General features: G+C 43.0%; 3 protein-coding genes and 1 non-coding gene across 4 annotated transcripts; all 4 read right to left on the bottom strand.

Moving 5' to 3' along the window:
* Window positions 1-31,575: 31,575 nt before the first annotated feature.
* LOC139287796 (methyltransferase-like protein 27) lies at window positions 31,576-33,941 on the bottom strand. The gene is made up of 5 exons (XM_070908971.1): window positions 33,825-33,941; window positions 33,302-33,430; window positions 32,419-32,554; window positions 31,990-32,082; window positions 31,576-31,805 (listed from the first exon to the last, which is right to left on the bottom strand). Exons 1-5 carry the CDS (start codon window positions 33,939-33,941, stop codon window positions 31,576-31,578), a joined length of 705 nt encoding a protein of 234 aa, XP_070765072.1.
* Window positions 33,942-35,764: 1,823 nt separating this feature from the next.
* LOC139287795 (methyltransferase-like protein 27) lies at window positions 35,765-38,312 on the bottom strand. Its single transcript, XM_070908970.1, has 5 exons — window positions 38,196-38,312; window positions 37,659-37,787; window positions 36,870-37,005; window positions 36,234-36,326; window positions 35,765-35,994 (listed from the first exon to the last, which is right to left on the bottom strand). Exons 1-5 carry the CDS (start codon window positions 38,310-38,312, stop codon window positions 35,765-35,767), a joined length of 705 nt encoding a protein of 234 aa, XP_070765071.1.
* A 7,448-nt stretch (window positions 38,313-45,760) lies between these two features.
* On the bottom strand, window positions 45,761-45,832 carry trnap-ugg (transfer RNA proline (anticodon UGG)). The gene has a single exon. It is a non-coding gene; the product is annotated as a tRNA-Pro (tRNA).
* A 14,136-nt stretch (window positions 45,833-59,968) lies between these two features.
* LOC139288177 (contactin-associated protein-like 4) lies at window positions 59,969-142,470 on the bottom strand. Its single transcript, XM_070909443.1, has 24 exons — window positions 142,377-142,470; window positions 127,628-127,738; window positions 111,755-111,948; window positions 107,349-107,496; window positions 105,494-105,697; window positions 99,449-99,624; window positions 98,746-98,892; window positions 96,552-96,819; window positions 95,428-95,577; window positions 93,852-94,023; window positions 86,557-86,663; window positions 82,431-82,550; window positions 82,101-82,301; window positions 80,903-81,065; window positions 78,549-78,676; window positions 77,771-77,941; window positions 74,747-74,965; window positions 70,930-71,169; window positions 68,815-69,039; window positions 66,884-67,017; window positions 65,852-65,939; window positions 62,305-62,520; window positions 61,734-61,805; window positions 59,969-60,165 (listed from the first exon to the last, which is right to left on the bottom strand). The coding sequence occupies exons 1-24, from the start codon at window positions 142,453-142,455 to the stop codon at window positions 59,969-59,971; spliced, it is 3,930 nt and encodes a 1,309-aa protein (XP_070765544.1). The 5' UTR covers window positions 142,456-142,470.
* Between the last annotated feature and the right edge of the window lie 1,709 nt (window positions 142,471-144,179).

The raw sequence follows: 144,179 nt of genomic DNA, 5'->3' as shown, positions 1-144,179 counted from the left end.
TGCAGCCTCAGGCAGACGCTAAGTGAGACAGGCTAGCTCTCCTGGCCAATGGGAGAGCAGGATGTGGGCACTCTTGATACGCCCAAACCAACACATGCTTCCTAAGTGACTACCTTTATTTCAGGCGGAATTAGAACAAATTGCGGCCTAAACTATGAGAAACTAGTTTGTACCTTTATGGTGGATTTAAAGGTATGCAACCAGCTCTCATGAGTGCTCGTTCTTTGCACGTTGTGTTACATCTGTACTGCCGCGCGTCATCTGTGCATGCATTTTTGAGTGTGTAATTACATTTCATGGAGGCATCTCTGTGGTCTTTTATAGTGGGATGCTTTCTGACACAGACTCAGCCCAGTATCAGGCCCTGAAACAGCCCTGTCAGTGTGCTGCTGAAACAAACGCTTGTTCTGGCTCTGCCTGGACCGAGGGCCTATTAGGACTGATCGCCTGCAACATCAGCATGTTGGAAGCAGATGGCTGGTGGTGCCAGCAGTCGTATCTCTCTCCCACACCAGGCTCTCTGGGTAGATTCGACATAAGCTTAATTAATGATTTGATAACTGCAGAGGCGTTAAAAGGAGCATGGAGACAGGCGTGAATTTCAAATGTAAGAGCTAAACTGACTAGTAATGCGATGTGAAGGGATTTCTTACACATGCTTTCCTTTCTCACATGCGCTCCCTTTCTCTCTCTGTCCCTCACACTTGCTCAGATTGGCCCAGTGTGAGCTCTACAGCATGCTGTGAGTAAGATATAAGTTGCAGATATAGGAACTAAACAAAGCGTATGTGTACTGAAGGCTGTGCTCCTTAAAAGCCTGCACACTATAGGGAGCAGCCAATCGTTCTTAAGTTGTAGTCAACCATCTGTGAGATATGCAAGTCAATTTGGATGAGTAAAGGTAGGCTGATAGATCTTAGTAGTGTGGGGATTTTTAGTCCAAAACACCATGGATGTTTTGAGACTCCAAACGACCACAAACAGGCACAATCACAGCCACAAAAAGATGCAAGAACAACCGCAAAGAGACTCAAAACAACTAAGAGACGCAAAATGACCACAAAGAGACTTAAATCGACCACACAAAAAAGACAAAAACTGACCACAGACATGCAAAAAAGTATACTGCATACTGCGTGCTAGACTTTGGCCAAATCAGTATGTACTGCTGGTATAGTAGCTGGTTTTCAATACAGCCTTGGTCTCTGACCCCAAAACTGCCAACTTTTATTCTGAAGGTGCTTTGTGCTGCATCGTAGTGCTGCACTTACTGCATACGTAATATTGATGATTCACTTCCGAACAGCCTTCCTGCTACAAAACAAAAACAAAAACAAAAACCTTCATGCCATTTTGCACCACAGATGCAGAAAACGTCCCATTTCCCCCAGCCAGCCTGGAAGGGAACATGCTTGTGCACTTGTGTGGTTTCTATGGAAACAGAGCAGGTCCGATGTCAGGGGGACAGCATGTGTGATCTCTGTGGCTCTGTCGCTGAATATATCAACCCTATGAAACACACCACATTAATTCTTTGCTCTCCCAGGAGAAGAAAAACAGCAGCCACCTGTCAGCAAAACAAAAAAATCCCCTCAGGCCGTGAGTAAAACCACACACAAGCGCCAGTTTCCAATAAAATCCATCAGAATCATCCTAATCCCACAAGTATCTGTCTGGAAGCTGGAGACTTTGGCCTGAGTCTGTTCTTGCACTTCGCCTTTCCTCCACCTCTGAGCTTCTCTGCTGCGGTTTGTGTACCATCACCAGCAGCCACTAGCACCATCTTTCCCTCAATTCAACACACTCTTATATAAAGCACACTACTTGACCAAAAGTATGTGGAGACAGGGACGTAACTAAGTAATTAAGTGCTGTACTTACTTTCTTACTTCTACTCCACCACATTTCAGAGGGAAATATTGCACTTTAACTCTATTTTACTACTTATATATGACATATATAGTAACTGCTTACTTTACAGATTAGGATTTTACATAAAGAAAGTTGAGCCTTTTGTGATATTTCAGATGTCTGTAAGTTGTTATTGGATGCCCCATTCGAAACTTCTCAGATGGTTTCATTTAAATGACTGTTTGAGGCCCAAAGAGTCAAAATGATCCATTATTAAAAAAAAGAAGCAAAGATTGAATTGATTCATTGAGAGAATGAAAACAGATTTGTGGAGCAGAACTTTTTTATTTTGTCCTCTCCCGCTAATCATCTCACAGCACCCCGCATGTATTTTGTGACATATATTGGTTGGAGTGGAATTCCAACCAACCCAACCTCTGTGGACGACCCCATCAGTGCTCTTACGGATGGAGGAAAGCAAATCCCTGCAGCCTGGTTCTAACATGTTTATGGAAAGTCTTCCGTGGGGAGTCGACGCTGTCTCCCCAAAAAAATTGCTAAATGGTTGTGCCGGATAGTTTTTGGGAAGAAACGTAGCTGCTGCCAAGATTGTTCTCACGGGCAGCAGCTTTCCAGTCCTGTTACATTGTGTTCTGCACAGTTGCTGTAGGCAGGTCGTCGAGGTAGATGGTAACAGTACATAAAGGTGGGGAGGGGCATGGTGGAGCAGCGATTGTCCACCAGTCATCGAGTGAGACACTGAACCCGAAGAAAAGCCTCAAGATGAGACTATAGATACTACGAGTATGTATGCGTGTCACCTTGTTCACGTGGAGTGCTCTGATAATTGGAAGATGATTACAAATCATATGAGAGCAGGATGTTCCTTTCCTAATTTCTCTCTCCAGAAGAAATGTGAGCCATACAACGTGGCCGTTAAGCAGATTGGTGCAGACATACTCAACGCGCTGTAATTAAAAGATTTAATTTTAGATACAGACAAGCGCAGGACTTGTGGCAACAAACATTTGCACGTTACAGTGGAGAGATAGGTTTTCATTTTTTATTTTTCTATTTTTACGGTAGTTGGTGCCAGATCATTACCATGAGACTTCAACTTAAAAGTGCACAAATATTGATTAAAGTGGTCTTCCCGTTAGGATTTAATTCTTGTTATCCGGAGCTGAAGTAACACAGAACAAAAAAGGAAAGGCAAAGTGACTGTCTGGGGAAATTTGAAGTCCAGCTGGAGTTTCAAAGCTTGTTTTTTTTTTTTCTTTTCTTTTCTTCTTCTTCAGTGCCAGCTGGTCATCTTGTCTCAAATAAGACAGTTCGAATGGAGTTTAGCCAAGGACATTTACGCGCTCTGACATTTTTTTTTGTTCTCTGTAGTCGACTCTCCTGGTGACAAAAAAAAAAAAAAACCCTGAAAAAAACACCTCTTGTGTGTTGTTGTGATTGAATGACCTTGGGTTTGTTTGTTGCTGTCAAACTCTGACACAATGCGCTGGTGAATCTGGGGACTTTGATTCTTAAGACTCAAGTTTTTCAGCAACATTCAACACCAGCAGATTAAGACCCCCCCCCCCGGAGACTTGAACGTCCACTGCTGTCAAATGTCCTGTTTGTCTTTCATTTTTTTTTTCCTCTAAAAGGCTACACATGCTTTATATTGTTCAGGCAATTTGAAACACACAGGCTTCATTAGCGGCTGTCAGTTTTCACAAATTACTTGTTTAATAGGCCATTATTTTTCAGGCTCTGCTCGGCATGAGCACCAGCGTATATATCCACTCGACTCCCCATCAGTTTCAGCCAGTTTCTCAAGAAATGGTCACTCCGTTTCGGGTCACTGACAACCTTTTAGCCCACCTTAAAACTAATTATGAATTCATTGTTGAGAGCAGCTTAAAGTCACAAAGTCATGAATCATTTCTGTCCTCTGCACTAAGCCTGATCAAACTGAAAGGGAACTATTTAGTGCAGAGGATTTCCCTTCTTTCAATCCAGTGATTAACGCCCGCAGTATTAAGAAGGATGAGCTGACGAAATGACGATACAGCTGATTTAGTCAGACCGGAGGGCAGACTGTGTGGGTGGCAGAGTGGCCTGTTGGCCAGAGAGACTGTCTCATAACTGATTTCACCCATAGATTGCATGTCCATCAACATCTGCGTGTCTCTGAGCAACACGCTGACCCTCATCCACCTCATTTGAAATAGCCGAAGACATCATATCAGCCTCAACTGGACAGAAAGTTCTGCCTGTATTCGTCCATCCATGAATTTCTGCTATTTCTTCCCGTGCTAATCTTCTCCGCCACTTCCACTTGTCCCTGGATGCCGCTCTTTAAACATCGTTGGAATATTAATAAATATTATAGACATATTATTGTACAGCCCACCGCCTCCCCATCACCACCGTGATCATGTTCAGGCAGATTCAACTGAGAGTTTCCGTCCACCGCCTGTTGACTTTAGTCCACCACCAGCAGCAGCGTCTAGATCGTGGGAGGATCCTGTCTCCTATCTCGTGTCTTCTTGTGGGCCTTTTCCTAATGAGGATGTTTCATTGATGTCTTTCTCCTGACCTCAATGAATATTGTTATACACTTCAAATTAATTACTCCTTTGACATCGACATAAAAGGGTTTGAATCCTATCTACAAGGAAGAAGCAGAGACCGTCCTCCCCTGGAAAAAACGACAGCGTCAGCAGCGACATCTATTTATCTTCACATGACAAGCGTCCCCCAGTGGTAGTAGTTATGACTCCTGCCTGTCGAGGAGCAAAGGCGGCAATAATATAACTGTTTTTATAGAGCCACAAAGTCCACAGAAGGAGGACGGTCAGGACGGTTGGATGGGTCGTCACAGGAGACCACTGTTCATTTACTACAGCCTAAACGCTGATTTGTAATGGTTTTAGAAGGCACCGACGAACAACGTTGTCCCGCTAATGGGGGCGTCAGATCGGAAAATGCTTACATGTTTCGTTCTGGACTGCAAAACAGTATATTTTGTAATCTTATTCAAAGGACTTGTTACATACAGTACCAGAGATTTAGTATATTTCAGCCCGTTTACTTCAAAGCACATATAATTTACACCGCCATTAATGATTTCCCAAGGTGTGCGTTCCTTTTGTGAATGTCTTTCCTTTCCTTCCAGGCAGCCATTGTTTGGTATGGCAACCAACACGCAGAGACTTGAAATGGGCTTACATTGTGCTATCATTACATTATATTGCAGGCACACGGGCTGATTGATTTGACAAGTGCAATGGAGTACTACACAACAGTGATGAATGTGAAAAAAATACATGCAGACATGAAGTTCACTGTGATGGATTACCAATTTAAATTCTCAGCAGATAAACTTAGAAACTGTGTAGGGGTGAATCGAAGTCAATGGCTTCCTGTAACGGGGGAAATACATCAGTAGTCAGTAGTAGCGTTGAGTGATTTGTAGTCATGGGGCTAAAACGTGAAGAAACAGCGGCATGGCCCTTTAAGAACAAGTGGTTGTCTTATGTTATCTTTATCTAACTTGTCTACCCCAGAATATTTAAATCATTTTGCAGCCAAGATGGAGGTGAGACAGTACAGGGCAACACCCAGAGCGTTGCCTCCGAAAAAGGAACCAGGCGTGTTGTCATCCAACTAGATTTTAAGCGTCCAACAGAAATGTCATTCAAGTTTAAACCTTCCTAACCCAGCCTTAACCTTAACTTCAGAAGAAGGCATGCGCCACTTTACCTTATGCGGAAACTATAATTTCAGAGTTAAACCCTTTAAACTGCACTTTTACAGATGACAGTTTGTACAGTTGCTTTCCTCAAACTACCTGAAACTGCGTAACTCTCCTGGACGATTCGTGGTTCAGAGAAGCTGTTCTGACAGAGAACTTTGGAAATCACAGCCCTCTCCTATTGTCCTTGGTTCATCCCCGAAAGCTCTTTTTTCATTAACAAGCTCTCATCCTTTTTTACTAGAGTTGCCCTTGACTCAAGAAAATCTATACTGAAGGACTGTAGGGAATAATAGAGAAGGTAATTTGATCTAAAAATCTCTGTATTTGCTTATCCTCTGTTTTTTGCCTGGGAGAGCAAAAAATGTTACCAGACAAAATGACTTTTGATTTAGTTTTAATTCTTGTTTCTCTGATTTAAGCTGACTTATTGCTGAGCGGTCCCCCATTACATCTTACCAAGCTGGTCATTGGCAAAACCGAGCTCATGACAAACCAGCTCCCGATGGTTTCTTCAGTATTTTTTGAATAGTCAGTTTTATCGGTTGGCGTTGGTGTGTCAACATATGTCAGGGGTACACTGGATACCAGTGTATGTTGAACAATTCCACAGTGTAAACACACTATCATGGTATTTATACGTTCCTTAGAGAAGTTAATTGCTCAAAAAAAAAAACACATACAGACCATAGAGACAGTTTTTTTCACCTCTTGCAAAATGAAAGTACGTTACAGAACCTGAACATGTGTTTTGAGTTGACCATGGTGTTAAGATATTAAGATATTACATGTTGATTACAGCAGACAAATATTCCGGTTGAATTGGTTTTCATTTCTGCGGTTGCATACATTCCAGTGTTTGAATGATGTCCATCTCAAAGCAGCTATAATCAATATTGCTATATAAACAATGGATCGCAGGACTACTTGTATGTGAAAGGGGTTGCTTGTGGTGATGAACCCACATCTCCTGGAACAAACAGGCAAAGTTAGCGACCAGCTAAATTCATAGCGGAGAATTTGGAAGCTAAAGCCGGGTATTTTATTTTTCAGGAGTCACTGGAGTCCAAAACAAAGCCATTTGGATGTGTTAATAGGCAACTGTTCGCTGACACATTTGCCATATTAACTTTACATGGCGATAATATATCAGTGTTGTGTTTACAGCTCGTTGCTGCTGCCCCCAAGTGGCAAAAACGAACAAATAAACACACAAAGTATAGCTGATGTGATTAAATCTTGGTCTTGTGTAGTTCTAATGTCTCTGATGTCTAAGGCTGTGTATTGATCCAGCTAAATGTGGAAAAATGTCAGTGGTGCCATTGTCGATCAGCAGAGTGGCCTTTCCGGATCTTTCTCATTAACTCAGTAACACCCACCGTCTGCTGTCACTCACCGAGCAGGAATATCTGAGAAAATTGGCACCCCCCCCGCCCCGATGCAGAGAGAATAAAGATGAGGTTGATCAAACATTTAGAGACCAGACACTATGTGTTCATTGTAATGTGGAGCCGGAGTTTACTATTCACTCCGTGTTCACCTCAACCTGGCTCAATCCCCTTAAGGCGGAGAATCACTTTCTCAGTTTAAAGACATGAAAACACAGGAGAAGTGGCTTTTTTTTAAATCAGATCACGTTCTTTAATTAGAGTCACAAGGTGTACCATTTTAAGCATCAAAAGATCCCTGTCAAATTGACAGCGATATCTTGGTTTAATTACCATAAACAAATCACACCATTGTCAAGATGGTAGCCTCTGTCTCACCTCCGTGGTGATGGTGTCTTAAAAAAAAAAGTTTAACATTGGCGACACCTCCTTAAGAACTTGTTTTGTCTTTCACTCCAGAGAATGAACATGTCGAAAAGGACTGTTCTTTCTGTCTGTCTTTTTTTTTTAGTTTCGTGCCCTCAGTTTTTTGACAGAAATACAAACTATGAATTTTATTTACTAGTGCTGAGACACACTTGTATGACGATATGCACCCATCTAGTACCACAGCCACGACGCAAACATACTCCACCAACGGAGACGTTTTCACTCACGTTGCCTGATTTAGACCTCTTCTCAGGAGTGTGGCATGTATAAAGCAAAAAAGGCAAACGTTTTACATATAAATATACATAAATATACATATATATATATATATATGTATACATATATATTTAAACTTTCAAACACATTGACAACAAACCTACCTCATCCTCTTTTTTTTTTTTTACCCAATTGTATTGCACTTGTTAGGGTGGGACAACTTACTCTGTAATCTATCTTTTATTGGTCGATAGAATCAATGACATCACATAAATTCAAGCACACCTCCAGCCAGCTTGAACTTGACTAGAGGCAGATTATTTATTCTGTTAAGGAGAAAAGTTTGAAAGTTTAAAGTTTCTCCTCTCGATCCGTCTTGATTATACTCAGCTGACAGTCTGCTGAAGTAGTGGTTACATTCGGGCACTGTTTGTTTTTTACAGAACAGCAGGCCGGCGAGTGTAACGTACAGATTTTTCTGTAGCCACTCGGCAGTGACAATCTTATAGATCCTAACTTTAAACAGAAAGCAGAGTTAATGTTTTAAAACCCGGACCGGCGTTTTGTAAGCACAAACCTCAGAGTCTGCTCCTTTAATAGTGTATTCACCCTCAGGTTATTTGATTCGCGTCTACAGAGTGTATCAACAAGGGGAACAAAAGATGGGAAATGCAGTTTTTACACAAAGTTACAACTGGTTTTAAAGTATTTGGAGTGTGTTTCTAGAGTTAAATATCTTGCACAGCAACATATATAAGTTTTTGTTTATGAATCCATCGTCGTTTTCTTACATTCACTAAAGGTAATGGGGTTTCTGTCAACTTTCTCCAGTGACCTGATGTCATGTAAACACTGCAAGAAACCGAGTTCTCATAATCAACATTGGAGATTAGACAAACCCGATTCCTCCGGCTGGATTTCTCCTGACGAAGACGATTGTCCCATATATGCACTTACCTGCATGACCAGGTTTCTAATCAGCTTTTTACATGTACTCACGTGTATGACAAGATGAAACAAAAGATTGCATCTAGCGGTCCTTGTGTTTAACGTATTTTAATTCAAACTCTGACTGAAACTGACAAAGAGAGCTCTAGATGTCTAAATAAGTCTGCCAATTAATTTGGACTATTTGTAAAATTCCTCACTCCGTAAGTACAAAACTGTGCGCTCATGTTAGGCTGCGGCCTAAATCAGATCCAAAATGAGGTCAAGTCTAAATGTAAATGTGCTGTCCAATTTTTTTGTGCATACTTGGGAATAACGTTGTTTTAATTAGCTTCACTTCAATGTGCACATCTTGATCACCTGGCTTACCCACTTGTTAGCTAGCCCTATGAAGTTGGTGTTTTGCAGCAGGAAGTGAACACAATGATGTCTTTAAAAAAAAAAACGGGTAAAGCAAGTCAGGAGCCAGATCCAGGTCAACAACAACAACAACAACAACAACAAAAGCTCTGTCTAACATTGACGCTGCAGACCATTTTCTAATTCACAATGAAAATACATTGATTTACTGTTTATGCCAATTAGTAAATGTTCAAAAATGCCCCTCGGCTGTTACTTGATGAGTTGCATGTCAGCCAGCGGACTGTGCCGTGCGCAGAAACGGTGACACTTGAATCCTGCAAAACGTTGACGTACACCTGACCGGCGTGGCAGACGTTTGCCTTTTCTGACAGAAAGACAGGACTTTCACCCAGGAGACTGCTGCTTATGCCCAAAGTGAAACCAAAGGTCAACTTTGACTTATTTTAACCCAAACCATGATCTTGTCCTAAACCTAACCAAGTAGTTTTGGTGCCTGAACCTAAGCAAACCGCAACAGTTTCACAACCTTAAGCTTAGGGTTAGAAAGGCTTTCTGGCAGCAAGGCCTGAGACTTATAATATGATAATGTTTATTAATTGGTCATTTCACTGTTTTCCTGTCATTTTACAAAAGTGGCCCCTGGGCAAAGCAAGTTGAGTATCCCTGCTGTGTTGTACATCTTAAAGCTGCTGACATTGGGCAAAGGCAGCGTAATGTATGAAGGTAACCCATGGTTGAGTTGAACTAAAGGCCTGTCTGCTCCGCGCTTGCCTCCTCAGTGTAACGAGGTGGACTTGACTGCGTGTCAACACATTCAACCCGTCGGGCTATTGCCATTCCCACTGGGTTAAAAGCAGTGGGGTGTGCTGGTGAACGCCACACACACACACACACACACACACACACACACACACACACACACACACTCGTTGTCTGCTCCTTCATTATTGATGCTCTCCATATCTCTCCATCCTTCGTTGGCCTGCACAGTATATTATAAAGCTGTTTAATGAAACATAAATGGATGTGGTGGAATTACAATAACATGCCTCTCTGACTTTGCCTCTGACAGTGAATCCTGATGGTTTGAGGGCCAAGCTGCTGCAGCCGAATGGGCGGTAATAACTTATTACTAATATAACGCAATATCTGTCAGAGATCTCCAAAAGCCTCTTTAGCACCGAAGATATTAAGACGTGAATCATTTATTTTCTCCCAATAGAAAAACCTAATTGAGACTCCTTTAGGACTTCCATTATTCATGTGTCTGCGAGCTGTGGTCAGATTCCAGATAGGCTGGGAATCCAAAGATCAGCGTAATTATAGTATGACAAATGGCCAACCAATGCATCAGACAGAAGTGATTTTCTCCCAAGGTCCTGCGTATTATTTTGCTCTTTCATTCTTCAGCCTCCCCCTCCACACCAGGTACCTCGTAGATCACGCAGCTACAGTATTACTCTGTTCATTTTCAGAATAACAATGGACTCGTGGCGAGATTCCAGCTTCCAATGAGCCGACAGAGCAGAGGTAAGAATAAAGTGTGGTTATGCGGCCATGCTTTAGTGGATAGTTAGCCTACTCTTATCAGTGGGAGGCACAAAGAGCTGGAGCTCTGTGGTGAGGAGGGGAGGAGACCCTGGGGGAGCAACATGTGAGCCTTCAAATCCTGACAGTGGCAAGGACATGACAAGACATGCAGACAGTGCGATCTTCTGCAATGACTGTGCGCTAAATGAAACTTCGTCAAAGGTCATTTGTCGGTGCCTTGCCTCCAAAACTCACCCACATGACAGTTACAAAGACAACTCATTCCAGCATTCTCTGATCTTCCACCCCCAGGTGATTCAACGTAAACTACTCCATCAAGGTAAAGATTGTGGTCTTGGTCAGGGAAAGATCGACTTCAAGGTTAGAGAGTAGAATTGGCTGTTTGTAGGATGTTTGTGAGAGTGTAAGCCATAGTCTCCAACGTCACCGCCTTTGTGTGTCCATACAATCCTAGCCTCCAATGTCCATGTTGTCCAATGTTCCAGCTCCCGCGCAGCAGCTGGAGATGATCCGCTGCCATTCTAGCTGGTGTGTCAGTATCAACCACACGCCTGACCGCAGGCTAACATGGCTAACGTGTGGCTCTTTCCACAGCTCCATCATCTTTACACATTGGGTCTATTTTTTGCCGGAACAGCTTGCGTGCTTCAGTGATGCATGAAATTCACTTTTATGCTTATGTTTACTGACAATTTAATTACGCATTGAGTAGTTATTGACTGTAAATAATGAAAAAAAAACTCTTGTTTTATCTGACGTGTGTGAAAACCAGGAAAGGGAATGCTACGCTTTTCCTTCTGCTAATAGCATCAGCGACGTGTTTACAGTAATTAAAACAAGCCAGATGTGCATTTAAAAAAAAACTAAAAAAATGTTTTGCTAGTTAAACACAAAAAAAAATACAATATTGGAAATGTGGCTGCTGAAAAACAGACATGCCACTTCTAAAACACTTTCAGTGGACAGTGGGACAGTGAAGGCCGTCGTGCTGGATCGAACCGCATCCAGTGGACGCCCAAGGTAAGACTTGATTGGCAGCATAACAACATCATGCTACTTCAACCCCTGCCTCATGCGAGCAAACATCCAGCGCTGTCTGGGTTTTTTTTTTGGAGAAGACAATCACTAAACTTACTGGAGGTCATTTTAAGCCGTCTGAACAGACAAACAGGACAGTTTGTCAGTCATTTCTTCTCAGTATAGACGTATAGAATTTCCTGTGTGTTAGAACTGATTAGACACTACATCAAAACGGTAAAAAGTGACCTGTCTATGTTTGCGTTTCCCAGAGGAAATAATATTCATGTGTGCTGAGACTTCTCTTTCCTCAAACCGATGCTGCATTCATCGTAACATGTTACGTTATGCACAAAGGCACGGATAGAAGGAAAATATTGTCCACATCATCCCAAAAACTGTCCTGAGTTTCACTGTCTTTTTGATGAATGAGCCTATTTGATGGTCTGCTTGCCTATCAGTTTCTCTTTGGCTGCTGTCTAACTGTGTTTTTACATGTATGTCTGTATTTTCTTTCTTTTTTTTTTTTTTCTTGCCGTCATTCTGCCTCTCTGTCTTCGTGGATTCCTGCCTGTGTGCACTCTGTTGATCTGCCCGTGTGCACGTCCGCCCATGAGTCTGTCTTGGTTTCCCAAAGGAATGAGATCCCATGTCAGAGGAAATGGCTCTGACAGGCAGGCGGCTCGGAAATCCTCCTAACGACCCTCCCCTGCTCCTCCATACTGCTGACCTTTCACATCTACGGCATCAGCACTTATTCTGTCAGAACAGCGTTTTTTACCCTGCATCCTGTTTGGTTTTGTGTCAGGAAGGGAAAGAGACAAAGGCTACGCAGACATCGCTTCGGCCCTAAAACCGTATTGGTGGCTGCTGTTGGCTGATTAAAGAGACGCAAACCAGAGAGAGATAAGACTCAAAATCGAGGACACAGGCCAGCCCAAGGTCAACTTCATCCTGTGTCCTCGATTTTGAGTCCTCTCTGTCCCGCTAATCTGTGTCTGAGAATAGAGAGCCCTCACCGATGTCTACAAATGCTCAGCAGGATGCCATATCGCTAGCGTCACAGGTTCCTGCTGAGTGCACCCAGCGACTATTTTTCTGCATGGATTCATTTGATCGGAGTGTCTTCATTTCATTCATGTCCCTCAGCCTGAGCGCTCTAATAGGAGGTGTCACACCTGTCCTACACCTGAATGGATCAATCGCTTTGGCTCGCTGCAGATAACCTCCTCAGAACTGCTGTCACTCTGCAGTTTTTAAACCTCAAAGCTCCAGATCTCCAGTTGGACATTTTCTCAGACGACTCAGAAATGTGTCTGCTGGAAAAAATGAGACATCGAATAGATTTTTTTTTTGCGCCACAAATCTTTCACACAAGAGTACTCGAGTGGGCTGGCGTGGAAGCAGAAAAAAAAACAAAAAAACAGAAGAGAGAAAACGTCTCAGAGAGAAATCTACAGTTAGACGCCGTCTAAAAATCTTTCCACTGAAAAATGTAATAACTTCCTCCGCCCTGGACCTTCTCAACAGGAGGCAGTTAATGATGCTTCTGGGTTTAGTGACCTAATATCCATTATATCCATTACAGTCTGCCGTCTATGTTCCTTGCTGGCCACCCACCTTCTTTTTTGCTTTATGAGAGAGAGAAAATAAACTTTACAAGAACTGAAAAGCATGAAACTTTTCAACATCTCCAAGAAGAGGTCAAATGTCCGTTTAAAAAATACAGACGCAAAATACAACGCAGCACATTTCCAATCTATTTACCATGAAATTTCATTAGAAATGATATTAAATTGCAAAAATAATACAGCATATCTCAAACTGACTCTCAAAAAGTAGCTTGCGCATTCATCTCAAGCGGGTTAGGCTACTGTAACGCTCTATTTGCAGGAAAGAGTTCTTACACGTACACAGAAATTTGAACATATCACTCCGGTCCTGAAAGCACTGCATTGGCTCCCGGTGCAAGACAGAATTACCTTCAGAATCCTGCTAATAGTCTATAAAGCACTTAATGGTTTAGCTCCTCAGTACATTTCTGACTTGCTCACTGATTATAACCCAAATGAGGCCTCTTAGGTCATCATTCGGGGGTCTTTTAGCTGTACCCAGAATTAGATCCAGGTGCGGTGAGGGTGCCTTTTGTTACTGTGGTCCTGTTCTCTGGAACAAGCTGCCTGCTGACTTGAGATCCGTCACAACTGTGTCCGCATTCAAAAGCAAACTCAAAACTTTCCTATTCTCTCAGGTGTATGGTTAACTACTGTGTGTGTGTGTGTGTGTGTGTGTGTGTGTGTACTCATATGGCTTGTACAGTTGGTTACATGTGCGGTAATTGTGTTGCTGTGTGGTATTTTTAGTGTATGTTGGTGGGTGCATGATTCATTGTATTGATGTTGCCTATGTTACCTATTTTTTTTTATATATTTTGTCCAAAGCACATTGAGTTTAATTGTAATGTCACAAAACACTGACAGTGATATACAAGTTAACTTGGATGTTGTATTCACAGCTTTGTAACTTTCTGAAAGCTCGCGGTTCTTAACGTAATGTATATACATACTGATGTTTTTAAATATGTTGGGGCCTATGGGCGTTACCTTTGGAATGTTTTAAGTTCATTTTCTTGCGAGTAGCATGACAGTGAAATGCAGATAACGCAAAATCACCAATCATTTTCGAATTGTGAGCCTGCGGCCGGAGGCTGAGACCGGGGACGATCTACAACGGTATGACGCGCAGTTTGAATGACCCCGGTCCCCTTCAGTTTGTGCATGTAAAGATTTATTCTTCATTTGACAGTAAAATAACGCGAAGAAAATCCAGTGTATGCAGTTGTATGTGGCAAAATGGGCTCCTACACAAGATGATGTTGATTTTTTATTGTCAGCCTTTCTCATTGCCTTCCAACACAACCCTTAATGATCTGCCTACCTCCATGGTTAAGGTGTGATTGTGGAATTATCATGGTTGAATGAAACCAGTGCTGACGTCGGAAGAAGTTGGGATGCTTTTGCGGCACCAATAACAACATCGTGCTTCATCCGCCTCTTCTACCGGGAGACAACAGTCATTATTTACACATTTGTGTTTTTAGCACATCTGTTGTCTTCTGCTGAGGGGCGGCCTCGATCGTGCCATCATACGGCTGAGAACTGGCTACTTCCCGCCTCTGTGTCTGTCTCTCACGTTGAAAATCGGCGTGCTTTTGTGTGAGACCTTCTGGTCACGCCGTGCCATCCGAGCAAGAGAAACTTTGAAGTTGAAAATCAATTTTTGAGGGAGCAAATATTTAATCACAAGTAGAACCTCATTCTCTGAGTATGCACAGCGGCGCTCTGTGGAAGGACACGCTCTCCAACAGCATAATGTATCGTGTATCTACATTCAGTCCTTATACTGCTTCATTTCTCCATTGGTCCAGAGGGTAGTCAGCAGTGGTCTCGGAAGGATTAATTATAAACCCCACAACCAAACAATCTAATGAAAACCTGTCAGTCTGTCTGCTCGTTTTTCTGATTTGCTGCCCATCTCTGCTCCTCATTAGAAGACTCAAGATAACACAAAAGAGCCGAACCGACTGTCGTGGTAAATCCATATTTCGCAGTGAGTTCGCAGAATTATCATGCAGTATCTGTGATTCTTTAGAGTCTAATGAAATTCTGTACATCGGGAAAACACACACAGTCTGCCATCCGGCCGCCGTCCTCTGCAGCCTTGAGCGGTCTCGCAGCTACCACTTAATAACACTTTCACATTGACATTCATTGGAAACGTTTGAGGTGGCAAACTTTTGCTCGATGGTTTCGCAGCAACAAGCTTATGAATTCAACATCGGTTTTGGAGAACGACTCAAACACTGTTGTTTTGCCTGTGTGATATGCTGGAGAGTCTTTGGTGTCCTGTTTAGAGAAGCCAGACATTAAGTCATCTACAGGAATATTGATGTCTCAAAACAGTGTCTGGTACATCTCCATTTACTCTAAACTCGGGCGCATTTGTCCAGCCAGAAACACTCCTCTCCTCTAAACTTCCTCTGCTGAAATTAAACTTCCTTTCCAGAGAGCACCCCAAGGCATCCTAATTGCTCAGGGTGTCTTCATCTCTTTGCTTTTTTTTTTTCTTTCTTTCTTTCCCTGGCTTCTGGCTGAAATATGATGAAATAGAAGGTGCACTCACAAAAAAGGGCTGGTGGTGGAAAATGCAACATGAATTATGGGGAGCAGAGGAGGTACTGAGAATGTGAGAGGCTGCAGGTTTGACGGACAGGCGAGGCTTCGCAGTGTTCTATTAGGATAGATTCTCAGGAACTTCACCACAATTTATGAATATTTTACTTTTCGTTTCCCTCTGCATGTCACGGCCCTGTTACACGAGGTTTCTGTCGTGCTCTCTCATTGTAAGCAGGTCGTGTGCATTGTGCTGGACCACTTCAAAGTCTCGTGTTGAACCAGGTTTGATCAGGTATTTGCTGGAGTTTTACTTATTTAGTACTAGCAACCGTTCCACAATAAAGAGAGTCGTTTGATTTAGTGTTAAACATATCAAAAAGTGTTTAATGAATAAGTGTCTCATGTATTGTTTTTCACCTACTTCAGCCATTTTGCTGGCTAAATATATTCATACCTCCTCTGTCATGCCCACACTGTGCAAGCACCTCATTGTGCAGGCTGTTGTTTCATCACAGGGTTCATCACACTCAAATGTTTATAGAATATTCAGCACAAAGCAGAGTTAGTGTATATATTTTGGTTTAATTGATCACAGGTTGTATCTTTAAGTAGCTGTAATATATATTTACATTTTATCAAAATTCTGATGTAATTATACTTACACATGGTAGTATTTCTATAATATTTTTGTGGCACCAAAAAGACAAAAAGTAGCTTCAACACATTTAAGGATACTGCATATTGTGACATGTATTGGTTTATTCATTCATGTGCAATTCATATGCACTGGTTAAAATGGTTGATTATGGAAACACACAGTTTACACCATTTACAGTTCACGTGCACAAGGATTCATTCGAACAAAAAAAAAAAAAGCAAATGGAAACAGCTCATTATTACCATAAGAACTGTTATAATATGTTACTAATATGTAGATATGAGGTGTCAGGTGCAGAAGTCCATTTACTTTGTTCTCTATTAAAGAGAGTAAATTTGGTTTGGTGCTGTTCAAATTTCAGCTCAACAGCACCCGTTTTTGTCATGATTTGAAGCTTCCACAACACATTTTTTATTAATTAACACAGTGTCAAGTCTTACGCACGTGAATATACATTTTTCAGCTGTTATCCCTGTGTTTGTATTTGTGGAAGAAGGCTCCTCTATTTGTAGCTGAGCTTATTGTCTCCATGTTCTTCTACCAAACCCTATTTTCATCCTCTCACACTGACACCAGTTTCCACATAAAATGGCAAAGAAAGCTCCTGTCTGAGGAGAGACACTGGCATTGTGTTCGAAAGCAACGGCTGCAGGCGCGATCCAGGAGATCTGACTGGAACTGTGAGGAAAAGCTGACAGAGAGGAACAGAAAAGCGCGAATTTCCTCTCTCCCTTGGTCCCAGCCGCTACATGCACCATAAGCACAAAGGAAACAAACAGGAGCCTACAGAAGCAGGTCAATAAGGATCAGACATTTAATTTCTGTCTCTTCCACACCAGAAGCTGTCTGAAGGATAGGAAGTAATTATTGGATGCAAGTGAAACTGCACCACCCACTGTGGACTGTTGAGTCTCCTAAAAGAGTATTATAGGTGTTTTAGTACAAATGCAAAATGATTTATAATGCTTTATATGGATGATAGTATGTTACATTGAATGTCTCTCAGTATAAACCTGCAGGATAGCAAAATGCTTGCATGTGAATGTGTGTAGCCAGTTGTTTGGAGACTATAAGGCATATTTACCCAATCACTGCATCTGGAAGGCCTAAAATATGCTTTATGTATAAGATAGAATAAAGCATACATTTGCTATTAATATTGATACACTCCTTATTAATTACTAAAATACAGAGACATTAGTGGATGTATAAGTAAATACATGGTTGTATAACGTCTGTATTGTGTTTTTATCAGGGGCTCCATTGGCCAGATGTACTGTAGTGGTAGTTATCATTGACAGATAAGGTTGGGTCACTGGACTGAAATTGGCTAACGAGGTTAGGCCAACTCCATCCCCCCACTGGACCAAAAAAAAAGGATTTTTCAACATCATCTGGAATAAGCAGGTGAATGAAGACAGATGTGTCCCTGCAGAGGAGCTTTAATGACCTGTAGTTTCTCCAGGGGGTGTCATTTATTTTCAATTAGATCTTTGGACTTCCTCTTGCACAGCAGAATAATGTGTATCAAAACTCACTCTTAACTAGTTTAAGCCCCCCCCCCCAGTCCATGATCCCTGGTTTCCCTCCCCGAGCTCTGTGTTGCTCAGGAAACCTGGTGAGCTTGACCTTTTTTTTGATGCCTGGGAAAAATGGAGCTGTCTTGGAGTATGAGCTGACCTTTTATCCTGAGATCTCCTGTTTGGATCTCATGCCGCTGAGTTCCCCCCTCGAAATATTTTGGTGACTCATTCAGCAACAATCGAGTGCTGTGCTTTCTGTTGCCGCTGAGTGGGTGTGTGTAGCGGTGAGGGGGCTCCCAGATGGACCAGGCCCTGTAATTACTCCCCAGGAGGGATCAAACCAAACTGTGTGTGTGTGTGTGTGTGTGTGTGTGTGTGTGTGTGTGTGTGTGTGTGTGTGTGAGTGCAGGTATGTGTGTGAGCTAGATTAAATGAGAGTCCGGGGAGCTGGATGTTCTTTTTCCCCCCTGAACACTATAAGGTTTTCGGACTTTCCGACACAGCCTGGATGTCCCACTGTAAAGCTGGCCATGCACAAAGATATATCGTCTGATCGTATATAAAACTCCCATGGAGCCCAGCAGGGATCAGCTGGTCATGTGCTGGTAACTTTGATCGTGGTCAGTAAACAACAAGTGCTGAAACACTGAAAGAGAAGGGAGGACAAGGAACAAGAGCAAACGGAATAACTGTGATGACTTCATGCTGAGAGATAAAGGAATAGCTGCATCTGCGATATCACAATTATACACTTTCTTGCTGAGAGTCTATGTGCTTTACGTGGATGTATTTGTATAACTTGATACCGAAATGCTAACATGGCGCTTATATATTCAAATGAAAATGACTTGCACGGCCTAAAAAGTGGTAGCTTAGCATAAATGCTGGCAGCGGTTGGAGAAAAGCTTGCCTGGCTCTGTCTAAAGTTTAAAAAAAACGTGCGTGCCAACACTTACTTAAGCTCACTAAACAGCACGTTTTATCCACTTTGTTTAATCCGCAAAACAGAAATGCAGAGACAACAGTTCTGGTGGTAGCGCTTGTTTCACGTGGGAATCGTAACTGTAACTATGTCTTGGTGAACGACAACAACAGGCAGCAGTGATGTGCCAGAGTCTTGTCATCTTTGCGAGGCAACCACTAACCTGAATGGACAGATAGACAGCTGTTTGTTAATAGATAGCTACATTAAGTGAGCTGTAACTAATCTGAGGGTACAAACTGCTAATTTGTGCACGAGTCTGTTGTTGGCATGAATTATAAAATATTTTATTCTTTATTTGGATCCTCATTAGGTTCCACAAAGTGGTCACTAGTCTTCTTGGGTTCCACACAAAAGCAATAACCACAATAAAGGTAAACAAACAACTATTTAAAATCACACAGCATCAATAAAACATCAAAAAAAAAAAGGTATAGTATAAAGATCAGAAAATAAGTGAAATTGCTCTCCATGTAAAGAGGTAGCAGAAGCTTAGATTGAAAGTAAAACATCAATAACATAATAATAATAATAAGTTATTAGAAAGAAAGTTTGTCTTTGTCTTTTTGAAAGAAAACCTTCCAGTTAGAAGAAGCTCTATATAGATAGATGACCATTGCTCAAACCAGTATATTCTACTTTTTCACGTGAGTGTGGTGCATTATTCCACATTACATTTTGCATGAATAACAGAAGCCTAGATTAAAGCTTGGCCTCCACAGTTAGCTATGATAATCTCTCTGCCATGATATCTGCCAGGCTCTGTACTGTATTGCACTTGTTTATAGAGATATAGTACAGTACAGTCACTTGTCTTGACAAGCATTTAACCCACTGAAGGGTCCTTGAGCCAAACACTGGTTTCCATCCAGTCCTGGGATGCTGACGTGTATCTGACTCTGACTTTAATGCATTATCAGCTTTAAGTACAAATAAGGGGCTTTAACAGACCGAGATATGGGCACTACTGGATATGCAGCCTAATGTTGGGAAGTACTAAAGATCAAGATTGTAATCACACATTGTAAGCGCGCGTAATCTTGCCGCTCTTCTGTGATTGAGCTTTTTTTTTGATCTCAGTTAAATGAAATAAAGGCTTAATCAACTACGAAAAGCCCAAAAGATTCAGACAAACCCACGTTGAAGGATTTGTAATATGTGAGCTCCTAATTGTTGTGTGTTCAGACGACTGTTTGTAGACTCTGCTGTTTTCATGCTTATCTGAACCTCTTAGGGAGGGCACTGACTAATCTGCTGCCCACACTGAGAGTTTATCTGTGTTTTGTTTTTTTTTGTTTTTTTTCGGGGGTCATTTCTTATCTTGTATGATGGTGCTCTGAATCACAAGGGCACACTGAGGACAAGTGGACACTACAATAAGTCATGTCCAGTTAACGCTGACATCTTGGCCACAAAGCTCTTCTGTTCGGATCATACCCAGTTGTTTTATTTATTAAGTATATCTTTGGATTTTTTTTTACCCGTCTATCAATACATTATGTTCTCAAAACAAAATGTTTATATAGAGAATATTCTGCATGTGAAAACTAACCCTATATTGTGGATGATCTTGGAAATCAGCTCTCTATCAGGTGCAGATTGGGAAAAATGCTTAAACTCCATTTGAGTATAAATTCAATTCTCCCTGAGGAGACTAAGAGATTAAATGTAGGATTGTTGTTGGTACAGAAGACTAATTTTGCTGTATGTAATTACAGGAAAAATCTATTGAGAGAAAAAATAAAATCTTTTTCAACAATAAAGATGAATCAGCAGTGATGAGACATTCACATATTTTAAGCTGAATCAGAACATCAATAAAAACACGGAGGAAGAAACATAATTCTTCAAAGTTCATAAATGCTTACCTACCAGACGTATTCCCTAAGGCTTAGTGGAAAATGAAAAGGAGGCTTTTGGATGGCATTAATATCCTCTGAAAAATCTATATTAATATATAGAAATGAATATATATGAATGCGTTCATATAGTTTCAGTGGGAGTGGGGTGTCTTTCTTTTCATGTGCTGGTAGAGTCCTATGCTCTCACTTACAACGAATGTAAAGGTCGAGAAAATGTCACGTTGTGGGCTTCCACAGGAATTCACTGGGTACAGTGAGACTCGGACTGTTTGTCAGTCAAACTAAGTGAGAGACAAAACATTGAAACATCTATGTAATATTGAAGGTCCTGCTCATTAGCTCTGCCCTCTGAGGGAATCTACCTCGTTGACACGGCGCAGTGAAGTTTCCCAGCCCAGTGTCGTCAGGAACAACGTCTATATTGGATTGTTCCGCACCTCGCGACTTATATTCAGTGCCAATGCAGGTGGGTGGGCATGTAGCACGTCTGACTTTCATGTCGGAGTCCAGAGTTTGCGTCCTTAATCAGAAATCAGAAATCAGAAATACTTTATTGATCGCCGGGGGGGAAATTGGGGAAATTGTGAACCAGGTGTTTTAGATGCATAACCCTAACCGTACCTTCACCATAATTTATTTGCCACAACCAGGACCTCTGCCTGCCGTCAACCATACCGTAGTTGTCTTGCACAGGTATCGCAGAACGTCCTTGACCGGTGCTAGAGTTTTATGAAAAACAAGTAGTTTAAACCTTAGTTAAAACATTTTTGGCTCAGTTGAGTGTGAAAGTTCATTCTTGACCTCAGAAGCAGCAGTTTGATGAAGGAAAAAAAAAAAAAAAAAAAAAAGCTCAAGGTTCTCGTGCCACCTCTGCAACTTTCAACTGCAGCTCATGGTCTTCCTCAGCAGATGGCATATGCCCAGTTGTCATGGAGTGCGTGGAGCGCAAACCTCTGGAAAAATGTGCAACGGAACTTTGAGTCACGGAAAGGATTTTTAATCAGGGTGAGGCTGAATTAGTTTGCAGTTTGGGATAGAGTTTCATTTGCTTAAATGTAAACAAAGAAACGGACTCTGCGTGAGTCCATACTTTTTACCATGACATTTATCATCGTAGAGAAGACTGTACTTCCCGTGAGGTCAGACTGCATATTCGCATTCTGAACGTGCTGACAAATCTTGAACAAGATCAGGGCGTCCTCACTGACCTGCAGCACATACAGTAAAATCCAAATAGACAATAGTATGGAAAGCACACTCTCCTTATTATAGTTCAGAGAAACACAGGAGTCTGTTTGAATAAGCTCCACCGCCCAGATGGCTGACACTAACTTCACCTGATGAAGCACAACAATAACCCTTTAAGGGAAGGCCTTCAACTTCAGCAACTGTCCATAAATCCACAGATAAACTCCACAAATGGTCCACACCGTTGCCTTGAAGCATTTATTCCAAAACATTAACCGAGAGAGCGTTCTTCATCACTGTAAATTACTTTCGTTATTGCCGCTCCTTTTCCATGGGACTCTGCTTGGAGCACTTCAAGCACAATAGTAAACAACGCTCACACCTCCCCACAATGCACCTCTCCTCTCATAAAGCGGTGCACCATAACATCCTGAAATATGTTTATGTAAACTCAAGCAGGGGAGGACATAAATTCTGGAGTCTGAAATGTATCATGGTGTGGAAAGTCAGGAGTATGCGCAGCTATGCAAAACCCCTGTGTGAAATAATAAATAGGATGGTGATAAATAGTGACCATAGTCAGCTTTATAGTCAGTCATATTGGATTGGAAAGAAACACATTTAATCCCTGCCATTAAAATGAATCTTGGATTTGAATTTGATTTATCTACTGCTTAACCATTTTATTGAAATTCAGGCGTAAATGCACAAACAGAACCATTAATGCCCGAGCAGAAATAAAAAGGTTTCTGTTGCTGCATTGCCGTATTTGTGGATCGTTGTCTTGCAGCATGAAAGCAACATGCTGGTGGTTTGTTTAACAGCATCCACACAGAGACAACTCTGTTAGGCTACATGCCAAATGGTATTTTGGAATGGGCCGGAATTACCTGGGGACCTTGTGTGATTTGAATCCCCCAGAGGGATTATCTCCGGATATAAGTGAAACGTAATGGGTCTCCATGCTGAGTAGCTATTCAGCCTCTTGAATTTCCTTGCAAAATGCTAATCCAAGCTGTCTTTAACGATTTCCATTGCAGCCTCAAGGAAGGAAACTAAACAAAAACAAATGAAAAAAAACAAGGAATTCCTAAAAAGACAAATACTCTGGGGCCAGAATATTAAGAAAATTAACCAAGCACCAACCTCTGGGTCGGAAAAGTGAAGCCAATGCGTTAAGTCGCTTAAATCGGCATTCTTTTTAATGGCCAGCAGGGGGGCGCCTCCACTGGTTGCAAAAAGTAGTCTGATTGTACAGAAATCTATGAGAAAATGACCCTACTTCTACTGCCACCTACTACTTTGATTTATTACCCCAGTAAACATTTTAGTTTATGAGTTTATGGTCTCAATCGCTAGTTTCAAGTCTCCCTCAGTACAGCACGGTGTTCATTTAGTAAATTATGGTACCATTTAGAGTAAAATAGATGATAAAGCACGGTATGCTTTAGGGCGTGGCTACCTTGTGATTGAAGTCGCTACCACGGCGACCTGCTAATTGGGATAGTGGCGTTTGGCCGGTGTGAAGACACTCTACGGAGTCGGCTGTTTGTTTTTTTCCAGTAAGTACATTTAAAAGCTAACTTTCTTAGCAGCTACTTCGCACGACATAGGCAGGGGCCAGGTGCAGTCAGGTCGCCAGCTCCACCGACTCATCCAAATATGGTCACTTCTGGCTCCAAAAAAAATATGCTAAACTCCAGGCTTCAAAACAGTAGTGCACTAACCAATGGGGGCGGCATGGTGGGCCAGTGGTTAGTAAGTGTCCTTGAGCAAGACGCTGAACCCAAAGTTGCTCCCGAAGGAGACCAGCACCTTGCGTGGCAGCTCGGTGTGTGAATGAGAACTTAACTGTAAAGCGCTTTGGGAAGTGTGAAGATTGAAAAGCGCGACGTGAGTGAGACCAATTACCATTTTTCCACTTCTTATACACATGTGAGGGGAGGAAAAACTGTTACTATTACTCAAAATTATAGTTGCATCCTGTAGCGATTTTGCAATTCATTGATCAAAATCCAATTCGAGTTTGACGAACACAAACCTTAACACCTTTCCCCCTGTTCATTACAGTAATCAGATAGTTTCGCTCAATGATAATAGCCTAATCGCATGCAGCCTAATCGTTTTTGTTTCTAATAATCAGTTTATGTACAAGCCTATATTTAATTCATGTTTCTCTTCTGTATCCCGTCTGCTGACCTAAATCCAGCGGAATATATCATCAACCTCTGTTAACATGTCTAAATGCATACGCGATGAGGAGAGAGGCGTACCTCACACAAACAGGTGTGTCTGCTTGGTAAATACAGCATGTGTGTTTTGGGGCAGAATGTGTCACATCTGCTTCTGAAAAAACGGGCGCAAAAGTCGCACTAGATCTGGCCCTGAATGTCCAGTATAGGGAAATGGATTAGTAAAATGTACCCAATCCCTGTGTCTTCTGAACCTTCGTCCTGAATGGAGCTGGAGAGACCGAGAGACCGAGAGAGAGAGTGAGAGAGAGAGAGAGCAGGTATTAGAACATTTTGCGCTCAGCATGTTTAGATAAAGCCGGCTGAATGTGAGAGGAGCTCATGAATATTGCATGGGATCCTATGACTCCATTAAGTGTGATATATGCAACTTTGAGCCAGCCAGCATGAAATGATGCAGTTTAATGCGGCTTTAAAAGAGTATTTATCATGTTAACATCAGGGAGGCCGTCTATAAGACAGGGCTGTTTAGTAGGTAGACGTCCAAGGATGGGCTTTTCACACCGAGATGAGCCAGTTGAGGGCATAACATCTCTGGCAACACAATGGGCGGTTGAGCGCTCCAGATAAGAAACGGTGGTGAGGCTTTGTGAGCTTACATTAAACATCTGCATTCAGCAGAAAGATATGAAGACAAGCGGTAACCGAGAAGAAGATCTGTATCTGTTTTTCCAGCACTTTTGAGAGAAGAAGACTCTCGCATCGCCAGGTTGCATGACCTCTACTTCTTCTCTTTCACTGAAAAATGCTAATATTTTTCATGTCAAAAGTTTAACTGCAGGACAAGTGAAGGTGTAAAATATACATTGAAAATATGCACGGCTTCAGTTATTACGAGTCATAAATGGAAAACAAACCATGGGTCTATATATAATTTACATAGTACATTTAAATGCACACCCTGAGCCATTTTGAAACGGTTGGTGTGTTTAGCTCATCCACACAGTAGCTCAGTCAGTGTTCTATCAGAGCAAAACAAAACAAAAACAACTGAACTGTACAAACTGAGTAATTAAAGTTAATTTCACGCATCTGCAGTTTGTGATCCAGCAGACACCGAGGCATTAATCATAATTAGATGAGATGCTCAGATGCCCTCCAGACCTATCAATCAGCAGGCCACCTCTGGCCCCCGACGCCGAGCTGCAGGGTGTTGTCCGCGCTGCTGAGCAGGTCAGAAGCTGTCAGTCTAATGCCGCCGGCGGGAAGAAAAAGGGCAGCAAGGACTGTCACCAACCTATTTCCACCCAGGCAACCACCTGTTCGGGAAAAAACAAAACAAAAAAACCTTCCTCTGGGAGACAGGACACGTCCGCAAAGACCAAGACCACCTGCTGTCTCAGAAGCTCCTGGCCAAGAGCTGCCACCTAACTGACACCCAGACCTCCGAGGATTCGCCCAGTGCAAGCCCACACAATCCTGCCAGTTAGCCTTATTACCAGCTTATTGTGAACAGACTCGTATTATCTTCATCAAACTGTGTACCGTTCACCTCCGGGTGAAATGGCTGCTAATGAAACAGGCCCTGGGTGTTAGCCCGGGGATGCTATTCACGGAGTAGTGATGTCGCAGTTAGACACCTTTCAGTGCCTGATAGCGTTCTTGCAGTTGATAGATTTTTGTTTATTTAGTGTAAGAATAATACACATGTAGCAATCACGTAATTATCACAGTAAGCAAAAACACATTGATTTCATGTTATCGGATTTATGCAGCCCACGGCTTAATATTTTATTATATTATTGTATATTATAATCTGACGCTTATTGTGTTACTTCCACTTGACGTCTGCATATAATGACCTCTCTGTTCGTGTTGCTGGCAGGTGACAACGACAACATGCGTATCAACAGTAACATGGTAACTATACCTTTCCCACGTCAGCCGCGCAGTAGGCAAATAAATATATACATATAACAATAAGCAAACCATCCACACTTTACCTCTGTACACCTGGAATAATCTATCGCTGAAATACAGGCTTGACTCCGTGTTCTTTCTAAAATCTCTCTTTTCTCTGAACTGCACCCTCCTCCTCCGCTCACAGCCAGCCTCTGTAATGCTCAACACCCAGTTCGAATTCATGGATTAGAAAGTAATCACATGTAAAAGCTATATTGTTTTTCATAGCTCATACACAAAACCTTCTTTTTCTGTTTCGATGATGAGAAAGATTCCTGGTTTCTACACTTGGTAGATTCTCATTTTCTCCCGTTGCAACAGAATTTCAAAGAAAGCACACAGGAATAACGTGCTGTGCTGCACGCCAGGAATACTGTTTTGATCTTGCTTCACCTGTGGACTTAAGCACGCTTGACAATAAAAGAGCTGAGTTATATCTCAACAGGGAGTGCTGCTGGTGGATTCGATGGTAGATACCTGCTGAGGCCCATCCCAGTGTTTTATTCCGTGCCCCAGATTGAGTTTCTTGCCTGCCGTTAAAGCAGCCATTGAGGAGGACGTCTCCACCGTGTGCCGTGCGTCTCATGCCCTGAAGCTGCAGTGCTAGGTTTAGTTTCCACTCTCAGTTCGTCTCTGTCTCCCCTTGCTGCCATGCGTCAATCTCACAACAGTCACTCTTGCGCTGTATGTCGCACTGCAGACATGATCTGGACCAAAGATCCCTGTAAAACTTTGACGAAATGGATCTTTAAAATCTCAACATGCAGGAACAGTTTCGTCCAAAGTGTAATATACAAAGTGTCTGTCATATAGTAATATTTACCAATACACTGTAATATGGACATGTTGGGATTGTTTTTTTTTTTTTAATAATACGCTTTATTCTTTGTAAATCTGAGAGCTGAGGTTTTATTGCAGACGGTGCAGACTGAGAGGAAGCTAAAGAAACAGGCTGCTGATTTGGTTCGGCAACCGCTCGGAAGGTTTTCTATTTCTTGTGAAATACGGTCTGTTGCTCTGTCTTTGTGCACGGTGCAGGACAACATGCGCTCCGCTGGCTGAGTTTCACACTCCAATGAACGCCAAGCTGACAAGTTTCCTGAGGATGTGTTTGTTGACTTGTTGTTGTTAGACCATCTCTTACACCTCTAACTGTGTAAGTTCGAATTATGTTGCCGCGGCAAATGGCGTTTTTTTATTCAAAAATCAATGTTTTTAGAAATTCACTGTTGCATACCATCTGTGCAGCAAATTGACTCCGTTTTTGGATAGAAGAATAATCCTCAGTAACTAATAGAACCATCAGCACCGAGCCTATCAGAGCCTTTGCAGGTTACTGTGCCACAGACAGAATCCGAACAATGTGGGAGAAAAAAGTGTGGATGAAATTGACGGAGCTATTGAGGATGTTGTGAATCAACTGAAAGAGCAAATACCAGAGAATGTGGTGAAGGTGCATCTTCAAAAATAATGGGGTTTTTTTCAGATCTTGCCATATGTTTTGGAAAAAGAAAAATAGTTTCTAATGGCTTTCTGTTGTTTGGGATAAATGGGTTTTGAAATTTTGAGCTCAAACATTGCAGCCGCAAAAGTTTTTTGAGAGTGCGAACTGTGAACATTTTTCCTTGGGTTTAATTCTCCTTTCAGATTGGGTCTTCAATGAGCTGATGCACATCAGCTTTTCCTTGGATCTGTTTTGGATCAGGTCCGTCATTTTTGATCCTTGATGGAGGTTGAATAAAAGAAGCTGAGGGGTTTGACGGCCACGCAGTCCGGAGCGCACGGGACAATTAAATGATAAATAATTAAATGAAGCTCCACATGTTGTACGCACATGTCACTTTGACCAGCATGATAAATGCAGGGCTAGATGATCATAAACACCACATGTGCAGCTTCTGTGTTGCCTGACGAGGATGCTGGAGATGGTTAGAGCGAAATAACCGCCCCGTTCCAAATTGGCGACTCAGTCTGAATATCACAAGCAAAGGAAGGAGGTCCACAACGGTTCATCAGGCCTCCATTGAAACTGTGCTTGGCTTGAAATTGTAATGTTTTTGTTGTTTCACCTACAGCCGAAAAAAAAAAGAGAGAACCAAATCATACACGAACAGAGGAGCCAGTCGTCTCTCTTCTCCAGACAGACATTAATACACTCTCTGGAGGAAATCATCCTGGACTCTTCAGCAGGGAAGACAGATGTATGAAGGCAAGGAGATGAGCAGGGTGCAGGTACCTATGGATTACAGGAAAACTGTCTCAGCCCAGTCATTATTCTTGTAGGCAGGTAGAGAAGCCATATCAACACCAGTGACAGGACTGTATATCTTTTGAGAATGCGTGCGTATGTGTATGTATAACTCTTTGTGTGTGCTTTTTTTTTTTTCTTTTTTTACCTGCCTGCTTTTGTGTTAGTATGTTTGCTATCAATCATCCCAGTTTGCCACCTCTCCAGGTATTTCATTTATACATGTGGCTCAGTGTTTTGACAGCACAATCTGTAATAAATCTGTTCCGACTGGCCTTTGTATTTTCATCTGTCCCTTTGAGTAATTCACAGAATGCGGCCATATTCTCCTGTTTGTTGACGAGCGACTCAGAGGCCCGCTGTGTCGTGTGCTGTGCTCCATAGAATTCCAATGTAACACTTCCTTCTGCTAATGCAGAAAACAAGCACCAGGAACATGTCTGCTGTCTCACAAGGCACAGACACCGGCTTCAGATAATGTTTACCAGAATCGAAAAAGGTAAGTTTTGCAGATATTTTCTCCACTTCTAAGTTGAAAGTGCAATCCACTCTCCGCTGTAGTTCTTGCCACCACTAACTCTACTGTTGGCCAGGGGAGGACGCAGACAATCATGTGTGACCTCCATGACACGTGGCAGCGCCAGCTGCTTCTGTTCACCTGCAACTGATGAGCTTCACCGGTGAGGCGTAACACATGGGAAAGATGTTATACTGTAACCCTTGATCCAGCCTCAACCGTGCAGGTACTTCAGCCAACCAGTAGAAGTCAGTGACAGGGACTAGAAACCTCACCGGGTTTCTCGCCCTCTCACATAATTGCCAAATTAATTCAAAATGCGCACACCGAGCAGGTACCACTATTAGAATTGGTGTCTGTGGTGAGGGATGGAAACTTCCCCCCGTGTTCCAACTTTGCACCATCAAATGCAAATTAAAAAAAAAAATGCATTGGGCTCAGTGTGCATGGTTTCTGTTTATAACCATTTTCGTACTGTACTGATTTCATTTTAAATTGCCTGTTAAAAATACAGATTTGATGTGCATTCTTAAAGACTCTTAATGAGGCCAAAGCAGAAATGATCATGAAACCTGTTAGGGTTAAGCATAACATGTAATGTGCGTTCATGACAATATCTCACAGCTAACATATGAGTAGAAAGCACAGACACAGCTGCCCTGCAGGCCCTAGGTGGAGTTGGCAAGTGCTACTTGAGGAGCAGGTGCCACCTGTTCCCAGCTAGTGAACAGTGCAAACTATTTTGTTCTACTATACAAAAGAATTATCTATGTCGGAATTATGATAGGATTGGCTAGGTTAGTGTTATAGTAGGTGCCAAAAGTGAAGACTTCAGCAGGAGCTTGTAGATGAATCTGTCGGCATGGCAGGCTAAAATCTCCTGCAGCCTTACAAGCATAAAGCGGAGCTCAGAAAAAAGGAAAAGAAATGCTGCTGGTAGAGATGAACCTACTAAGAATAATCACCTGGAGCCTGGTTCAAATGATAAAGCCTCTAATGGTGGTAAAATGTACTGAGTTCACACAATGAATTACTGGTTTCTCCGCGTTAACTGGGTTATTCTGAAAATCTTTGCCCTAAAAAGTAAAAAAACAGGGTGTCCCGTGAGTAAACAAAGGCAACCTGGGGCAGCTCCACTCAGCTTTCCGGAAGACTTCACCCCCTTTTCTTCACCCCCAAACTTGCGTGACTTTCAAGGAAACTCGTCTGAAATGTTGTTAAATAAAACAAAGGCTCATCTGTGCTGTCTTTTTTATGAGAAATGACTTGGAAACGAACGTGGTTGAAAAATATTTGCAAGAGTACGGAGAATCAAACAAAAGAAGTCGCCGTTACACCTCGGGTGCCCCCTGACAGGCCTGACAGCTCATTTCAAGTCCTGTTCCGCAGCACACAAACCCACAACATAGCCTGAATCCAGCATTGGCTCTCTGTCCCAGCGCAAACTCTCGCATTGAGCTCTCACACCCTTGCACACCACTAACCACTCCTCAGCCTGAGGCTTCTGATCAGTCTTTTTTTTACTCAAGAAAAACCTCTGCACTCTCACAGGTCTGTCCCCAAGTCCCAATTTCATCTTGAGCCCCAGTCCTCACCTCTGGCCCTACACTCCAGCCACTCAAACCTGTTTTTATTTTCCTCTCTCTGTTGCCACAAAACAATCTTTTCCATTGACCCACGTCATCACGGGTCACGAGAAAAGATGGCACAAGAAGTGCTTTTTATTTGTCCCTGAACTGTGGAACCTGAAGTGTTTTTTTTTTTTTTTTGTTCTTTATGGTTTTACAAAAGCTGTATTATCCCCCATTTTAGTTTGTCTGTAACCAAATTACCTTTTTTTTTTCTTTTACGACCTGGCAAAGGGAATCGGCTGGTGAGCTGGTTATATACACTGAATGACTGATGAGATGATAAGACGCAGGTATGTCAGCAAGTGATGATTTGGTAACGAGAACAGAGTCGCAGAGTAAACCTGATGGCTCCATCTCTGGTGAATGGCATTGCAGGAATAAAATAGCGTCATCCCCTTCCAAGATACAGAGGGTTATCATGTGGAGTCCTCCGATTGACAAAAGACGATCAGTGTTAGCCGTTAAATCGACCTGGTCAGTTTTGATGGCGGCCAGGTTTTGACGCCTGCGTAGTGTCCCTGCGTTTCGCATGGGTGTCTCCAAAACTTGTAATTTCAGTCTCCAGCCATTCCACATTTACTTTGGCAGAAGCAACGTCAGACTGTGTGATACTCGCCGTGGCAGCGGTGGAATTTACGTCAAGGCGAAAAGCCACTGAGTGACGATTGTAGTCGAAAGCGCACATTTGACTGTGATGTAAGAAAAGGTGAAACGCAGCACTTCCTCAGGTGACCTGGCTAACGTCAAGGATGCAGGATTCTGCATTTCTATCTATATTCTATCTTCCATCCCTGCTGAATGCTTGACCACTGCAGTAAGGGGTCCACTGGTACGTTGTGTGTGTGTGTGTGTGTGTGTGTGTGTGTGTGTGTGTGTGGGGGGGGGGGGGGGCATGTAGCATCCTGGCATGTAGCATTTTTTGTAGTGAAAAAGACGCAAGTGTCTTATTTGTATCATTTACACTGTTATTTATTAAAAAAAAGAAAAGCAGAGACAAATACGTCTAAGATGTGCACAATAATAGCTTCATTGTTTCAACAATTTTGCACTTCTGAGTTATTGATTTCCTTTCTTTTGTGTTTTTTATTTTGTGCCTGTGATTCTGATGAATTCTCATGATGCGGAATCACATGAGGGGTTTCCTGAACAGGTACAGCGTTCCACTGATAAAGCTCTCATCCTGCGTATCTTCCCTGTCCGTCACACTCGTATCTTTCATGTATCTGTCAGACTTCTTGATCCCCGTGCAGGTCCACAGTCCTCCCTCCTCCAGGAGCTGCAGCTCTCTCTCCACAGCGACAGTTGAGTCTTTGGAATCAGTTCTGTGTTGAGTCTTTGTCAGGCAAATCAGGCCACCTGGAGGAAAAGATACGAAAATCCATCGGGATGTTTGTTTAAGTGGACTGGTCTGTGTGAGATCATGATGATATCAGGTTTCTTAATACAAATCCCAGGGATCCATTTGAAAACAACACATGAACACGCAAATTGCATTAGAAGTATAGTAACATAAAGCCTGATGGGAGCTGTAGTTGGTTACCTGGTTTAGTGACGTGGCACAACTCCCTCAAAACGCCGAATGGTACAAGATGAGGTTGCAGCGCACCGATCATCGCCACCACATCAAACATACCTGAACCCGGAGAGGATGAGGAGGGAGGGAAGAATAATAAAGAGATAAGCGAAGGGGAAAGACAAAAGCAAATGTATGTCATCATAAATGCATCACGACTTTCTGCGTACTGGTGCTCCACTGCATGCAGCTGGTGCCCTTTTTTTTTTTTGGCCTCTGCTCCTCAGACAGATTCCGCCACTGAGCTGGTGAGTTTCCAGGCAAAGCCATGATCAGAGTTGGACAAAATCTTTCAAACTGCTAATTCACATTTTTAGATGAATGGCTATCAATCACTATAGCTGATATGACGTATATATGATGTATATATATACACACACACACACTGTACTGTACCAGCTTGTGCAGGCAGTGGTTCAGTTCCCAGTATTGCCAGTTTGAGGTCCTCATAGAGACCAGTCATAGCGGCCTCCTCCAGCATTCTTTTACTGCAGTCGATTCCCACAAAGTGTCTGAAGCCAAGTTCACTCATCTACGCACAGCAGAGGAACACACAAACAAGCCTGATATTCACACTGACATTGTCCTCTTCTACTTGGTGATCAGCCGTTACTAAAGCTCTTAAGGTTGTAACCCTTCAGTCCTGGTTGATTTGGTGGCAGCCATGGTTACTATGGTAATCGCAAGTGCGATTTAATAATACAGTAAACGCTACTTGAGCAGCTACTTTGTCAGAAATACAGTAGAGTAGCAACTGAAGTACCTGTTTACAAGCAACCAACCTGTTTTAATAAAGAAATCAGTCAAAAATAATGAATCACCATCTGATTCCACACAACAACAGTTCAACAGTAAAGTTGGTTATCTTGCTGAGGAGCTGGAGGTTCTGCAGCTTGTCGCCTGCAGCTTTTCATCTAAAATGACCGATATCTTGTTTTGTAGATGAATGTTTGATAACCAATAGCATTCAGCGCTAACCCTGGTGACAAATGCGTTGCATTTCCTGACGCTCCTTCAGAATAAAAGCCACAATGTGTTTCATCAGTTGAATTGAAACAGTAGTAACTTAGCATTGCATGCTGCATCCAGTGAGTCCCTTGATGTGGATCCAGAGTGGGAAGACAAACCCTACTCTATAGAGGGGGGAAGGTTATTATATTGATTACTGGACAAGACCCTTCACACTGGTGTATAACCTGACACTGGATTTTCACTGTGACATTACAGCCACTTGGTGTTGATGATTATCAGCAGTGGACTTTTAGGGACGCAGCCTCACCACTTTAGCAAACTGCCCAGGCCCACAGGCAACGTCCAGAACACGGGCATCCTCTCGACTCCCACTGAAGTTGGAAGAAATGAAATCTGCTACCAGATTTGGCCCTTGGTAGTCCATGACGTGGAGATCCTGTTGAAGACATGATGTCCACAGTCAAATATCCAAACCCCCATCATGTGCCTTAGTCAGCGGTAATGTGAAATATGTGTTTCATTACATTTTCTCATAGGTAAGGCTGTAAAAAAAAAAAAAAAAAGAACTAGAGAGAGAACAAGTGTGTTTTTGTGTGTTTGCACACATCTGTGAAAGAGGGATAGGATGAGGAGGGGAGAGAGATGAGATCCACTGTGTGTGGGAAAGAGCGACAGGTGATATGTGTGCTATCGCCAGTGGGAAGATCGAGTAATATTTGTAATTCAAAATCCGTGTGACAGTTTGTTGGCAAAGTGGGTATGGTATAAGCATGCATAAGCATGCATTATACTCGACTCAACTAGTCAAAAAAGTATGAAACCTTACTGACCTTTTCATAGCTTGCTGCCCATTTATCAAAGAAGGTCATCATATCCTGCGGCTCACACTCTCTGCGAGACTTCAGGACCATCCTCACATCTTCAACGGTTCTGCTCGAGTCCGACATGTCGAGACAGTCCAACTTCAAACCTGGCAAAGTGAAGACACGTCGTGTGCCCTGGGTGCTTCTATCGTTTTTCCAACCTACTTTAGATGAAAAAACGGCTGTGTTCCCACGGAAACCTACAGTAGCTTGGAAAATGGCATATGGGGCACTGAATTTGATGAATTTACTGTTAATCAGACAACAAATGAGACAAGAGTTAGGTTGGAAAAAAAGGAGTGGAGTCTTGAAGCTGGTGGTCCGAGTAGCCGACTCTGCCCGGACTGGGAGCTCTGAGCATGGGGGAGAGTTAGTGTTTACACTACTAGCACAGGAGCTTTGGACCGCTGGGAGGAGGTTTTCAGGCCCGGGGCATGGGGGGAAGCCCAGCGGGGAATGCTGATGGGCAGGACTGAATATGGTCCCTTATCTCTGTGGAAACTGATTCAGGTACAGCTGCACTGGGTGTGAGCATGCGAGAATCTCGCAAAGTGAGTTTCACTGATCCACAACTTGTGCAACAGGCTTCACTTAAAACCCAACTTTATTCTTCCTTAAAGGTTCTCCTGAGACCCAGAGGAAAAAAGGTTTTGCTTTTTTGCTTTTTTTATGATAATTTAAGTATTGTGGTTTAAAGAAACATGTTGCAACAATTTTTTTTTCAAAAATATTGTTTATTGATTTTTTATTGACTGTCCCTTGTAGTGGACATCGGGACTTGCTTCATACAGAATGTAATGATGTAATTTTATGATAATGAATTCATTTTTGAGTGGATTTCTTTTAAAAATTATTTTCATGTCGTGAACATTAAAGTAAATGAAATTCTGACATTCAAACTCTTCAATCTACCAAACAGGGTTAGTTAAACATGATGCCAAATCAACAGTCATCAACAGTGTGAACTAAAACTGCTCTCATTTCCCTTTCTACACACTGTAATAGCAATAAACTTCAAAACCCTAGCTTACACATTGCTCCTGATCCATAACACACGATGTGTATCATCACTTTTCCCTGGCTTGGGCTCAGGCTCCTCAACAGCTGCAGTATCCTCCTCTGAGCTTTCATCTTCCTCCTCTCTCTGGCCCTCCTTTACCTCATCTTTAGGCAGCTCTAAATCAGAATCTCCTTCCACAATTCTTAACAAAATCCTCTCTACCTCACTTTGCCCTCTGCTCCCTGATGTATTACAAATGGAGGTTAGTAAGTCCTGATGTCCACTACAAAGGACATTGAATAAAAGTTGTGTTATGAAAGGGTTAAAATTACTGTGACTTTTTAAAAATCTTACTAAATGGAAGCCAAGGCTTTTATTTGAAAGAAACAACTTGATTTTTAGCAACAGAAACATGATATCTGGAAAAAAATGATGATTTACCTCTCTTGTTGGCATAAAATGTGGAAGTTGAAATTCCTGCCATTTTGAAAAGACAGTGCATGTGCTGTGTTGGCCCCACCCCCACAACTGGGCCATCAAATGAGAACCCATAGTGTCCTCTTAAAAGGGACAGTATGATTCAGATAGATTCTATAAATTATGCTTGACTTAGAGGTCTCAGAGTCATGTCCCCTACAGAGGACAAAAATGAATTGCCGGGTCTGGAGTTGGCATTGTAGCATGTTCTTCTGGTGAAAAACAAACAATTGTCTTATTTGTATCATTTTCAACGATATTTATTTCATAGAGGACAAAATACTCTGAATACATCAAACTTGCATGATAAAGATGTGCACAATGACAGCTTCATTGTTTCAATCTTTTTTCTTTTCTTTTTTTTACCACTTCTGAGTTATTGATTTCTATGGGATTTAAAACAAATCTGATGAATTCTCATGATGCGGAATCACATGAGGGGTTTCCTGAACAGGTACAGCGTTCCACTGATAAAGCTCTCATCCTGCGTATCTTCCCTGTCTGTCACACTCGTATCTTTCATGTATCTGTCAGACTTCTTGATCCCCGTGCAGGTCCACAGTCCTTCCTCCTCCAGGAGCTGCAGCTCTCTCTCCACAGCGACAGTTGAGTCTTTAGAATCAGTTCTGTGTTGAGTCTTCGTCAGGCAAATCAGGCCACCTGGAGGAAAAGATACGAAAATCCATCGGGATGTTTGTTTAAGTGGACTTTGCAACACCTGTGTGAATTGATGTGGTGATCATATCAAGTTTCCTTAATACCAATCCCAGGGATCGACATTTGAAAATAACTTGAAAAACATGCACACACAAAATGTCTTTTAAAATGCCCACTGCATCAAAAACTGTGCGTGCAAAAGTACAGTAACACAAAGCCTGATGGGAGCTGTAGTTGGTTACCTGGTTTAGTGACGTGGCACAACTCCCTCAAAACACTGAATGGTACAAGATGAGGTTGCAGCGCACCGATCATCGCCACCACATCAAACATACCTGAACCAGGAGAGGATGAGGAGGGAGGGAAGAGCGATACAGAGATAAGAGAAGGGGGCAGACAATGCAATAGTGTCTATTGACAGTGCAATAGATATATAGTCATACACTTCAGTGCAACACATACATACATATACATTGTTATTGTATATATATATATATTTTTTACCTCATTGTTCACTTAAATACTGTAAATGTGTATATTTTTTATTTTCTATTTCTTATTTTTCTATTTGTACATACTTTTAGTTCTAAATTATGCTACTTTACTCTTGAATGGGAGCACTGGTACTGTACAATTTCCCCCCGGGGATCAATAAAGTATTTCTGATTCTGATTCTGATTCTGAATGGGAATGACAACAGCAAATTTATGTTGGAAGAAAATTGGAGTATTGTTTCCATAAAAATGTAAACGTAATATACCACTAGGCTATTGTTCACAGTTTAAGGTGAATGGCTATGAGGATCAGTTTCTAAAGCATATGACTATATATCTACTGAATATATACAGTGTACATATATATGTATGCATGTACTGTACCAGCTTGTGCAGGCAGCGGTTCACTTCCCAGGTTGGCCAGTCTGAGGTCTTCATAGAGACCAGTCTTCACGGCTTCCTCCAGCATTCCTTTACTGCAGTCGATTCCCACAAAGTGTCTGAAGCCGAGGTCACTCATCTACGCACGGAAGGGGAACGGGAACAAGTCTGATATTGACACTGACGTTGTCCTCTTTTTAAAACCAACCACTCATTTCTGCAGTTTTCTGCTGGAAACTGGCTGCTACTTGGTAATCGACGAGCAGCGGCAGTGGTAAATAATCGGTTTGCATTAGCAGTGAGTTAATGCAGCTCTGAAACTGTGCAAGGAGAGCAGAACAGTAAACGTATGAGGTTGATGAAACTGCACTGGATTACGTGCTGTATCGTGTTCGGTGAATTCCTTAATATGAATTGGGAGTGGCAGACTCCATACTACAAAAAAACAAAATAGAAGATCGGGTTACTGCTGGGACGATGAGGGAACAGGTAAATGGGGAAGTCTGGGGGAAAAAGTCTGAGGGCATCTGGTGGATGGATGGAAAGTGGCTAATAGGACTGTGACTGTGGAGAGGAGGGACAAAGAGACAGACTGGCAATTATATTGCAAAGCATTTTATAAAAGGCGCTTTGTAACTGTGCTAATAATTGCTTTGTGGAAGGGAAGATTATTATATTAATTACTGAACCCTTCACACTGGTGTATAACCTGACACTGGATTTTCACTGTGACATTATAGCCACTTGGTGTTGATGATTATCAGCAGTGGACTTTTAGGGACGCAGCCTCACCACTTTAGCAAACCGCCCAGGCCCACAGGCAACGTCCAGAACACGGGCTTCCTCTCGACTCCCACTGAAGTTGGAAGAAATGAAATCTGCCACCAGATTTGGCCCTTGGTAGTCCAAGATGTCGAGATCCTGTTGAAGACATGATGTTCACCGTCAAATATCCAAACCCCCATCATGTGCCTTAGTCAGCGGTAATGTGAAACATGTTACGTTACATTTTCTCATAGGTAAGGCTGTAAAAAAGAAAAGAAAAAAGAAAAGAACTAGAGAGAGAACAAGTTTGTTTTTGTGTGTTTGTGTGATTACTAATATTTGTAATTTAAAATCCGTGTGACAGTTTGTTGGCAAAGTGGGAATGGTATAAGAGTTGTTCAACTAGACAAGGCAGGCAACATGAAGTGCAAAAGGTCAGCATATGGTGCCAAGAAAAAATACATCAATCAGTGCAAAAGACAAGACAAAGCAGTGTCAAGTCTTGACGAAAGACGTTAACAAGGATTTTAATTTTTGGATAACATCTGTCGAGACTTAACCGACCTTTTCATAGTTTGCTCCCCATTTATCATAGAACGTCATTATATCCTGCGGCTCACACTCTCTGCGAGACTTCAGGACCATCCTCACATCTTCAACGGTTCTGCTCGAGTCCGACATGTCGAGACAGTCCAACTTCAAACCGAGGTGACCGAAGACTTGAAAGGTGGCTGTAAAAAAGGTTCCATTGGACATTTTGATACCTCTTCTGCCCTAAATAAAAAATTACAAAATGTTTGGATAACTCTTGTCTAATGTATGTCAAATAACAAGAGGCTTATTTCATATCCCTCGTAATATGTATTGTAACATATTACAATTGCAACTACTCACCTGTGACTGGAAACAGATGTCACCCGTCAAACCAATAAATGAAGAAGTATGCGCAGCTGACCTGCTGCTGTTGCTGCATCAGCTCAGCTCTACTCATACTGTGGACTTGCTGAACTGGCTCATAATTATACATCATACTACTCTGTAAGAAATTAAATGTTCGATTTACTTGATCTAGTTATGTCAACAGATCCCACAAAACCCTGTTGACTAAATGACATGGAGAGATGACCAGCCAGCAGAAAAAAAAGAAAAAAAGAGTCCCCCGTCACTGCCGAGTGTGGATGAACGTCACCAAAGTCGAGAAAGACATCAAACTATAATAGGTCAGGGTCCAACAAAGTCCCCCATGTTTCTCAGCAATTTATGACATCATGATCGCCTTATCTGAGACAGTGACCATCTCATAAGGCGAAAATATTATGTTCTATGATCCTGGCATTCGACAACAGGAAATCGAGGAGGGAGAGCTGGGGACAGAAAATACTATTTTAGCCAATGGCAGTGGGTGAGAAACCATTACACAACACTGTACACCATGAAATATGAAGCAACATGCAGATGTATAAATTAAAAGGCAGAACAGTGGCACAGTATTGAACATCTCATCATACCAACTGCACAGACACTCGTGCTCAAAAGATCTCTGAGGCTCAGATCGCAAAGCACATTAGTTCGGAAACACCGGATTCGCGTTTCTGAAGCGAATCGGGGATAACGCCACAGCATCTGCTAAATTCCTGGATATTGACGCAATCACATATGTGCTTAGAGAGAGAATCAAATCAACGCTTTGCAGCCTCCCAAGTATGTCCGTGCCAGAGGAGAAAATGGAAAACTGTGCCATGAGGGTGAAATTAAAACTATCCTGAGCAACCTCTACTCATGTAAGAAGTGCTGTTAGCTTCACGTATCAAGGAGGAATTTTACCGGTCAGGGATTCCGTAGGGAAATAAGGCCTGTCAAGGCTGATATTAAATCCACATTTGAGGCTGACCACTTTGTTGGTTAAACATTTGGGATTTCAGTTAAACAGCAAGGCGGACCCTGGAGGAGACTCAGGAGAGTGCAAGTGATGGCTCTGTGTAAAGGCAGCGTGACAGAGGTTCTGCTCACATATTAAACTCAAACACAGAGGCTCCAAGTAGAGGCAGCGGAAGACGGATGCTTTTGCTGTCCATTCCTCATGCAAGAAGGTTCTTGTAGCCTTGTCCTTTCTTAAACTGTTCGTACTTATGATTGCGAGTCATTTTCCCCCAGTCGGATATAGGAAGTAAGAGCCCGAAAAGAACCGGTTCATACAAACATGCCAGAGGGCAAAAGTGTTGGCACTCGTTTGTACACACGAAAAGGGACAGAAATCGTTGTGTAACCCTGCCAACTTTCTCTCTTTCAACACACATCTGATCCTGCCGGATTCGGAAAGCAACAAACGATCGTTCACAGCCGGAGAGGTGTGGGGAGAGGGGGTTTACGGAACAGTTTGACCATCCGACAAACACTTCATGTGAAGAAATGCAGAAATAAAGAGTGAATAGTTGGACATGGTAAAAAAAAAACACGTCTGGCTAAAGCAAAGCAGTCCGTGACATCAACAGTGATGTTCTCTTAAAAATCACACACATGAAACTTGTGGTTATACTTGTGGCTCTTGCATGAGGCCAATTGTGTCACTATGATGAATCCCACCTCTCACCCTCAGACCTCTTTAATTCCCCTCTGCCCTCTTCTGTTCTCCTTTCTACCACCCACTCCTCCTTGACACAAAGCTGAAATGTGAAGAATGTGTGCACATGTTCAGTGTTGCATAGAATCTAACACCATTCATATTTCATACTGTAATGGGTTTTCAATACCCTCCACAAATCCACATTTTAAAAAATAGGCCGTTCGCTGTTCACACATCCCTCCCACTCCTTCCCACCAACCCACTCAGAATAAGGAAAACTATGTAATTACAACACAATTCAATCATACTCTGTCCTAATTATGTAAAATGATCATGTTCCATTGCATTTCCGGTTACACATTCATACATTCGTTGTGCAATCGACCAAATAAGAGATTCTTTATGTGAATTGCACATTATGGTCGTTGAATAAATGATTTGCGGCGCTGTCAAGCGATCAAACGCGAAAAGCTTTCAGCATTCACCTCACCGTGCCACCCCTGAAGGAAATATCACAAAGCACCAATCCACTGGTTCTCAGCTGAAGAGCTAAAGTGCACCATAGTGCTCATTTGTATGTAGCTATTTAAAAGGACAAAACGAGGATGCTACTGTGAGCTATGCTAGCCGCAATGTCAATGAGAATGTGCAACAAATTAGTTTACATTAAAGTCGAGCTGAAATTTGAATTGTCCTCACTTTTATTCAGTTTTAGATTTGCAGATATTGCGCACAATGTTTTGCAAAAAGAGGATAAAATCAGCAATGCTAGGAGACGTGGCGTCAACTTCTGAGGTGCGCGACTGACTGTGAGACAATTTGGGCGTATTGGCCACACTCGGTATCGCAACTTCCAGCAGCATCGCGCGATGCACTTTGGCCCAAAAAATCATAGTGTAATTAAACAATAGAGGACCTAAAGAGTCGTTCGCTGGTGACGTAACGGTTGGTTACGTAAAAGAACCATCATCTCTACATGACGGTATGTCTGTAGGATGTGAGGCGATCACACAGACACTGGACCAATCAAATTACAGTGCCGATATTGTCAGTTGGAACCAAACCTTCATGCCACCTTAAAGAGCACTAATGCTAACACTGCAGAAAAGTACAGTACAGTAGTCAAAACATACACAAAGCATAAATATACAGATTTCGTTCTTAATTTCGTTCTCTAGCGATTGGAGTGCTGCGATTAATGGTCCCCAGGAGTCTCCAGGGATTTATTGTCATCGTGATTTCTCTGACATCGCTGCTCTTTCGCAGCCTTTCATGATTTGACTCCAGACTCAGCGGGGTGGAGGAGGGGGGGGGGATTAGAATCCCAAAGCGGAGGAAATATAATGAAGTTTAAATGAAGAGTGCTCTGTGGCGGAACGCCACCTATGACCCTTCCCTCCCTCGTGGGTTACAAGAGAAAAGTCACTCGAGATGAGAGGGCCAGTGAGCAGCAGACAAGGTGAAAGAAAGACACTTCCCCCTTGTTCCTTTCCCTCAGGCTCCCTTGAGGGCCTCCTTGATGTCATTCCCTCTTTTTCAAGTGGCTGCAATGTTAAAGAGGAGGGCGCATCGGCTGAAATGGCCGGCATGGCATTGATACAGATATTTGTGGCACGCGTGACACAAGGTACCAATACTGTTGACAAAGACCTCAGCGAGAGCTCATCTAGAAGTGAGGTTGTAGAGTGGAGCAGCTTGTGGTCTTTACTGCACAAACAGCAGCTTTCAGAGACATTACAGACAGACACACGCACACTGTAATTCATAGTGATAATCAATAAAACGTGATTAGCTTTAGGCTCTTGTTCTTAGGTTCTTAGGTTCCTCTACACCAGAAGAATCCAACCAGTTTGCTAAACTAAGTGACCTCTTACCAGCCGTCATCTCCTCATTTCTGTTTAATACGCTGTTCAGTACCTCCCTGTGAGGCGAATAGATAAAGCTGCACAATGAGTCACAAGTTATTTGGTTGGAAACAAATATATGAGTTAATAACCAATTTTGCGGCAGTGCATGGATTTATCTCCCCTCAATTAGCTGGCTCAGACTTTGATAGCTGCAGTGTGAGCATGCTGAATGGGTTGGTATCTTTTGCTTATTATAATGGGCTGCCATAAAACTTCCATATATTGTGTATGCTCTGTCCCATACTGTATGTGCAAAATGCTTCAGGTGGCACTAATGAAATGGCTCGTATAAAAGTGCACAGGTTTTGTTCAGCAGATGGCACACAAGCATTTTATTTCTGAGGAAGAATTTAAATGTTAATTCCTCCATTTTGTTGTGTTCTGTGACCCTGCTACTCTTCTCCCCCTCTCGATAAAATGATGGGTGTCACTTAAATTCATTAAGATTAAATTCATTTAAAAATGTATATTGATCTCTCATCTACACACAGCATGGTGTACACTGTAGCAGGCAAGGCCTTAATGCCATCTGTGCATTCTATTGCAATGTAATGTGATGGACGTGCACTTGCCATGTGTAGTTGTTACTTCTCTGACACTGAGGTGCACATTTCTTTGGTGGTTTAGGCTGTGTCTCATGTCTCGCCTTTACGATAAAGCCGGAGAGAAGCAGCAATGAAAATTACCGGCGCAAAACTCTTTTTGTATAACTTTGTGTAACTTCCCCATTTAAGAGCCCACGTTGCATTAGGCTTCCGGATATGAATCTAATTTGTTGGTTGAAATACCCAAGGTGGCATTGTCAGTGTTGCATATTGCAGGGACACTTTCCCACACGAGCTAATATTTGCATTTCATTTGGTGACATTATCAAAATAAATGGTTTAAAAGGTTTAATTCCTATTCTGTCGGGCTTTTCCTGAGGTATCCTCTCGTTTAATAAAAAGCTTAACGAACATGTTCTGCTTCCCCAATAAGGACATATGTGGTTTGTCATTTTTCAGAGACTTATTTGAAAAATAGGCTTGAAGAGTAATTCAATTAATTCATTTGACATTGTGCGCAGTAGGAAGCTGAAGAATTAAGTGTGGCAATTAGACCCCATCGTGAGGTCATTATTTTAAGGGGATAATGTTGCCATGAGCTGTACAGGAATATCCCCCCCGACGGAGTCTATACACTGATGGTGCTGATGGAGGGGTGAAGAGCAATGGTGAAGATCTGGATGGATGAGATGTGGAGCAGGACTTGTAGAGAGGACCCCTGGGTGCTGGATGTGATGAGAACTGAAGGTGAATGGGGTGGAGGGGGTCGCATCGATCTGACAGCGGCAGAGAGAGGGACTGTATGACGGCATCGAGGTGAGGTCGTGGCACAATCTGATTGGTTTGACTGAAAGAGTGAACACCCTCGGTCAGCTGACTGAGTTGGAAGCAAGAAAAGGGAGAGAGAGAGAGAGAGAGAGAGAGACAAAGTGTATAAATGAGTAGCATGAAGATAGTCTTCCTGATTGAGCTTTCCCAAAGCTTCACATCGTTTCATTTGTTGTTTGATAATGTAGGTTATGTTAAAGCCCTTTGAGGCTGTACCTGTGACTAAGGACTAAGCAAATAATTGAGTTTGTTTGAGGTCTTTTTTTGTGTTAAGTGACCAAACAATCCAAAATTTAATATCTACGGAATTAAGTTCTGTTCGGTTCTACGTCACAGCAGTCTCTGTCAAGACGTTTAGCCAGAACATGCTAAAAATACGACTCTAGATACAACTTCTAGCTCGCTGCACTTCAAAATGTATATTTTGACAGCAGTCAAACTGCTACGTCTGATCGCTCGAGAGTCAGATAATTCAGGCAACCGATCAAGCAGAAATTTGACCCGATTCTAAAAATGAAATTTGTGCGGTAAATCTGCTAGTTACCATCGTAAAACTGCAAACATGTAGTGCAAGAACGTAGTGCTTGGCAGGCGTAGCAACAAGAACTAAGGGGAGCGACGTTTAGCGACGGCCAATTGGCTATTTAATGTGGTATCAAAGACGTGGAACTACTACAGAACATGAAATGTGTGTCCACTTCCATTCCAGCGGTTAATACGGGCCATTCAAGATAGACGTACAAAACTCATGGCCACAGAACATTCTAGAAACTCCAAAACCCAGTTCATTTGTTCCCATCAAGCTGTCCACAGAGCTGGCAAAGCCCTGAGGAGCGCTGAACTGTGCCAACTCAGGTTAAAACCCTGGTGACTGCAGCTGCACACAACAAATCTAAACTGCAGCAAGGCCACGATGTTGGAGGCGGAGGTAACAAGCTCCTTTATGTTGTATGTGCATTCAACTGAACCGCAGCTGAACAAGAGGCCCAAAGCAAAAACAACTTTCCTCACAAGTTCAAGGTGGATGCCAAGAGGTCTCCCATGGCATTCCGAACATTCTTTTCAGGAAAAATTAGGCTTGAAGGCTGATTATTTGGCCGTGGGTGAAGCGCAGCACAAGCACGAATCAATGGAAAGAAGCGCAAGGCAGAATCATTCGTGGATGAATGTCATCAATGCTCTAAGCCCTCAGTAAGCACAACAATGAAATGTGAATGAAAAGGGATTTTTAAAAATTCTCTTATCAGTAGGTTACCCCTGTTAAAACACTAGTTTTAATTATTTTCAAAAGTTATTTATTAGGATTTTGATTGCTAAAACAGTGACAAACCTGAAGTGGATATGTTGCCTCTCGCACATATATCACCCTGCCCTTTTTTAACATTAGGAATAAATGTGATTTAGCCTTGTGTTTACTGGTTGACGAGCGTTTAGGTCGCAGTATAACACTCTGAGAAACACTGAGGCCATATTTTCACCCCGCTCCACTCAAGTGTCAGAGAAAAGGAGTCTAAAAATGGGGGCCTTTCTTGATTTGCTGAAATGTGTCACTGTCTCAGAGAGTTCAAAGCCTCGGAAACTATTAATCCATCACAGGCTTGGCTCCCTGGCCCCTCTGCTCTGACCTTGGGCCATAAACAGCATTACTGATGTATTACAGGAGCAGAGACTGAATAATTACACAGAGGAGTTGAGGGAATTTGACTCAACAGCACGACAGGCTGGATGTTGCCAGAGCGGATGGGTATAAATACCGCGTGTCATTCGAATCGAGAAACGCCTACGTATGGGATTCTGCGTGGGGTGAAATCACAGAGTGGGCGGTGATTATGATGAGTCCGGACCAAAAACTGAACTAGATGGTTTAGGATCCATAGGCGGCATGGTGGTGCAAGTGTCGCACAGGAGGTAGAGCTGGTTAGAGTGGGTTGGGGGTTCGATCCCCGGCTCCCCCCACCATGTCGAAGTGTCCCTGAGCAGTCTTTGTTGAAAGACTGATCATATAATAGTGTTGGTTACCTTGAGCACATTATAATCGCGACAAACCAGCAAACATTGAGACCTGTGTAATCCTTTTTTATGAAAATTTGAATTAGTTTCACTTTCTCTGTAAAAAATAAAAAAATAAAATAATGTAATTGAGTTCTTCATAAGTATGGACATTTATTATAATAACATCCCAACAGCAAAAGGCTCTTCTTTTAACAATCAGAAACACTTTATTGATCCCCGGGGGGAAATTGCACCAGTGTTCACCCAAGTCACAGTGATAAGGGGCTGCGTAAAGGGCTTGTCCGGGATTTGAACCCGGGACCTCTCACACCCAAAGCGAGAATCATACCCCTAGACCAACAAGCCCCTAGATAAAGTCAAAATGTCGTAATAACATGAAAAATATCCTTTTATAATGTAAATAAGTTGTAAAGATTTCACTGCTGTAAAGCAGATCAAGTTTAAATTCAATGATTTGAATTCATCAGAGTTTTTGGTTAAATAACCACACAGGCCAAATAAGTAAGAGTGAAAACGCACACCACGGGCATCCTTGGTCTTGAACTTGTATTTTAAAAAAACAAACATAAAATGCCATTTTACAATATTAAATAAAAAGGCAAGTTTCAAAGCAAATGCGAGACATCGTGCGCGTTGTTGTCTGTGGTTACTGGATAAAATCAGATTCTGCTCAAATGCGGGGACTCAGCCAGACATGTTGTCGCGGATGTACTTGAATCGTTCCTAACCATTTTCATTGGCAGCACAACAGCTGTATGTGTGTGCTGGTGAACGGGGGAAACATTCAACTGCAGCATCTCTGCATACATATTGATGTGACCTTCGTCTTCCCTGCGTACAGAGGGACGGGGCAGGAGCAGCATCTATTGTAGCAGCAGTTCAATCTGCCTGATGGTGAAATTAAACCGCATTCTTCTGCCCCACCTGGGCCAGCCTGCTTCTACAGCTGTGCCGCCGTGTCTGAACAAATGAACCGAACAAACTCAACCCACGACTTATATATTTATTTGTGGTTATCTGTGCCTTCTTCTCTGACATCTGCTCGAGTGACGCCACAGCTTTAGAAAGATCAGAGGAGACAAGGAACAAACAAACACCGAAAGTTCACGGTAGTAATCAAATGTGTATTCTGGATCTCAGAGTTCTTCTAAGCAAAGCAGACCTGATATCAGTTATTGTAAAAAAATTTCATGGTGATAGCAAAAATATTAGTCCTTCCTCGAATATGGGTGATGTAATATGTTTTTGGCACCTCCTGGGATAATGCCCTGCTTTCAGACCTGTCATAACCGATGTTGAAAAATGTTAATTTGTGTGAAATTCTGCTGGGAGAATCTAACACTGACATTCAAAAAGTTCATCACCCCATACCCATTTTTCCACCTCTATTGGCGCCCAATTTTAGCCAAATCTGACTTCAAAGTGCTTCTCCCGACATATAATTACATGGGTTGAAGTCTGGCTGACTGGAGGTCCCAGTGATTTTACCTGGCAGTGATCAGACTCCCGAGACTGTCCAAGACACGTCTGCTCGGCTTTACAGGGCTGCATGCCGAGCTCTCATGAGGTTGTTCTCAGTGAAGAAGCTCTTAAAACCCCACTGTACACTACCAGCTCAGCAGACACACTCAGTTAGAGACTAGCAGGGTGAACATGCATTTTATTTATCCGCTAGATCTCTCTCACCAACAGAGCTAAAAGAGATAGTGTTGCTCTGTAACTGCTGGATGTATAGAAATGCAACTGTTTGCTAACAAGTTCGACCATACCAGTTTAAGAGGTGACTTGTTTCCACTGCGCCCCCCCAAAGTGGCCCAAGAAATCAGTTATTGCAGGTTTAAGATAGAATTCACCATCCAGCCTCAAATTTCTGGTTCCACTTTTTAAGACTTTGGACCACAACAACTTTCTAGAAACCCTCCAACCTTCCGTTTTGCAATGCATCGATTGTTCACATTAAACTGTCCTCAGAGCTATGGAAGCCTTGAGGAGCACTGAACTGTGCCAGCTCAAGGCTAAAGCCCTCGGGACTGGAGCTGAAAACAAGAAATCTCACCACAGCAAGGCCACGAGCTGCAGAGGGAGCTGGTGGAGGCAGAGGTAAGGCATGTCCTCCGGTGCCGAACTTAATTCTCAGGTATGTTTGTGTGATTTACATTCGGTTTTCAAGCTGCGGGATACACATAACAGGACAGATGTTCAATGTCATTATAGTTGTAGTAAACCACCCACACAGTTCCTTTAGTTAAAGCAATTTCAGCAGACAAGCTACCTGTCATGTACCTCAGTTCAAATGACAGAGTAGAAGTTGCTAATGGGGTGATAATGGAAAACTGAATGGGCGGAGGAGAAACAGTGCCAACCTACAGAGAGAGAGAGCGAATGATTAAAGAGGTCCTCTTTGACCAAGATATGACTTACCATCAGCATGGCAGCAACAAACAGTCTGTGCCAGGATGCAAGTTTACCTGGTTGGTATTTAAGCCTTAAATGACAGACACTTTAACTCCAACAGTACTGCATGACAACAGTATCTCTCGCGTATGCTCGAACAGCCTTACACAGATGCATACACAGAGGCTTTCACATGTTTGTCAGCTTGTATGCGCGACGTAATGACAAAATTTACATCACACAGACTCTCTAGGTCATGGAGATGCAGAAAGCATGGCTGTAAATGTTACAACTTTTATTTTTCCTCCCCTCAATATATGACGTATTGGATGTATAACTTGTAACTAACTACAAAAAAGAACTACAGTTTAAGTCAGGGACATCTGTGTTAAATGCAAATTAAACACTCATTACTGTGATAGATCTGTGCAGTTAACTATTGAAATGAAGTCTCAAAAGAAGCAAAAGCCCCGAGCCTTGTTTGGCTCTTCTTTTTACAACCCTTCCTTTCATAAAACTTCAGATTCCTGTATTTCAAATGCGATTCTAATTCTGTTTACCAAGAATACTCACCAAGGGCACAAGAAACATGTGTTTTTGTTTCTTTTAGAGAGCGCCATCATTCAGCTGTGTCTATGTAAACACGAGGTGGAGATGCAAATTATTACAGTATTCTCATAAAAAGATTAAGCTGAAACTGGAGTTACTTATGGTTGTGTTTTATGCATTGTTGTCCTTGTTTTACAGTATTTCGTGTTGCTCTGCTATGTGTGCAGTATTGTTCTAATGTATTTTGCGTGTCTTTTGTAGCTGTTATTACACCTGCTGATCAAAATTAGTCAAGATGGCTAAACTGGCACATTTACAGAAATGTCAATTAATGTGCACCGTCACTGTCACTTTAAACTGTATAAATAAATACAATAATTGGTCGCACATATTGTTGCACATGGACAGTGGGATATCAGTATTCAGCGTATTGTTTTCTGTAAGAACATCGGCCAGTTTGCATGAAACGTAAAAAGAAATGATTCACACTATCACCCCTGTTTGCCGTCACGACTTCCAGTCTCCTCCTGCTGACAAAGGGTTTGCAGATGGTTACAAGGTTGTTGTTCACTCTCTCCCAACCGAACCTGTCCTTGCTTGCTAAGGTTTTTGTGATGAACGGCTGTGAGACACGATGTTGACATCCTTCGGAAACAGTTTTGAAACAGCTGCTGAGGTTAGCCGTTATGACCGCCTGCTCAAAAACCACCAAGCGGCTTACACACACGTGCTGCGCTTACTGCGACACGTAACAGTTTCCATCGTCTGTCAAGACACATGGAGGCTGAAGAGGTGAGACTGAGGTCCTGCTGACATCCTGAGAGATGAGCTGAAGCGGTGAGCGGTCTGAGGGACGAACTCAGACTGTTTGCATGCAGAATATCAATAAAACATGAGGCGTTTAGAGACTTTGTGTCCGTCAGTTTGTTTTTATTTATGGAGCCGTTTCTGCATAATGCTGCTGAAGATGTAATCAGCGGAGCAGCAAAGCCCAGTGATCTATGTCGGTGCTCTGATGTGATCGCTCAAGGGGGGGAACGCTGGCCGGGCGGGGACGAGACGTGGCAACGTTCCTAATTAGTAGTGGCAACCACTGCTTCTAACCTCAGCCCTGTGAGCCTTCGTCCTCACACCTGTGGCGATAAGAAACAAAGGCGATGTTGAAAAGTGAAATGAATTTATTGTTATCATTATTATTATTAGTTGACGCCCCCACGTGGCTTGGTGGTGATAATTGATACGCATCAGGAGCAGTGGTGAAAGAAGTATTCAGATCCTTTACCACGCTGTGAAACTACTACGCTACAAGGAAAAGTGCTGAAAATTCAAAACCTTACTTAAGTAAAAGTATGTATGTATGTAAAGTATTATCAGCACTTAAAGCATCAACATTAAAAGTACTCTAAAAAGTCAACTTTTCATGAGCTCAAAAAAACCCCCCAAACAAACATGTTTTCAGCTTTGTGACAAGGGTCAAGTCACGCCCAGAGGGGGTTTGAAATAGCTTATGTAGCTTGAGAAGAAGAGTTTTCTCATATAACCCATAAAGGAACACTTAATCCTTCAGTTTATCGGACAAATTTAAAGGGGGAAAAAAAATGTAGATACATGGTTTTCACTGGACAGGAAGGGCATGACTAATAGGAATCTGAAAGGTAACTAAAGCTGTCAGACAAATGTGGAGGAGTCAAAAGTACAATATTTGCTTGTGTGATGTGGTGAGAGCAGTAGTAGTATAAGGTTAGTATAAAGTTGCATAAAATGGAAATACTCCAGGAAAGTACAAGCGCCTCAGATATACTTACTTAATAAAGTGAATAAATAAAAGCAAACGAATCAGGAGGAAAGTTAAACCGTCTTGAGGGAGGAGGCTGCGGAAAAGATGAAAAGGTAAAAACAACGTTTCAAGCCTGTTTTGTTGGACCCGCCTGCTCAGCCGCGTCTTTAAAACATGACACAATGTTTGGCCACCATCGGAGCCACATCGCTATGCCAGATCCGTTTCCCAGAATGATTATGATGAATACAAGCTGACAACAGAGGTCTGCCATGTCGTTTGTAATCAGGTGGGTGGCGGCGCTGCTTCCTGCCCGTAGCGCCACGCTGCAGCCTCATCGGATCACTAATCAGGGAGAAGGCCGCTGGTAATTATCCATCCCACCTCCAGACTGCAGCAGGAAACAGCAGCAGGGAGTCACGGCACTCGCCACCCGCCTCTTCTCTTACCGCTGATTGCTGCTGTGTCATCGGCGCGGAGAGGCATTACTCATCTCTCTTTATTCAGGTGAGAGCCCATTTCTTCATAGCACTTGACACCAACCTTGAGTGAGCAGGGAGTTAAATGCAATTACCATTCCTGTGAGCGGTGGAATGCTCTTGCGTTACATTTGAGACAAGCAGAAATCTTGATGGTATTTAGGTAATTTTGAATCGTGCGAGCATGCAGTGACACTGATGCAAAATGATTATTCAAGAAATGACAGCAGATTTGAAGGAAGCTTCGTGACGAGCGCGTGGAGCGAAATGCTGCGCTCAGTGAAGCCGAACCCTCAGGAATGTCCTGCGAGAGTGATCAAATGGAAAAAAACTTGAAAACATTAAAACTGACTGCATCGGAGGAACGGGAAGCCAGCGATGACATGCTTCGAATACACAGAGGTCCACTTTTCAAACTTCAAAGAACTAATCCAAAAGCCTCGCTCCGTGTCAAGTAGACGGGGTTTAATTTGTAGATGGCTTATCAGATGAACAGTCCCAGAGAGTCTAACGGCAGCAGGCTCAGATTCCCTCCGTTATTAACATTCAACCCACTTTATTTCAGCGCCACTCAAGTAGCTTCGTCATTCTAGAGAACGATGAGAAAGAGCAATACTTTGCTAAAAACGAGAATGTCATGTTTGTTATCAAGTTTTCCTTTTTCAACGGTGCACAACAATTAGAAAAAGTAAATGGGAACCGAAGTGAATTTATCTACACGTCTGTTAAAGTAGTGCCAGGCTGCAAGAATTCTCCTCTGGATTTTATGCCTTTTTCTGTTCTCTGCCCAGGGAGCTGCTGATGGGTCTTGACTGACTCCCACTGGGTAAATAAAATACCTGGAGATCATCGGATCACTAGGCCTGGCGTCGCCAGACCAATACGCAAATGCAAATTAGCCCGGACCTTCTCCGTTCAATTTCGATTTCCTAAGGGCTTTATCAACGGGCGTAGATCAAAATGCCTCTGGACGCAATTGGATTAGACCTACAACCAACCAGAGCGTCGGAACGTGCAACATAGCGCTGCGCGTCAGAAATATGTAAACAGACCACAGCGTGCAGAGATGAGCTGGGATGGCGTAGAGGAAATGCCTCAACGGCGCGCCTCCTGTCAGCCATCGTGTAGTGTGATTGGCCCGACCCGGCCCAGGTTGGCTGGAAATCATGTCTGAAAGGGAGGGGGGGGGCAGGCGCATCTGCCAGAGCAAATAAAACACGAGCTCGCAGATTCGTTTGGTTCGCAGGCGATCAGATCACAGCATTCTGCATCATCTGATGAGGTCCCGAGGGACAGCGGCTCCTGTGCATACTAACCACAGAGCGAGAGAATGGACTAACAGACGGGAGGTGGCGGGCGGGCGGGCGGGGTGGGGGGGAGGGCTGAGCTCCTTTTCAACGGGTTGCTTGCCCTTCTGAGACTTCACAGTGTCTCCATCACACAAAGGTACGTGTGCTATCACGCTACAAAACATTAGGCTACGGAGGAAATTCTTAAACATGGGCTACCTTCTAGGCCCCCAACGTGCCAACCCTAACCCCACGATGTGGTCTTTCCTCGGCCCTGCTGTGTTTATGGGGCCAGGTCTATTTTGTGCCAGTTGTGAAGTGTGAACTCGTCCCTCAACTTGTGTCTCAGTAATGACAACAACTACAGCAGCATCTGTGAACATGCTGATCTCAAATGAGCTGCAAACAAAGAAAAAAAAAAATGCACAACGTGATGCAGCTGCTGGCGGAAGAGCCCGAGCCTTAGTGTTGCAGTTTGACGTGATGATATTGATAGTGTGTTTTGTTTCTCTGGCCACCGTGAAAAAGCAGGCGTGACTCAACAGTCTTGCAGCCTGAATACTGGACTCGGTACCACCACCCGACCCGACATCCTCCCGTGACAAACCTGTCTCCTAGAAATTACGTTTCTGCACAACTAATTTGCAACAGACGTTTTGAAGGAAAAGCTAATGCCGGATTATGTTTTCGATTAACGTTAACGAGGAAATGTTGTTAATTAACGTATCGGGCAAAAAAAATGTCGATACTTTTTGTTTGTTGGCAATGTTTTTAATTTGTTTTCTGTCCAAATACCCAATCTTGAAACGCAATATCCGCTCTTAGTGACAACATTATTAAGATTTTTAATGGTTTATGTTTAGGCAGTGGCAGCACTTGTTTAAGGTTAGGAGAAAATCATGGTCTGGTTTAATAATGAAAAATTTAAAAACCACACACACACATGCCAAAATGCACTTTGCACGCCCACCATCCAACCCAACAACTGCAGTGTGGGACACAGACGTAATGCGTTGCATCAGTGGTTAATAATCAGTCAGGTTGACCCCCTCATGTTAGCCTTGACCCTCCCATATATCTTACTGCACAGTTTACCAAACTAATAAAAGTATACATAGAGTGCAACTCTGGTGCAACAGGTTAATTTCATCACCTCCGTCACACATTGTAAGACCAAGAATTGTAGGCAACTTCTATAATTCTGACGTGCATCTATCAAAATCATTCATCTCCTCCTGCAGTCACATGCTGTTTACACCATGATGGGACTGTGTAGAGTGAAGGGTGAACGTCGGAGAATCCAGAAACACACAACATGTCCACTTCATTTAGTGTGACGATAGCCTGAGTTCAAATGACCCACTGAATAGGATTTTAAGTACCTGTGGGACATATGGAGAATATTATATCACAAGAGTCAATGAATTCTTTCCTAATTTCAGCTACAATGCTCTACCAGACCTGTGCTCCCCATGGTTCCATTACACGGTAATTAGATGTCATGTCACTCTGTTCAGCATCTGCACTTTCAGTCTGTCTTCTTCAAAGGGGGAGGCTCTATAAAAAAAATAAGAAAGAAAATATGCTTTATTAAAGTCTCCGCAGGCATCTTTGCTTTATTAAAATCCAAAAGATGCAACATCGCTCTTGGGACGCTGCAGGTTTGCCCTTTTTTTGCTCAAATTCAGTTCTGGTGTTGAGTCTGGAGTTGTGAACTGAACGGTTATATGTAGATTCATAGAGTGATAAAGCAAAATTTCTGGAAATTCAATTGCAAAGCCATACCATATATTTAGATAAAAACAGGACCGGATTGTTCGGCTGACTGATCGGCTAATCCAATGCAATAAAAACCTGAAAAATCATGTTACTTCACCTTGACACACACAAAAAAAAGGCCCTGTAAATCCACTTTTGCTTGTCTTGGCACGCTGATTTGCAGCATTGTCTGCAAACGCGTAACACAAGCAGAGATATGGGAGGGAGCACTGCCACGGAAAGGAATCCCATAGCACAATGCCTGGTGGCTGACAAATCTGTGTTGTTGCACTGCCTACGTCGTCACATTGCCCCATCCTAATATCTAGATGCAAAGCTATGCAGTGAGCTAAACACACTTCCAATAAAAGCAGAAGTAGCGTTGGGAAAATGGTGTTGGATACTGCAAAACAAATTCAACGATAGTGATTGCAAATCAGTTCGCGTCCCCTTAAGCAATTGCAGCAATAACACTTTAGTTTATGACCCGAAAAACTGCAAAACCAACGACATTCCCACCGGCCTCGACCGCTCTTCGTGTTTTGGCCTCATTGGCACACGTTCGCATGCCGACAGGTTAAACCAAGATGGCGAACATGGTAAGCATTATACCTGCTGAACCCCAGCATGTTAGAATTGTCATTGTGAGCATGTTCGCATGCTGACATTAGCATTTAACCTAAGCGCCGTCTCACAGGGCTGCTGACACGGCAGTAGACCTTTAGTCTTGTTACAGAGTGGGTTGTGGGAGTTTGTATTATCCCCTTGCTGGACCTGAGTTACTCCTTCTGCCGGGCAGTTTTTCCACGGGCTGTGAACGATTCACATTGATTGGGGCACATTCATTTTAAGTTTTCAGACAAGGTTTTTGCCCTGTTCATTGTAAGTGAGTTTACTACACGTCTAGTACTTCTAGTGCCAAACTTTTATTGGTGATTTAATTCTTTATTTCTCATTATTTGCCTAGGCTTGGATAAGATACATATTTATTTCTGTGGAGGGGAACGCCTAGTAAAATAAAGGTGTTACTACTTGAAACAATCTGCTTGATGTTTTACAGCGTCACTAACTACAACACTAAATCCGCATTCATTTCCAGTGTCAGGGGTGTTTCTGAATTGGCATTTAACCTCCAATTTCGTAGTCATAAAAAATTACTTTGACATTTCCATCTCATGGATGTTTCAGTTTTAGTCGCTTAGTCAACCGTCTTTATCTCCCCTCTGCAGACAGAAGCATATTAATACCCATCAGTAACGTCATGTAGTGCATAGAAAACCCTCCCCTGAAAAGTTTAGGAGTAACAGCAATCTGTGATGTAAATTTATGCTAATTTAATTTGCTCCGGAGAGGGAGAGTGTTGCTGTGTTTCAGCTTCATTTAACAGGGAAACAAAAGACCGCAGCTGCCTCAAAACAGTTTTTCCACCGCATTTTCTGCTACAGTAATGATCCTTTTTTTCTTCACAACAAGATTTGAATTTGCACGCAAATCCATGAAAGTTTACTTTAAGGCCATCAGCGCCGATTATGGGTAAACACAACACAAAGGCAGGTTAAACTTAACACTAACTTATTTTCAGTAGTTGTATATATTGTTAACATTCTGATTGGGAACTGTTGGGTCTCTGTAATAATGTTATAATAATGTTATAATATTATGCTCTATATGTGAAGTGTCATGAGATGACAATATAGGTACACAAAGATGAATTTGAATGGTAATGACATTCCGCATTAATATCAAGGGCAGTCCCATCAGTCATAATGGTTTCACCAGCAGAGTAATGCAGATAAAAAGCTGCACATCACTTCAAGTTCAAGTTCAAGTTCAAGTATCTTTATTATCCCTGTGGGGTAATTTGTTGTGCAGCCAGCAGTAACCCCGTAACCATGAGACAAACAATAAACAATGCATACAATATAAAAATCACACTGAGTTATTTAAAAGGCCAGTGGCAGTCTGTTGGTCCCGCATCTTGGCAAATTTAATCTGCGACCAGGCGGAAGCAACTTGACCTCCTTGGACAGGGGGGTGGGGTTTAGGATCAGCCAGGATCGACTGGGCCTTCTTCAAAGTCCCGACCTTGTACGGATGAAAATCTGATCAACGACTGAGAAGAAAGATAAACACCCAGAGAGATAGAGAGGGAGGAGTTCAGTAGCTGTTTGGCCAGTTAAAAGGGGGGTTTGCACGTCTCATATCATCTCGTTTCCGGGGGGGGGGATTTATTACCACAGCAGACTTCTCAGTCAGATGTTTGAACCATCCGAGCTGCTTCCAACAACTGGACCCACAGTGACAGCAAGTAGCTATTACAGGTCCCGCGTTATAATAATAATACATGTACATCTATGTTCAGTATTTCCACTGGACAAACGTCAGACACATACACAACTGTTGAAGTGAATGTGTGTCTTGTACTCTCTTTTGTGAGGACAAAAATTAAGTTTAAGATCTTGAGAGTGAGTGGATTTGGGGGGGAAATAGGCCCATCCTCACATTTTCAAGAGCTGTTAAGACTAAGATTTAAGGTTAATTAGGTTTAGTGTTTAGTTAGAATAATCCTCCTCCAAAAAAAAAAACATTCTTATAAAAAATCTATTATAAAAGATAGGCCTTGGGGAATAAAAGTGTGATCCTAGCCCATTGTACTCCAGGCTCATGTTGCTTGTGAGCTGCTGGTAGTCGTGATCCGTGGTCCCTCCAGAGCTCCACCTGGGATGGTGGCCCTTTTCCAGGACATGCCTCTGGACATGGTCAAGCTTAAAAGAAATTAAAGGGCTTGTTATGTCGGAAGAGTGGGGATTTGCAAATTCTACGTGAACCTCAGGGTCCCTAAACGGTGGTATGCGTGCTCGATTAGAGTCCACTACTATTGGTTTATTAGCCTGTAACTCCCACATTTAAACCTTCCTTGAACTGTGGGCTCCACAACACATACTGAGAGGTGTTGGTGGAGGACTCAGACTGGGAAACATCAGCAGAGTGTTGGCCCTCAGGAGAATTACCAATCATCATTTTATGTCCAACCGGCTATGTGTTGTGGTGTTGTTTTGACCTGAATAGGAGGTTTTGCGAGAAGCCTGAGCTGCCTGCGCCTGATTACCCACGGTTGAATTCTCTGGAGAGGAAAGGACGGAAATTGAATTACTGCAAGGTAACGCCACATTGCTGTATTGAGCTGCCTGCTATTTTCGGTGTGGGGTGGACTGAAGTGTCCCCATTAGCGTGTTTGAGTCCTCCGCCTGTGAGTTACGCAGGGAGGATGGCAAGGACTGGACCGGAACACTCAAGATAGTTTGCTCATGATCTCCTGTAGGGGGGAAGGATTCACCTCAACAGGGACCTGTTTTCGGTTCCCTTAGGTGATGAGGTTGAATCAGAGGTTGAGTGAGAGGAGGTGCTCCAGTCTTTGTGTTTCGTGGGGGTTCAATAGTAGGATGGCTCTTTGGGGTGGCGGCACCACAAGTAGTCCTTAAAGTAGGCATAAGCATTTTGGCTTTATTTTAATGGTTAATACTGCATGTAATACTGCATATACACTGCAAAAAGAAAATACCCTCCGTATATTATTGGGTCTTAAAAGGTTGTTTTTCTTGAAGAAACAAGTGTAAACTTTGCCAGTGGGATGATATTATTTCAACCAATTTTTGTACCAATCAGCTTTTTCAAATATTCTGCATTATTTTGTTGCATTTCAAGATGCAGACACTCTAGAAATGTTCACGTAAAATCAAACACACCTCAGTATTTGGAAAGAGCAGCTTTATTATTATGGAGCAGGAGTTGGCCAAACCATTGCAACGGAGAAAATGCTAGATTGTCTTTCAACAAAATCACTGAAATTACGATCATTCACAAATACAGTATTGTTACGTTGCGTAACTCAGCCAGCCAGAAACGGAACATGACCCCTTAAACGTTCAGGACGTCAAAAGGCCAGTTTACATATACAACTGTTCCTACGTCTTCGTCCCGGCTGTTGACGAGGGTTTCGAGGGATGACGACGACATGCACACTGGTACGGGGATTCTGTGAGTGAGATGTGACACGGAGTGTAAACACCTTGATCTGTTTGTGGTTTGTTTGACGTAGCCTCAATCCTGTCAATAGGACACGGAGAGTCGCATACTAGTCACATCATCGCAGGATAGTTTGTAAATGTAAACACCGTACTCTTTTGGACATTTTCCCAAAATGCTCTGTTTTTCTTAATTTAATTTAGCCAAAGTTGGGGTGTCTTAAATCATACTCGTGAATAAGTTGTCTTACATGTGACGCATACTCCCTACTGCTGTTTAAACAAGAAGGTGACTGTTGTGCGCCGTCTCTGTGCCAGGCACGTGGCATTAACAGACATTTACTGGTAAACAGATTAGAGGGTGGATTTAAACACTGGAACTCCAATTCAGTGAAGCAGGTTTTTATAAATTTCCCACTGAACTTAAAGTGTGGCGAGTAATGATTTTAAAATTAAGTTGGGGGCATTCATTTTTTATTCATTACTTTTTTCATTTCCACCTCCTGCTGCCACCTCCAGCTTTTTCTGTGCAGCTTAAGCCAGCAGGAAGAGGCAGAGTTAGGTGACCTTTCAACCACCTGGGTGGTATTTTTTTCTAAAGAATGTGGTCACGCTGTCCGGTTCCTCTCACAATGTGTTTTGAATGCATTTACATGTCTTTTTCTTTCGGATAGGATATCCAGATACAGAACTCTGTTTAGTCTTAGCACTTCAAGGAGACGTAATGTCTTGGGGCTGCAGAACGGGCACATAATAGAACAGTACTTTTTGATTGCCCTCTCTATGAAAGTGGTCATCTACATGGACACCTTCAGTAATCAGTCAGTGCTCTGGTGATTTTGCTCTACATTTCCCGTCAATCAGTCAGTCCCCCAGGGATTTCTTAGCCCCGCTCTGCGGTGCTCCTTTCATTGTTCATGCACGGCGGCAATCATGGCTCCCATTAACTACCCAGGAAATATGAAATGCATCGCTTTATTTGCATCACAGGAATTTCCAAAGAAAGAGCTACCAGACAGCAGGTGATTAGAGGAGGAAATGTAAATGCTTTTGTGAACCCTATGTCATTATAGTGTGGGATTATGGTGCTAAAGAGTATCGGAAGACTCATTTGTTTATATGAGAATGTTGCACATTATTCATTTAAGCATAAACCAGCATCTTTGAGACTTGGACAGTTGTGTGAGAGAAATAACCTCTTTTTCTCCTGCTTTAAAATCCCACCCACAATCCAAAGTATTGCAGTGACGGTGAAGTATAAATATACCAATATTGATATTTGGATGGCTGGTTGTCATTGCATCATTTATGTCTCAGAGTCAGCTTCTCAGTTCTATTTCCCCTTCCGATTATCTAATAGCCTACCTGTCAGGCAAACACAGACTAGTGCTACAGCAGAAACACATTAAATGTCTGCAGCGCGAAATAAGTGACAGTCAGTCTGTGTTTTATAGCCTGTGCTGCTCAAAGCTTCACCGCTGACAGAGTTTTTGGTGTCGGCTGCTCACTGCAGGTGATACAGGCAGGTAGTGAAAGTAAAAGAAAAATCTCAGCCTCATTGTAAAGCATTTATTTATTTTTTCTCATGATATAAAGGAAAAGCACAGCGAGTAACATTAAAGCTTTCTGACTAACTCAAACACAAAGTGGGGAAGTTACGTTTTTTCCTAAATTTTGTGTTTTTATATATACAGCAGGTGTTGAAAGGTATAACAGTTGATTCTGTGCTTTGGCTGAACTCTTATGTGTAGATGTGAAACACACACGTCAACCCGCCAGTCAGTTGAATCCGTCCTCCTCCCATGTTTTGACACATACTGTATGGCTCTGACATCTCAAATTTCACAGAAGGTTCATCGTCCTCGTAGAAAAAGTGCTTTTAATAAATGAACACAAAGTCCAAAAGTCTACTTTAACTGGAACAAAGTTGTGTTTTGATCGTTACGTCTATTCTGCATGTTTCCTTTTAATAAATTATTTCAAACGTTTCAATATGGCAGAGAAATATTGTTATAAGCACACAAATATTTAAATATTTACATTCTCAAAGTGACAGCAGAAAGCAAAGAAAGAAAGAAATTGTTCAGTTTTTGACTTCACATCTCGTTGATCCACTGGTACCAGGGGCTCTGTGTGCCTGGTAAAGCACTGAGCTCTTGGTAAATCATCCGGCTCCGTCCTGTCAGGTCAGTGGGAGGTCAGGGCTCCTGCTAAATGAAATACTCCTTTTGGTGTTCGCTGGGAGCGCTCTGAGAGTCCGCCTGGCTGCTGAAGGGGAACTCGTGACCATCCTCGGGCTGCGCTGCCTTGACTTCCTGGTTTCGATACGTCTCTGTCCTGCTGCAGACGAATCTGGCCATTATCGCCAGTGCAGACACAGTGACGAAGATCACAACAGCGATCACCCCTAAAAACACAGAATTACATAAAAACACGGATGTGCATGAGCGTAAGTGACCGCGTTATTGTCGGCTTTCTGCAGTAACCTGATTTCTGCACGGAATAGTTCATTTTGGAAAATCCAAAGATTGATACCACTCTCACGTCCGTGCGTTAAAGGTACGCTGTAGAGTTTTTGACCACTAGTAGCGCCATGGAGCAGTTTTTCAACAAGTGTGTCCCTGTTTTGTTTGTCTAAGGCGCTCGCTTGATTGTGATATGATACACAGTCCTGTCAGTGGTTTCAGACTATTCTCATCTCTACTGATCTACAGTTGGCAGTAAGGCGCCAAGAAACACAGCAATGCACCAGTACAGGCAAGAAAGAAGAAGACTAACTAAATACAGATGTAAACAATGCAGGATTTCTGCCACTTTAGCCAGTGTTTTATGAGGAAGGACATGCATTCAACATGTTGGTAAGACTGCTCAAGGACACACACAATGTGTTTTTGGTGAGAAACAATCAATTCAATTCAATTTGTGTTTGAAATTATCACAAAGTTTGAGGATTCAGAAACATTTCAAAACACATAAGTTATGGCATGTAAAGTGAAGAAGAAATATTATGATTCTGCACTATTTTTTTAGGCCAGCAATCAAATTAAAGCATATTTGTGGCATTGACCAACTTAACTCCTTCCTACATAAGGTCAGATTTCAGGTCAGGTCGAAGCATGCGTTCAGATGACACTCAGCTGGACTTGATCCACTCAGCTTGCAGCCAGTGTTCACCTGTATCTGTATCACATGCCAACATCTATGCTCAAACGACTGATAGCACAATATAAAGCAACTAGCAGGTAACTTAAATCATTGTTTGTTGAAACTTTGAACAGTTTAGCAGATTAGACCCTGTGTGATTTAGTTTTCTATAATTGTCTGTTGTGGGTTAATTAATGCGTCCGGGAACCCTGAACAGCACTGATATCTGAATGTGTGCAGTATTGTTTTGGGACAGGGTTGGTTTTGTCGCCCTTCATCCTCCCGGCATTTCATCAAAATCTAAAATAGCACTCTTAAAAATGGTCTAAAGATACAGCAGTTGCTGTGAAGCTGAGGGTGTAACTTCTGAGTATTATATATCTAATCTGTAACATTTTTCCAAAGTTTCGTTTTAGGCATTAACAAACTTTATCTAACTAAAGCTCCTGGTTTTATTTGCAAAGCAAACTGAATGGGAGACAAAACACTGCTTGACTGAGTTCAACGCTGCATTAAAGTGGGTAAAAATAGAAACGCAATTCGAAAATCCTTTTTGTCAGCGACATTTTCGTGCGTATGTGTGAATTCAGACCCAAAATCTCATCATTAAGCAGGCAGCCCATTACTTCTCCTCACCACCTCCTCAGTCTTCGAGATCAAAACGTTTCATTCCTCATTCCACAAAAACTTTACCTTTCACGTCTGACACATCTCTTGCTTACTCTTGTTTTCAATGTCAGACTGTTTTTTTTTTTTTGTGATCATCTTCCCAAATATAAAGCTTTGAGTCTGTCTGATTGTTCTCATTCCTGCAGAGATGGATTGCATTACCTCCGATTAGAGCTGAGTCACTCCTGATGGCGTTGACTAGAGGTTGACCTGGATCCACTGAACCAGGCTGGTCTGTAGAGAGAAAGACAAACGATAAGAAATAGAAAAGGAGTCCAGAAATGAAAGGCAAAACGGTCAGCGGGAACACAAAGCAAGACATGGAGAAGAAAGAATGTACTGCGAAAAATGTGGAGGTGGAGAAGAAAAAAGAAGAAACAGGAAATAGAATAAAACAGAAGAAAGATGAGGTAAAGGGGTGTATAGGGACAGATGAGGAGACGGTGTGAGAACCATCAGTCATTGCAGAACGTGCTCCTTGAAAGCCTCAGCTCAGCCTCAAAGGACTTCACTACAGTTGTCTGACTAATCTCATCTGTTGTAGTGCCATCACTCGGGCTGCTTACCGAGGAGGGTGGTTAATGAGCCAATAAAAAAGTCTAATGAACAGCCCTCAGAAAAATATTAAAGGCATACTAGACAGATTCCCACATTGGGAGAGGGCGGGGTGGTTACCCAATGATATATAGTACAGTATAATATGGGATATAAGGGCTGAGTATGCTCCTCGTACCTGATAAGGAGTGTGTGGTTTCTGCTGCGTAGGGGTTGGCTGGAGAGGAGGAACCACAGCTCGACTGGGCCAGTGGGCCGGTGACAATAACGGGGCTGTCGGGGTGCAGCAGAGCAGCTTTCAGTGGACTGATGGAGTTAAAGCGAACACCCGACAGACAGCCGGTGAACCCAAGAGAGGCCAGCCCGGCCAGCTCTGCATCCAACTCCTCCGACTCTGAGCACAGAGAGAAAGGTCACAGAGACTTAAAATACAGCAGTGAGAAACATCACGTTTATCTTGATGAGGGCCACAGTTGCGATGATAAGTGACTATCTGTCTGCTGTATTAATCATTTCAATATCCGTTTTGACGCTACAAAAGAGGACGGAGTCGCCAAATGCAACACTGATGGTAAACCGGCGATGTTTTGAAACAATTATTTCTGCAATATTCATGGCCGCTAACTGCAGTATGGTTAAGGCAATGGAAGGTCAGGCTACTGAAACACTCAAGCTGAAAGAAAGATCGTGGTTATAGCTAAACAAATAAAAAATAAACTGTTCCGTCTGAGATGTCCAGTATCAAAGTCAAACACGTCATGTTCTGTACCCTTGCTGTCATGCTCCTACGACGGAGTATTAATAAATAATATATAATTAATAATAAAAATATGAGACTTTGAAAAACAAAAGTCATGACTTGTTTGGAGTCATATGCTTATAGTATTTCCTGACAGCCTACAGTTATTTTGACTTGTGAATACACTGTGACGTCTCCTCTCATGCCTGGCCTCAATACTCTGTACGCTACAGTACATAAAGGTTGCACTATTTCCTGCATCTGCACTTAATACTGGCACTGGACATAAATCACGTCCTGCAGAATCTACCAGTATTAACACTATTGCTGGCTGATCCACCACCTTGCTTTTTACTCCTTCGGCCGCTGTGAGGCTTTGAGTTCTTTGTGGGGGTTCAGACCAAATACAGCACCGGGTTGAAACAATGCAAGGGAGTGTGCTGGTGGGGGACATGTACAAGCCACACCAGTGGGGACTGAAATGTTAACTGCATTGTACAATATGAAAGAGCAGCTACTCTTCTATTTTTAGTCTTACCAGTAATGGTGGTGCTAGAGGGGAGGCAGTCGGGTCATTAAAATCAAAAGGATTTATTCCCTTTGGAGCGCGGCTACGCTGAGCAAATTTCACGGCAATCTGCCTTTTACATTACTCTACTCCTTGTGTACAAGTACAGGTTTTAGTCTGAGAGTGTTGTGAGAGGAAAAGGTCTATGGGGTCACCCAAACTTTGGGATTCATCCTCCTGAGACCATGAGTGTCCACAGCAAAGTTCATCAAGGCTTGGCCGTTAGCTTTCAAATACCTTCACGGACCGAGGTGGGGGGGGGGGGGGGGGGTTAGGGTTAGGGTTAGGGTTACACTGCGCTTCCCACATTTGTGCCACCTGCCTTGAATCAGTAGGTTATACGCTTTTAAATAAATCTAATCGAAATCTTAATGTACTCGCAACATCCCTATTTGTGCCAGCAGGTGCTCAATAAAATCTTCAGCAGCTATAAATGTCAGTGTGAACTACAATTATTCCTGCAGTGCAATTTGATCACACAGCACACAGTTATTACCAGAGAGAAGCAACTTTTCACCACATAAATGGGACACTGCGTAGTGGCCTGGCTGGAGAGGGCTGCTTATCAGCTGTGTATTTGATCAGGCTTTGATTAAATGATTTAATTTGAATGGAATGTGATCTTCTGAGCAGCTGGGAATAATATGACTTTGAATTACATATCTCAAGGCAAGTTTATATTACATTGCATTGCATTAGTGAATCACATTTGGTCTCTATTGTTTAAGAAGACACACGTTGTCTCGATCTCGAACAGTTTTTTTTCGAATGAACCAAAGCAGCAGGAGTTTGTCTCTGAGGTATTTTGAGTAAAGGCAGGTTTGCTTCACCCAGCGTGCACGTGTGCACACGTTATACGAGCTATATTATGTTGTCTCTGTGATAAAGGAATATCCAAGAATATAACAAAACAAAGGCCAAATACCCTGGAACTAAACAGCTAAAATGAAGATGATGAGATCCTACAATGTGGAGTTCATCTTTAAATGAAGATGAATCAAAAATACAGTATGCAAGAAAGAAGAAAACAATACAGGATGATGAGGTAAAATATGTAATATTGTCAGTAGTATTAGTGCGGAATAGAGTCGGTGCCTTCACCAGCAGTCAAACCCCACGCTGACAGCACTGGCCCTTGCATCCATAACTGCAGATTACTGTCCACCTGCTGCCCTTTACCTCCACCCCTTCTCTGTGTCACTATCTCACCCACCCTCTCTCTCCATCACCTCTCTCTGTGGGCCTCTCAGTCTCTCCATTCTTTCCCGGTCCATTAGTTAGGCTGATGGATGACAGCGCTGGCAGGGAGCGACAGTATATCAACTATCTTGCTGCCTCTCTGATACTGATATGACTGCCTGAGTCCTCTGGCTCAGCAGAGGGACGGCTGGGTCACCTGCTAACGTGGCCTGGGTCAGCGACGAAAAACCCCCCAAAACAAAACTGCAAGGAGCTGAACGTGAAAAACAGCACCACCATCGATTTGTACATGTTTCTTACATGGGCGCCACGTACTACTGGTTTCACAAATCCCCAGTTCTTATGAATTTTGAGTAGTTCCTAACCGGGAACTCCCCCCTGATGTCTCAGACGGTGCTATCCAAAAATAAAAACATGATATGTAACAGAGGGAAACACAAAGGCATCAAAACTCTGGTACCAAGTCTGTCCCCTTTAAGAGAAGCCTGGGGAGGACAGATCAGTCCTGTAGAGGACGGCAGGAGTGACGTGAAGGTAAAATGTTCTGTCAGGCAGCGAGAGGTTGAACTGTGCTGTCTGACTTCCTGGTTTAGTCTGACCCCACCCACAGCAGCTCAGACTTATTGGTTGTTATGCCGAATCGCAGGGTGCTGACTCCAATCTTCTAAATAATTTGTTCTTTTCAATCTCCCCTCATTACCATACAAAGTGAAGGACCTTTTCCAAAGTTATTACCATTACAGCTGTCTGAAGCCCCCGCTCAGCGAGACAGGCATGAAGACTGTATTACCCGCCGCCTCGATAACACAGAGAAAAGTTCACAGACGTATACTGTATTTTCTGAACTTCTGCATTAGCGGAAAAACAACGCAAATACTGTACTTACCCATATGGCTCTAAAATGCATCTAATGCCACATAACAACCACTGAAGTGGGTGGCTCCAGCCTTTCTCAGGTTGTTCTTATTTTGCATCTCCACAGTAAAGTGCTCTCTTTGTGACTTGATGTCAACTTGTTTTTTTTTTTTGTTTTGTTTAGTTTTTTTTAAAGAGCCACAGCTGTTGCTCAGGCTGCAACTTTCCCTCTGGGTCCGCCCAACGTGATGAATAGAAAACAGCGGAAAGCTCCAGAAGCGGCGTTTTTGTCGCATGAGGCCAAACATCTCAGTGCTGTTATTCAAATGAGTCTGTCTGAGTGCTGGAGAGAGCCTCGCTTACCCTGCACTCTGCCCAGAGTGAGCAATTTGATGCTGTTGAATTCCACATCAGATGTCAAGTTGAAGTCCTCTCTGGCATTCTGGTCAATCTGGAAGATAATGCATGTCACGTCTGTAAAGGGGAAAGCTTCGCAGGTAGAGAGCTCTGTGAAAGAAACTTCGACAAAAGGCTGCAGAGAAGCAAGCAATTAAACGTGAAGGTTTTTATTCTGCTAGGTTTACAACAAGCTTTCACCTGGTTGGCACCCCTGAGGGAATTGATGGTTTCATTTTAATTATTTTTCTATCAAAACCTAATACTTTAGAGGTTGAAGGTTATTGCTGTTTGATGCTCACTGTCTAATTGAAACAGCGGGCTGCTGTTTCTGTATTTTGAGGGTCACACGCTGCGGCCAGTGTTTTTTTTTTTTTTGTTTTTTTAACAGAGCACAGCAGGATGTTTTTGACAGCAAACATCTGGATTTATAGCCGATACCGATTAATCAAAATGCCTGGATTAGTCCCGACCTTGTTCCTGTGGATCGGCTCAGCACGTCCTTACTTTCATTTTTATTTCAGAGTGACAGAGAGAGAGAGAGAGACGATTGTATTTTGTTGTAGGCCACTCGAGTTTAGGACGCACCTGTGCACTTCTGTTATGAGTACAATCCCAGCTTGGATCATGTTATGATAAGACCGCAGGGAGCACAAGTAAGCCGGGTATTCATATCCCCGTATGCATGATTCGTTTGCAATGGAAGAATTAACCCACGGGGTCACAAAATAAGAAGCAGCGCGCAGTTTCAATTAATAATGTGACAACGAGCGTCAGCCCCAATAGCGTCTGCCTGCAGACTCCTCTCATTATCACGTGTTCAGTGCGGCGTGAGCAGTGGCTTTATTTAACAACGTAATGCACGATGTGGATTGTCGGTGTGACAGACGTTTTAAAGGTAGAAGGAGCATCTGAAAAAGACGCAAAAGATGCCTTCCTACTACTTTGGCTCACCGTGGCTGTGTGTAAACACGCCGAATGAATGTGTTGTGCATGTACCTGAACAGTGGCGGCGTCTGCCAGTCTCCTGATGGTCACTGTGTGCAGACGCCCGTCAGCCAAGTCCGTGACCCTGCTCCCCAGCACCTCCACATCTCTGCTGGTGTGCAGCTTGTACCTCAATTCCAGCTCATCTTTGCAAACACGACAACGACAACAACACGATATTACTCTTCAATGCAAACGCATATAAAACAGTATATACTCAAACTCAAATGTTCTATTACTTCTATTACATATGAATGTAACCTTCAATCATACTTAGTAAGGAAGAGTAGAGTAGAGCTTCATTGTGGCAATTTGACTTTGACAGAGGCCACTGAATAATGAACATTACTCATGAGATATAAAACAGATCCAATACAAGCTGTTGCTAGAATCTGGAGTAAACTGTATTTGCATCAGCTTGTGATATTTCTTTTTTATGTACATAAAGTAATGTTACTGTTGACCACCAACAATAAAAAGGAAAGCCGATGCCATGAAAGATACAAATGCAAAATAATCTGATCGAATACTTAACAATGTTGCTGGCTGGTACAAAGACGGCTAAAGTTAAAGACCCAAAACAAAGTATAACTACTCTTTGATAATTAATTAAGCACTTTTTACTCCAAAATGTCTTGGTTCTTAGCAGACATGTGTTCATGGCTCCTTCAAAGAACAAACATGCATCTGATGTTCCCGCATACCAGCTGCCGTATAAGGAAGCTACAAACCATTTAATACAGCGAGGATTAACACTCTTTATCTCTATGAATAACGCTCCATGATATAAAATTAATTTCCCAATTTTTTTTACAGTGTTACAGTTAATAAATTCCTCACTGCGGAGATAATTTGGATGAGATGGCTTCAGACTTTACAGATGAGCGGCAATGATATGAAATAATCTCTTTTTAATAATCCAAATGCATAACACTTAATGCCTTTTACCATCTTTTTTTTTATTTTTATTTTTTTTTATACAATTATGATTCACTGTGTTACTTTTTTTTCCACAGACTAATAGGGAGCAATTCCTCTATCACAAGAGCACATCTTGATAATAAAAAACAATCTTGCAGAGGGCAAAGGTCGTTTCAGGCTCAAGCCTTTTTGGAGCAACCAAAAGAAACCCCCTCTCTGGGATTCAATGAGGTACTTTAGCAAGAGTGCAGATGCCTGATGACAACTTGATCAACTAGTCAAAACCTGCCATGCCTCTGCTTTCTCGCAAGTCATTGGAAAAGCTGGGATTTACTTCCACGAACAGCAGGATTAGTAAAATGTTATTCATAGAAAGTATATAAAAAAGTACATTTCACCAAATGAGTTGATAGACACCTCCAAATATTTTCATGAAAGGTGTTAGTTTGCTATTTTTCTCTGTCATGAGGACGGATTATGTTCAAAATGACAAAAGAAATCTCCAACACCTGAACTCTACTTCTCTCTACTTAAAAATAACACGTAATTCAGCCATATTTACAAGTTTCAGACACTTGGATGATGGCGAATCCTGTTATGATAAGCAGGAGTGCTGGAATTGCTCGCTGCCAACTGGAGCTACGTAAATACCTACAGTGAAGCAAGCAATGAAAATTTGAAAACAATAAATAATCACAAGGAAGACCCCCCCACTGAAAACAGAATTATCATTAAATAGTAATGGCACCAAATGTTTTCTTTGAACCTGACACTGTGCATAACAATTAGCAATTAGCCTTGCTGCATGGAGAAGAGGATGGCAGAGTGAATCCAGAGGGAGAAAGAAACAGAGTGGGAGAGAGAGAGAGAGGACAGGAGAGGACAGGAGGAGAGGAGAAGACAGGACGGGACAACAAACAAAATGCAGGAAGGATAAGATAAGAAAAGGGGCTGCAGAATTAAATTTGGCCAATCTGGTCAAACGAAAAGGAGAGACAAAAATCAAATTCCAGTGTCCTCACCGTGTTTGTTGATGAGCAGGGCCAGGTATTCCCTGTAGAAAGAGCTGACGTAGAGCAGCAGAGCGGGACTCTGGCTCGTCCTGAAGCTCAGGGAGATGTTTTCTCCTCTCAGCGTCATGTCAGAGTAGATGGAGGAAGGCAAGGCACTGCTGTTCCTGCTCACTTCATACGGCTCCTTGAGGATGTAGGCGACGGATGTGGTCGACTTAAAGCTGGCTGAAACCTCTGAACATTAGAAAGTTGCAGTATTGGGTCAGTGGTGGGACTGACGGGTGAACCTCCTACGTATGGCTTTCACTCTGACTTGTTCTCTGCTGCCCGTGTCCCTCTCTATTGCATCTGGACTAAGAAACTTGTCTGTCACTGACTGATGGTAAAGGTCAATATGGGGGCGGGGGGGGCAAAACAGCTACAGATTGTAGCCAAGATACTTTTAGATCTCTTCTGTTTTTGGCTTAAACTGGTAAAGTAACTGTCTTAGAATTAAAGTTGATTTAAACTAAGAACATCGATACCCCTCTCATGTCAGTATTAGCTGGCAGCTGGTTAGCTTAGCTTAGCATTAAGACTGGCATTAGGCGGAAACAGCAAGCCTGGCTCCGTCCAAAGGTAGCAAAATCCGCCTACCAGCATCAAAGTGTTATGTGTGCAGGACTATTTATTTGGCAGGGAACAGAAATTTCTGGTTCAGGTTGCCTGGCAATGTCACGATGACAAAAAAACTCCAGTTTCTGTGACCAGCCAAGAAATAGTTCCATACATACCCACCTGGAAAACCACAAATTGTCTTTTGTTTTTTTACGGATTAAAGAAAACATGTTTTGAACAGAGCCAGGCTAGCCATTTCCCCATTTCCAACCTTTATGCTAAGCTAAGCTAGCCGATAGCTGGCTGCAGAAAAGACAAGCGTATTTCCCAAAATAACATATTACTACAGCATTGACGTAGTTTGACATTATGTAGACTTTTAACTCTGTCCAACGAGCCCTTGATGCATCACATGGCGGACACAATTGCATGGCTATAAGAGTCCTTTAAGTCCCCGACACTTGACCTTCAAGACAGAATGGACTCATTATGACTCACTCGAAACGAGCGTCGAGAGAACAAGCTGTGCAGACTGTGAGCGAGACAGACAGACAGACAGAAAAGGATCCTCTTCAGAAAGCTCTCTGATCGTTGCTCTCTCCTCCTCATTAAAGCACCAGGACATAATAAGGACATAACTGTGTTTTGTAAACCTCTCAGACGGATTACAAATGAATCAAAATGTGCTGCATTTCAAGTCCTCATGTTGTTGTCGTTTTTATTCTAGTTGTTTGGCTGAGACCTTAAAATAATGTACATAGAAAATAATGGATATTTGAAATTTGGGTTGGTAGCAATTGACTGCTCGCTAAGCCCCTACCCCAAAGAGCAATTACCCAATCACAGCTTAGCTTTCATATCTTGTGGTCTATAAAAATGGCCTCATTCAGGACTAGCATAGCCACAATGTGTAGTATTTCCTCACTGCGTGTCCTGGATGCCAATATATCAGGGCGCGGGCTAAAGTTAGCGACTCTTTCCTCCTCTGTTAGATTTGGGAAAGTAAACACTCCAGCAGCCCCAGCCAAACTCGCTAGCATCTTTTCTAACTAACTGCTTCCACTCTGCAGTGCAAGAACAATGCGGTGTCTTTATTTACATATCATCTACATGGATCATCAACTGGTTAGGACCTTTTTTGCTTGGGACATGAAGCTTTTTAGCCGCAATGAAATTAAATTGTCAAGGCAATTGTAGGGACCCGAAAATGAAATGAGCCAATTTGAAATTGGAGGAGAGACTTATTTATTTTTAAGATTTTATCAGACCATGTTACTGAGGTTTTTCTGTCAAATATAACTGGATCTGTCGGGAAGGTGTTGGATCTTCAAATGTCTATTTGTCTGGCTATGATAGAAGTTACTAGCAACTTGAAAAGTCGTCATGAATTAGAAAACTGTAGCAAGAGGACCCTTTATTGACATTAAAATGTAACTGAATGCCACTTTAAGGCACAGAACATCAATGGTGTCTTTGGATCTGTGTATTTACTGGCAGTGTCCCCAGTGTGCATGTGAACCTGTGTACCTTTATGACAGAAGGGTCCAGTGTACGCTGACTGGCCACAGTCGCAGGTGAAACCATTGGCTCTCTCCACACAGTGGCCCTGGTTCTGGCAGAGCGAGCCATAGCTGCTGCAGTGGCCCGGGCACCCAGGTCGGACCCCTGGGGTGATCTTGGCCCTCTCCTCCAGGTCCAGAGTGACGCCGTTCAGCTGCAGAGAGCGGATGCAGCCCAGAAAGCCCTTCTGTCTGGACGCAGTGCCTCCTGCCAACAAAAAACAAATGCTGCACGCGTGATGCACTAGTACGAGCTCTCTCTCTGTCAAATGAGTTGTCCTGGGTTTGAATTACACCAAGTGGTCCAATCAGAGCGTAAAACCTGTTCATGAGCCTCCCCCGTTGTGTGCCTCCATTTTATAATTAAGCCAACACAAATTGACGGTTACAATGAAATGATATCCACCTAGTCTTTTAGATGTTACATTCAAAGTAAAAAGTTCTTTACAAGGCTTTTGTCACGAGGCTGACTCAATAACAATTTGAAAAGTTTCAGCCTAGTTGTAATAAGCTCGGACGTAATTGGCCGTTGAACCCCCAAATCTGGCCTCTCACTCTGTCTCTGCATGACTGTAAATCAATAATTTCCTTGTCTTCTCTGCAGTAAATTATGATTGACAGCCGCATGTTGCCTCTGCACGCACAGCAAGGCCATGTCTGCTCTGCAGGGCGCTGAGACACTGACACTGCCTATGTCACCGTGCTGGCTGTTGATTGGATAACTGCGTGGCTGATGAGCCATCTGGTGTCTGCTAGTCCTCCTTTCCTCTAACAGGCGAGAGGAAGTCTCTCTTCCTCCTTTCACCTGACAATTATCTTTCTAATATACTGCAGCAACCTCACACTGTTCAGAGTTTAGACTCGGCAAAATTACATTTCTCCCGGAGTTCCAAGCTGGCGACGTCTCATTTTATATCCACGCATGACAGTTGTTATTGTACTCGCAGACCGGAATTGGCATGGTGTTACTCTCGCAGTTTGACTCTGGAAGGGCTTCAAATGTTCAGCCAGAGCAGCTTTTTGTAAAACTAAATCACAAACCTCTGCGAGGCTGCAGTCTCCCTCTGCAGCAAAGAGTTATAAAACACAGACAACACATTACGGCAGAGTGGGATATTCAATTAAGCATTCTCTCAACGACTCAATAAGGAACAGTTTGACTACACTAAATGCACAGCAAACTCCTATTAAATGACGATGTAACCAGCAAAGGGTAGAATGTGGACTAGAAAATACTGGTTGTGATTTCAAATCCTTGGTGCACTTTAGAGGGAGAGAAACAGGAACTGCCAGAGAAAGAAGTCCTGTGGAAGTCAAGAGGAAAACGCTGTATATGACAGCGAGAATGTCAGCCACCTCATGGTGTCTGGTACTGCATAAAAAGCCAGACCAAGGTCTATAGCGTTTCATTTATATACTGTCAGGAATGGAAAGAGGACCCTTTCTTTCGTTCCATTCTCACGGTTTATCGTGACTTTTCCATGTGACTTTTCATGAGATGTAGCTATACTTGAGGTATAAAAGTAAAATGACTGATTTTCAAAAATACAAATACAAAGAATTTAAGCAGGAGGACAAAAACAAACACAGCTGTTCACATCAGCCAACGAAGAGGCAATACAACTTATTAATATGAGCATTATTTTAATTACCACTACGAGGATGCGTGTTGCAGTGTGTATACAAAATGAATTCCTTCCTATGGCAACAAATTAAGTTGAACCAGAATAACTCTGTGTTGCGTATCACGGCTTATTAATTCAAACTATGGAATATCCCGTTTTATGAAGTCACACAAGGCAATTGTATATATTACAAATGGGACAGGTGGTTTTCATAGCAATATAGATGCCTTTGGCAGTACTGTGAATTATGACTTCACAGAAAAGAGGCAGCGGACATTATGGACTAACTATAACAACTTCTGGAGCACATGGTCCTTCACTTCAACCAGAACAAGAGACTAGAGACACCCAAAATGCACATTGCCCCGCTGTAAATCAAGTCTTTGTCAAACACAAACAGCCTCTCCCACAGCGGCCTATTTCATAATCCCGTCACATTTCCAGTCAAACATATGACTCCCTCTGCACCGCCGGTAAACACCAACCAGGACAGCTCTGCCCACATAAGGAGTGCGACTCATGGATTATTATCTCAACACAGCCGGCCGATCAACTCTCTGCATCCCGTCATTATTTGTCGGCTGACTTTTCTCCTCAAAACGCGCGTTTACAAATGAACAAATGCGCGTAATATTTGCAGAGAGATAAAGCCTCATAATACAAGGTGGATTTTCATCCCCTCAAACGCAGTTCGACAGATCAGCGCGAGAGGTTAAGCAGAATTATGAAAGTCTGTGGAAGAGATGAAGTGAAGACAAGGGAGTTTAAAGTGATGAAGTTGAGAGGAACAGAGCTCAGTGGGATTGTTGAAAAGTTTATAAAGCCTCAGTTCCTTTAAAATGACCAAAAATCGATCCTTTTGGTATCAAGTAATCAGCTTGTATTAATGGTGACTACAACTTCGAAATGCTTATATTTAGTTCTTAAACGGGGAAAAATGTTGCTGCTCCCAGCTCTTCAGTCATGTTTATCTTGACTTTAAAGGACATGGCTGGTGGTATTTTTCTTATTGTCAAAAAGTCCCAACAGAGACCAACAATGAATCTGTTCTGCTAACAAGTAGCCAAAGCCTGATATAGCTTATTCCCTTGGGCCACAGAGCTCCGAACACGTCAACAAGCGGTACCGATGCACTGGATGACATGTTCCTTTACTATCATGGACACTGTAGTTTATTTTGAGTCAATCCCACATACACACCATCCTGTAAATACTCACTAAAGCACCAAATGTGTATTGGTGGTAAATAGTCCCCAACAAATGCATTATTTCCTCCTGTTTGAGTACCGTTTAATAAAAAAAAATACAGTGCCCAGCAGTTTTAGGAAATTACAAAACTACATACTCCTACAGCCCCCAACTGCTTGCCAGAATTAGAGCCAAGCATTGTCTGGTTAAAGGTGCAAAACATGTATGGCTTTAATCTGCCTGAGCATCAACAGGTCAATATGGCTCCGTCTAGATGTAGGTGCAGCTTTCCAGGGCTACACACCAAAGATTGATTTCTAAACGCAGCCAATATCAGCAGGACTTGTTGACACTACTCGCCTCAGGCCAGTTGGATTATAAAGGACTCTGAGGATGAGGTTTACTGGTATTAGAAACATGCCTGGTTTCCTGAACTCCAGCAGCCATGCCCATGTAGGACTTCCGTGGTGCATGGCGGAACTTTCACGAACTGAATGGCAAAGTGGGGTTTCATTTGTCTGAATGGCTGCCCACTTCAGGACGAGTTGCTGAGACAAAAAGACTGCAATCTCCTGGTTCCTTGCACTCGTAAAATCTGTTTTTCTCAGTAGGTCTTTGTGTGTGTGTGTGTGTGTGTGTGTGTGTGTGTGTGTGTGTGTGGACATGTTTGCATGCTTGTCTGTAAGTGCTGCTAGAGTCACAGTCTGAGATAAGAAAGATGTGACAGCAATTATCACCAGCACCCAGTTGCTAATGAGTTCAATGTTCACACACTATAACTCTCTCTACTACATGCCTAATCTTAATCCTTTCTACAACCTTAAACTAACTCTGACTCCTTTTAACCTAAAATCCCAAATCCTAACACTACCAAGCCTTTCAAGTTCTCTCACTTTGAATTTTCCTCATCTGTCGAACGTTTTGAAGGCATTTGGGAGCTCGCGCACACACATTCGCACTCTTGCTTCTCACCGATGAATAACTGGCTGTTGAGCTGTAGATGAATGTGTCCATCAGCAGGAGCCTCCTGCGTGGCGGCGGGGAACTCGTCGACGCGCAGTGACGCCTCCTTCACGTTCCGCTCGGCTCGCACGCTGTGCCACCGGTTGTCGCTCAGCGGGACGCTCGTCTCCACTCGCACCTCCAGCGGCCCGTTTCCCACGTCGAAAGAGAAGACGACCTCCGAGGAGGCTGGAGAGGAGGGACAGAACAGTTAGCTCGGATAAGGTAAGAGGGAGAAAAGACATTGGAAAAAGAGGCCTGTGTAAGAAGCATTTGGATGGCCGGGTGACTGTCACAGCAGCAGAGTGGGTTTGACTTGTTCCCGCTGAATTCTGCCTGATTAACAAACCCTCCCCTGACACTACAGATACAGATAATTGTGTCCTCTGACAAGTGAGACATTGCAAATCCCTTGCGTCACTTCCAAAGGCGCCACAGCTCCATCTTTGCACGGAGAGGAACACACTTTAAACGATCCATCGTCCGTCCATTGCACTGTGTGTAATGATGTCGACGCTCTTGAAGCTGCAGTATGTTAAAGTTTTATTTACTTTAAAGTGTATTCATGAAATGAATTTGCTGGCTAAAGATACTGAATGAGGAACGGTCCACGGCAGAAGTATGAAGACCCTGTCCTGTCAATTGTTCTCAGACAGTCACCTATGTGGGTGGAGTAGAAGGAGTGCGAGGCGTTACATTCTTTCTATCTCTATTTGATGTCCTTGCAAACTTAACAAAAGGACATTTTTTCTTTTATAGAAATCTCATTTTGTTTTCCAACCATATTATAGTTGTTGTAAAAATGCAACCGACTTAGATAAAAAACGTTTTCCTCACTTTGGCGCCACACGTCAGCGCATCTTTCAGTGAACCCATTAGTCACTTGTGTTCCTTCATCATCATATGTTGGCAGAAGTGTGAAGTGACTTCCTCCCACCCGTCTGTCTGCTGGCGGGATGGACAGACAGCTGGACACAGATCTGAGATGATTTAGAGAGCAGCCCAAGGCAGGAAAGAAAGGCTGGAGCTACATGCTCACATCTGTTAGTCTCTGTCTCTCTCTGTGTGTGTAATCTGGCTATAATTTGCTTAATTGTCTAATTTGGATGGTTAAATGGGAAAATTATAGCATTTACTGGCCAACTGGATTGCCATGAAATCCTGTGCCGACATTTTGCAGTGTGTCCCCCTCAGGATGAATTGTACTTTGATAACTTCGGTCATCCCCTCACTCCTCGTCAAGCGCCGCCGTCGGGTCAAAATTGATGGTGAACATGGTAAACATTACACCTGCTAAACATCAGCACGTTAGCGTTGCCATTGTGAGGATGTTAGCACGCTGACGCTAGTATTTAGCACAGTGCAGCCTCACAGCACGGCCTCAGGGAGGCAGCAACTCTTACCTGTAATCAAACCTTTGCTTTCGTAAACCTGCAGCAATAGTAAACTTGGTACTTTTTCCACCTTGTTGACACGTCACACAGAAAGACATTCAACTTTTTTAGCAGCAAGCAATTGAAAGACATGAGACATATGTACCGTATGCCATCGGATGGACACATATCCAATGCAATGCCCTTTCTTGTTGAAATATGTGTTGTAAGTATGTGCCATCCAAGTGGGACTGAACCTCCAAACCTCATCTAGGTTAGCATGCTGTAGTCATTAATCTTCACAGCATTTACACAGCTCTATTAGGTTAAAAACTTAACCTATAATAAAGAGAGGTGAGCTGAAGGCCACATGGAGTCCTCTCATCCATCATCACACTGCCAGCGTGCCCACGCTCCGCATCCAGGGGTGAAGTTAGCAGAGCGGTGACATCTGTGCATGAACACAACATCATCCCTCATGGATGGCGCTTGACAGTGGAGGGAAAGCTGTACCGCTGTGGGATTGTGGAGCCATTTGATAGAAAAACCCAGAGGCATAACTTAATTTAGAAACTGCACCCTGGCCCAGCTCCAGTCATGTTAACAGCAGTAATAATGATACACAGTCATCTCAACACCAGCTGTCATAATAACAGCAGTAATAGTGCCGCGGCGAGATAAGAAACGCGCTCCGGTGTAACAATGGTTTCCCCAAGGAGGACGGGCACCATTTGTCCTATGTGTGTGTGTGTGTGTGTGTGTGTGTGTGTGTGTTTGTGTGTGAGATAGCGAGAAAGCAAGATGTTGAAGAGAAATTATGGTTTAGTTCCCACAGATCACCTGTCCAACAATATGGTCAGTGCTGTAACATTTGTTGCTTGGACTTCCTGCAACAGACAATCAAACTAACAAAAAGCATCACTTGATGTGCAGCCGAAGTTAAAGCGCTGTCCAAGTCCTCCAAATGAAACAACACAATGCATTATTTTTGACGTCTGTGCTATAAAGAAGAACATATATAAGCACTGTCTGGTCTGATGTCCCTATCGGCAGGATATCAGTTAATAGTCCCTTCCAAAACTGGTGCAAATCAAAAATACGACACATTTTTGATTGGGCATGGCTATGGTTAGGTCTAGGGAAAGATCATGGTACTTTGTTTACTTTGTTATGTTGTCCCACCCCTCGTCTATATTATTTCCTCCCCCTAAGATCCTCTCCAGACACCTATTTAGTTTGTGTCTAGTTGATTTACCAAGACAAAACTCTCCTCCTCCTCCCTCGTTGAAAAATCCGGAATCTATGAATATGCAAATTCTCTCAATTCAAAAGTTTCACGTCTGGACACAAGTTGTCTCCTGCTTCACTGAAAGTCCATTTTCAGTGTCTGTGCTCTGGAAGTTTCAAGTTTGCATGATTTGCATATTGGACCACGGTTGGCTTCCACACTAGTTGCGATGTCACAAAATAAAAATGTATTTTTGAGTAAAGGGGGACTTTGAGATATGCTATTTTTGGTTGATGCTGTGGGAGGACATACATACCACGACCAGCTATTTAGAACAAAACCAGAAAACATTTCTCTGATAATAAGGCAGAACGTTGATGAGCTTTCACTTACAGCTGAGTTCGATCCGGATGAAGTCCTTAATGCCTAGATTTTCCAGGAAGACCCCAGAGGAGGACGTTGTTTTAAACAGGAAGGAGATGTCTGCATTCAACTCTCCGTGGAAGGTGGGAAAGTGAAGGTAAGATGTCTCCTTGTCAAAAAACGCAGCGTTCCAGAAGTTCTCTGAGAGACAACAACAACAACAAACTTTTTAAATGCTTCATATCCTTCCTTTTTTTTTTTTTTTCTTCTAATATAAACGGATGCAAAAGTGGATATATCACTCTGGAACAAGGCTTATTAAATAAAATCTCATTATGATGGCTGTATAATGAAAATCGCAAAGTAAACAAATGAACCAACTGTTCCGCTAATTAGCCAAAAACAAAGGCATAACTCATTTATGTTGATTTATCTCTCATGGCGTTTCTTTCTTTCTTTATTTACTTGCTGATTAAACTGACGCTGAAATTAGAAGCAATTAAAACTAGGTGAAATACATCACTTAGATTGCTTTATTATATATCTTTTCATTAGCAGTTGTTATTAAAGAGCATAAAGGGAGTCATATATTCAGCTATTGGTCTGCTAATTAGCTAGAGTAATTAGCCGCAACCTACATTTCCATTAACAAATTAATTGGCAGGGAGAGGATTGGATACAGGGATTCCTATAGTTCAGTTCACTAAACACTGTTTAAAAAAAAACACCCGCAACATGTGTAATATCAAAATATCCAACCGCAACAGTGACATCAGCAAGAAATAACCAGCAACTGAAACGGACTTACTGTCTCCATGACAACGGAGGGGTCCCACCCTGTAGGCAGCCTCTGACCCCGGCCGCTGGAGGTCACCCAGCACCAGAGACCTGACCGGGAGGGTCTCCTTATGGGTGAGCAGGCCTGAGTCATCAGCCCTGCAGGAGAAGCAGGATGGAAGAAGAGGACAAGGGAGGAGGAGGAGGAGGAAGAAAGGGAGAGGAACAAAAAGAAACGGGGACGGAGAAGGAGGTGAGACGGAGAGGAGGAGAACGGGAGGACAAGAAGGAGGTCGAGAAGAAGAGAGAAAGAAGAGGAAGAAGGAGGAGGAGGCGCAGGAGGAAGACAAGAGGAAGAGGAGGGAAATAAATGGGAAAAGAAGGAGGAGAAGGATGAAGAAAAGAGGAAGCACATGGAGGAGAAAAGGGGGTGGAGAGGGAGAAAGACAACAGGGTGACAAGGAGGTGAAGGTGAAGAAGAGGAGGAAGGATGAGAGGAAGAGGAAGGAGAAAGAAAAGAACAAAGGGGGGAAGATGATAAGGAGGAGAAGGACGAAGAAGATAAAGGAAGAAGTAGAAAAAAAAAGAAAAGGAAAGGGGAAACAAAGGAAAAAAGGGAACGAGAAAATGAAGGTAAAGGAGGTTGATTGTGAAGGAAGAAGGAGAAAAGGGCGCGGGAAAGAAGATGAAGAGGAAGAGGAGGAGGGGGAGAAGTGAGATATCGACATTGGAAAGTTGAATGATCAGGCATCCAGCAGCAGTGCAAAACATGTGCCCACCTGAACTGTGTTAGAAAAGGCGGGACGTCCTGTATTTCGATTGCTACCTAAATGAAGACAAGCATTTCAGCTGATACAACAAGTCTCAGCCGCTTTCCGATTGGACGCCGGCCGAGCACATTCACCGTGCACTCTCTCAGCTCTGTGGCGTTTCAAATTCCCACAGTCAGCTTTGTTGCTGTGAAATGTCGTCAAAATACAAATCTAGGGCTGTAGGCGCACACAACGCCGGTGAATCTGATGAGATATTGACGGCGGGAGAAAGCCTATAAAAATAGAGCAGTGGTGGCACAGATTTAGGCAGGGAGATAATAGAAAGAAGGACCTTTGGCTATGCAGACAGTAGCGGGATTGGCTACAAAATGGGAAAATGGGTCTAATGGGTGCAGAATTGGTCACAGGATTGGGGAAGGTGACCTATATACAGAATCGCTTCCAGCTCGGATAAAAGGTTTTAAATACAGGATTGGATAGAACACGGGGAGTGATGTTTAAATATCTTGGGATTTGTCCCGGGTGTCTCATTGCTCTTTTTTTGTCCAGTATGGCAGCATGTGATGGAAAACACTGAGTCGTATTAACGAATTAGAGCAGTAAGGCAGATTTCATTGAATCATTTCACCGAAGAGCCTGAGGAGAAACAGGTGCCTTTTCAAAATACAGCTTACGCACTCTGCAGTGGTTTATATCTGTCCTCAAAATATTTGCTTTCAAAGCTGTTTTTAATCATTTACTAATGGCGCAAATGCAGTTTCACCAGTTTGATTTCAAATAGAACAGGACTGCAGCCGTGCTAGTGGCTATGTGGAGCTGTACTCGGTTAAATGGTTAGGTCAGCATGCTGCAATGCTAACAAAGATGATGCTAACATGCTGATGTTAAGCAGGTATAACGTTTACCATTGTGCACCATTTTAATTTAGCATATTTAGCATGCTAACATATGCTAAGTAGCACAAAACACAAGTACAGCAGAGGTTGATGGGACTTGTCATTAGTTTTGCAAGTATTTGGTCATAGTTTGGTCTTAATAAAAGTGTTGGACACATAAACGATTTGACCTGCTGATGGCGCTAGTTGAAAAGTCTGAGAATCATTAAAGTGATTAAAATGCATCCTCCGGGCACCATGTTATATCTGTACCAAACTTCACAGAAATCCATCGGATAGTTATTCCAGTCTAGACCAAAGACCAGCCGACCAACCAAGACTGGCATCTCTAGAGTCGGGCCGCTAGGCTAAAAGGGTATTCTATCTACAATTTCTTCTATAAGACGCCACCATGAATCACTGGTCAACGTACTGAAGAGCAGGTAACCAGAGAAACAACACTTAACACACCGGTTAACTAACCTAACCGTGGGCTTAACTGAACCAACCATGAACACCATTCAAAATGGTCATGCATTATTACTCACTTAATATTGACAATCAAATGGTGGGATTCTAAAGACGCCTACACTGATAAAGACATACAGTGACTGAACAGTGTTTCTGGTGATACTGGACTCATTAATATTTCTGGAGAACTTCCGCACTCTTTCTTCAAAAGTCATTATGTAATGGACTTGGACTCAAGGACACAGGAGCATAATGAAGTGCAGTACCATTGTTCGTAGTCAGCATCACAATTGCAGTAGTGATTTGAATCCAGACAGTTGTCCTGCAGGCCGCAGGCACACTGCCGGCTGCCGGGCAGAGCCCCGCCCCAGTGCGTCTGGACCTGACCTGGACCTGGACCTCCCACCCACCAGCTGAACGGAGCGCCCTCTGAAACACACACACACACACACAAATACACACCAAATCCTCTTTTTGCTTCAGGGAACAGTTATACTGCAAGACAGAGATGAAATTCCACATGCATAAACAAACAGGTAAGACAACGAGTAACTGACAGCTGAATGGAAACAGAATTGCCACTCTCATCTCAATGTTTTCATCGCAGCACGTTTTGTAGACGCGTCTGTTTAAGTCAGTCCTATCCTCACTTGTACATCAAATGGGACAGAGGAAGACCTTCCTGTCTTTTTGCTTCCCCTCTTCTATTTGTCTTCTTCCATGTGGCTGTCGAACAGCAGCCATCTCTTTAGGACTTCAACACAAACCACCTCTCCTCTGTCGCTGCTCCTCATCAAACTCTTACAGCCTTGCTGCTCAGCCTTGACCGTGTATCACCGCTGTTCAGAATCGGAATCAGAAATACTTTATTGATCCCAGATAAGCAGGCTTTGTAGTGTGCACAGTGCCGGTTCACAGGTGAAGGCAAGATGGGCTACTTTCTTCAGTTCAACTTGAACCCAAGTATTCTATTTTTTCCTCTTTATGTGAGTGAAGGAGAGAAGATGTTTAAAGCATCCATTTTATAGTAGAAATGCAGCTATGTATGTGCCTACTTTGAACCTGTGCATTGTATTATTATCATTATTATTCTTGTGTCTTTACGTCATTTTTAAAGAAAGAGAAACACAAAGAGCCTAGAAACAACAGCAGCTGAAATCAAGTTGTGGTGCAGATGAACTTTTACCTGCTGCAGTGGAGTGGAGGGGGGAAAACGCACAACAAGTAATGTAATTGATGTTTCAATTAGTTACTAAATCGACTAAATCAGCCTCTCACACCACTCCTCTCTTGTTCCAGATATAGATCACTCAAATGCAGAAAAGCTTGCCTTGCACAGAACTTTGTGTCTTCACCGCACCACTGTCCTCCATCTCGAACACACTGAAGAGTGCTCAGCATCTCACCGAGATGAACAAATATCCCATCTCAGTAACTACAAACATCAGCGAGTTCAGGTCTTACCCGGCGTGTTGAGGAGGCGGGACCTCCTGCAGTGGTAGGACAGCTCCTGCTCACAGTGCTCCGATTGGCTGATGATGGCTGCTAACTGCTCCTCTTCGGAGGCGTAGGCGAAGTGGGTGAAATGTTGGTTTCTCTCAGGGGGCGAATGCGCGGTGGTCAGTTCCGTGTTATTGTGCTGGATCACCATCCACGCCCTGTCCTCTGGTGGAGAGACAAAAAGAGAGAGAGGGAAATAATCATTCAGACTAAAAAAATCAAATTGTATGAAATAAAAAAAAACAATAAAAAAACACATTGGATGCTGCGTGTGTGTGTTTGTGTGTGTTTTACCTGTCATGTTACAGTAGATGAGCTGGGGTTTGATTGGCCCACTGCCGTCCACGTCTATGTAATACTGTCCCGATGTGTTGCCTTGGTGTTTGTACGCCTCACATGACTGTTTGTATGTCGCTGTGACAGAAAATGCAATACAAGGATATCAACCAATACACTGTCGAATGTAAGTGGGTAGCACTGGCATATGGAAAGGAAGACAGGTTAATAATAAACTGTTTTTCTCTATTACCAAAACATTACATTAGCATGATCTCGTAGCAACAGTTGAATATCAAGTACAAGTTCTGAGTTTGAAATTAAGAGCCAAGGATTTGTGAGGAAACCTCGCCCTTATTAATTAAAAGCAACATTTGGGACTGCTACACTTCTGCCTACATTGCTGGCTCCGTTTCAGTCGGAGACACTTACGTTAACGAAATGCATAATATTTTGCAAATGGTTGTACAGGTAGGTTTGAGGGAAAAGGCTCTGCTCTTTGAGGGAGAGTCCGAGCAGCAATAAGGAGCGTGCTTGGACAGGGCCACGCCTTTTCTTGTTTTAACTTTAAATTGTTCGCTTTTATTGTTACTGTTTTTGTGTGGACCCCAGGAAGACCAGCGACCACATTGTGGAAGCTAAAGGGGCATCCAAATAACCCTATTTGCACTGTATTCTAAATAAATGTAGATTTAAAAAGAAGCAGTGAACGCCAATGAAATGAACAATTACAAAAAAGGCATCAATCAATTATTATTGTATCATTATGTAACAATAAAACTGCCAACTATGGCACTAAAATAGACGAAAATGAATTATATAAAGCCCTCTGGTTACATAATGTTTACTCTGTAGAACACACACACACACACACACACTATAGTATAGTGCAGGATATTAAGTCACAGGAGTCAATGTATGAACAGTGGAGGAAGGTTTCCCACATAATATTTCTTAGAGTTTTTCTTTTTCTCATGTCAGTCACAGACGTCTCCCAAGACGGTGCCTTGATGCAACTGGAGAAAGGTATTGACCCAAATCTAACAATCAACCTCAGTCCTGATCCAGCCCGGAGCTGATCACACCACCACAGCGTATTAAAAAGAAAGATTCAATCAATGCTTGCCAGCGTAATCAAAGCCAGAATCTCTTTAATTTCTCATTCGCCTCACCTAAAATACTGTAGGCAGCCTCTAAGATGAAATCCATTTATGTAGAAAGAACAGTCTGCCTTAGGTCTCGCTCTCCTTTTCTGGCGTGCTTTCTGCCTCTCCATCTCCTCCTGTATGTATATACCTCCCTCTTGCTCCTATCCTCTCTCTCTTTTTATCTTTCTCTCTGTATGACTTCCTCCAGTCCTTCTTCCTTTTTTTTTTTTTTGGTGTCATCTTGCCACCTCTCTTACCTTCTTCTCTCCTTTACATTTCTGTAGTTGTCTTTTCTGACAACACAGGGGAGGGAGTTGAATGAATTCGCGGGGTCTGTTCGGAGTCTAACAAGAAGTCTTTCATTCCAGTTCAAATGTGCTGGCCTATATAGCAATATTTAGAGCTGATTACTGAAACAACAAAAAGAAAGCGTTCCATACATTAGAGTTTGGTTGCTTTCAAGACTAAATAGAACAAGCTGTGAGGGAATAGTTTCAGCCCACACTCTCGGAAACGCTCAGTGAGGAACCTCAGGGTTCTTTTCCCCTAAATTAAAGAACCTTTTGCAACAGAAAGGTTCAGTATTAGATTTTCACAGAAATCAGAATCTTTTGTGCTTAAGCAGTTCTTTGAGTCTCCGGCTACTTAAGAGGAAACCCATGCTTTTTTTTTTATTTTTATGATTGCCTCTTCTACTGAAGAGAGACCTCACACCTCCAAAAACCATAATACAAAGCGAGTAGAAAGAAGTTCACCCCCTCTTGCTCCGACGTTGCGGTTGATGAGTGCTGTTTGAAGTGCGAAGTGGGTGAAAATTGCGGCTTTCATCTACAGCAGGATGCCATGCCTTTGTTCCTTCTTCAGCTTTCAGTTTGATAAAGTGACACTTTATTTCTGCATTATGTATCAATCAACCAGGCTATATTTGTTAAGAAGCAGCAGATCAAATTTGGTGCAAACTTAATGTTTCCACAAGTCTGCACAGGCCTACAGGTAATGTATAATTTTGAGAAACTTTTTTTTTACTAAAATCATGTTTAACTTAATTTGCACTTGAAGTACCCCATGCAGTTGTGGAGGAAAATGTGTAACTCAGGCATTCAGAGGTGCTTTAATAATTGTTTTGTGCATTTTATACAACTGCAGCAGTTCATTTTCACCTTTCCATTCATCTTCAAATCAGACTGTTGTTCTGCAAAACAAATAGTTTTACTTTTCTTTTGAGAAACATGAGGGATTGCTTCCATTGTTTATGCTCCCAGATATCAGAAATCGCTTTGTCCTTGTTACATTTGCTTTGCTTGAAAGAAGAGATATTATTCAAAGGTTCTTCGCCTGTGACAACGTGATGCAGGTTGAGTGACGGGTGTCTGATTTGAGCACGAATCTCTGCCTCGTCATGTCCAATGGGACTTGAGTGAAAGGCAGCCTGTCACGTCACTTTACAGCCTGTGCTAGAGTTGGACACACCCACCCACACACACACACGCACACACACACACGCACACACACACACACACACACACATTTAAAATGAACAAATGAATCGAGAGGACCAGAGATAGTGGGCCATCTGCAGGTGTCAGAAAGCCAAAATTAAGACTTTAAGACTTTAAAGTTAAATGGAAGTCTAATTCACTCAGCATAATAAAGTACCACCAATCTGTTTAGTCTATTCCCGACTGAACGCGGCTAATTAAAGTTCTGAAACAATGGAGCCGGGAGGAAAAAAAAACACAAAAGGAAATTAAGTGTTAGGGGACATGGGGTTTCATTGTTATTATAAGCTTGATGCAATGAGAACATGTGTGGAATATTCTATTAATCCTATTCTCTATTAATCGAAAGCTCCATTGTGCAGCATTTGATATTCAGCTGAACCTCAAATGTGGCTCATAAAAAACTTAAAAGTCTATTATTTACAAGTGATCGCCTGAAGCCTTCTCATCAGCGCCAAAGCAAAAGTTGTTTTGTTTTTTTTCTTCACTTCAAAACAGCAAAATGGAGTGAAATATGTCCTCATCTGTATTGTGTTATAATAAAAACATGCCGACAGATCATAAAAAGGACAATATTTCACAACTACGAGCTTCTTAACAGAGTCAAGTTAGATTAGTCCAGCATAACCATAAGTCTGTCCTGTGACAGATACAAGTTATGAACACACATTCTCCATCATTTTACAACTATGTGCTGGGTTAAAGTTCTAGTTCTTCAGATGTTTTAATGTTGTATTTTTGTACCACTTTTTCCTTTTCACATAGATAATTACATGAAGTTCAAAGTAAAGGAGAGCGTGGTGGATTTAAAGCCACTGCGCGTAGAATTTGAACGTCCAGACTTTTGTCCCGTTCCTCATCTATGAACTTCTAGCATGAACTGCAGCATGACCCAAATGTTAAGCTACACCTAGGAAGCATAAAAGAAATACATTTCATAATGGTAAGTGCGATGCAAATGCTGAAATGCATAATCAGATAATAAAACAGACTTGCTTGCCTCACTTCGTAACCACTTTAAAAGCTGCACCAATGAATATTTTTTATATTAACAATGAAATATCTTTGAGTTTGTGAAAAGGCGTTGCTCATAGTGATGGACCCATAGAGAAATATCACTCGACTCTGCAGTTCCTCTTTGCTCAACTGTGCGTTTTAGCATCTTTCAGCTCATTGTTTTGGTTTTAATGCCCACACCTTTAACTGTGTTGGTTCACTCTCACTGTACAGAAAATATACAGCTTGTTGTGCTGCCCGCAAGTGGCCAAAAGAAATCAATTAATGCGGCTTTAAGTAAATCATCTAATGTAAATCATCTGCCTACAACGTATATGCACATAAGACCTGTACTTGTAGCATAACGATGACAGAAAATAAGGCCATAAAGAAGTACTGCCCACATTTCAACACTTTAACTCCTTTTTTCTTTCCTTCTATTATTTGTTTAGGCTTCAAGCATTTTAAAGACCTGCAGATGCCCTGCTGCTGGATGCTTACAGCTGTGGCAGGTGGCTCCTCTGTAGCCGCTGTTGGAGCAGTTACAGTGGAAGGTGGTCCATGACTGAGTACATCTACCTCCGTGTTCACAGTGACTGGGGGAGCACCTGAGAGACAGACAGAGACACAGACACAGACTGTCAAAAGTTATGTAAAAAGTTTCAAGGATCTGGATGTGAAAAAGGAACATCAGGCCTTCAGCACACCTGACTGTTCTGGTGAGCAGGTGTGTAGGAGGGACCTGAATAAAAAAGTTTAAATCTTTTAGAAGGAAATTTCACGTGTCTTTATTTTTTCACGTCAAGTGGAGCACAGGTGCATGTTCTGGGAAGTCGCTGATTTGAAGGATGCCTTTGTTAGTATTGTTAACTCACACTGCATCAGCCAGAGACAAAACTTTTGAACTCCCACACAGCCCGTCTCTCAGCGAACAAAGTCACATTTTATAATTTATTACACACCTTTTTTCAAGATATGGAGCCGCATTTCTTTCCTTAATCTCCCATCTGCTGAGTTGCTCCCAAAACGCACACAGGACACATTTTTATAAACAGCTTCTGATAAAAATTTCTTTTCCCTTTAACGCGACAAAATGTATGAGATCCTGTTTTTAATTAAATCAACTTTTTTTTTCTCCTTTTGCTAGGCAACTTTGCTGCCAATTGCTCACTTGTCCTATACTACTGAATGCTGCTTTTTTTTTTGTCTGTGGCTATCACTGATCATGCCTTTGAATGGTGGGTAAACCCCTTAACTCAAAATCCCCAAACAACATGCAGCTACAACAGCAAAGCTATCCATCCAGGGAGTGCAGCGGATGATGTCCATAGTGTTGCCCACGGGATGAGAATGTATTTGTGCTGGTTGGTGGTGCTATTAGAGGTGAGGGGAGGTCATTTGCTGCTGGGAGCCGATAACATTAGGAAGTCAGCTGCAAAACAGTTCAATTTATTGTACATTTAGCTGGGACCAAGTGCAATTAAATCAACTGTAGCTGAGTACTAATGAGCTAATTTGTATTTGCAGTGGTGTGGGGGAAAACGTCCAACACACAAGAGCACTGCATTAACAGTGATTCTAACATCCAATGAGGAGAATCTATACAATTGCACATTAATGTACAATTCCAGCAGAGTTTGACTGTGAAATACAAACAATAATACTATAGGCCATTCAAATGCAGTTAATTATATACCAGGGGGAAACACTGGTCCAGAGAGCATAGGCTACACTCTAATAAGAAATCTGTCCATCTAATTTCCATACATCATAACGGTGTTTCTCAGAAACAGCTTGGGTTTATTTCCTGTAATGTTCTTTATTAGCAAACACATTTCGAAGGTTTATGTGTAATGAAACTGAATTATGTATTTGTTGCCTCTCCGGTGTGAAAACTAGTTCAACAACAACCTTCTCTCCCCCAAAAAAACAATTTTATCGATGCTGTAAACACACAATCACACACATACATGTTTGAGCATTTGCGAGTACCCTTACTGACCTAACGCATTCCATTGTCTTAAGCCTAACATTTGCCATCATAACTACACTGCTATCCCCAAACATTACCCTCACCTTTACCAAAATGCCCTCACCCTCAAGGTCTAAAGCTCCCAATGGTCTTCACGAAGACAAGAAGTACAAGGACGCATGTGCAAAAGGAGGACAGACAGGAGGTACACTCAGAGGATTTAGGGATTAAGATGCATGGATGGTGCAGGATGGAAGGAGAGAGAGGCAGAGAAGGTGGGAAGAGGGCCGGGGGTGACGGAGGGAAGGACGGATGAAGAGAGCAGCAGCGAGATGGAGGCAGTGACGAGATATCAACTGTATTTGGACAGTGAACCTGAGGAAATGGTACTGCCCAGCACATCCCCCCCCCCCCCGTTTCCAGTGTTTGTGCTAAGCTGAGCTAACCGGCTGCTGGCTGTAGTTTCATATTCATTGTACAGACATGAGAGCAAATAGGAATATTTCCAAAAAACGTCAAGTTGTTCATCTTTTCCCATGTTGGCACCCTCCTCACCTGTACAATCCTACTGACCTATCCTCAACGTTCACTTTCATTCGAAGATGACTAGTAATCAGCATTTTGATTAAACTATTAAACCCAATTTCCTTCGTAAAGTAACTGGAGGCCACAATTTAACATCAAGCTACATCTTCTCCCATGCAGGCTCCCGAATGAATGCCCAGAGAAAAAGACTTTATCTTCATTGTAAGAGCAGACAAGAAGAGCAGGCAGACAAATGTCTGTGCATGGACCCATTTTGCTGGATTTTTCAACATCCACTTTATCCCTACTCCCACTGCACTCTGCAAAAGTTGGGAAAATTAAACTTTTCTTGGCAAGAACCATCTGCAGCCACAGTAGGCAACTCTTTCCAGCAGCGTTGGTGGAGTTTTCTGTCATTGTCTCGACATCCAGTTTGCTGTCGGCGGCATATTATGCAGCTTCAAACAGGAGCACAGAGAGAGAAAATTACAGAAAGACTCGGAAACACAAGCCTGGGTCAAACAGTGAACTGCACTGTAACTAGATCTACCATAAATCTTTTCACTGTTAAAAGTTTCCAGTTTTGCAAACACTTTGTCCTCTATAAATCTACGGAGGGAGTGCAGGAGTACAGAGTACAGCTGTGGACTCGGGCCACATGACTTGGACTCAGACCCAAGTCACAAATTTGATGACTTGATGACTCCTGACTTCACTTGGACTGGAGCCTTTTGACATACAACATACTTGATACCCTCTCGCACTCTCCAGCTGGTGGTGGGAGACTGAAAGAAACATTCGGAGTCATCGAAACTCAGCTCAGTGCTGCACACGAGCACAACATCAAACGAAGTGTTTGATGCTGAATTGGGGCAACAGAGAGGCGTCCCTGCTGCTGGAACGCGACACCGAGGCATGTGAAAAAGGCTGGGCACAAGGATGTCGTTCACAGCACGGGAGTGGAGAGTTTTGAAGGAGTTGGATCTTGTTGGGGGGGGGGGGTGTCACAGTCAGTTATGTTGTTCCATCTGTCCTGTCCCTGCCCTATTTCACCACCTTGAGAAGCTGAAGCCTCAAGTCCGTTTCCTGAGCGGCCTGGTCAGAAGTCGCCAGACATCCCTGAACAAAAGATTTCTTGGTATTTTCATCCATGTGAAAATGGCCAGGACACAAGATGGAATCACTGCCCCCCTTTTTTCAGATCCAGTCTATCTCAAAGCAGCTGCCTTGGATCCAGACTCCCTTCTGCTGTGGGCGGAGCGCCACGTGAGGTCAATCGTGAGGTCAAGGCGGTCCGAGGTGGCACAACAGGTGAAAAGTAAATATTATTGAGATCAATGTAACTTTTTTTCAATTTGATCCAACTGACTGCAACAATAATACCATTTCAGCTTAACCCACATCTCCAACACTAATAGTAATAAGGCCTCTTCTGTGTCTACTACTAATTTTTTTTTTTTTTTACATGTTTTGCCGGAACTGATCCTGCAAGATGCTGCAGAGAGTGAGCCTCTTGTTGATGAGGAAGAGCAAGAGGACCTTGGGCAAGGGGAAGGGCTGTTTGCCGCATACCATGAGAGGCAGAAGAAGGATGTTGGGACCGCTCCAGCACAACAGCTAAGTCACTACCTCGACATATCCGAAGGACAGGACGCCTTCTTGTTCTGGCAGATGAAAATGAAGGCTCTTCCTTCATTGTTCCGAGTGGCCATCGGGGTCTAGGCAGCGCCTGCCTCCTGTTTTCAGCCATGGTGGCATCATACTGCGGCCATATCGTGCAAAAATGACTGACAGGCCTTTGGCCAATTTGGTCTTTTGCAAATGCATCATAGGGCCCTGAGATAACAGGAAAGGCACAACCCTGTGGGTGAGTGAAACTGTTTATGCATTTGTTATGTTTGTGCAACTGTTATGTTTCTCCCTCCCACACTACTTATTCCTCCATAAAGTAGGTGAGTAACTATATTCTATAACTTATCCATTCTTTACATGCATCTTTTTTATTTCATCTAGACATAAACATACAGTATGACTTTAAAGGAGGAATAGTCTCACAGAAAATGTCTCATTGTTCTAATATGAGATGAGTTAAACAAGACAGGACAGAAACATACAATATTAATTCCGTTGTGGTACTGGTTAATAGTGCTACGTGCTATGCTATTTTAAAAAGCATTCATCTTTTGTGTGAATTTAATATATTATTACTCTGTTATTAAAATGGCATTTAATTTGGTGAGGAGTGCATTATGGTCTGTTTAGGACTCGAAACTCAAAGTTCAGGTCTTAGGATTTGACTCGGGACTTGAGTGCAAAGCAAAACAATGACTTGATCCCACCTCTGGCTTCTAGCTTGACTAACAATTTGCAATGCAACACGACGGCACACTGCACCACCGCTCCGACCACACGACTCCTGGATTAACTGAGCGAAGAGACTTTGTGGCTTATCTAAAACTTTCCAGTGCGGCGTGACAGTGTCCTATAAAGTAGCCTGGATCACAGGGCTTGCGTCCAATCTCCCTGGTTTCCATTACTGCCTCTGGCTAAGCACCACCCCCGATCTGCACACTATTACTGGACAGGTAGACTGGGATGTCCCACAAAGACTTCAAATAACTGCAGTTTGCTGAACAGCGTGAGAGGGAGAGAGAGAGAGAGAGAGAGAGAGAGAGAGAGAGGGAGAGAGAGAGAGGAAAGGTGTGTAATTTTATCCTTTCAGTCTGCTCTGCGCCTGGTCCTGGATAAGCTGCCACGCCGCACCCACACACACACAGAGAGAGAGAGAGTTTGGGAATGAGACAGAATGAGAGTGTGAAGGGTAAGATGTGTGTGTATGTGCGAGTCTCAGACGTAAAGTCACTGGCGGGCAAGCAGAGAGACGCACAGACAGTCAGACACAACAATAACAGCGGACCTCTTGGTGACCTGTGTTTCTTTTTATTTGTGGATGTGTGTGTGTTTTGACAAGGTGTATTATTAAGTTGTCAGGAACATGACAGAAGCAAAGAGGTCAGAATTACTGCCTTCTGACAGCTTAATCTATCTCGCTTCAGAGCATACACTCGCACACACACACACACACACTCATACAGTGAGGAGAGAGGTCAGCGTTTGGTGGTGGTGGTGGTGGTGGTGGTGGGGGGAGGGGGCAGTAAATTGAGAGACTTTACAGCCGTGGAGAGCAAGTGTGTCCTAAAGGTGTTAGTACGCTAACCCCCTGTACGCCATTATCCCCATTTGTATGATTCATTGTGTCGCAGCCGTCGCTCCACGATGGCAGACCTTTCGCTCTCTGCCTTCGAGCTTGGCCATTCGGAGCACTTATTAACAACCACGAAAGACGTGGTCGAAAAAAAGAAACGGCTTTGCTTCATGCATACTCCCGGCCTGGCATCGTCACGGTGACAACGAGACTCTGGGAAGCCACTGCGCCTGGCCAAGAAATAGTCTGGCGCACAATAGACATAATAAACAAAGAAGATATAACGTGTTAGTAAGACAGCTTTAGAGGTGCCGGTGGGTGGATTTTGTTACCTTTGGAGAGAGCCCAGCTAGCTGTTTCCAGCTGTTTCCAGTCCTTATGCTTAGCTAGTCTATTCCTGTTTCCATCTTCATATTTAATGGGAGTGGTATAAATCTTTTCATTTAACTCTCGGCAAGAAAGCAAATTTCCCAAAAGTGTTTTTTTAAAGGTATTCCTGAATTTATATATATATATATATATGTACACACTCCAAGAACATTGGTACTGAATTTATATTGGCACATATCAATAGCAGAACCTGACCCCAACTGCCAATCCCTAATTGTATAGCTGTGCCCTGTTGTGGTTCTTAAAGTCTATTCTCTCCATGACCATTAAGGAAGAACTTCCTTCCCATTTTTGGCTTTGATAAATCACCTTAAGACTTAAGGGATGGATTAAGTGAATGAGGAGATTAAATACATTTGCCTCTCAGTGCTAATTAATCCACTTAGTAGCACATACAGCAAGTCTTTCAGTCTCCCCTCAGAAATGCAGTTAGGTGTAGCCAGTGTGTGAAGTGGCCAAGTGGCCAAGTGAATAAATTACTGGTGCTCCCTTTTCAATCCCTGATTTCTTTTGTGCCTCAGGGAGGGTTTTCTCAACATGATCTCTCTCATTCTGTGTTATAAACAAGTGATTTAGCCACCCCCGGAGAGATGGTTCGGATCCGGAAACTGTGTGTGGAAGGCGGAGGAGTGTGGATTATTACAATCATCCTACAGAACTTTCCCTTGAGTAAAAAGCACACAGTCAGCAGGCTGTCAGATGGTATATTTTGATTAGTCATAATGTAAGGGGACACTTAAATAAATACACATCCCCGACTAAAGTGGCGAGGTGAATGAAAGGTGAATACATAATATATCTCAGCGCACTTAGGAATTCTTCAGAGCTGTGAATTTGTATGCTGCACATAAAACTTACACAAATTAAATGTAAATACATCTATATTACATTGATGAGTTTGCAAAGCTACAAATAGCATCAGTCCAGACTGCATGCTGCAGCGCTCTCCAAGGTCCTGATCCTGCAGTGAGTCAGTAGCAGGGGAGCTGTCCAAGGGACCAGCCAATGAGGGCCATGTCTATATTGCTTTCACCTGTTTGGTAGGTTGAAGATACCCTGTGCTAGTTTTGTTCTGGGGTACGCCCCCCTCGTTTACTCCCCCTGGTCTCTTTGTGTCTCAAACAGATCAGTTAAAGGATGAGGCCGGCAACATATACAAAAAATTATATATATACATATATATATATATATATATGTATAGCCCCAAGCCCATTTGTTACTATTGAAAATGTTAATGTTTCCGAATGCAACATTTTTTTTTTAAATAAATAATGTAGTTGTTGGAGATACTTTCAGCTGCAGATTTGGTAAACTAAATGAGTGTTTGCTGCAGAAGGACAGTGTGTCAAGACTGAAAATAAACTACAGTGGCCAAACTTTATTGTAACATAGGAACATGCAAGTCAGTGCAAAGGTGTGGCTTATTAATATAGTTTAAACAGCTTTTTTATTGTTGCAATCTAAGTCTAAGGATAGAGTCATATGCTGTACAGATTATAAAACCCCTTGAGGGCTAGTTAATTAGCTTTGTTGACTGTCGTGTGTGTTGACTGTAGTGTGTTTTTTTTGTGTGTTGACAAGCCAGCAAAAGCAACTTGAGACCAATAACATGTGCATGTTTGCCTGCATGGCATCACATTCAGACACCCGTGGGATGTGTGGGTTTAACAGGAAATAATTCAGATGGTACTTCTGGAGGCTAACCTGTCGATGATGCCACACATATCAATCTGCACGTGGCTGTAGTTTCCCAGCAGCCTTTGTTGCACCTTGATCAGGTCAACCAGTTGGTCATCCAGAGCCAAGAGACGCATACAGCCCTGAAACACCTTGAAGGGGTTCCTACACTCCTGACTGCTCTCCTGATCGGGACAACCTGAGGAGGGAAACACACGACGCTCAAATCAGCGGTGGGGATACAGCTTTGCATTTGTTTTTATGCCGTTGTCTCGGTAGGATCATCAACAAAACATATAATTTAACCAATTTAAATAAACTAATCCCTCCCCCTTTTCCCCCTAGAAGCCCCAAACTGATATGTGGACCCAACTTGCATGCCATACACTCATAACTGAGAGATCTACCTTTATGTCATCTGAATACAAACCAGTATGGTATTCATACCCTACATGTATCATAAACCAATACTCAATAAAACAGCTACTGCAGAGCACTCTGTTGAAGTCTTTATCAATATCAATACAAAGTGCACATTTAGTTGTAATATAATAATTAAGCTTAATAATTAAACAATTTCTTTCAATTAATATATACTGTATATGTTATTGTTATATACATCTGCATGCAGGAGTGTGCTGAAACACAGATTTGTCAGGTGGTAGAAGGTTGACAGTGTCAGTATATGTCACTAATAACAACTTAATATAACTGCATCACTTGATGCGGGACGTGGTGGATGTCAGCTTTAGGTTTAAACTTCACTGTGATATTCTATTGGGGTTTAAAACACACTCACAACTACTATTTTGTTGCTAGTTTCATGAGGGTTTTTTTGTCCTCCACTTCATATCATCATAAGCTCTCAGTGTAGGCAGACCCGAGGTGGCCGTCATATTTAAACCACTCTTCGCCGAAGCATGTGAATGAGCTCCATGTGTTATCCGTCAGCGATCCTGGATGGTGGCATTTTGTGGCCAAATACAGCATTCCCGGCTCCAGGCTCTGTGTTGCTCTAATTACTGTCAGCCCATCAGGTTCACAGTTTGACCGTTCAAGGCCGCATTAGACTATATGCCTTTATTTGTGTGTGAGAGCTACTACTAGGAGGACAGAGACAGGAGAGGGGGATATGAAGGGAAGGTGATTGGGAAGAGATGAATGCATTGAGAAAGGAAGAGCAAAAAAGAGGAAACCGGGAAAGAGGCAAGAAAAAAAAAGGAGAGGAGAAAGATCACTTGAAGGAAGAAAACGCCAAAGAGAGAGGGAAGAGAGAGGAGGAGGGAGTGGAGGGGGGGGACTAAGCACCTTTATGACTTCATCCCTCTCTGGGTGGCACTAAACCTCCAAAGGGTGATCTGGAGATGATAATTATTGTATTGATGATATATAATCATTCATATATTTTCCCATCTTTTACAGCCAAATACTTTTGCTGTGTACAATTTAAAATATTTGACAAGAGAGGGCTTTTAGCTGAAGACCTTTCGGCAGCTGTCCTCAGCTGTAGCTACGATGCCCGTTTTAACCGCTAAAACAAAAAGGAGAGAAACAGATAGAAACAGCACACGAGACGCACATGCATCCTTTCATGTCTTCTTACCACCGAAGAAGAGCTGACTATCTGCGGTTAGAGGGAGGGGGATGCTGGTGTGAGCGGTGGCTCCTTCGTCTCTGTCCACTGTGATGCTCAGATGGTCCTGTCTGGAGTTCAGCTCCACAGAATGCCACTGGCCATCATTCAGACCTGAGCCTTTTTTGCGCACACAGACACAAAATATAACTGCAAAATCAATCAAACACGTTTCGTTAGTAAACTCTTTCATTTTAACGTGACCTCCGATTGATTTTATGTCCTTTGCTGTTTGGGTTTGACGGCGAATCCGGATCATTACTCGTTTTTTTTTTAGCTCCTTAAACGTGATGAAGGTGTTTTGAGCTTTGTGGAGATGTATAGAGTTGTGATTCTGCAGAAGTCTGGAGAAATGTGAAATCTCAACATTTTAATGAGCCAGAAGCAACATATAGTTTTTTTATTGAGTCCATTGATTATTATGATCTGTTGTTTTGTTTTTTTTAATCTCAGTGTGAAAAATTGTGAATGTGTGCTGTAAAGTTATTGGTACGGTAAATTCAAATGATCTTTGCCATTTGTATCAAGTCAGAGCCACACAGAAAGCTCAGGTAATCCTATTGAACTCCCAGCACCCTTTAAATAGCAAGTTTAATTGGCCCTTCCATCAAGACGACGGTTTTCCCTCCTCCATATATGACCACCTGATGACAACTGAGCAAACTGAGGAAGGCTGTGACATGTGATTCAAAGCTCTAGAGACTTCTGTGTCCAAGGAAACCAAGAAACAACTTTCGTGCTAAAGATTTTGATTGACTTTGTGTTGAAAACTCTCACCGCCATTTCAGACATGACCCACAATAAGTTGTAGCGACGGGCTACCTGGGCTACGGGCTACATCTGAATGTAAATGATCACGGCATTAATTGTGACTTTCTCCGTTGGAAATAATGGTACTGTGCAAGTTTGACATTGTGCTTTTGGTGTGAAAGCCCGATAAAACCAGTTCAAGTTTGTTAATTTTCTGTGACATAAATCTGAGCTATGAGAACATGTTATGACTCCGTATACAACTGAACAACAAGGTCAACAGATTCACACGTCTCTGTGAAATGACAGGTGTAGGTGTAACTCAAAGTCATGATTGGACCGACCTGCGCTGAGCTCCAGCTGGGCCCTGCCAGCTTTATTGATCTGTAGGCGGAGTCTGGCCTCGCTCAGGTACAGCCAGACTGTGCCCTCCTGCAGCGGGAGGTCAAAGGTCAAGAGAAGCCCCGCCTTGTTCCACGTCCGGAACTGCAGCGCCACAGAGACGTCCCCCGATGACCACGCCGTCAGCCCTGGCAACTGCAGGAAGCTCCGGGAGTCAGTGAACGTCACGGCGACTGAAACTGGCTCAGCACAAGAAAAGGTCACATTGCCCTGAGAAAGAGAGGAGGGAAGGGAGAGAGAGAAGTGATTATGAAAGAGATAATAAAACATGAATATTCATTTGCTGCAGAGGCTGACTCGGTTTGACTCGATGTCATCGAGGTCTCATCAGCAGCTCCCTGAAAAAGGACACCTGTATTACCATATTGATATTAGCTGAGCGGCTAAAATAAGCGAGAAAACCTGAAGCATCGGGGTCACACAGCGTCTCGCATCCTCTAATCAGCAGCATGGCATCAGGAAATAGAAATGATACAATGGACAAACAAAGAATGACTGATTTGAGAAACGTCGCGGTTCGATCTGAGGTTCAGAGGCATTAGCATGTTTGAAATTCCCATAACACATCAAAAACTAAGCATATGGAGGAAAATAAAGATACTCAGCACAATGGATATATGATAAGGTTAGCGTTCTTTATTCAGGGTAAATCTCCCTGTATCATGCCAAAATAAGACTCCGATCAAATCAACTTACAAACATGCGTCAGAAAGTGCCGGTTTCTCTCGTTCCCTCCTCCCTGTCTCCTTCTGTCCTCCCTTCTCCTCATTTTCATTCTCCACCCCTTTCCCTCCCCAGTTCATTTGTCTTCTTCTCTAACTCTCCACTTTCCCTCTCTAGTTTTTTTTTTTTTTTTGCTTTGGGCTTCGGAACTCCAAAGTGTGCAAGTGATGACATCGGTGATGATAATGGAGGAGATTACGATGATGCTAATGGAAGTGATGATGATGATGATGATGATGATGATGATGATGATGTTGGGTATAAAAATAAAGAGGATGAGAATTCAGATGATGAGAATAATGATGGCGACAATAATAGTCATCAGTTAGACCGTTTGCATGACAATGACATTGATGAGGGAAGAGGAGGAAGACAGTGGGAGGAAGAGCGCAAAAAGTCTGAAAGGTGATTAACGCGCTCGAAAGTTTCTCACCGTGGCAGCATTTGATTATAATGCGGATGAAGGATGTTAACAACCGAGAAACTACAGGACCGAAGTAATGAATTACCAGATCAAGAGAGGCTTTACGAGGATCATGAGAAGATACCAAAGCATTTAAAAAAAAAAAAAAAGTAGCATTGTGTCTTTGTTGACTGCTGTCTTGGATGCACATACACAAAGGTGTGTTGTTGCTAAGTTGAATGATATGAAGTCAGAAAGTAAATGGATTCAACAGCAGCAACATGGTGTTTTAATGATTCACTGCAGATGCAGTTTATAATGGTAGACATGTAGCATTCATGCAAACAACACGGGCGTACTGAATGCGTGCGGTCTCACCATAAACAGTGACACTATATAACGTCGTACGTCATAGTGTGCAATGACGCACGGCCAAGCTGCAATGTAGCGGTGACGATTCATTGCGAATGTATGACTTGAATGTATCAAAATCATGTGAATAGAATAAACAAACTTCTCGTTTTCTGGTCACCTTGATCTACGCTTAACACTGCATTACCCATGAGCCTCAGGGACAAAGAATTCTAGAATGCTCAGAAAGTTAAAAACATTCAGCGCCGCAATCTGAGTTGACTGAACGTGTAAACAGAGTTTCCCAGAGCTGTAACTGTAACTAACTACCCTCCATCCATGAATTTTTAAGACTGCGGGACAGATGTTTTGTTCCTCTTCCTGGCATTTCTCAGATATTTGCTTTTGAAACACTGGAGAATTTGATTGTTTCATGACTAAGAACTATTAAAATGAAACAATCCCAGAAGAGAGAACACCATGAGCTGAACTGTTCATCATCAATTAGTTGAACTGTCACAAGCCTAAAAGGTTGGGAGTCACTGGTATACGGGAAAGTAAACAGGACATACCTCCACAGTCACTTATTTGTCCTTCTGATGGCCGCTGAGTGGCAGATTTCCATAATGGTGTTCCAAAACAGAAACGGAACAACTTACCACAACAGAGACCTGGTGGTTGCTCTTCTTAGCCAGGTCTATCAGGTTGAGGTCGTTGTACAGCAGGTTTTCCAGGCAGCCGTGGAAGTTCCTGTTGGACAGGATGGGTTTCTGCAGTCCGTGGCTCTGGGCAGCTCCCAGACTTAGCTGCACAGGAATACAACTCGTGTGATATATGCAAACACTACTGCATAAGTAACAGCCACCCTTGTAGGCGTTCTGTAAAAAGTTTGGACTCAAGATACACTCCATTTCACATTTCACTAGAATATGGCTAAATGCACAACCCTGTCAAGCTTCGTAGTGGGTTTGTTTGCTGTTTTCTTTTGTTGTTGTTGTTTTTTTTCTGATAAACACTTCCTGATTTTTTATAGGTCAGGGAGAAATGGCTGTCTTGAGTCTGGTGTTTCGGGTTTATTTAAGGAGCAAGTTACTCAATCAGTGACAAAGGGATGTGCCAGGGAGCCAGTCGGTAGACTAAAAAAAGGAAACTTCAGACCAGTAAACAAATTGTAGGCAGCTGGAGAAGTGAATTATGCTGAAGTTTTCTATTTCTATTTCTATATATTTATGTTTTGAAACATTTTTACACCACAAAAACAGGAAATGAGTTTGACACTGAAAAGACATTTTGAGAAGAGGAGTACCACTTTAAAACATGTGTTGTTTTTGTGTGCCCTAAATGCTGCCAGTGCCCTCTCACCTGGTGAATGTCCCAGCGGCTGAGCTCGGCCGGTACTTGAACCTGACGAGTGTTTTTATCCACGGTGAGGTTGAGGTGAGCGCTGAGCCGCTCCAGCTTCACGTGGTGCCAGTGCTGGTCATCAAGCAGACTTCCCAGTGAAGCGAGAAGCTGACCGCCAGAGGAGGAACTCACACCTGAAAGAGAGGTGAGGAATGCGAAAGACAATCAAGTGATGGTGCATTTGAGAGCCGAGCGATGACCCCCAGCTAACGCGGAAATCCTTTTATGGGCACTTCCTGCTGGGGAACTTTGATTTGCGTCTGAGGTGCACACCTGGAAAACACTTCACGGTAAGCATCCAGGGCGTCCTCCTCCATAATGCATTTTTTAACAAGGACAAACATGCTTGAAAATATCCTTTCAAAAAGCCTCTGTTTTTTTCTGGCTGTTGGAAAACCTAAAGGTGGGGGGGGGGGGGGGGGGGGGGGGTTCGTGTTTGATTTTTGGATCGTGGAGACGTTCAGTGGAATGTTTTCATCTTCGTTTCACAGAGTGAGCAGGACCTCGCTGAGGTCACCCTCTCTCATTAGAGTGCACATATCTGTTCGCTGGCAGGGGAAGAGGACCCGCCGCGGTAAACGATGATGCTGCGAAATGACAGCAGGACATTATTAATGACAGACCCAACACCAGCAGGTCCGAATTGGTGGAGCCATCTCTGCGTCCCCCAACGTGTGGGGGAGTTCCTGCTGACAGAAGGAGCGAGATACACCAAATCATGAATTATGATAGATAGATAGATAGATAGATAGATAGAAGGAGCTGCTGTTCACCAAGAAACAGCTCACTCATTCATGCCACCTGTCCCCCCCCCCCCCTGCTTCTAGTCTTCATGCTAAACTAAGCTAATCGCCTCCTGGCCACAGCTCCATACTTAGCATACAGACAGACCGAGTTCGTAACCGCATTTCTCAGAAGCTCCAACTCTTCCTTTCACGGTTAACCCATTTAATGAGGTGACATATTTGGATAAAGCTGGAATGGGTGGAACCACAAAGGGAGCGATCAACACCAGAAATCTGACGGCCAACAATTATAGAAGCACTTAACTTTCATTCATGAAACTCCCTCACCCCTTCTCACTCTGTCAGTCTCCATTCCCCTCATTCCTCCCCTCCCTTGCCCGCATAGTAGCTGCTTGATTTATCCACACTAAGTGGACTAATATTGAATGTTCTCGTCGTTACGCTGAGGAGTCTGCGCTGAACACTAGTTTCCACTTTCCAGGAGTCTGCCGTTCCAGACAGCTCCCTGGGGCAACATCACCTTATCACATTCTGTCGGCTATTCCATTACGGCTCTTTGCTCAAGCTCCGAATCTGTTTATGAAGGACGACAATGACAGGTCTTATCGGGAGACAGACTGTCATAATTGTTCCAGCATCTCAGCGTCACGTGGTGCTGCCATTTGAAATACGGCTTGGCTGTAAAAAAAAAAAATAATAAAACAAATAATGCACTTTCTCTAAACCAATTCTCAGCGTTAGTCACAGTTGGGAATTGAGTTTCTCACCGCAAAACAAACTGGAAAAGAAAGGAAACGGCACACTGATATTCATGGCAAGAATGTCACAATGCTGTGTCAAGTCAGCTCTCTGTCCCTTCAGTTCAATTAGCTGGGCCTTTATTGGCACACCAAGTAAAGTAAATACAATCAATCCAGTGCATGTGCTGAAACAACTAGTTATTCCTGTCACTTAAAGCATGATCACATTAATAAAACTTATAAAGATCAGGAAGCATGTCTTGTTTTATAATGATCGGTTACATACAGGGCCGAAACGATTAGTTGATAGGCGCAAATTAATCACCAACTGTTTTGATCAATCAATAAAGTGTTTGAGCCATTTGTCAAGCAAAAATGCAAAAGATTCTCTGCTTCCAGCTTCGCAAATGTGATGCGTGCGATGGTGAACTGAATATCTTTGGGGTTGGTTGGGAATTTCCTGTCACCTCTCTACTATCTACTATCAAAAATAACAACGAAAATACCCCCAAAAATACACAGAAAGTACACAGTTTCTCTTTTCCCCCACTGTCCTCAGAGGAAGACAGAGCGGCCAGTCATTTGCATGTCCCTCTTGACTATGCATACTATCTGTGTAGCTCATCTTCTTCTTCACTTTGAGACACAAACTTGTTTGTTTTGTTGCTGCATATAGAGGGAATCAGCAAGTTACTGCAAGAGTCCCATGGCCATCTTAGCAGTTCCAGCCTCCTCTGAAAACACAGAGGCTGCTGACTGGAACCCTTATGAGGCTGTTTACAGCGGAAACTCCTGGAGGGGCTCACTGTAAATCACTGTAGAAAAAAGTGGAGTGGAGTAAGCAAATGCAACAGTAATCGCCACAATTCATCGCCGTCTATGTTCTCTGCCAACTGGCACGCTTTCTCCAGAGAGATTCGGCTCTTTTCAAACTAGCAGGGATCGTACTAGCTTTTGTTGCCCCGTGCGATTAGTGAAAAACCTTTGTGATCGCGTCGATGTTGCGTTACTGCGAGATCGGAATCTGCATGTCCGACTCTTTATCACTGAGGGTGCGGAGGAAAGACAGGCTTGCACTTAGCATGCGGCTTGCCTCTCTGACGCCATCATGATTTAGTTCGGGCAACACTTAACACCATTCGTCCAGAGCGTGCTGGAGCAGGACGCACCACTGGACCCCGAGTGTGTTTACTGCTGTGCATTGCAGCTTCCCGGTGACAGTTCAGAATTGAACTGAATTATGAAGCAGCGGGCTTACATTACAGCAAACTGACATTTTGATAAATGTAAAGCAGAGAGGAAATGAAATGGTTTTGGATAACGGACATAAATCTTAATGAGCCAGCCAATTTATTCCAACCGCTTGGACAGCCACGGGGAGACAGAGAGGGCCTAGGTGTCTCACTGTTGTATTCATCTGTTTGTTTGCCAGTCTGTCTCTCTCATTCGTCATTAACTTATGCTGATGTTCTGTTACAGAAGCACGTCTGCTCCGGCTGAGCTCTTTGCGTTTGCGTGCTCATAAGCCGCACATATCCTCGATGGCCCGCGTTGAGTCATCATTAGCCATCCTCGGCTCTTCTGCAACTCAGCCAGCTTGCTGTTCCTCGTGCAGACGGGATCAGGTCGCCAAACGGGAGAGATAAGTGTGAAGAGCATCAGAGAGCAGCTCACACACTGGAGCCGGGGAGATGATGCATCTAAATCTGCAGGTTTTATTGTTGCTCCCCTTGTTTGAGCTTCTCTCCTCCCCTCTCTCTTCTCTTGAGCCAACAGCTGACGGTGGAGGAGCACGCTGTGTCTTAGGGCGGATGCTCCAAGCTATTGATCTAAATTACACTGTCTGCCGACTGCAAACTCCTGGGAGAGTGGGAGGGAGGGAGGGAGGGAGGGAGGGGATGTGTGAAAGAGAGGAAAAGAGAGAGAGAGAGAGAGAGAGGAGAAAGACAAAGAGCCTGCAGTTGAAAAAGGCAAATAATCGCCTGTGGGGAAAAAAAAAAAATCTAGCAGTGGCAGAATTGTGGCAGCATATGAGAAAGGCTGTGATAAATAACAATGGAGAGAGAGGAAAACAGAAAAGGCAGTAAGGGGGCATCCAGGCAGGTAGGGACACAAAGAGAGCCCAGACAGAAGCATGCAGTGACAGCACTGTGATTGAGACAGAGGATGTTTTTTTTTTTTTTTTTTTCCGCCCCTCAGTATTGGATTATCATAGCTCAATCTAATCTCTGCTCCGTTACTAAAACGAGCAGTGTTTATTTTCGTTCCCGGCTACCCAGAGTTCTTTGAGCAGTTTGTTGACTGTCTGGCAGGGAGATGTGACAGCCGTCACTCTGGGAGCTGATGTCAGACTGATGGCTTTTTTGCAGATAACGCCTCCCTGCCGCCGACAAGACAGACAATACAACCACAGAATTAATACTCTTCCACCCCTTCCCAACGAGAGGGAATTGGACAATAGTCTGTTTTCACAGTAGGAATGTAGAGAGGGAGTGGCAGAGGGAGGTTAAGAGTGTGGGGTTGGAAGAAAGCAGATAGGGAGGTATAAACCACGACTGAATACAGCAAAATGTAGATTCTGGCTGAAATGTACTCTATTTGCCAAGATATTTTAGCATGTGTATGTCTCCATGGTCACATATTGAAGAGTGAATGAAGGGAGCCTTCTTCAAACAACATTGTACTCAGCTCCAGCCTTGAAACGCTTGAATTACTGTCATGCAACTGGATCAACTTTTCCACTTCTTCCAACTACTTTTCATGCCAAAATGGCAGCTTAGGGACACGCCGGTGGCCGAACTCCTGCAACGTCCACGCTTCTTTTTTATTTCATGTCATTTCCTCATTTCATCTCCAATGTCAGCTGTCCAAAAAGATGTCATAAAATGCCCCCAAAATACTAAAACAAAACTAAACAAAACTTATAAAATAAAGCTTGATTGCAAGCTTATTCTAGAAAGTATCAACAAAGTGGAGTGTATAGTCTGTAAACGGAAACTGTGCAGTTTAACTTAATCAGACATGCAAGACGGAGGCTCCATTCCCAGGATCAAAGTGCAGCATGTCATTCAACAGGTGGGGTGCGTGCAGTGTGCAGTGTGCAGCCCTACCGTTACAGCTAAATCTCCAGAAACGGTTCTGCCACACCTAAAAACAAAGTGGAAAAAGTGCCTTCATGTGGATGGATTTCCCTTCCTTGCCACAGCATACTCTTCTAAACTCAGGAAAGAAAAAACCTATCCTTTAATTATCCAAAGTTCTGTGTTTAAAATCACACTTAATTTGGGGCAAGAAATCCTGTTCCTCCTGGAAAGTTTGTTTTCATATTCCCGGGGATGTAATAGTTCAAAAATTACCTGAAAACCTTCAACCCTAAATGAAGGAAGGAAAGAAACAGTTAGCGAGCAGAGGGGCAGAGGACTGCAGCAGCCAGATGGCCTGGTTGATGAGAGGTCTGCCATATGGTGATAATACGACGGCCTGGCAGTCCAACAACGCCTCAGGTTTAACCTCGTTTATACCAACACCAACACACTCATCCACGTTCCCTCCCATAGTCTCCCCAGTGCTCCACTCTGTGCCGGTGGAGGCCATGGATCATATTATGCTGTGCTAGCCCACTGTGCTCCACGGAGTTCATCCTGAACACACGTTGCTAACATCCATCATAGATTAAAAGAGAGAGAATGCGAGAGAGGATGACAAGCTGAGAGCAGGAAACAGAGAGACACAGCTGTGAGGAAAGAGTCTCGGAAAACATGTTTTCCACAACAGATGATGCCGTCCCCCTTCAGTCAATCCACGACATGCGTGTTTCCTTGTATTGAGCTGTAACTGCACGCCTGCAATGTAAAACTACACTAATTCCAAAAGTTTCTTCAAAATCCGATTAGTTTTGTCTGAGATATTGCTTGAGACATATGGACAAACAAATAAATACTGTATTTGAGCTAATCAGCACGAGCAGAAAGAAGCATAATTCCCCCGACGTTCGTCAAAATTGGATCAGCGGTATCTGAGAAATTACATCTGACAAACCAGCAGATGGACGTAGACCGACTTGAAAAAATGTGCTGGATATTAAATTCCTTATATAGGGACGGGATGGTGGATGCTCTGGAGCCTGAGTAAGTGCATAATTACACTGTGCGTTCTAGGCGTTTAGCTGACATTTACTGAGAGCAATGAACAATGAATGAGCAGATAGATATAGCTGCATACTGTGCCAGAAGAGACGTCCAGGAGAAGTTCCAAAATGCTTAATTAAATTCCAATATCCAAAGTTTCCAACATCACGGGCTTTCGATCCCCGTCCTCAGGAAGTCGGCTACAAAAGCTTAACTGCATTCACGTGGTGTTCCAGGTGGAAAATTGTCCATGAATATACAGCATGTCAAGAATGAAAACCAGCAGGACTTGAGGCTAAAAGTAAGAACCTACCTACATGTATTTATGTCATCCGTTTTCTTGTGTCTCTTCTTGTATCTCAGCTAAATACCGGAAGAATAATGTTGTACCTTGTTGGTGGTAGAGCAGCAGCCGTCCTTTCTCCAACACCAGAGTGAGGCTGTGGTCTCCCCGGCCCTCTGCATGGAGCAGCGTCCCAGAATTCGTCAGGGTCTTAAACTTCAGAGCGATGACCTCCATCGCCGCCCCGCTCGGCCTCGCGCTCAGCCTGTAGACCAGGCTGCTGCTGCCGTCAAAGTTGGCCACGTCAGAAGCTACAGAATAACGACGAGCAGGAGGAATAACTTCATTATAACGACAGAGACTCTTTGCATTCTGCAGTGACAGTAATAACTGAGGTTTCACCACATTTAAATGACATGCCACACGGTTTACATTTCAAGACTTTCGGAAGAGAAAGCTGGACTCATAGAGTATAGCTACTTAGCATGTAGCCTTAATGTGTGAACCTCCAAGCCCTGCTGTGACTTGGAGACTAGCGGACTTACAGGGGAGCTGCGAGCTTGTGAATAAAGAAAGAAATATTATGGCCAAAACAAAACACAACAGTAACAATCTGGACATTCAGTTTCAATCAGGGTAGCAAGCTGAAGTTTGCGTAGCAGTGTCCTCAAACCGCTTGCATCGCTTGCAAGGGTGTAGGCTTGATTCGGAAAGCGGTGGGGGCATAAATTTGGCAAAAAAATATTGGGTGATTTTGCGTTGCATTTCCTTCACTCTTTCCCATGGGATAAATTGTTTTTTTTTACCAATTACATCAGAGGGATGTGCTCAATGAGATAACATGCGGCACACAGGTCTCTGTCTGATACCTGTACTGACGACCACAAGGGGATAGACCTAAGGTGAGGCCGCTCTGTTCAATGCAGTGAGAATGAGCGATGGTAGAATGCCATCAGGATCAAGGACGTGCTCTTTGTGGGAACGCAACAGCTCATAGTGACAATTCTTATCTCCACCTGCCCGGCCTTTCTCTCTTTCCTTTCCTGTCTTGTCTCAGACGTCTGTGTTAACGACAAAGCTACATGAAAATGCCGGGTGGCGTTTAAACTGCGTTCACAATGCTTGTATTTCACAGATGGGGGAATTTGTCATGCACTCAACGGTTCCATTTTTGTAATTCTCACTGAACAACGTACGAGACTGAGGTCACTGTAAACCTCACAACCAACAGCCCCTATTTTCTAGCGCATTACAGCATGTTGATAGTTTGAACGTATTGAATCTCTCTGTATATTCCTCTCTGAAAAAAAATTCTGATGAGCCAGAAACCTGTTGTCCCCTTAACATACAAACCCTTCAAACACCACAGTAAAACCATATGGTCTAGCAGCGAAAATACAGGCCTTTGAAAAGACCAGCGAGAGTAATTCAATCGTGTCGTTGTGAAAGCAGAATTCCTGTGCATCTGTGAAATAAAAAATGTGTTGCCATTTTAAAAAGAGATGTTATTATGTGTACAGTGCAAAAAGTGACCCTGGCAGCATTGTGTGTCTTCAAATGTGACTAAAGAATCTTTCACACTGCTCACCACTTGTACCCAGTTTATTATGTTTCCGTACTCAGACCTTCATCAGGTAAAAATCAGATCGAGGATTGAAGCAGCCTCAATAAACTCGGATTCTATGATTTCCTCACAGTCGAAAGGTTTCTCGAACATGCCTTTGAAGGTGTTTATTTGTCAAAATCAAAACCATATTTACTGCAAAGGGGATGTTTGCTGTTTCGTTTCACACAGACCCAAAACCACAAAGAAATATCTTTTTGTTTCATGAAACAATGAATAACTAAATTTCCAGTATTGTTTACACTTATTGCAATAATAAATACTACAGATACAATCCAGATGCATAACTACATTTGAGAAGACATCTCTTTTTCCCCAGAGACAGGGAGCAGACTTACTGTATCGACATCCATATATCTCCAGTCTGAGTCCGATCCTCCCAGTGGGGTTCCAGTCCAGAGGAATCAGGCGAAGGTAGCGAGCTATCACCGGCCGTTTAAGTTTGTACTGGAGCACAGTGTCTGCGTTACTGTTCCCTGGAAAAGCCTGGAACAACAGAACTACATGTTAGTTTGCCTCATTTTTTTTTACAGCCAGCCAGCCTTGTTTTACTGGTTGCTGCAGCAGTGAAGATCTGACGGCAAAGCATTTGTAGTAACTCAAGGTACCTTAGAAAGGAACAGGGGAGCTTTATCTTTTGTACTTTGATGCTCATAATCAAGGTGTTTACTCGGGGGGTGTATCCTTTTTCGGCCATCCGAGAGGCTAAAAGCCACAATCCTCTATTGACAAAAGCTATAATATGTAGATAGAACCATGTTTCTAGTGAAAGGCTCTTCAAAAGAAAGAGATGCACTAGTTCTCGTTGAAATTATACTCTTGGGAGTGTGGAGAATAACTCTCCCTAACCTCCCTGATCCACAGACAGTCTTTCGGCATTTTCAAACTTGGAGGCCATTGATCCTAACTGCTGATAGCATCCCTCTACTCTCTCTGCCCGGTGATCAATAACTCTGGGACCTATTCTGTCTCCGTACCAAGCCTCTTTTAAAAAGACTAATGGCCTCCATTTTCCCAATCAGCTGCCTGAGGGAACCCAGTGGGATTCTCTGGTTGACGGGCAAATAGCACACACAGGGCAAGACATGCATTAACAAAAACAAGCTGCATTTGTGGTTTGCTTGTGTCCGTCCGCCCTGCTTGAGGGTGTGTGTGTGTGTGTGAGTGTGTGTGTGTGTGTGTGTGTGTTTGTGCTGATGCGGCTCTGTGAGTGAAATTTGCTTCCCTGGCGCTGCATAATTGTGATGTCAGTGCCGTCTTCAGTGCTTTGAAGGGCTGAGCCGGCTGGGCAGCGGAGCGTTAAGCTCCACAAACGGCTCTGTTTCCTGCTGAGGAGGCTGAGGAGAGTGGCATCTCATTTACTTGCCCGAGCATGTTTTGAAATATGAGCAGCCTCTGACAAGACCTCAGTCAAGGAGAGAGGGGAGGGTCGAGAACGAGACGAGGAGGAGGACGAGGAGGAGGACGAGGAGGAGGAGGAGGGAGGGCGTGAGAAAGAATCAGAGAACAGTGGTGGGAGAAGTACTCAGGTCCTTTACTGAAGTAAAAGTACCGATATAACAGTGTTAAAATACTCCATGGCAAGATAAAACTGCATTCAAACACTAATGGGTCTCACTGTCCAAGTTAGTTCCAACACAGAGTTACTGTTGCTGGGATCACACAAGGACACTTCGTGCTGCATTCACTTGATATGGGAATTGTCACTGGCACCACTTGGGCTGTTACTGAAGTGTTGACGTCAGCAGAATCTTTTCTCCCATTTCACCAATGCAGTAGTAGGAGTATTATCACCATGAATGTGCTTGAGGGGTAAGACTTTATTTGAATCCCCCTGCATTTAGCATTTATAAGCAGCATGTAAACACACTATAATGTAGTCGTAAGCAGACACAAAGATGTATTTAAGTGTTTTTTATTGTATTTGGTAAAAAAATAATAAAAAAAAATACAATAAGTTCTATGAACACACTGACTTTTTATACACATGTACGCGTGAATAGACCCACTTACTGGATTTCCTCTGAGGCTTTCAGCGACTGACGGAGGTTGCTCCGCTTTTATGGATGGTAAACACGTCGTTATAAGTATGATTATAAGTACAAAGTTAATGGATGTGATAAGCAATAAATAAATAATTAAATACTCGATTCAGCCGCGTCACGTTAAATACGTTTCTTATCTGTTCACACACCTGTTACAGATGCTCATACATTCAATACAAAGGTTTTTATTTTCAATGCATTGTACATAAACTAACATATGTTTTATATGTAAAATCTTTATAATAGACATATAATATTTGTCTTTGAAATGTAGTGGATTAGAGTGGAATTACTCAGAGTTACTCAGTACAAATGCCTCAAAATTGTGCTTCAGTACAGTACTTAAGTGAATGTACTCATTTATTTTTCCAGCACCTGAGAGCAACGGGAGACAGACAGAGCACCGAGGCTGAGGAGTCAGCGGGAAGCTGTGACTGATACAGCTGTTTTTGCAGTCAAATCTCCTCCTTAACCGACACCCTAAGCCGGCCTGACTAATATATGGGGCTCTAAAAACACTCCCGAGAGCTGATCTGGGCTTATCACCTTTCATGCTGAGTGTCAAATCAACAAGTTTTTAAGCCGCAAGAAGTCATACCCTGCCCTCTCTTTTAAGTGATGACTCCCAGGCTTCAGAGAGTTTGTATCCTTCACTGTGAGAAAATCGTATGCTGTCAGACCTGAATCAAAAGCTGCTCTCCGGGCTGCTACTGTAACAAGACGGGTGCACTGTCTCCCATAAAGGAGAGAGGGGATGCTTGACTGCCTCTGAATCGTATCTCATGTTGCTCAATCAACGCAGGGCGGCTGCATGGCTTCCTGTCATTCTGACATACAGTAGTTTGCTTGGTGGTGATCAGTCATTCTGCAGTCTAGTGCTCTCTCTCTCTCTCTCTCTTTACTGTAACATGGAATGAGCACTAGCTTAAAAAAATGATATATAAAAAAAAAAGCTGGAAAATAACGATTTTGGGGAAGAAAAAGAAACACTGGGGAACACGTGCAGACACGAAGGGACCACAGTTCTGAAGGAGAGCAGAGGAAAAGTGCCTCAGCTGCAGTGCAGAGGGCTTCACACATGAGCCCGAGGATCAGCCGCGCCGTAGAATATTTATTTAGCCGCCGCATGCATGTCTCAGTCAGACTTCTCACTCGCATTTACATTTTAGGCACTGAGCTGACACTCTAATCGACGCTGGCTCCCGATGACTGAGCTGACAGGCCTGTTGACGGACGCCCTCGCCGCTGTAGGAATCAAAGCTGGGCCTTTCCGGGCGCCAGGCAGTCTTTCTAACAGCGGCACCAGCCTCCTGTCAGCAGAGGTTCGACTGTTTGACAGCGCCTCCATGCAATCGGCAAAGCCCTGCCCCAAGGTTCCTTTCATTGTTCCATCCATTATTAATAAAGAGTAAAAGGCTCCTGGTGAGCAGGTTTGATGCTGCAGGCAGTACCAGTCCCCGCAGAGATGCAAATGATGGCAATGACGGTGAGGCCAAATGTATTTTAACTTCAGTGAACCTGAGTCCTGAGCTGCGCTCCCTCCTTAGCTGTTAAAATACGTAATATCCTTTTCTTTTCTTTTTTTAATACAAAATAACTACAAATGGCGCATTACTCAGGGTATTTTCAAAAGCGTATTAATAGTGTTTAGATAATGTTTCCATTGGTTTTAGTTCATTTCAGTTCAAAAACAAATTGCTTTATGTAGACTTTGAAATTGTTGGACATAGGTAACCCACTCCAGCAGATATGTCTTTTTTTCCCACAGTTACTTCATCATCACAGAAACATTTTTGAAATGTTGCTTCGTGCTACTTTGAAGCAGTTTTGGCTGGAGCATGTGGCACCTTAAGTGTTTCTGCTGACCCACGGTTAACTAATCCCATTCTTTCAGCTGACCCACACGTCGTGTTTTTATTTGTAAGGTTTTCCTGCTGCAGAAAACGCATCGCTGAACTGGTCGTCGAAATCATTTTGTGTCACCTGCACACAAACTCTGAATGCCAGTCATATTTCCATCAGTCAAAAATGGAAAAGGATCAGAGTGGCATGGAAAAGTTTAGACTTGTGCTTTGGAGTAAGTAGGCAGGCGTTACTTTTTTTTATTGATACCGTTTTCCAACATCCAATACTAATATATTTTCCGAATTACGTTTGGTAAGGAAACGTAAGTGCTGCCTGGATTATGCTCACTGGAAATGGTTTTGCTAGTGAGGGAAGTGTTACATGTATATATGTATCCCGCGTGGTGGTTGGGATGGACGTTGGGGCGTGCAAAGCGCAGGAGTTTGAGTTGCAGGCAACAAAAGTACTTTTGTTAAAAGTTGGAAAACTTTTTAACTTTTTCAACATTTAACCAAGACCTCTCCCTTCCCAAACCAAGTGCTGTTGAGTGCCTGAACATAAACCTTAAAAAAAGTTTTAGAAATGCTTTAGTCGCTACGAGCAGCAGCAACAGCTGACACGAATGAAGAAAACAAACGAAATGTGCTGTCAGTGAGCATTTTACAAATACCCTCAGAATCAACATTTTGAGACTTGGCAAATACGGTGATTAACAACACTTCCTCAACATGTTGATTTAAAAAAAAAACAAAACAGTCTGCACGACATTGGGTTTCTTTCATAACGCATTTGATCTTGCAAATGGGTTTTTTCCTTTTTGTGTTGTTTTGGTAACTGAGCAGCAGGAGAGTTACCCCAAAGCTGTCCTCCTGCCGGTGTTGTCTCCAGTTGTGCCCTGTGTCGCTGAACATCAACAGGTAGGCCGTCAGCCAGTCGGAGCTGCCGTAGCGTCCCTGTGTGGCTACAACCGTGATTTGGGTCCGCCTCCCCAGATCCACCTCCAACCACTGGTAGCGGTCAGAGACGAGAGGAGACCAACCTCCAGCTCCTGCACAGGGGACAGAGACAAAGAGTCTGTTTTAATGACGAGAAGTACCTTTTCGCTTCATGCAATAATGTGTGTGCGCGATGATAGGGAGGCTGGCAGAGGTGAGGGAGCGAGGATCGAGAGACAGATTGCAGAATGGAAATGTGATTCATTACATTTTAATCTACTTGAAATGAAACTTTAAAATGGTGAATTTATAGTCCAGAGTAGACGCTCCGTGCTACGACTTTAAAGCTGGCCGATAATAAATCTCAGTTTGCATATGAATGCAAACTGCTTGTTTATATGTTGAAGTAATGTCCATAGATTAGTGGTGAGGAGTTTGCATATGACAGGAGTGCCAAAGAGAAGGGTTGGCGTAGTGGAAAGGAGTATTAGCTAATGCTCTGTTTCTTAGTAGTTACTAGTAGTTGGCACATTCAGCGGAAACCCTGCTTTTTAAGTAGAAATGCTGCAAAATACAGTATAAACACAGTTCAGCCCATGTCTGGCTTTGATTTAAGTCCACTTATACGCTCTCAGATTTAACACCCTGCAATATGTCAAACACTTGCCCTGGTTTCATGACGCTGAATAATAAATCCTCCTAATCAAAGACATTAAGTGGGATATATTTGAGTAACAAACACTTGAAGGAAACGGATTAGACCGTGAAGCGCGAGGATGGTATTCAAAGCCATTTGATGACTCTCCGCAGCCAAAGTGTCAAGATGTGTCCTGCCGTTTCATGTACCCGCTTTTTAAAAAAAACATTTTTTTATGGGGCTACCAAGGTGACAACACTCTGAGGGTGAGTGGAATGTGCAAAGAAATCATTTGATAGCTTGTTCGCTCACATTTCCACACTGAGACCGACCTAACAGCAATTTGCAGAGCTGACTTCCCCCTCCTATGTTTTTTTGTTTTTTTCCCCCCCGGGGAACATGCTCCCGTTCTGTCCTGGCGACAGCTGTTGCTGCAGCTGGAGAGGACACCCAGGGATGTGTGAGATTAACTCACACTGTGTTCGTATTGTAGTCCATGAAAAGTTAGTCCCATCAGAACTGTGCAGCCCTGTAGGATGTCTGTCACCGCAAAGGCAAACTCTTATGGAAAAATATGCCAAGGTGAAAATAATTCAATTTTGACACCACTGTATGCATGAAAATCATCTTTTGACTGGTGACTGGTCATTTTTAACATTTTGTTTTCAGTTTAAAATGCATGAATGGCATTAATATACAGACATTGTTCAATGGGATTTCTACTAACAGGAGACCGAGCAGGAAACTGTCGTCGGTTCAGTTACACCAAAAGAAACTAACTCATAAATCTTCATTGAGACGCAGGACAGTGTGCAGCATGTGACTACATCAATAATGTGTGGTATTTCTTTTCAGTTATCTTGGCAAAGGGCAAGCGTTTAAAAGTTCAACTTTTGAGCTACATCAGCAGACACACAGCTCCTTATATCAAAAGTATTCACCCACTTTGAAGTTTTCATGTTTCACTGACTTGCAGCACTGAATCGAAGTAGATCTGATGTGGCTTTTCTGACACGGAACAACAGGGAAAAAGACCTTTAATGTCAAGTGAAGACAGATCTCTGCAAAGTTATCTGAATTAATTACAAATGTATAACACAAAACAGCTGTTTGCGTGCTCAAGTCAGTATTTAGTAGATGCACCTCACATCTGGACTCGATGCGATTCTTCACAACTTTTTTTTTTATCAGAAAATTATTATTGCAAAAGATCCTATAATATGTGTATGTGTTACAGTATATTTTTGATATGGAGACATTGTTTCAGCGATAGCAAAACTATGAAGTAGCTGAAAGATTTTACATAACAGAATTATACGTAACCTAACACCATTTTTTTGTTGTAAAGAAATGGATTTGTTAAACTGATTTCACATCGATATTATGTTCCCAGGAGTCAAAAAAAAAAAAAAAAGTGTTTCCTACCTCAAGAAGACACTGTTCACCAAGTAGTAAAGTAAACACAGGTGTCTTGCAATGAAAACAGGTGAGTATAAACTTGTGTTTAAAGAAAATGAAGAGGAAAAACTGTGAGAATGACACGCTGACTGTACACCATCAGTGCATTAAAGGCGTGGAGTTAAAGAAGGGAGTACTGTGTGGTTTGTGTCATGACAGAGGAGGGCAGAGGGTACATTTGTGTCCATGCCGCGAAAGGTATTTTAAAATCTGATTTCCACCTTGTTTTTTCTTTTGATCTTGTCACTCACCTTTAAACACTCAAAATAAGCATAAATTCCTGCATTTAAAAGGAAACACACGGAGCTCCAGTTACATCTCGCTTGAGCTCAAACTCCTGATTTAATCTTTTGGCGCAGTCATCCTTTTAAGAAGTGAAACAAATGTGCATGGTATTTGAAACTGATGGCTCAGCAAAAAAGCCGTTCAAGTAACAAAATGGCTTGATTAAAGAAAAAAAGAAAAAAAAAGAAGTAAGAAATGGTCTCGGTTCTGAGTTGACCCCACTGGGAAGTTCCAGTTCCAAATGGTTCCAAACAGGAAACAAACAAGGAACACCCCCCCCCCCCCCCCCCCCTCACTTTGCACAGTCTGGACACAACACTGCATTCGTAGGATGTGTTCTTATTGAGTCATGTTCAACCTGTTGCAGAAAGCCAGAGAAGGTGAGAGAAAAAGGCAGATGTCTGTCGTTTTGTGTCATGAAAGCAAAAGAGGCACAGCAGAGGAAGAGGAGGCAGACAGAGAGTGAGAACAGCAGCTAACCTTTGCAGAGACATTGCCAAAATTCACCCGGCTGCAATTTCATTTCTGCTTTGGGTGCTGCTGGCATCTCCTACTCAAAGGAGCGTGTGTTTGCGTGTGTGCATATGTGTGTGTGTGTGTGTGTGTGTGTGTGTGTGTGTAAATGAGTGAGAGAGGGAGAGGGGGGAGAGCAGAACCTGATTATGAAGAAACATTGGAGGTGATGGAAAAGGCTGTTACAAGATAATGACACTTTGAATGCAGAGATGGGTGTGTGTGTGTGTGTGTGTGTATGTGTGCGCATGTTTAAGAAAAAGTGCTGAGTCAGGACAAAGTGAATCCATGTCGCCTAAACAGCAGATGGAGGGATTTCTCCCCTACAGAGCGCACACACACACACACACACACGCTCACACGTGATGAAACAGCCAGCCGAACGAGCACTTGAGATTGTGTTGCCAAGGTGATGTCATGCTGACACAAGGCCGATACAAATCAATACCACGGACACACAGCCTGAAGTGGACACCGTCCCTCATCTCGTCACATCTATTACGAGGCCACTTAAACAGCAAAATGATTATCGCAGTAACAAAGCCCACCCCTGAGCCCCCACTAGGACCGTTCCACGTGATGCGCCGTTGGACAACAGACTTGTTGTAGCAGGAAAGCACAGGTGTGCAGTATCTTGCAACATTAGCAGCGGCTCAGTGTCGTTGTGACTTCCAGTGAGCGAGACCCTGGAACTGTCTGGCCTGAATAGAATGTAGAGCTGCAGTAATTAGTCAATTCATCGATTAGTCGACTGACAGAAAATGTATCTGCAACTGTTTTGATCATCACTTCTTTGTTTCATTCATTTCTCAAGCAAAAATGCAAAATAATCTCTGGTTCCAGCTTCTCAAACGTGGCGGTGTGCTGCTTTTCTTTGTCCTATGGGACAGTAACTTGAATATCTTTAGGTTGTAAATGGCATTTTATTTGCCTAAACAATGAATCAATTAATCGAGAAAAACAATTGGCAGATAAACCGCTAACGAAAAGTTGCAACCCTGATAGGCTGCACCCATTATTTATGTTATTAATCCCATTGTGCTGTGAAAATGCTGCATTGGACGAATTTGCCACGACATTTGATGGAATTGCCACGAGCTGTGTTAAGAAGCAAGCTAACATGCTAACATCAGTGTGTGGACACATTAACTCTGGCATTCAGCTCAGTGGACAAAAGAGTTTCGGTGCTCCTGACACTGACAGGGTACAGCTTAGCTGAGCCTGACAAGAGAAGTCCCAAAACATTTTTCACCCGGCACCACCCTCAAGAAAGTTCTTTACACTTTTACCAAGCGCCAGCCATGGTCGCCATTTTGACATGTCACAGAGGGAGAAGCACAGGCGTGAATGTTAAAATGAATGACGGCTGAGTTCTATTTAGCTGCTTCAGTTTCGGGGGTCGTGGAGATGTGCGTGCAGGCTCACTGCCACACTGCCACGACTTATTTGAAGAGAATGGAGCCGTCATTAATGCTGTCAGCGACACCTGTGCTTTTCCTACTATGAAAAAGTCTTTTTAGTATGCTGGTGAAACTCACTTGCCATTCCAGTCACCTACCTGCACACCCATCCACCTATTAGTCTCCTAAGATATTTACTGTATATATGCTATCAGCCCGATCCACCTACTTCTTGCCTGATTGTCTATTGAACCATCCAAGTGTTTGTCTGCCTACCCTGTTTTTTGGACTTTCGCCTGCTTGAGTGTGCCCCTTTGGACTTGGCTGCGAGTTTTCATTAGCTACCTGTCGCTAACCTCCAGCTGTCTTTAATGATCTTAAAGTCTTAACCACCCCCCCCCCAAAAAAAACAAAAAAACTAAACAAAAAGGTGTGTAATGAGCATCACAGTCTTCAGGGGCATGGCTATGGAGTCTTGTGAAGTCGTGTTACTTCACAGACTCATCAATATTTATGTGCATTATGCGCTTCCAAATGTACAAAAATGAGCACGTTAAAGCACAAGTCACTGGGATATTTTGGTAGTTTCACATATTCCACTTCCAGGTAAAAGGGGACGTTTGAGCAATGTATAATTTTGTGTTTAAAACTCTTTTTCTCCGGGAAAGGAAACAGTTTTGACCAAACTGCATCATGCTGTTATTATGTTGTCAGTTTGAAAGTTGTGAAGTCCTTTTGTCAATGTCATCATGACTTTCATACTAACATGATTTCTTTCTGTGTATTACAAATAAAGCACTATTGTCTACCTAGAAACGTGGTGGTGTCGTGAGAACACCAATAAATATTCCATTTTCTATTAAAATCAGATTTATGGATGGGAAATAGAAGTGGTATCCTTTGGGTTGAATTAGCTGCGCCTGAGGTCATCTTCCTCCCTCTTGCTTTTTTTCCTCCAGCAGCTGTTTCAGCGCTGTGCTGCCGGCTCGTTGGGGCAGCAAGTAAAGGCCAGAGCTAATAAGTACCTCAGTAACAGACGTGAGCGCTGACAGCACAACAGGGGGGGAGCAGACACACTGACCTTAACTCATTACGGCTGGATCGGGGAGAAGCGAAGAACACAGACAGAGGAAAGGAAGGGAGTGAAAGAGTGACGGCGAGAGAGCTGATGTCTACAGGATTACAGAGGAGGAATTAGGAAGAGAGGGAGAAGGGGAGAAACAAAGGGGAGAGGTTGACGCCTCTGCTCATCAGGAAATGGAGAAGAAAGCAGAACCAGCCCGAATGAAGGAGCAGGGTGTACGCGTGGAAATCCGTGCAGAAAGAATGAATCGCTAAATCCACCGAGTTAGTTGCGCGTTACTTGTTTGATCACCATAACGATAGTTTCTGTCATGCATGCCTAACTGTCCGTAATGAGACCAAAGCTTTTTCCCCACTCAGGAACGTAATTAAGGATTAAAAACAGGTCAGGAACATTGCATCTCCGCTCTGCTGGACATTCAAATTAGCACAATGAATTAACTAATCAGGACACTGTGACTTTTGGGGTCAACCACATCAGAGGACCTACCGACCAAACACCTTCAAGGGCAGCGGCGGTCGGAGATTGGGAAAGTGCGCTGGAGGGGCATCAATCCAGAGGGAAAAGTGTGTGTGAATAAAGCTCCTTCCCACACTTAGAATAACAGTGTCCTTATACAAGGAACTCGATCCGTTCACTGTCAAACCGTACGTACCAGTGGTACAACCAGGCAATGGATCACTTTAGCTCCATGCAAACACTTTAGTAAGTCCGGTGACAACATGCATCCTGTCCCCCAGAAACCGCGATATACTACCAGACAGTTTTGCCAAATACATTTTGCAAAAAAAACGTAATTGCTGCCTGAATTGTGTTCACAGGCAACCAGCTCCGAGCCGGAAGAAACACCTTGATCGGGCCGACTGATTGCGAGAACTTTTCAGAGAGGCTGCTTTTTTTTATGCAAAAGACCTCCATGATGCCATTGCAGCACTGTCAATCACAGCTTCATCACAGCATCATGACATTATATCAGCGAAACAATATGATAGTATCAAAGTGGCATAGTTAAGAAATGCCACTGTTGCAAGCTGCATTTGAACTTCAATTTGTTCAGGCACTGACACTGAATCTGGTCCAAACCTTTCTGCCACAACAGATCAATACAGACTAATTACCATAGGACACTATAGTAAATATTATAGGAAACCATCTGGAAAGCTTGTGCTGCTCGCAATCAAAAGAATAAGAAACCAATTATGAATTTGACCAAACATTTTTCGGTACATGACAACATGTTTTTGATACTCAGACCCTACAGACGCTTTTCAATCTGTAGAAAACAAACCGAATAAAACATTCGCTGTTTTTAATTATAGGCCTCGTTCCATAGCAAAAGGTCTCTGCTTTGGAGCGTGACCTTTTTGTTTTCTCAGGATGTGAATGTGCTGGATGGAAGGTAAAATCAATACAAGGTTGATTAGCACATGTTTACTCAACAGAAACCGATTTTAGAAGAAGCCTAAACTAAATTGCAGTATTGAGTGCGGAATGTTTTAATATTAAAATATATTCATCCAGAGGCCAATAAAAGCAAACAGACTTTCTACTAAAAGGTCAATCCTGTGCTAATCTACTGAGAGTAGCCTACACGGGGGATTTTGGTGTCCATGTGCTCATTTACTTAACTTTTCCAACGAGTCTCCCCCCCATAAATTAGCACATTCCTCCAAATAAGTAAATATGTGTCATTGCTACAAATCATACATGGATTTATTTGGGCTAGCATGAAAGCATCAAAGGGAATGTTATTTTGGATGCTTCCTCCTGGCACAGTGTTAGGATACAGGCCAAGGACGTGTGGTGTCAGGGCTGGATTATGACTTTTTTATGGCGGCAGGGGTGGGAGATGGAACAGAAACTCAGAGATAACAAGTTCAGTTCCCACAGCAGCCAGTCCGTGCCCATCAGAAACCACAAGTGTTTTACAAGTGTCCCTGATTTTCTCCGGGTAAGAGCACCATCTCAGAGACTGACAACATTTTCAACCAAAATAAGAAACTGCATTTGTGAAACCTCCATGTGCCACTGGTGCTGTCTCAAACGTGGAGCACATTTTAGATGAGAACCTTGTATCAACAACATCCCTCTAAAATCTATGTTAAAGACAAGAATACAATCTGACACCTGGATCAAGCTTGTGAAATTGTCAATCTCTTCCACCTTGAGCCTTTCAACCCTATAAAACTCATGCATGCGTGGCACATATGTGCATGGAACTACGGCGTAAATGTAAAAATGATGGCATTTCTGGGTTGCCTAGCCTGTCCTGATATACTGTGCCTGGCTGGAGCATGAAGTGACTGTGAAAATCCAAGAGGAGAGGGAGTGAAAGATGAGCAAAACAGCCTCAGTTTCAAGATGTTAAGCCATCTGCACAGCTAAGTAGGCTACGAACTAAAGAAATAGACATATTTTCTGTATTAGCTTTTATTGTTTGTTCTTCAGTGGGGGTTAAAGATCTTTAATTTCCCAGCTGAATGCATTCAAGTACACTGTGAAAGCCTCTATTTTCTACATGATGCTGTGAACCAAAAAGCCTAAAGAGCTCATATAGCTTTAGCAGGTCGCACCAACTTTTCATAGGATTAAAGTCAGCCTAGCTACTGTATAACGTATTGTAAGTGTTTACTAAGTGGAGAATTAGGCATTGCTGGATTGCACCAAATTAGTGTTAGTATTTTTACATCCAGTAACTGCCAGGTGTAACTTATGCGTATCTAACTAAACTGAATGGCAAAAGGTGGAGAGTAAAAGACGCATAACGAAATTTTGTCGACACTAAAATGCAGTTTATAAATTGCGTGAACTGGGAAGTTTTAAATGATAAAAATATCAATAGGTCAATATTGTGAGAAAAGACAATATACCTCAGTTACAGTCAGACGAAAGAGAAATAGAGTCGGTTAGCTTAGCATGATCAGACAATTTCTCGCTCACTTTACACACAATCTTAGTGATGGACTCATGAATAGCTGGAGCAACAGTCTGTCCTGTAAGTAACCAAAAGAGAGGCCCTTCGAGCTATCAGCTTCTGTAACACCACACCCACAGCCAGACAAGTCCCTCCACGCAGAGAATTAACTTCAGCCTTCAGCTCTCTTAATGAGACAGTAAAAGAACACAACATCGAGCACATTATTCCTATCTGTTCTGCTCTAATTGCAATCTCCACCGTGTTAGTGTCGACTGCAAAATAGAGGCTGACACAACGCTTGTCAGGGCAACGGCTTCACTAGAAGGAGCCGATGTGGGCGCCAAACAAGTAATGTTTGGTTAGCACTGATGTTCCACCGAGTACGGGGTGAAGAAATGAGGTGAAGAAGACAGGAAGACAAGGAGACAAAAAAAAAGAACAGATGGGGGAGGGGGGGGGGGGGGGGGGGGGGGCAGTGAGACGCTGACAGGTGAGCAGAGAGACAGGCAGTATTACCAGGTGGAGATTTGTAAAGGCTTGGGGGGATTTGAAAGGGTTTTAAGCTGATTTGAGTGGGAGAGCAATAAAGTTGCAGTGGATTTTAGTTGGAGTTTAAGGTGTTTTTCTGACAACCTGGGAGATAATATGCAAAAAAATGACTCAGCACCAGAGCAACAGCCATATTAGCATTCTCAGAGATGGGAAGCGCCAAATCAAAATAGGAAACAAGTCCTAAAAGGAGCAGTTCTTAACATAGCAGTCCAGAGGAATATGTGTGTGAGTCCGCTGTAAAGACCTTGAAAACAGGTACGGCAATGAAACCAGTTTAGGGGTCTTAGCCAACTGCAGCAGAGTAAAATTAGGACCGGCCTCTGGAGACGCTGGCCTTGGGGAATTTCAGCAAAATGTGGTAGGCGGGTGGAAGATGGAGTAACAGGATTGCTAAGTAATGGGACTCACACTTCCATGGAATTTATAAAGGACAACAAGTCCGTGAAGTTTGCCGTTTGCAGAGATATCGAGAGTGTGTTTTCGTAAGACGCGTCAGGCATCGACCTGACCTTTTTAATCGCAGGTCAAAACTTAGACGGACTAACTTGTTGACCGGGAAAACACAGAAAAGGGCCTGTGACAGTTTGGATAACTGGCTCAAAGAATATATGAACTAATCAGCAACGCAAGTCACACAAAAGATCCGCAGACACTGCACTGATAGCTCCCAATTAGCGGCTATAATCATTGTATTTATAGCATCAGTGACAATGTAAAAAACCTGAATCTGCTGGTGAACATAGTGGAGCAGCTTAAAGAGCCAGATATTGCCCTCAGGAATTCGGTAGAGACCAAAAATAGAGCTTGTGTTATCCAGGTGGCCAGGAACACGACTCCTAATGACTGATAATGTTGCTCCATAACTGCAGGATGGGTAAATAATTACAACACTACCGTAACAAGTGTGCCATATCAACTTAAAAGGTGATCATATGTGAAAGTTGTGTTCGCAACTTGTGTTCCCTGTCTCCAAGTGTCCAATAAAGGCAGTTATTGCAGGTTTAAGGTTTGGTCACAATACGCCTGCCATTTACTCAGAAAGGACAGTAACCTCGGTCATTGCTGCAAGAGGAAACCATTAACATAAATTGTTTCTGAACTAACCTCCGATGCTGTCATTTCCCTTAAAAATCACTTTTTAAGCTGCATTCTTTTGTTTGAAACGTGCTATATATAAAGTTTATCAGAACATATGTCATTAATGCGACCGGTGGTTAAGTAACAGCAGTAAATAGGTCACAGCATAAAAATCTCAGTTACCGTGCGTACTGAGCTGTCATGGATTTACAACTCTGGCTATTATTGTTAGTGAATTGAGTGAGGGGTGTAGAAGCAATGTAGACAGAAAGCCAAGGCGAGAGGCTTTTAGCTGCATTTTGTCATGGTATCAGACAATATTTACCCTTATAATTAGATTTTTAGAGAGAGAGAGAGACTACCTCCGATTAAGAGGATTTGAGCGGAGGAGCTGTGGAATTTAACCAGGTCTTTAAGAGCAGCATTAAATGGGCACCTGGAGAGGCAGAGGTGGCACATAAACATCACCCGAAGATCAATACCTCATTCTGCGGTCCCCTCCACATGGTTAGTTTCAACCAACAGCCCCCTGCTAATGTCTAAACCCCCTTTTCAATTCTAAATTAGCAATTCCAGAAAATGATTGCTGGGGATTGATGGAGTGTTCCAAGCCTGTTTCAGCATAATTACAGTGGTACTAATGTGCAATTATCAGTATGGCCCACTGAAAAACAGACACCGTTTAGATGTTAAATACTGCCATTAACATTTGCCTATAAATGTTAAATGCTGTCATTAACATTTGGCTATAAGATGGAATGAAGTTATCTCAATATTTTCTTGACAGCCCACATGAGGCTGAGTTGAAATTACAATTACGGCAGGCCGCACTCGACAAGGGCTGCGACACGAGAGTGACGGGCCAGGATGTGGCCTGAAAATACAGGAATAAACGACGAAAAGAAAGCGTGGAGGTGATAGTGATAGTTTCTTCTGCTCCATAACGGCAGCAACAGAGTCAAATGGTGAGTTTGCTGACTGACTGAAAGTTGGATCCTTGATCATGAGGCGCACCACCAACACTTGGAGGTGTTTTGGCACAGAGCAAGCCGCCACTGGGGAGCGTGGCAAGCCAGAGTGTGAGGACCGGCTGGCTTTATAAAAACAAGCATCACTGTGAATATTCGCAGTGAGTCCCCCATTTGGAGCCTAATTCAGCTTATTCATAGAGTGAAAACAGCAGCTGACCCAGACCAGGCCCATCTGACCCCCGGTCTGAGACCCACCACGTCAGACTCCATGCTGCTTCCATGAAGGCCCGCAGTAGCACTGAACAGCTTGTATAAAGAGCAATTGTTGCTAAACTACTAACCTGTATGCACAAGCCGTGCCCTTTTTGTGTGTGAAAACCAGGTTGTCACTGTTCAGGAGATTTTTTAACACGACTGGCCTCATTCTTTTGTATTTTAAGGAATGGCACAGTTAAAGCCCAGGAATAGGGGAGGACTAACAAGTAGTGCATGGTACCACATTATATACTGAAAGTGCTCTTTTCTGCCATACATGTATGTGATGCAGAAGCAACACCAGCAATCAGTAATTTCTTGATTTAAAAAAAGAACCCTCCTCAACACTATGCCCAGATTGTATGCACCATCAACTGAGTGTGTTCATGTATCCGCTTATATTATCAGAATGCAAACAACATGGGTAAATATTAGCACCTTCGTTATTCTACTTAGAAGCTGCTTTTGACTGAGTGTGAGCTTTTACTGTACTAAGTAGTTGCTCTGCTCAACTTGGGCTAGTCGTACTCCTCAGGAAGATCCTGTCTCAAACAGATGCAGAAAAATTAGTCCATGCATTTGAATGTCTTGGCTGGATTATTGCAATTCCTTATTATCAGGCTGTCCCAATAAGTCCCTGAGGACTCTCCAGTACTGTACTGACAGGAACCAGGAAAAGAGATCATTTTTCTCCTGTATAAGCCTCACTGCACTGACTCCCTGTAAAATCCAGAATAGAGTTAAAATCCTTCCCCTGACTTACAAATATCTTACTGGTCAGGCACCATCATATCTTAAAGAGCTCATAGTCCCCTATTACCCCACTAGAGCACTGCGCTCCCAGAATGCAGGGTTGCTTGTGGTTCCTAGAGTCTCCAAAAGCAGAACAGGAGCCAAAGCTTTCAGCTGTCAAACTCCTCTCTTGTGGAATCGGCTCCCAGTTTGGGTCCAGGAGGCAGGGAACTGTTGGGTCTCTGTAATAACATTATAAAGAGTCGGTCTAGACCTGCTCTATTTATAAAGTGTCATAAATAAAATTGAATTGAATTGAATTGAATTGAATCCTCTCCTGCAGTGTAGTTTACAGCGACAATGCTGTTCCCTTGCTGGAGACAAAACAAAAAAAAAAAAAAAAAACGTCTGTTGCTGAGACCATCAGCTTTGAGCCTGTGCCTCCTTGACCTCTAAACCAGAGGCCGTCTGTTAGAGCACCCCTGCCGCGCTCCGAGTCAAGGCCCCTGTCTCGGGCCTCTTCCCAACTTAATGACATGCTAATTGTCCACTTTGCACGTTGTTATGCACCTGGGAATAATAAGACTAAATGCCAGCACAGGGCTGCTGCTTCCTCCTGTTGCTGTTGGCCCCATTCAGAGTACAGCCGTGGTAGGGCACGACACTGGAAGTGGAGGCAGCACAGTGATGGGATTAAACCACCACGTGCGAACGGTTTTGTCAATGCCAGCTCCCATATGGGCTGACCAGCCAAGATGGCACTAACTGGCCGCCGAAAGGGGCCAAGCAGGCATGTGGGAGTTTTGTAACCTCTACATCCCAGCTGGCCACTTGGCCTCTGATTTTCTTTTGAGTCTGTTGTAACCACTTTGTGATGGACAGGCCACTTCAACTGGCTATGCCCTCCAGTTGTGCTTTTCCCTGCCAGTGAGAGGGAGTTAGCGACGGCTTCTCCTGGTGCATATACCGATGCAGAATCCCGAGGAGCTCACAAGCTGAGAAAAACAAGACGCAAAAACAAAAGGATGCTATTTCTGTCGTTCCTCCAGACAACATACATATTTGACACATATTGAAGATATTTTCTGGTTCCCAAGAAAATGTAAGATCCGTCCTGAACCTGCCTGACTGAACTCGCACAAAGACACGTCATGTGCTTATACTATATGCCGCGGGCCAGTGGATCCTAAACTTTTTTTTAGACGACGGCACCCCTTCAAAGAAAATATTGTTTTATGGCTGCCTGAGCCACCTAACCCCCAATACAGCATACATATATGTGTATATATATTGTATTATATAGGCCAGTTCTCAATCACTATAATAAAATAATAAAATAATAAAAGCCAACAGGCACTCTGCAGATTTTCAGATAAATGTTATGTCATGTAACTTAAAATGAACAATGGATACAATGAACATATACGTTAAATGTATTTCTTTCATTTCTTCGCCATTAAAGTGAGCTCGTATTTAAGGTGTACAAGGACAAGCAAACAAACAAAACAAGGTTGCAGGCATTTTAATGGGACACGTGAGCCTGCTGTTGCAAACACTCTCTGATGTGGGAGGGGAGAGCAGCTCTGACTCCAATCACAGGCGGCCTCTCGTCTTGTTTTCATGAATGCCGCGGATGAGAGAGCCAGATCACACACATATGATGATGGTGGGAACATGCAATACCGCGGTGAATGCACTACCAGACAATGATGGATGTCTCACTCAAGCCGCTCACATCTGTCCTTTGAGCCGTTAGCCCAGTGGAGTTGGGTCTGATTTTGGTTTTGTTGGTCCGATTCAGTCGTCTCAGACTGTGCTGAGGGCTGAGATGTATCAGCGCGCCTTTGAGCTCTGTTTACTTCATCAAATCTTTCGGTCTGATGGTCACTACCTTTGTGACTGCAGAGTTTTATATTTCTTGCTTCTGTTCTGTTCTGCTTTGGTGTGTTTGAAAACTTGATTCTCGCAAATGTTGCCAGTTTTTAAATGTGGTGAATCGTTATTAAGAATGCACAATAAATGAACAATGATATGGTAAATCTTGCGGAACCCTTGCCTCGCCCTCAAGGCAGCCCCAGGGTGCCACGGCGCCCACTTTGGGAACCACTGCAGTAGGCTGCTGGAACCGGTCCAGCTGTATGATTGGCTGTATGTTTCACCTGTGCCCACAGACCCAAGAAGCGCGTGCGACAATTTCTCTCTCATATTAATTTCCTGCAAAGTGTTGGAATGTGTTTACAGGAAGAAAAAAAAACAACTGTACAGCCTTCTCCGTGAAAGTTACTGAAGAAAACACCATTCTGCTGGCTTATCTCATCATATTATAGAAGGAATGAAAGAGAAAGAAATCCCAGACTCCCTGATGATGCTCTGCTCTGGCGCCACAGTCAGCAACCAAGCTCTGAAAACGGAGACATCTGCAAACCGTTCATTCCCAAAAGCTCCAAATCGAGTCATGATAGCCTTTCACAAAGCCCCACATCAGCATCCAGTAAAGAGCTCCCTCTTGAATTTTTATTGTGGTGGGTGAATCACAACTCAGATTTATACCCCTATTGAGAGGGGGTGGCCCTGTGGAGAGTTTTTGATGTACTAGACTAATATAATTCCAATGCAGTAACTGCTGTCCTTTTAATATATCTATCCATCAATCTATCTATCTATCTATTTTTGTCTTTATCCCTGTCTCCCTCTCTCCAGCCCTGGCCACCACAGAGGTGCTCTCTCAGACTTTGTGAATCCAGCTGAGGGTTGCCTTTGATGTTTTGTGCTCTGCGTCCTGTGGAGAGGCACAGACTCCCTCCCGCACAGAGGGGAAAATGCACCACTGCAGCCCAGCAGAACAGAACACATCTCAGTAGAAAGGGGGAGATCCAGTCGAGGGACATTGCTTTTTCGCAGCCTCAGTCTGTTCCCAACATTTCACAGGCCTGAAGGAGCTTCTTGACAGTTGATGTCAGCAACTGACCGAGTGCATGAAGTTTAAAGCTGCACAAGGCAAAAGTTTTTATGGATAGCTGCCCCCCCCCCCCCCCCCCCCCCATGGAGCTTGAGCTAACAGGAACCTCTTACATTAAGCCCTTTTTCCACCACATAGTTTCAGGAACTGAACTTTAAAGTCCTGTTTGCACATTCCCATTTGCGTTTCCACTGCGTCTGACGGACCGTGAAGATTAGGCAAATTACACCGATGATGGATTGAAAAAAAACAAAACAAAACAAAACATGCCAGCATTTGAAATGCAGTTTTCACACACAAGGAAACAACACAGTCGCCCCGATGTTCGTTTACTGTTTACTGTGGCGTGACTCGAATGTTTGAGTTGGACGTAATGAATGAATGCAAGGGGTGATAAAGGAGGCTCCAGAACATCTGTTTCTTATGAAGACATAGTGTTTTATGTTCATTTATCTCTAAACTATGATTTAGTATGTAACTGCCATGAAACTCACATCAAGTTTTGTTTCTCTTGTTCACTCGCTAGCTCTCTCTCTCTCTTATTACTAGTCGGGAAGCCAACAGCAAAGCAAAACCACACTTTGGAACAAGCCTGGTTTAGTCGCTCCAAAGCGACTCATTTGCATTTCTTTTTTTGCAACATTTAAAGTTTAAAGTTCCCTTACAATTCCCTTCACAATTGAATGGATGAGTGAATGTCAAAGGGTTTTCGGACAGAGTAATGAAATGGGAAATGGGAGATAATGGGAGCCAAGATGTGTAGCTTTAAATATGAGACACTGAAACAAAGTCCTGCGCTAAGTGAAGTCAGCCTGCATGCACTGTAGGCAATGTCTGGATCAGCTCAGCCATTATTCATGACAATGTCCAGGGTATAAGTCCGTTCTGAAATGTGCCGTCACTGCAAGTGGTAAAACATTTAAGTTGGACATAGCAATGAATGATTCCTCACCTTCTCTCCTGTTGACCTTAGCAAAGACCGGCCCATGGCTGCTGGTCAGCTGGGAGGAGCTCCTGAATGATGACGGCGGCAGATTGGTCACCAGCGGGCCGTCACATACCTCTGTGGACCAATCACAAAGCAGAAAAAGACAGGGGTCGATGTTTAGAGTCACGGATCGTTTCATTGAACCTATGGACCAATGTTTTACAGTGTTATCTCACTATACTGAAGACAGGAAGGAAGCTTTCTTCTAATTGAAAGGTTAAACTTGAGGCTCTCTTGAGTGCCCCTGAAAAGATAATTGTAGGTTGGGGGAGATAATGGGTCACACAGAGCAGGAACATGAATAAGACAACTTGGTTTCAGGGGGAGGAGGAAGTCAGTGGAGACCTTTTCATGCCTCATACACTCTGATGTTTATAAATGTCACGGATAAGAATTGGAGCTCTAAGTCGAGTACAAAACGACTCGGAATTATTGACCCATGAACAGTAAGTATCTGCTTAAGAATGTCATAAAAGTGCTCATTTTGAGGTTATGGATGACTGTGATGTATGTACACATTACGCTGTGTTATAGTTATTACGGAGAGGCGCTGGAATCAGAGTTGCATAATATCAACATATTGCTTGATAAGGTTTTAAAGGGAAAAAAAACAAAACCAGCTATTCATTTATCCAATGAACAAGTGTCTTTCAGTGTTGCCACAATCTGATAACACTAACGCATTCCTTCATTATCTTCTAGTAGTGTAGATCAGTGGCTCCTAACCTTTTTGGCTCGTGAAATGAAGCAATGTCCGCTTGCGGAACCCTGCTCACGGATTGCATTTGTTCACTGGTTGTGACCAGTTCATCCACCATTCCCCTTCTTTTATCTGAATATGTTATAGAGGTAAAATTGTCTCGTAATTCACAAGATAAATGTGCTTTCCTAGCCTCTTAAATATCCTGCGATCCCTCCGATTTGTCTTGTGACCTCTTGTGAGGGCCCAGACCCCTGGCTGGGAACCATGAGTGCAGTATATATACACCATTAGCAGTAATTGTAGTGTAATGTTATAATGTGCGCTGTCCTTGTATTGTTGATTGTGTACATTTGTGGTACATCGTTATCATCATCATCAGATGGTAGACGTGACTTTGACTTGAGATTTGAGACGTAACTCAAACGTGCTTTCATCGACTTCGCTTGAGTGTTCGATGCTACGACACAACCAGAGATAATGTACAAACACATGAGGATGAAGTCTCTTTTTGCTGTCGCATTCTGTTTCTCTCTCTTTCTGTCTAACTTTTAAACGCATTCTTCTTTCGGTGAAACGCAGACAGCACAGAAACGCACACACAGGCTTCTGATTATCAACCGCTATATGCTTTTGCTCATGTGTTGTTACATGTTATTGCACTAAGGGCCACTTCTCAGAAGTTTACATGGAAAAACTGCAAAAAAAATACAGAGCTTGTTTACTGGATTGCCACCTGTCCAGTGGAAGATCTCTGTGTCAGCCAGTATCTACCCCGCTGAAAAGCGCTTTCGCAAGAAGCTTTGAGCGCTGTTGTTCTGCAGCTGACAAAAGCAGTTATGACACAGGAGCTGTGACTAAATTTGTCATTTATCCATGGGGAAGCAGTTTCCCCAGAATACCTGATTACGAACAAATTAGCAAATGTTGTTATTAGCACGCGTTTCCACGATCACTGTGTTTTTTAATGGATGTTGTTTTCCACCACCGAGAAAAGAGCCCGTTCAAATTATTCACACTCCGTTCAGAAATGCCCGGTCCCGTCTCCCTACCCTGACAACAAGGCTTCAGCTGAGATTACTTTGTCAACATTATTGGACTTCATTTCAAGCACAGAGGGATTTCCATTTCCTCAGACTATAAACCACGGGCTGTTGACAGTTTTGAATAGCCTGTCATATCCACCTAAGTCTGCCCGGTCCAACTCCTCTCCTCTCTGCAGGCACTCCAGAGTTTGTCTTTGCATTTCCATTGAGGCTCGGGTCATTTACGGCATCTTCTTTTTAGAAAGAAAGGAATATGTGGAAACTCATGGCTTTGTGTCGCAGTGCACAAGAATCTCCTTTGAACCCTTGCTATCACCACTCTAAAACCTCCTCTGCTCACCCCTGATGCGCAACACCTTTCCAAGTAAATGTCTGCACAGTTTGATCAAAGTAAGAAAGTTGACGTTAGGACACTGCTGGTTTGGATTTTGGTTTTAAGGACCGTGTTGTGACGCTGACAACATGTTGGCTGATGGCCGTGCTCCTTCACAACAAAATGGAAGAAGGAAAGCCTGTCAAAAGTAGGTGATATCCTCCTAAATAAAAAGGCTAAAGAGCACATTTTCTGGTTCTGTGAAATATAGAAGAATACTGACGGATGCGAGTGTCTATTGACCATTAGCTAAGCCCCCCCCCCTCCTCAGTGGGCAGTTGGCTAACATGGGTTGTGGCTCGTCAGCTGAGCAGGGCCCTTGGGCTATAAAAGCCGGCCCATGTGTTCACTCCTGTCTCTCCCTCCCAACAGCCGACGTCCATCCTGTATCATCATTGTTAGGTTTGCGTTAGTTTTAATAAATGATCCCTTAAAAGGAAATTCCATACCACTTAAATTCTTATCAATGGGTCCTTCATTTCAGACGGAGGCAGACAAAAGTAAGGTTCTCATTTCAAGCTTCTTTTATCATTCTATTTGGATCTATCAAAGGTCATCAAAGCTATGGTGTGTTTTTTTTTGTTTTTTTTCACTCCACTTCTGACTAAAGGAAAAACAACCTGTATAGATGTTGGTGGATCCTAACACCATTCATAGCGCTGCTTTTTCTTCACCTCCAACCAGCCAGGCCTGAAGCTGACAGAGGCACACAGCAAGCTGTGGGTAATAGCGGAGCGCCGACTGCAAAAAATACAGTTGAATTAGTGTAGAGAGGTGAAATGAGCACTGTAAAACCTCAGTGGATAATGTGTCGAGAAAGCACGGCCTTGGCCAAGAAAAGCTGAATAAACGAAGCAGAGGTCTTTGAACAGGCGAGGCTGATTTTCCTCGGAGCAGTTGTGACATTTAAAAGGTGACTGGGAGAAAAAGGTAAAGCACAAATACATAAAGCTTAGAGAAAAAAATTAAAAAAAGGTAAAACGCTGCTAGACTGCAAGTCACTGACCTGGGCTTTGTTAGACACAGATACATGGAACTACAAGGCACTTATAACACAGAGCTACAAGGAATGCACCGTTTCTTTACTGAATTCTTGACAGTAGGCTAGACTGACAGCAGCAAGCAATTCAATTCACACTGACCAAATCTACAGCAGCAGAAACCTAATATGTCACCGTCTCCTGTACATGTTACCTTAAGCCTACCCTAAACCTTTTTTTTTTTTAGCCTGTCTAACGTGCCTTAGCCTGGTGGGGGTGTAAGGGTGTTTTTGGACGTACAGCACATGCACATGCTCTCAACACAGTCCCAAGTTGAGATCTTTTTTCTTCTAAAAAGCTAGCCGCATCTGGTAGAGGAAGACCAACAGCTCCAGTTTCATAACCTCTCAAGTGGCCTCAACCTGGCTCGTGGACCACTTAATACAAAACTAGTGATGTCACTGTGCTATCTCCCCAGCACCAATGGGCACTGCAGAAGAAACTCTTCAGAAACTCTTCAGAAAAGCGGCAATTTCATCGCATTCCCTTCCTGGATCGGCACATCCCAGCCACTGCGCGTCAGACCACTTCTTCTGTTTGCGTGAAGCATCGGTTGATGCGGGTGAAATGACGACGCTCTGTGAGGCAGCTGGTGTGTTTTGTGCTTGGGAGAACAGTTTACAGGAGAGCAAGAAAAAAAACAAACAGACAGTAGTCATCAGAATAACTAGTTGAGTTAGAGGACAAAAGTATTTACTAAAACACACACTACTGTCTTATTCCCCAAGTCTTTTATTTGTGATATGATTCCCTATTAAGTACACCATTAAGTATAAATGTTGATTTGGCAAAGAAATCAGCAAATCATGTGCATGTTGTACATCATAGAGCACGTCTGCTATGCCACTTTGATCATTCCAGTATAGATGTCCCAAGGCGTGGATGACAGAGCGCCAGCAGACCTGGGACCAGCTGACCACCTGCCTGAAAAGCGCATGAAAAGTAAAACTCTCTAAAAACGACTCTAAAATTCTCGAGTAAGAGTAAAAAGTATGTTGAATTAAAACTACTCCAAACAAGTACAAGTTACGCAAAAAAGTATGAGTACTCAAGTCTATACTGCAGTGGCCCGGGCCCTTTGCTGCATGTCACCCCCCCCCCCCCCCAGCCTTTCTCCCCACTATCACTGTCAATAAGGCAGAAATGCCAAAAACAAAAGAGAGAGAGTCCATCTATCTGCAGTATATCATCCAGTTTACCACTTTAGTGAAATGACTGAGTGCCCAGAGAGACGCCAACAGATGCAGAGATGCTGAATACTGATGAGTGCCATCCATCACGTCAACAAAGTAAAGGTAAAAGAGCTCAGAGCAGTATAAGTGTCCCAGACAGGTCAGTCGACCCGCTGATCGGCGTGATCTCTCTCTCTCTCTAGCGGGATCTAACAGCCATCACCGAGTGGAAAACAGCTTCTCACCCTTCACCCAAAGAGGTGCCAGTTGACGAAGGTTTATCTGCTTTATACGCTGGGGGGCCCTTTTGACTGTAGAAACAGCGCCGGGGACTAAAAGGTGCACAAGAGCCCAGACCTCCGCCAACACTAGGAAACTCCTCAAACTTGGAGGTAGCACTGAAATAAATCATCTCCAACAATGAAATCCCAACTCAAACATGTGTTGCCTGAACCCACAAACTTACCCTGAAGGACTTGGTATCAAGTTGCCTCCGTAATAACGGCTGTAAACAATAAGAGTTGATTTTTAGACGGTTACTGTTTGTCCTGTGCTCCCGAGGTTTTTGAGATGACGACAGACAGACTCAAACTAAAAGGGCACTTACACTCAAACAAGTGTTCTCTCAAGTTCCACGTGTATCTAAAGAATCAAGAGGGAAGGACACGCTGTCACGTTCAGTACAGTATGCGGAGTAGTAGCGAAGAACGGAGTGGCTTGACATGTTGACGCTTTTACTGCTTACGCCGTTCTCACACAAATAAACTTCTTTTCACCCTTCTATGCTCACAACATGATAAACCCTTTTGAGACCTTCATTCTGACACCACCCGCTGGCCAATTATTACACGTACTTACGACTTGGGGATGTTTAGCAGGTGCAACGTTCACCATCACCAATATTTGGTGATGAGCACCAAATTCATTCGTACATTCATTCTTACATTTACTGAGTTTATAGTTTCCTCTGCAGATCAAATTATGTTCCATTTGTGCAACAAGTCAGCTGTGCCTGATAAAAAAAAATGTAAAAAAATCATAAGCAAATGAACTTGTGAGTTTGTGACTTTTTATCTGTGAGGTGTCGTCCAGCTGACTGCTAACAATGAGAGAAATACTTGCTTCTCATTTCCAGCCCTTCATCAGGCAGGCCAGTAATTCTGCTGACTCTCACCATCTAACACCCCCCCCCCCCGAGTTAGAAAATCACACTGCATTTATAGTACACTTGTAGATAAACTGTTCTCTGCAACACAATTACCTACTTTTTCCTCTGTGAAATGGTATGAAAACAATGCTGTAATTTCTTGGGCGCTGACTGCATTCATATGTGGCCTCATGCGGGGCAGACCTAATTAGCAAAATGAAATGATCAAAAGGAAACTGCACTGCAACAAAGCAGCAATTAAAACATTTATCTGGGGTCCTCACCACATGAGCTCGCGTGCTGAGTGTGCTGAGACGGGCAACAAAAACACGAACGCAACGAGGAGGAAGATCCGAAATCACTCACGGTGAAATATGTCGGTCTTATGCAGATTTGGGAGGGTTGCTGCAGGTTACATCACTTCTACTAACGGGCCCAGGGGGAGATGTGATGAGCATTTCATTAATGGATCATATTTGCATTTCAAAATAGGGACAGGAAATCGAATGGCATACTTTTCTTTGCAGACATTCTCATTGAAAGGACATTAAGTCACTTTGTTAAAAGAAACTACAAATTATGATGCTCTTCGTTCTCTCTCCTTTGCCTCAAGCACTTAGGGGTGGCTTCCCCTGCTGGGTGGAGAAGAATTGACATTTTTTTGAAAGATTTTTTTTTTTTGAATAATCAAGCAAAGCATTGGCTTCTTTTCTGAAAGACAAAAGAAGTTTGTGACTTAAACCTTGAGCTACATACATTTTGTAGGAATTGTAGGATTTCCAAATCCATTTTATGACCTGACACCGCTGTGGTTAAGTTTAATTTAGTTTGGTTAGGGTTTTGGAAAGAGCATGGTTTGGGTTAAAATAATTTGTTAAGTTCAGGGGACCCAGCAAGAATCATACTTGATCATATTGTATCCATCCAATGACTTGTGCCTTTCAGTCACCTTTTCAATGAGGTGCTTGAAGTGTTCCTTTGACTTCATGGTGTAGGTGTCCTGGTGTATACTGACTCGCCATAGGCTGGACCCACCAAACACTGCTGTATCTATAAATCACTCGAAACCCCCTGACTCCTCAAACAAACTGGCTGGCCTATTTTTGAATGAATAATCACGCAAACTTTGATTAAATGCTGTAAAACAATAGATTATGAAAACTTCCGAGGCGGGTGACTACTTTTTGTAGACACTAGCTGCTGTATAAAAGGACATCATTTCCTCTATGTTCAGAGTTTCACATTGAAATACTGTATCCGTATGCTCCTGATTCATACGAGCCTCCTTGCCAACTCTCAGATCCTAAGTAATGGCCCTCACTGATAAATGCTTGCTGTAAAAAGGTGAATTCAATATTCAATTTTTTACAGCCTGGGTGCTCTTTTTGGAGCTTTGGCCATCATTCTGGTTATAATAACATGTTTAAAACCTCCCTGATTACTTTGTTGTCCCCGAGGAAATGGAGTGATGACCACAACTACAGAAATAAGATCCAGAAGTTCGGGTCAGGTGTCTGATTTGGGGTGGGCAGAAGTCCAGTGTCGTCACATGAGGCTCTTTTCATAAAGAGAAGGAGGTCAGAATAGAATTAGTACAAGAACAAGAGTCCTGTTGGTTATTATTACTATTTATTTCAAGAAGCACTTACATGGCACGCTCCCACTGCTCCAATCCCCCCCCTCAAGCCAACAAATATAAAGGCTGCCATTAAATCGGAAAGGAGGAAGGTCAAAGCAGAAGGTTGGGTAATTAATAACTGTATTCATAACTAATCCGATGTTAATTTGCTTGTTTAATTGGTTGAGTAGCAGGAGTAGCAACGAGGGAGGGTGCTGAGACATGTGATACCAGGAAAAGCTGATAATGCATTACAACACATACAAAAATAATTTAAAAGAAAATTCTAGTTTATTACAACTTGCGTCTTGGGTCTCACTTATAAGCGTTTCCTTCCCCAAACAACCCAAGCCGGATCAGCTACTGGCTTCGCTGGTCATCAGCTTCCGTGGCTGGTTATTAGCATGCAGAGGCTAGCTACATTTGGCTGGTCACTTTTTTCCTTTGTATTTTAATGACGGATTGGAGCCAAATGAGCCAACTGTTGACAAGTAGGAAAAATAAAAAAGCATTCTTTCTCATTCGTTTCCGGCTGCTTAGAACGTGCATGTGCACAAAAGTATCTTGACTTCAAAATATGGCACCGCATGAGAAAGATCTGGTACAGCGAGGGTGTAATAGGTTCATGCTTACATTTACATTGGACTACACGTAAACTACAGTTTCATTTAACCACCAATAGATGTCACTATAAACACATTAAGTAAAATATGAAAAATTAATAGAATGAATACAAAAAACCCCAAAACAATCCTTTGTATCTTTACAATAAGGGGCCATGCTTGTAGTATCAGTACCAGAAAATCTATAAGAAAGAAAAAGAAAAAAAACAACTGGCAGAAAAAAATGTGACTGCGGTTTTCGGCATGAGCAAAAAGTTGTGACAAATTGTAGCATATTACAGGCACATGACCTCCACTAAAATGTGAATATTAAATATTGTATTACTTTGGTTTGTGTTTGGCTTACTCTGACAATCAATCCCAGCAATATGTGGATGCCAACCTCATCATTGTAATACTACACACAATGTCTCCACCCCTGACAAGGCCACTCAACATTGAAAACACCTGAAAGAAACTGCCATTGTGCTGAAACATTTCATATGAATGTAGTTCTGCGCACAGATCGTGATAATTGTCCTGGATAAAGTGACAATGTCCTCAAATGAAGCACTTAACTTATTTCACAACAGCAGGACAGAAGCAAGATTGTGATACAGAGGAACAGGACTTTATTGCTGAGACTTGAGTTGCTGTGCAGCACAGAGCTGCAGCTGTGTGAAGGTGAGATGAGGGGAGTCAGGCCAATGAACCTGACATCACACACACACACACACACACACACACACACACAGAAAAAGAAAACCCACTGATGGGTGAAATGAGAGAAGGAGTTGGGAGTGTCACTGCATGGCTTAAAGACGGAGGGCGACTACAATGAATGTCCACACTGTGCGCTGAACCAAACTCCTCCACTTCTTCTCTGTTTTTATACACTCCTCATTTTTGTCTTCCACCAGCTCCTGCTCTCGTTCCTCTTCTTTCTTTTTTTTTCTCTTTCCTTCTTTTCTGTCTCCTTCTCACAAAAGTAGAAACATAGTGTCCTTAAAATCTCTGTTTTACTTCAAGTGTTTGGCTTGGGCTCAGCTTTGTCCATTGTTAACACTTTTTAATTACGTTTGGCTGAAGGATCAGCCTCCGTTCAGTAAAAAAAAAAGTCCTACAACTGTGTTGGTATATGAGACTTTCAAAACTAGTTTTATAACCCCAACAATGCTCAGTAATCAAGGCAGTTTGTTTGGTTTTGGAAAAGAGGAGTAGGGAGAAATACGCCAGACCTAGGTACCTGGGATGCATATAGTTAGTCATTACTAATGTAGTAAAACAGATATTAACCTACAGAGAGTCATCACCCGATTATGCAGTTCCCCTCAGCTCCACAGAACGTTTTAGCATCTCTCAGCTCATTGTTTTGGTTTTATGGCCCACAACTTTAATATTTCGGTTCTGTGTCACTTCTCTCCCAGGAGTTGCCTGCTTAAAAAAAAAAAAAAAAAAAAACTGATATGGAAATCCATGCACACAGATCTAAGGGGAAAACATTCATTTGAAATCAACAAGTTCGTAGTCTAGATGAGTTTTTCTGAACGTTAAGCCTTCCGATGTGGGTCTGAACCTCAGAATAAAAGCAGGGAATTGTACTATTTGGCAGGAAATGTATACATGTTAGATTTTGAGCTTCAAAGCTCATTCCTGACCTTGGACCGTGAGCAGTTGAGAGAGGCATCTCACAACAAGGTCCATTTAGCAGCATCATATCACCTGATCTTCGTCAGCAGGTCGAGTTTGCCCTAACCCTTTTGACACTTTGAAACTTTAACTTTTTGAACTTGAGCCAACGTGAACAAGGAGTCCTTAAAAGGCTCAGGGAAAAAATGGGGAAATTTGAACTTCTACAATTACATGAAAACTGGGCAAACCTGATGACTGATGACTACTATGTCCTATGATTGAAAGCTCCAGAGTGGACCTTGTGGGGAGACTGATTTGACTTGATTGACCTGTAAAAGTTCTGTTACATGCAGTATCTACAGTTTAGAAAGTCACACATGTCTACATCAATGTCTTTCATATTACCCTTAGGGGGCTCAGTGCTTCTGAACTACCCACTTGAGTTTTGCAAAGGTGGAAAGTAAGTGCATTAACTCAGGTGCTTAAGTACAGTTTTGAGGTACTTATACTTTACTTGAGTATTTCAAGTCTATGCTACTTCATACTTTGTACTTTTTGCTCCACTACTGCTAGTCTGACTGTTACTTGTTACTGTGCAAATGATCACACACAAAACAGGCGGACAGCTTATAAAAACATATATTACGTAAATGAAACGTGGCCCCCCCTCCACCAGCTACAACATCAAAATGCCGCTTACGTGTTAATGCATCGGAGATAATAATCCCACAATATAATAAGAAATGATATAGCAATGTAAGAGAGTATTTTTAAATTGTGCTATTGCTACTTTTACAAAGGATCTGGATGCATCTTCCACCACTGATTTTCTTGAGTCACAGGAAACACACTCTTTCCTGGGAGAAATGCCTTTGTCACCATCCCGGCTGTTTGGAAAAGAAAACAAAGGTGGTGAAGTTTTTACTGAACTGGATATCAACTGTCACTGAATTTCTGTGTCGCATAAAGCACCGACAGACTGTCACGGAGGGGTGATTAATTCACAGAATAAACATGCCACTCATCGTTAATACACTGTGGGTTTTTTTTGCTAATAGCTGATGCTCACAGTTTCTACTTTCCTCCTGCTTCAGAGAGTGACAGTGAACAGTGACCTCAGCAGAATGTGGCCGATTCTTGGACCGATAACAAGTCATCTGATATAATGACAGGGCCGTTTGATGAATGGGTCTGTTTTTAAGGAGGCAGACATCCACTGGGGAGCCGGCCTTGGGCAAACACAAAATCCCACAGGTCACAAAGGCAGATGGATGGACTGCAGTTCTCTGTCACTTTTATCGCTTAACTACTTGTCCCTGGATTAATAAATCTAGATTCATGACCGGCAGATCCAGGCTCACGCCACCAGCCGCTGCCACCTTTATGTAACCTTGACTTAATCAAAACCTCTTCATGACTCCACTTTTACTAAACACATTTTCATAAATGACACTAAAGAAGAAAAGTAAGGGCGACTTTGCTCTTTCCTCATGGTGGTTCTCTGAGACTCCGCCGTCTCATGAAGCATTAAGGGCAGCGGGGGTTTTTTGCCGAGAAAATGTCTCACACATTCACACCAAATTGATTTCATTCAGAGGTTTATGTTCTCTCAGTGCAAACCACCAGCTCATTGAAAAGTAATAAATTCTGATGAGACAGGGCTGTTCGCATATGAAGCAGGGAGCTGGGCCCAAATTCAAATCAACTCCTCTCCCAGCATATTTTGTTTTTTTCACCAACTTATTCTCTGTCTGGCTGTGGACTGGAGGAGATGAATTTCCAGCAGTCTGAGAAAATAACCGCAGCTTAATGCCCTCTCCCTTCAGCCTCAGCTAGTTAAATGATCAAACACATCTAACCAACCCACGGTTGGTCTCAGCTATCTGAGAGATGAAGTTCACCTCCTCCTTCCACCGGTGCAATAATCAAAATGAAGACACGGTTGCGTTAGAATTGCTGTTTAGAAATAATGCAAAAGAAACGCGTTTACCTGTACGCCGCTTGTGGTGAAGTGGTGCTCGTGGTGATGGCAAAAACGAAACAAAACAAAGTAGGAGAGTGTGTGTGTGTGTGTGTGTGTGTGGATACGTGAGGCAAATTTCCCCTTGGGGACAACAAGGTTGAAGTCGAGGTTGAAAGGAGGAAGAGGGTACTGATTGCTTGAGGCATTGTTAGTGATGGTGACGATACAGATGATGGGGATGGTGACGATGATGATGCGTCGGGAATCCTCACCAGAAAAATGGCAGCATCGTTGCAGTGTTTTCCTGACAAGTGACCTCCTGCAGTCACGCAGACAATTATTTTTTTCTTTCTCACTAGAAAAGGCAGCGGCAGTATGTTATGCTGCCACAAAACCACTTAGAAAGAGGTCAGACTGAAAGGCTGGACATACTAGCTAGTCATAGCTAATGACTTCAACACTGGGGGCTGTGTCATCTCTAACCAACAGGAATTTTCCCCTAAACTCAACCGAACCGAGGCAGCAGTTCACAAAAGCAATTTACGGTTTCGGGAATATTCATGAGTGTTTCAGAGGGCACTGACAAACAACAAATTCTGTCGTTTAGGTATGAAGACCTACATTTTCTAACATGAAACTGTCACACTCTGCTTTGTCATGAATAAAGCTTAACCCGGAACTGGAACAGCGTATGGTCTTGTACTTCTAGACGTGGTTTTAGGGTGAGGTTTGGGTGAAATCCGAGTAAGCGAGGCTTTGGTTAGTCATGTAATAGTGATGGCGCTTGTCGGATAAACAGCATCTAAAACCTTCATCCATACCTGTCAGGTGCTCTCAAGCTCTCTCTCTTTTTTTTTTTTATTCTTCACACAATTACTTACATAACTTTTTCGTATGTACGTTGTCTGAAAGTGTGCGCCGCTATCCCCATTTCAGCAGTTCATCACGTCTGCTACGACAGGAGGCTTTCCACACGTTCAAAACAGCCATAAACGCTTTTGCATTCTGACCAGTCGTTGTACGAACTATTATATTTCGATAATACCCCGGCCTTCCGGGTCCACGCGTTTGGTTAGGGTTCCCCATACCCTTAAGTGAAAATATATATACCTGTTTCAATTGAAGGCTGAAGTCCAGGCTTACATTAGACACGATGTCACATTGGCAGAAATCAGAAGTGTTTATAGCCGTTCTGAACGGCCACACTCGGCAGCATGGCGAAAAACCCGACCGCCACAGAGAGGTGGGAGAGGGAATGAATAAACAGTTTACACGAGGGGACAACGGTGCACATGTTCCGACAGCCTCTCCTGGAAAGCATTTTACTCTCTCACCTCCACGCACAATCAAAGAGGGCGCTGAACGTTGGATAGTCGCTTGCAGAAAGTTACAGAAACTGTCGAACTGTCGTCTGATGAACCACACGGGCAGCTTCAGTATAAACGTGTGTGTGCGAGAGGGAGAGAGAGACATACAGTATATTAGCAGAGAGAGACAGAGAGAGAGTGTCACTGAAGATGATGAAGGTGACAGTGACAGAAACCCCCTGTCCTCCATCTTCAAAACAGGACGTATGATGTGATGGTTCTTTACTGAGCTGAAACCTTTTTTTTCCCACTGCTGAGGAGACATAATCTGGACAGGAGAAAGGTCTTCAAGTGGGTGATGAATGCTCTGACTGATGTACAGTGTATGGAGCACAGCGGAGTGGTACAGTGAAAATACATGGTCTTGAGCTCCATGTGCTGAGCTTCATTTCACTCCATAGCATCAACACCCCTGTTTATTTTACAGCCGTTCTCTTCCCAAACAATCAATGCAGTCGCGGAACAACAATGCCTGTCAATGCACCCATCCCTCCTCTCCACCCTCCACCCTCCACACCCAGCACCGTCATCCATCCATCCTTCATTCAGCTGATTAACAACGTGTGTGTGTGTGTGTGAAAACCTTCTGATCCATCAGTTGTCGCTCGTCAGTGATTCTTCCCGTTGATCTGCCCACGGCGATGTTTTACGGCATCGGTCCGAGGGAGTACAGTATAACCACAGTGGGGGCGAAGGGTCATCAGATTTTACTGAGCCACTACTTCAACAGCGCGGCTGCTGGCACTATTGGTTAAAACCTCCGGAGAGGAAAACAACAGCTCATATGCACTCAGGGACTTGACAGCAGCAGGGAATAGAAGGTCTATCTGTTTATCTATTCTCACACTTGTTGCAGGGTAAACTCTCTCATGCCTTGAAATCGGTTTTCTCACACAGCTATCGAATAAGCAGCTTTTCCAGTGACTTCCCTTCCGAAATCATCCTTTTACCAAAGCACCCACTTTTTAGGCTCTTTCCTGAGTATAAAACTGGAGCTGAAGCAGCAGCAGCAGCAGCAGCAGCAGCATTCTACCGTGCAGCTCCCTCACATCCCCACGGACAGACCACAATCCCCCCCCCCCCCCTTTCTCTCATGAGGAAACATCAGAGGCTGGAAAAGCTAAAATAGGAACGGAACTTGTGGGATCGGCTGTCTCTGTAAAACCTGACAGCCGTAAATCCCCAGAGGATGTGCGCTCCCTTCAACAACAAGCCCGCGGTGGTCGGATCCGACCAGCCAACTGTTTAATTCACTAAAATTCGCAGAACAAACTGCATGAGCTACGGCACTCCTTCCCAAACTGGAGAAACAGGTCGACTCACGGCTGCTGCCAACTTCCCTCCTTAATGCTGCGTGAGTTTCTTTGGAAAGAAAAGTGAGAGGTCTTACAAAGTGAATCATGGTAAAAAAAAAAAAAAATTAAAAATTGAGGGAGATTTGGAAACAATTAGTCGATTAATCATTAGTTGAACTCTTTTTGATATTCCTTGACGTCATTTTGCAAGCAGGAGTGAGCAAAATTGCAGCTTCTCTAATGAGAGAACTTGCTGCTTTTCTCTGTTTTATCAAAAGAAAGGGACATTTGAAGGGGTCATCTTGGAATTTTAATGAGCATGTGTTTCACAATTGATTTGCCATTTTATAGATTGCATTAGTTGATTAATTGAGAAGTGGAGTATGCATTTGAGTTGATTAATCAATAAAGATATTTATAACACACTTCAGTTATTTGGATTGGTTCTGGCTTTATAAAAAAAAGGAGCCCTTATCGTGTTTGACCAGTTCACATTCTGCCATTTGCTATTATATCGAGGCAAAGGTATAAAAGACAAGAACAAAACACTTTTTAATCTTTCCTAAGGAGCTGATTTATCATTACTTAGACGGTCAAAAGTCTCACCAACAGCCATATGTACCATCAGTCAGCCAAACCCACCCCCCCAGTACCCTTACAGCCGGGTGCTGTCTTAGTGCAATAATAAACCACCTTTCAACACAACAACGCACTCAACTGCCCGCTCTCCGTCCCGGGAGGCGCACAGAGCCGCTCACCTTCTCCACCTGTCCCACAGAGCAGCAGCGAGGCGAGCAGCGCAGTAATCCCAGCGACCCTGTTACTCCCCAAAGACATGTTGAAGCGACGGGATGCTGCAGAGTATAATCCCGCCCGTCGGAGGGGAGACAGTCCGTCCTCCTCCTCCTCCTCCTCCTCCTCCTCCTCTGCTCCTCTCCTCTCCTGTTCGCTTCTCTCCTCTGCTCTCCTCCAGCTCCGCTCCGGCGCGCTGCGCTGCAGTAGCCCTGCTGCCACGGTGTGGAAGGTCCGTCCGGTACTCGGTTGGGGGAGGGGGGGAGGGAGGGGGGAGGATGCTCTCACACCGCCTGCCCTCCGTCAAGTGATGGAGGGAAAGGGACAAGAGCTGGGAAAAGAGGAGGGAGGGCTTTTACAAGACTGTTGCGGGTTCGAGTCGAGCGCACCGCCCCCCCCCCCCCCCCCCCCCTCGCTGACATCCTGAAGAAGCTCGCAGTTCCTGGAGGGAGTCCCAGGACAGGTTGGAGCACGGGGCTGATTGCTGTCTGTCTTAATGCAGCTGTGAGCTATCAGGTCTCAATCATCTGAATTTCTGAAAGCAACGTAATTCTCACGTTTCTTTGCATGGGACCAGGGACGCAGAGGATACACTCATGGACGCATTATCTGACAATGGCCCCCCTGGGCTCAGATATGTGGAAGGCCCCCCCAACCCTCTGCAGTCTGCGCAGCAAACTACGCAGTGATTTTGTCTCTTCGTAGTCGATTTGTGTCCCATTTTGGTTGATTTGCGTCTTCCAGGGACATTTTGCAGGTGAAGCCCAGGGGCCTCCTAACCCTTGGGCCCCTGAGCCTGTGCCCAGTAGGTCCATTTAGTAATCTATCCATGGCTAAACTCAACACAACATTTTTTATCCACTTTTTCAAACTGACGTGATTCTGAGACATCGGACGAAACTGTTCTAACATATGTGAGCGAGCAGAGGGTCAGATCATTTGCGTTAGTCTACCTTTAGACCCCCTCCAGACGTGATTTTAAGACTTCTCCTTTTCTACTATTTGTATATAATTAACTAACGAAATACTAACTGTCTTACTAGATAACCTGAATTTATTAAAATGACGTCGTCTCCTTCTCTCTCATTGAAAAATCCAGAGTCTGTAAATTTGTTTCATTTAACCACTGGACTCGAGACGTCTCCTATTTCACTGAGAAGTCCATTCTCAGCGTCTCCACATCACACTTGTGTGAGTCGCGTATTGGAACACAATTTTCTTCTGAACTAGTTCGAAGTACTTACACATGTGAAACTCAGGCTGAAGGTCAGCACAGAGACTCTTCCGCCCTTAAGCAGATGAATGCGAAAACTCTGCACATGCATCATTCTGCACAGTGAAGGTCATCCAAGAGAAGTGGCAATACGCATTTTTGAGATCGAGGGGGGGCTTTAAATGGTTGAGAAGCATTTTATCAAATTAGGACACTGGAAAGTGGCTCTATGGGTTCCTAAGTGACTTCTCTTTCATACCTTATTTCAGCGGGGTGCTGTATGTCTGTGGCACTTCAATACACTTCAATGCTTCGTTTTCACAAAAGAGGGGCTCTTGAGTAGCCCAGGGGCCCCTCTGGAGATCATCATCAGTCACCATTTTTGTCAGTGTTTAATCACTTTTCTTTGATTTGTAATGTTTTGGTTGGAAAACTGTGGGCGACTTTCTTTGCATACGTTTTCATATATTACATTTGATTGAATTCTAAGTTAACGGAAAGGTAACAAAATTCCACTATTTCGAAATCCTCCAGATCTGATGAACGCACTTAACGC

This window comes from Enoplosus armatus, chromosome 7 (genome assembly GCF_043641665.1).
Source record: "Enoplosus armatus isolate fEnoArm2 chromosome 7, fEnoArm2.hap1, whole genome shotgun sequence".
Classification (NCBI taxonomy): Eukaryota; Metazoa; Chordata; class Actinopteri; order Centrarchiformes; family Enoplosidae; genus Enoplosus; species Enoplosus armatus.
Note: the sequence above shows the minus strand (reverse complement) of the source record. Positions and strands in the feature narration are given on the sequence as shown.

What these genes read in the sequence shown, in the direction of transcription:
- LOC139287796 (XM_070908971.1), bottom strand. Translation starts at nt 33,941, where the DNA reads ATGTCGGACTCGAGCAGAACCGTTGAAGATGTGAGGATGGTCCTGAAG. An exon ending in ACCACTGCCTGCACAAGCTG is followed by an intron (nt 32,083 to 32,418) that starts GTACAGTACAGT and finishes CTCCGGGTTCAG; the next exon opens with GTATGTTTGATGTGGTGGCG. An exon ending in GTGCCACGTCACTAAACCAG is followed by an intron (nt 31,806 to 31,989) that starts GTAACCAACTAC and finishes CTTTTCCTCCAG; the next exon opens with GTGGCCTGATTTGCCTGACA.
- LOC139287795 (XM_070908970.1), bottom strand. Translation starts at nt 38,312, where the DNA reads ATGTCGGACTCGAGCAGAACCGTTGAAGATGTGAGGATGGTCCTGAAG. An exon ending in GGGGAGCAAACTATGAAAAG is followed by an intron (nt 37,788 to 38,195) that starts GTCGGTTAAGTC and finishes TGTCTTCAACAG; the next exon opens with GATCTCGACATCTTGGACTA. An exon ending in CTGGGCGGTTTGCTAAAGTG is followed by an intron (nt 37,006 to 37,658) that starts GTGAGGCTGCGT and finishes TTCCGTGCGTAG; the next exon opens with ATGAGTGACCTCGGCTTCAG.
- LOC139288177 (XM_070909443.1), bottom strand. Translation starts at nt 142,455, where the DNA reads ATGTCTTTGGGGAGTAACAGGGTCGCTGGGATTACTGCGCTGCTCGCC. An exon ending in GATATATGGATGTCGATACA is followed by an intron (nt 105,698 to 107,348) that starts GTAAGTCTGCTC and finishes GTTATTCTGTAG; the next exon opens with CTTCTGACGTGGCCAACTTT. An exon ending in CCGCCTCCTCAACACGCCGG is followed by an intron (nt 81,066 to 82,100) that starts GTAAGACCTGAA and finishes TGTGTGTTTCAG; the next exon opens with AGGGCGCTCCGTTCAGCTGG.